General features: G+C 63.4%; 11 protein-coding genes, 1 long non-coding RNA gene and 1 pseudogene across 17 annotated transcripts in view; 7 read left to right on the top strand and 6 right to left on the bottom strand.

The window, feature by feature from the left end:
- LOC144279438 (guanylate-binding protein 3-like) overlaps positions 1-8,605 on the top strand; it is a 13,041-nt gene extending 4,436 nt beyond the window's left edge. The window contains exons 5-10 of the mRNA XM_077840942.1: positions 250-443; positions 3,329-3,571; positions 4,470-4,744; positions 5,149-5,361; positions 6,742-6,844; positions 7,454-8,605. Of these exons, the coding sequence (XP_077697068.1) occupies positions 250-443; positions 3,329-3,571; positions 4,470-4,744; positions 5,149-5,361; positions 6,742-6,844; positions 7,454-7,884 (1,459 nt within the window). The 3' untranslated portion in view covers positions 7,885-8,605. The remainder of the gene's footprint in view (positions 1-249; positions 444-3,328; positions 3,572-4,469; positions 4,745-5,148; positions 5,362-6,741; positions 6,845-7,453) is intronic.
- A 14,827-nt stretch (positions 8,606-23,432) lies between these two features.
- On the top strand, positions 23,433-24,804 carry LOC144279420 (adenosine receptor A1-like). The gene is made up of 2 exons (XM_077840918.1): positions 23,433-23,758; positions 24,075-24,804. The coding sequence occupies exons 1-2, from the start codon at positions 23,433-23,435 to the stop codon at positions 24,802-24,804; spliced, it is 1,056 nt and encodes a 351-aa protein (XP_077697044.1).
- Positions 24,805-26,442: 1,638 nt separating this feature from the next.
- On the top strand, positions 26,443-31,104 carry RPS19 (ribosomal protein S19). The gene is made up of 6 exons (XM_077841344.1): positions 26,443-26,535; positions 27,586-27,656; positions 27,905-28,005; positions 30,021-30,204; positions 30,427-30,481; positions 31,041-31,104. Exons 2-6 carry the CDS (start codon positions 27,586-27,588, stop codon positions 31,065-31,067), a joined length of 438 nt encoding a protein of 145 aa, XP_077697470.1. The 5' UTR covers positions 26,443-26,535; the 3' UTR covers positions 31,068-31,104.
- An 11,443-nt stretch (positions 31,105-42,547) lies between these two features.
- Positions 42,548-62,262, top strand: CADM4 (cell adhesion molecule 4). The gene is made up of 9 exons (XM_077841232.1): positions 42,548-42,668; positions 53,461-53,607; positions 53,760-53,915; positions 54,807-54,941; positions 55,158-55,319; positions 56,419-56,509; positions 58,189-58,361; positions 60,140-60,268; positions 61,815-62,262. The coding sequence occupies exons 1-9, from the start codon at positions 42,629-42,631 to the stop codon at positions 61,922-61,924; spliced, it is 1,143 nt and encodes a 380-aa protein (XP_077697358.1). The 5' UTR covers positions 42,548-42,628; the 3' UTR covers positions 61,925-62,262.
- Positions 62,263-64,461: 2,199 nt separating this feature from the next.
- Positions 64,462-69,786, bottom strand: LOC144279840 (cell surface glycoprotein MUC18-like). Its single transcript, XM_077841525.1, has 8 exons — positions 69,544-69,786; positions 68,952-69,079; positions 67,709-67,910; positions 67,038-67,180; positions 66,377-66,542; positions 66,147-66,279; positions 65,383-65,497; positions 64,462-65,268 (listed from the first exon to the last, which is right to left on the bottom strand). Exons 1-7 carry the CDS (start codon positions 69,602-69,604, stop codon positions 65,407-65,409), a joined length of 924 nt encoding a protein of 307 aa, XP_077697651.1. The 5' UTR covers positions 69,605-69,786; the 3' UTR covers positions 64,462-65,268; positions 65,383-65,406.
- Positions 69,787-73,486: 3,700 nt separating this feature from the next.
- Positions 73,487-85,968, bottom strand: LOC144279419 (guanylate-binding protein 3-like). The gene is made up of 6 exons (XM_077840917.1): positions 85,690-85,968; positions 84,342-84,554; positions 83,729-83,782; positions 80,764-80,771; positions 77,800-77,840; positions 73,487-73,989 (listed from the first exon to the last, which is right to left on the bottom strand). The coding sequence occupies exons 1-6, from the start codon at positions 85,966-85,968 to the stop codon at positions 73,487-73,489; spliced, it is 1,098 nt and encodes a 365-aa protein (XP_077697043.1).
- On the bottom strand, positions 77,569-80,352 carry LOC144279639 (guanylate-binding protein 2-like). Of its 2 annotated transcripts, none has more exons than XM_077841217.1 (4): positions 80,060-80,352; positions 78,768-79,017; positions 78,283-78,473; positions 77,569-77,902 (listed from the first exon to the last, which is right to left on the bottom strand). In XM_077841217.1, the coding sequence occupies exons 1-4, from the start codon at positions 80,169-80,171 to the stop codon at positions 77,868-77,870; spliced, it is 588 nt and encodes a 195-aa protein (XP_077697343.1). In that variant the 5' UTR covers positions 80,172-80,352; the 3' UTR covers positions 77,569-77,867. The 2 variants fall into 2 exon arrangements, with proteins under 2 accessions (XP_077697343.1, XP_077697344.1); XM_077841218.1 differs by having other exon boundaries at positions 78,773-79,017.
- Positions 85,969-87,840: 1,872 nt separating the features above from the next.
- On the bottom strand, positions 87,841-96,087 carry LOC144279638 (guanylate-binding protein 1-like; annotated as a pseudogene). Its single transcript, XR_013348685.1, has 10 exons — positions 95,884-96,087; positions 95,532-95,658; positions 94,007-94,116; positions 93,433-93,644; positions 91,821-92,063; positions 89,732-90,012; positions 89,265-89,476; positions 88,605-88,701; positions 88,289-88,482; positions 87,841-88,055 (listed from the first exon to the last, which is right to left on the bottom strand). The product of XR_013348685.1 is annotated as a guanylate-binding protein 1-like (transcript).
- A 7,027-nt stretch (positions 96,088-103,114) lies between these two features.
- Positions 103,115-106,684, top strand: ZNF428 (zinc finger protein 428). Of its 3 annotated transcripts, none has more exons than XM_077841535.1 (5): positions 103,115-103,190; positions 103,764-103,952; positions 104,768-104,866; positions 105,023-105,103; positions 105,230-106,684. In XM_077841535.1, exons 2-5 carry the CDS (start codon positions 103,871-103,873, stop codon positions 105,802-105,804), a joined length of 837 nt encoding a protein of 278 aa, XP_077697661.1. In that variant the 5' UTR covers positions 103,115-103,190; positions 103,764-103,870; the 3' UTR covers positions 105,805-106,684. The 3 variants fall into 3 exon arrangements, with proteins under 3 accessions (XP_077697661.1, XP_077697664.1, XP_077697662.1); XM_077841536.1 differs by having other exon boundaries at positions 103,118-103,190; positions 103,798-103,952; XM_077841538.1 differs by lacking the exon at positions 105,023-105,103.
- Positions 106,685-108,826: 2,142 nt separating this feature from the next.
- ZNF576 (zinc finger protein 576) lies at positions 108,827-111,605 on the bottom strand. Of its 2 annotated transcripts, none has more exons than XM_077841502.1 (3): positions 111,498-111,605; positions 110,753-110,970; positions 108,827-110,434 (listed from the first exon to the last, which is right to left on the bottom strand). In XM_077841502.1, the coding sequence occupies exons 1-3, from the start codon at positions 111,512-111,514 to the stop codon at positions 109,917-109,919; spliced, it is 753 nt and encodes a 250-aa protein (XP_077697628.1). In that variant the 5' UTR covers positions 111,515-111,605; the 3' UTR covers positions 108,827-109,916. The 2 variants fall into 2 exon arrangements, with proteins under 2 accessions (XP_077697628.1, XP_077697629.1); XM_077841503.1 differs by lacking the exon at positions 111,498-111,605 and adding an exon at positions 111,173-111,281.
- Positions 111,606-113,435: 1,830 nt separating this feature from the next.
- Positions 113,436-116,808, bottom strand: LOC144279654 (interferon-inducible GTPase 5-like). Its single transcript, XM_077841237.1, has 3 exons — positions 116,760-116,808; positions 115,617-116,319; positions 113,436-114,949 (listed from the first exon to the last, which is right to left on the bottom strand). The coding sequence occupies exons 2-3, from the start codon at positions 116,309-116,311 to the stop codon at positions 113,800-113,802; spliced, it is 1,845 nt and encodes a 614-aa protein (XP_077697363.1). The 5' UTR covers positions 116,312-116,319; positions 116,760-116,808; the 3' UTR covers positions 113,436-113,799.
- Positions 116,763-122,095, top strand: LOC144279655 (interferon-inducible GTPase 5-like). Its single transcript, XM_077841238.1, has 3 exons — positions 116,763-116,893; positions 118,962-119,591; positions 120,032-122,095. The coding sequence occupies exons 2-3, from the start codon at positions 118,969-118,971 to the stop codon at positions 121,233-121,235; spliced, it is 1,827 nt and encodes a 608-aa protein (XP_077697364.1). The 5' UTR covers positions 116,763-116,893; positions 118,962-118,968; the 3' UTR covers positions 121,236-122,095.
- Positions 122,096-126,535: 4,440 nt separating this feature from the next.
- LOC144279368 (uncharacterized) lies at positions 126,536-128,022 on the top strand. The gene is made up of 3 exons (XR_013348668.1): positions 126,536-126,685; positions 127,095-127,250; positions 127,795-128,022. It is a non-coding gene; the product is annotated as an uncharacterized LOC144279368 (long non-coding RNA).
- Positions 128,023-131,760: the final 3,738 nt, after the last annotated feature.

Here is a 131,760-nt window from a genome sequence, read left to right as displayed (position 1 = left end):
AAACATTAAGAACAGTCCCGCTTCGTCACAGATGGGCCCTGAGGGATGTGGGGCTGGAGCTCCTGCGGGGTGGTCCCTGGCGGGTACGGCTCTGGGAGTCCTGGGGGGTGGCCCCTGGGGGATGTTGGTCAGGGGCTCTTGGGGGGTGATCACTGGGGGAAGTGAGGCTGGGATTCCCCCCCTTTAGTCCAAAGCTAGGCAGTACCATCCAGGTCTGGCCCCAGTTTGAGTCCTCAGCCCCCGGCCCAGCTTTGTGTCGGAGCTGACGGAGCACATCAAGGTGAAGGCGCAGGGAGGGGACGACCTGGAGGAGGACACAGAGTTCGTCCGCTTCTTCCCCAGCTTCATCTGGGCCGTGCGGGATTTCACGCTGGAGCTGAGGATCGAGGGGCAGCTGGTGACGGAGGATGAGTACTTGGAGCATGCGCTGGCCCTGAAGAAAGGTGAGCTGGGGTCAGCTGTGTGCAGGAGGGGCCCATCACACCTGGTAACCTGCTTCCTCCCTGCCCCCGAGATCAGACCCATGGGCCCATCTACCCCGGCGTCCCAGCTCCTGCCACTGAGGATCATGGCCAGTCATGGCCCAGGAGCCCAGTACGCTGCACAAACACAGAACAAAGATACAGGCCCTGCCCCAATGAGCCGACGGTGTAAGAGACACGCGGTGGAGATAGACGGATGGGGGTGCGCCTGGGAACAATATAGGGCCCTTTTTGGCCCTCGCGACTGTGAACGTTCCTTGGCCAGGTCCAACCGAAACCCTAACCTAAGAGTGAGGAGTGCTATTCCTAGGAACCCTACCCCTATGTGACAGGTTCGGTCACAGAGACCCCTTGGGACTGTCACCTGACGTGCTGAATTTACCTCTGAGCCTGTTTTCCATGCCAGCTTGGGACTCCAGAACCCTGCCTTGTTGAGCCAGACACACCAGCCTGCTGCAACACAGAGCCAGGGTCTGAACCATGTCCCCCAAAGCTGCAGACTTTAACCAACAACTGCTCAGTAGGTCACCTCTCTCCAGCACCCAGACACCCAGTTCCCAATGGCATCCAAACCCCAAATAAATCTGTTTTACTCTGTATAAAGCTTATATAGGGTAAACTCATAGATTGCCTGCCCTCTGTACACTGATAGAGAGAGATGCACAGCTGTTTGCCTCCCCCCAGGTATTAATCACTTACGCTGGGTTAATTAATAAGCAAAAGTGATTTTATTAAGTATAAGAAGTAGGATTTAAGTGGTTCCAAGTAACAATAGACAGAACAAAGTAAGTTACCAAGCAAACTAAAACAAAACATTCAAGTCTAACCCTAATATATTAAGAAACTGATCACAGATAAAATCTCACCCTCAGAGATGTTTCAGTAAGCTTCTTTCACAGACTAAAAGAACAGGAGGACTTGTGGCACCTTAGAGACTAACAAATTTATTTGAGCATAAGCTTTCATGAGCATGCATCTGATGAAGTGAGCTGTAGCCCACGAAAGCTTATGCTCAAATAAATTTGTTAGTCTCTAAGATGCCACAAGTCCTCCCGTTCTTTTTGCGGATACAGACTAACACAGCTGCTACTCTGAAACCTTTCACAGACTAGACTCCTTCCTAGTCTGGGCCCAATCCTTTCCCCGGTACAGTCCTTGTTAGTTCCAGCAGACATCTTAGGTGGGAAGCTGGGGTGTTCTCATGACTCCAGCCCCCTTTGTTCTGTTCCACCCCCTTTTATAGCTTTGGCACCAGGCGGGAATCTTTTGTCTCTCTGGGTCCCCATCCCTCCTGGATTCCATGGATTCCAGTGTCATGTGACATGGTCACATGTCCTGTGAGACCCCCCCAGCCTCCATTCTTCCATGGCTGGCCTACACATACCCAGGAAGGTTTGCAAGTAAACAGAGCTATTTATAACCAATTGCCCTAGTCGATGGGAGCCATCAAGATTCTAAACCACCACCAATGGCCCACACTTCGCAAAATTATAAGAGGACCTCAGAGTTATACTTCATATTTCTAGTTTTAGATACAAGAGTGATACACTCATATCGATAGGATGACCACACTCAGTAGATGATAAGCTTTGTAATGATCGTTACTGGAGACCTGTTGCATAAAGCGTATTCTAGTTACATTATGTTTACACTCATAAGCATATTTCCATACAATATTATGGAGTGCAATATCACACCCGAATTCTAAGTGGCCTACCCACAGGAAACCTAATCCCAACTTGATCTCTCCTACCCATGTGAACCAAAACACTAACTCTATGTGCCTACCCATAAGAATCCTAATCCTGACTCCAAGTGGCCTAACCATAGGAACCCTAATGTAAGGGCGGGGAGCCCTCTTCATAGGAACTGTAATTCTACCTACCAGTGGTCTCCCTTTAGAAGCTCTAAACCTAGGGCAGCGATCCCTACCAATAGGAGCCCTAAACCCTAACCCCAAGTAGCCTCCCCACAGGAACCCTCATCCTACGGCATAGAGCCCTAGCCCTTACTCTAACTCTTACACACAGGAACCCTCACCCTAGGGCTGGGAGCCCTCCTCATAGGTTCTCTAAACCAAGGCACCTATGCATAGGAACCGTAATATAAGGGCAGGGAGCCCTATTCTAGGAACCTTAACCCTACCTGCAAGTGGCCAACCTATAGGAACCGTCACCCTACTCCAAGTGGCTTAACCATGGAAACCCTAAACCTATCTCCAAGTGCCCTACCCATATGAACAAGAACCCAAAGGCAGGAAACCCTATTCATAGGAACCTTAATCCTAACTCTCAGTGGCCTACCCACAGGAAGCCTAATCCCAGCTCGACATATCCTACCCATGTAAACCCAAACCCTAACTCTATGTTGCCTCCCTCCGAGCTCTGCAACTCCGATCCCCGGAGCTCCTGAGCGGCGGTTGGGAGAGGTGTGTAGCTACGGCCGACCGTTTGGGTCTGGTGAAACCTGCAGATTAAGGTGCCATTTCACAGGTTCTGGTTGGGTTTGTTGACTTGTTCCTTTGGGAGGAATATAAATAATAAAAAAAAACCCCAAAACTGGATTTTTTTTCTTTTGGTTTTAAATAACGTTTGGTTCCAAAATCTCCATTTGATTTTATTCCATGTCCCAACTCCAAACATGTTTAAAAACGGCCGTGATGAAAACACCAGGTTTCCTTTGGCCCCAAAGTAGATTTTTTTCAGCTTTTCAATTTGCCAAAACTTCTCATTTTCCACCTGACCTAAGCCAAATTTTTCCATGATGTTTGGAAGCTTCCAATGACTCAAAACTCCTTTATTAGCCCAGTGCTGGGTGTAGCATTCTGCTTCTCCTTGGCTCTCCAGGCAACAACAAGAAGGTGATGGACTACAACCTGCCGCGACAGTGCATCCGCAATTTCTTCCCCACCCGCAAGTGCTTCGTGTTTGTCCAGCCGGCGTCGCGGCAGGAGATGGGCCAGCTGGATTCGCTGCCCACCAGTGCCCTGGACCCACAGTTCCTGGACCAGACCCGCCGGTTCTGTGACTACGTCTTCCAGTGCTCCCACGTCAAGACAGTTAAAGGAGGGATTCTGGTCAATGGGCAAAGTACGTTCGCCCCGCGGCTGCTCTGTGGAGACACAGACTGATGGCTTTGCCGGCCAATCTACCCTCTTTGGCTGAGAGAAACCCAGCCCTGAGGAGGGAGGGAATTTCCCCTGCATGCGGGGGGGGCGCTATTTTCAGAGAACATTTAGCAGGTGTTGGAGAATTGAACTGTCTGTGACTCCGGGAGATCCCCTGGTGCCCTGGGTCCTTGGTCTCTCTCCCTTTGTCCCTGTCTGGCAGCCGCCTTCTTGCCCAACACCCCAGGGGTGAAAGCAGAACCCTCACAAGCAGGAGCGGTTACCCCTGCAGCTGGAGAGACGAGGGTCCCCTAGCGGGGCTGTGACCACTCGGATCTCCTGCTGATGGTCGTGGGGGGCACCTGTAACACACTCTGCCGTGGGTTGCACCGGGTCTTGTAGCAGAGATGGAAACTGGGGGTTCTCCTGCATTCAGGGATCCTTGAGCCACTTGGCTTCAGATTCGGACAGGTGACGACACTCACCCGCCTTGGCAATCTGCAGGTTAAACGGCCCCAGCCTGGTCCCAGCTCTGCAGAGAGGCCAGGCAGAGCCCTGCTGACATGGTGCTGGGTGTGACGGGTGCCTCTCCCCCCGGGCTGACCTTGTTCTGGGCCCGGCGATGGAGCCCTGGCTCTGCTCAGAGGACGCTCGTTTCGAGCCTCTTGCGCTTCGAATCCCAGAAGAGCCCCGTTGGACCAGGGTCTCCAGAGCTAAAAGCAGGAGCTCTGTGTCTGCGGCTGGAATAACCCCTACCCCCTGGGGGTCGGTGCGGAGGAGAATAGGGACAAACTCCCCAGCAGAGTCCTTGGGGGGCCAGGTGCTGTACAAATGTACAGTCTCCTCCCCCAGCTCTTACTCCTCCCCCTTCCCTCGCCCAGGGTTCAGCTCCTTAGTGCAGAGCTACGTGGGCACCATCCGCAGCGGGCAGGTGCCCTGCCTGGACAACGCGGTGACCGCCATGGCCGCCATGGAGAACGAGGCAGCCCTCAGGGAGGCGCTGGCTGGCTACGCGGCCGGGATGGGGGGGCTGCGGCTGCCGGCGGAGCTGGGCGAGCTCTCGGCGGCGCACGGGAGGTGCGAGGCGGACGCCCTGCGGCTCTTCATGCAGCGCTCCTTCAAGGACGAGGAGCAGGGGTTCCAGAAGCAGCTGGTGGTAGGTGCGGGGGTCCCGGGCCGGGCCCAGCAGCAAGGAGAGCGTTGCTGGGGTGGATTTGCAGGGCAGGGGGGCCTGCTGGGCACCAGTGGTGGGTCAGGGCCCCGTAGTGCCACGTGCTGTACGGAAACCCGACCGAAACCTGGTGCGTGCTCCAGGGACCGTCCAATCCCCGGGTGACCCGATTGGCCAGTGGACCATTGGCCCTCCCAATCCCCCGACTGGCCAATGAATCTGTGACCCTCTGATCCCCCGAGTGGCCAGTGAGCCTTCGGCTCCCCCAATCCCCCGACTGGCCAGTGACCCGCTGTCAGGCGCAGGTCTCAGCCGGAGGAGGCGGGAGGGCACCGGAATCCAGCCCCAGCCGTGGCTCTGCGATGGGGTTTCTCCCTTTCCTTGCCCAGGCCGGGATCACGGAGCGACACGCAAACCTCCTCGCAGAAAACGAGGCCGTTTCGGAGCAGACCTGCCGCGCCCTGCTGGAGGAGCTCTCGGCCGCCATGCAGCAGAAACTCAGCGCCGGGCTTTACTCCCAGCCCGGCGGGTACCAGGCCTACGACAGGGACCAGAACCGGGTGGTGGAGGATTACCGGGCGAAGGCCAACAAAGGGGTCAAGGTGAGTGTCTGAAATTAGCCCCCCACCCCTGCTCCAGCCTGGCAGTCACAACAGCGAGCTCAGCTCCGAGAGAAGGAGCCGGATTCTGCTCCGGTTCATGCCTCGTCAGCAGAGCTGGTGCCTAAACCCCAGCGGCTGAGTCAGGCTTCCCCGTTTCGCTGAGGACAAAGTAGAGGGGCAACGGCAGGGAAAGGCCGTGGGGTAACCGGGTTCTGATCAGTGACAGATTTAGAGTTATTGGGGCCCTGTGCTCAGCTTCATTTCTCCCCGCCCCCCCGTGGGGGGGAACATTCTCTCTTATCTCCCCCATGGGAGCTAAGTCGCGGCCGGAGGACTCAGGAGGAGCGGGGGCTGCCACGCAGCCGGTGGCTGGAGAGACGCATCGGTTTCTGCTTGAAAGCGTCGCTTCTCTTCGGTCAGCGCTGTGGCTGCCCTGCTCCTCCTGACTCCAGCCGCGTTCGCAGCGCTCCCACCCCCTGCACCACCCGCCTGCTCCCCTGAGCCTCCCTCCCTGCTCCCCTGCCCCCCACAGCTTCTGCCCCCGCAGCCCCCCTCCTGCCAGTGCTAAGCTGCCTAAGTGCCCGGCCCTGGGGCCCCCTGTTGTTGGGGGGCCCCATGCCGGGGCACTGTGTGTTTCATGGTAAATCCGCCCCTGGATCTGATTGTGACCTGCAGTCACTGTGGCCCATGGTGATCCCACACGGGGAATCCGTGGTCCCACAAAGCCCCTTGGTCATGGAGCTGCTTTTCTGAGCAGAAAGGCACTGGGGGCAAATTCCCCCCAGGATCCTGCCCCGCTCTGAATGGGTCCAATCCAAATATTTCCATTGACTGCGATGGGCTTTGGATCGGGCTCTGTATGAACAGTGACTGGGCCCTGGGTGAAATGACACCACATGTGTCATAGGTTCATTGATTCTCAGCCCACGAGGGACCCCTGTGGTCACTGGGTCTGACCTCCTGCATAGCACAGGGCGTAGGACGTCCCCGAAGTGCTTCCTGTTTGAATGAGAGCAAACCTCATAGAGAAACACCCCAAATTTACCAGCGGGTGTGAGCATTTTCCTTGCCGGCAGGCAGCTCCTCTCGACCCGGTCGCTTGCTTTCTAACCCATTGGGAAGCCCCCACCAAAGCGTCAACTTTCCTCCTCCGAGGGCATGAGGCCGCAGAGAGGTGGGATCAGCCCCTGTGCTGCAGCTCAGCTCCCATCTCCCCACCCCAGACTCCAGCCCCTGTGATCCCGCCGGCTTCGTGGGGAGAACATTTTGCCCCGAGGCGGAATAGAGTCCCCCTGAGAGGCCTGCTCCCCTGAGGAAGGAGGGAGCTCATTAGCATATCGATTGGATGAATAATCCAGCACTTGGCCACCTCTGGTCCAGGCGGAGGAGGCTCTGGAGCAGTTCCTGGCCAGTAAGAAGGCGGAGGCGGAGGCCGTGCTGAAGGCCGACAACCTGTTGACTGAGGCAGAGAAGCACGTGGCCGGTGAGCTCCTGTGAACGAGCTGCTGCCCCCGGTTTCTGTCGCTGCAGCATGTCCGTGCAGCGCCTGGTGCCGCGGGGCCCTGGGCCAGGACTGGGGCTCGTGGGTGCTACGGCCAGGCAGACTGCAAAGAATACCGGGGTCACACGCTGCAGAGCGTCTGTCGGCCAAACTCATTGCATCCAACAGGAGCTCCCTGCATCCCCCCCGCCCCAGCAAACTCCCCAGGTGCCCCCTCCCAGCCCCCTTTATTTTAGAGACTCTCTGCAACCCCCTGGCCCTCCTCCAATGCCAGGTGATCTGAATGCCCCTCACTTCTTCCCACACCCAGAGCTCTGCATGCCCCCCACTCCTCCAATGCCCAGGGCTCTGCATGCCTCCTACTCCTCCATGCCCAGGGCTCTGTGGGTCCCCATCCAAACTGTCCTTCAAGCTGTGGTTAGGTAGGTCCCATGCTGAGACGCTGGTGGCATGGGAATGGTTCCCTAGTTACCCCTCCCTGTCTCATGCCAACCGAGTCGGGGGCGCGGGTTTGCGTGGTGCCCGGGGGCTGCTCCGGGCGGTTGGGGGAGGGGTTGTGCCTCTATTTCCCCCTTTCTTTTCCCCCCAAAGAGGAGAAGCAGAAGGCTGAGCTGCTGGAGCAGCAGCAGAAGGCAGCGGAGGAGAAGCAGCTGCAGACGGAGCAGCTGATGAAGGACCAGGAGCGCAGCCACCAGGAGAACGTGAAGCAGCTGGAGGCCAAGGTGGCGGAAGAGCTGGCCGGTGCCCGGCAGGAGGCGGAGCGGGCGCTGGAGAGCAAGCTGAAGGAGCAGGAGGCCATGCTGCAGAAGGGCTTCGCGGAGAAAGCCAGGCTGATGGAGGACGAGATCTCGGGCCTCAAGCGGGAGATCAGCTCTGCCAGCAAAACTGACTTTCTGTCAGGCCTTTTCAGCACCATCAAGGAGGGGCTGAGAACCGTCGCCAGCGTGTCCGATTTTCTGACATCCAGGCGCCAGCAGGGGAAGGGGATGAGTAACCCGAGTAAAACCCAGAGACGAAAGTAGCCGGGCCCCTGTGGGGTCCTCCCTGGCGGCAAGTCCCACAAACGCTGCTTCCCTTTAGAATCAAAAGCTTCTGCTGACTAATTCCTGTGATCTGCCAGCCCCCACAGCTACTAACACAGGGCCTGGAGCTGTCTGCAAAAGGAAATCACAGGATTCCTGGGTTCGGTCCCCAGCTCTGGTAAGGAAGCAGGGTCTAGTGGTCAGAGCAGGTGGGCTGGGAGCCAGGATGTCTGGGTTCTCTCCCCACCTCCTACACTGTAATTCTGTGTAACTTTGTGCTGATCACATCACTGTTCCATGCCTCAGTTTCCCCTCTGTGAAATGGGGACCTTCCCTCTGGGTGGGGAGGACAAAGCGTTGTTTGTCTGTTAGGTGCTGAGCGGATGGTGCTATCCACATGCACAGTGGTAACACGGGGATCTCCAGCAAATGGCTCCGATTTCCCTCTCTGCCCCTATAAATGTGTAAATGCAACCCCACTCCCAGGGCTCTCCCCGCTGCCGGCGCTGGAACGGGGCTGCCGGGTGTCTAGGGAGAGGCAGCTGTGGGGATGTCTCCTTTCCCCAGCTCAGCATGCTGAAAGCTAGGTCATTATCCCCCCGGCTGTAACAGGAGCTGCTGGCACGTAGCTACAAGCTCTCCAACGCCTGTATCTCCCTGCGCCGGGAGACTCTGTACCCTGCAGCCTGGGTATGAATTAAACAGGTTTGCATCAGCTGGAGCAGCCCTGTCCCAGTGTCTGTATTAACGACACTCCTGAGTCAATTGCAGTCGCTCTCCCTCCACACTGAGAAAACACAGAGGTGGAGGGGCTATTTCTCTCCTCTGCGGAAGCACGCAGCTGTCCCATGAGGCTCTGCAGCATTAGATTCCCCCTTGCACACTGACAGATATTGATATGGAGAAGATCCTACAATCGGAGCTAAATGGAAGGAGCAATTAAGCCCCTTCATGGAGTGAGATGGCCGGAAATTACAGAAGCCACTGTCCAAGGCACTGGGCCACAGGCTGAGGCTAGAGCAAAAATTAAAGGCAGGTAGTTTCCCTGGTTGCAAAGGCAGGGGCTGAGGTTTCGGGCTGATGTGTCTGTGGGTTTTTAGAGCAGAAAATCCAGGAGAAAGGGAGAGAAGCAATGGCGAGCGAGCGTGAGCCCGAGCAGGAAGCAAAGGGACAGCTTCTTAGGCACAGATCCGGCTGGAGAGGCACACTGGGGATGTCTGAGCAAGGAAACTTCCCACTATTGTATGTCTCCACTGCAGTCCAGGAGGCAGGCCTGGGTGGGCATTTGTTGTAAAGACACAGGATCGCACCCAAGAACAGACCTGACTCGTAGCTTCGATTTCTCCTCTTAATAGAAACAACCCTGCGATGCCCCAGTAATCAGCCAACCCCACGGGCCAGAAGGGCAGCAGCAGGTTTCTGAATGGCAGCCGGTCTGGCTCTGGGGCCCTGCAAAGATCCAGTGCTTCCCCTGGGAGCGTGTTCCCGTGGCTAATCACCCGCCTGGTTAAATTGTCTTATTTCCAGCTGCATCGTGTCTGGCTTTAGCTCCCAGCCGGCAGTTCTTGTTCTGCCTTTCTCCACCGGCTCACAGGCAGGGACTCCGCGGGGGCGTCAGACGGCAGGACCCCCACTCCTGAGCGGGGGTGGGGCATAGTCTGGGCATTTAACTCGAACCGCTTCGACCAGAACACCCCGAATGTTCACCAGGGACTCTGTGCTGCAGAGCCGGGCGCGAGGCAACCTGCCGGGGCGCGAGCACGGCCGAGCGTGCCGAACAATCGGCTTTTAACTGAAAGCTCTGCACGGTTCATACTCTGGGCATTGCTACTGTGTCTCCAGTGTGTGTGTGTGTGTCCGTCCCTGCCGCCCCCTGCTGGAGGGGACGAGCCCTGCGGGGTGTGTGTGTGTGTCCCTGCCGCCCCCTGCTGGAGGGGACGAGCCCTGCGGGGTGTGTGTGTGTGTCCCTGCTGCCCCCTGCTGGAGGGGACGAGCCCTGCGGGGTGTGTGTGTGTGTCCTTGCTGCCCCCTGCTGGAGGGGACGAGCCCTGTGCTCTGTGCGTGTGTGTCCCTGCCGCCCCCTGCTGGAGGGGACGAGCCCTGTGCTGTGTGTGTGTCCCTGCCGCCCCCTGCTGGAGGGGACGAGCCCTGTGCTGTGTGTGCGTGTGTGTCCCTGCCGCCCCCTGCGGGAGGGGACGAGCCCTGCGGGGTGTGTGTGTGTGTCCCTGCCGCCCCCTGCTGGAGGGGACGAGCCCTGTGGGGTGTGTGTGTGTGTCCCTGCCGCCCCCTGCTGGAGGGGACGAGCCCTGCGGGGTGTGTGTGTGTGTGTCCCTGCCGCCCCCTGCTGGAGGGGACGAGCCCTGCGGGGTGTGTGTGTGTGTGTGTGTGGACACTTGTGCAAGACTGCTATCTACCTGCACATTGAAATAACAGCATCTGTTGTGGTTGCAAGTTGTAGGTTCACTCCAGCTGCTGGCTTGTGGGCTGGCCGGGTCTTCTCCGACCCCTCTCCCCTTGAGACACTTGGGGGCTGATTTTCAGACTTGTCAGGCGCTGTGGGGACTCGTCCCCGTCCCCCCCGAAACCAGGCTGAGGGGGCAGATTGCCGAAGGGCTTTAGGCACTTAGTGGGATGCTCAGCCCTGCCTGAGCCCATTGGGGCCAAACGCCCATTGATCTTGCTGGCCGTGCTGGGGAAGACCCAGCCCAGATAGTTCGTAGTGCTCTGCGTTAGCTCCCTGGACAGCATATGCCATTCGCACTCACGGTACGTCTACACTGGGCTGGCAGCTCGGGGGGCAGACCCACCCCGGCTCTGCGCTAGCTGCACCAGCCTGGAGACGTACAGCGGGAAGAACACAGAGGCGAGGGCTCTGCCCTGAACAGCTAGACTGGTGGTGTATCACAGGCTGTGTGAAAATGCCACCCTGTTGCTTTAAATCTTTAAGGGGTTTCCTGGGCCTGCTGGCAGGTCGGGGGCTCTGTAAGGAAGCGTGCAACCTGAGCCAGTCTGCCGAGAGCGAGCCCGGAGCAAGGTGCGGGGGAGCTGGGCTTCTCAGCCTTTGGGAGCAGCCTGCTTTGTCTCTCTCCGGTTTTGGTTCTCGTGTGTGATCGTCCTGGATTCTGCGCAGTGAAGTCATGTTACTCTGCAGCCTTCCTGCAAGAGGACGTGATGGTTTTATCTCCCATCTCTGCCTGCGTGGCATGAAGCATAACCGTGACAGAGTTCATTTCTGATGGACTGGCCCGTCCTATTGATAGACAATTATTACAATTCCCAGAGAAGTGGGCATGGGAGGCTTGGAATTTGCTCTGTGTGTTGTTCCCAGGCCCCAGTAAAATTCAATCTTTCATATCCTGCTTTCACTTTCCATAAGAAAACTCTGCAGTGCAGCAGTAGCCGTGTCAGTCCCAGGACGCTAGAGAGACAAGGTGTGGGGCGGGGGGGAATCGCTTTTATTGGCCCAGCTTCCGTTGGGGCGAGAGACGAGCTTTCGAGCCACACCGAGCTCCTCTGGAGGTCTGGGAAATGTACGAAGGGATTCTCTGACCTACAAACTAAAAAGAACAGGAGGACTTGTGGCACCTTAGAGACTAACCAATTCATTTGAGCATAAGCTTTTGTGAGCTACAGCTCACTTCATCGGATGCTGTAGCTCACGAAAGCTCATGCTCAAATAAATTGGTTAGTCTCTAAGGTGCCACAAGTCCTCCTGTTCTTTTTGTGAATACAGACTAACACGGCTGTTACTCTGAAACCTACAAACTAAGTTGATCTATGTTAGGTCGACTTACAGCAACTGCCGGATTTATGGTTGTGACGAAGTGGGACTGTTCTTAATGGTTCCTCTGAATAGTGTGGGGGTGCCTCAGTTTCCCCTAGGCAGTTCTTAAGTATCTAGGTGGTGGGATAAGGGTGTATGATCGTTGCAGAGTCCTAGAGGGCAGGGGTGTGCAGGGGTCTGGACACAGAGAATGGCCGACACCCTGTTTCCTGGTAACTGATGGCCTGGGCCCTTCCCCCCTGCAAGGTGAGAGCTAAAGGGCTGGAGAACAAAGGAATCAGGTGCCCTCCTGGCCGGGGAAAGGGACAAAGCCCAGGGGAGGAGGGGTTGGGGGGAGTTTCAATTTGAGGCTGGCTGGAGACATGGAGTGAAGGGCAGACGGGGTTGCCTGGTTCACTGCCCCCCAAAATGGACCCAGCTGAGGGGTCCTGTTCTCTGCACCTACAAGCTCTGTGTTAGACCATGTCCCTGTCGTCTAATAAACCTTCTGTGTTACTGTCTGGCTGAGAGTCCCTTCTGACTGCGAAGTTGAGGGGCAGGACCCTCTGGCTTCCCCAGGACCCCGCCTGGGCGGACTGGCTGTGGGAAGCGCAGGGAGGGGCAGAGGAGGCTGAATGCCCCGAGGTCAGACCCAGGAAGGTGGAGCCGGGGGAGCTGTGTGTCCTGCAGACAGGCTGCTCCCTGAGAGGAGACTCCCCCAGAGTCCTGCCTGGCTTCGTGGGTCCAGGTCCAGAGCATCGCCCGGGGACTCCGTGACAACGGCGGTGGTTCATGTCCACACCAGGAGCATTTCCACCACCCTACAGGGGCAGCGTGGGGGGCTGAGAGCCTGGGCTGCCCCCCCGGGCTCTCAGCTCCCCACTCCCCACTGGGGAACAGGGATCCCAAAGCGCAGGTGGCTCCCAGGCTCTCTGTGGGGAGTGGGGAGCCCAGGCACCAGCCTAGCGGGGAGCCAGGACCCTGGGGAGGGGGCAGCCAGGCTTTAGCTGCAGCCCCCCACTCGCTCTGGGGCGACAGCCTGAGCTGTGAGTGGTTTCTGTCCATGTCACGGCTCCGAGCAGGGAGCCATGAAACGGGCAGGTGTGAGCAGGGGACAGCCCAGGTGAGTAACCCGCCGTGTCCACACCGGGTTCACCCCACCGACGTAAGCCCTGCGCTGCCTGTGGAGGCGGTGTTATTCGTTGGGGGGAGCAGGGCGCGTACGTCGGGGGGCGCAAGGCGGGTGTGTGGACACAGACCCACCTGGGCTGACTAAGCTGCCTGGCCCCGAACTCTCGGCCAGCCCAGGCCTCAGGTTCCCGCCCGGAAGAGGAGCGCTGGGTGAGCGCGAAAGCGTCCCTCCCCCACAGAAGTGGGTCCCCCACAAGCTATGCCCCCCCCGTCTCGCTCAGAAGCCACCCTCCGAGGCGCGAGAGGGGAGGGCGGCAGAGACCAAGCCAGGGGCTGGGACGTTCCCTCCACGAGCGGGTGAATTGCGGCTCTTCGGGCGAGCTGGGCAGCGACTCTCTTGCTCTGTGGCCGGTCCGGTCGCCCTCCAGGTCTGACCAGCCTGAAGGCCGAAGGTTGGTCTGGCCGAGCTGCGGGATCCCAGCTGGGCCAGTCGGTAGCTCACGGAGCTGGTGGGGTGGAAAGGGAAGGAAGCGGGAAGTGCAGAGAAGTGTCTGGAATAAAGATCTCGGGGGGGTCGGATGGAATAAAGAACAAGGGGGAGGGAAAGTTTTATCTCTTGCCATCTACGTTTCCTAAGGTAGGATGTGGTTAAAGCAGAAGTGTGGACGCCAGGAGTCCTGGGTTCTTCTCTCCCCTGCTCCGGGAGGGGCGTGGGGTCTACTGGTTGGGGGGGGGAGGGGCTGGGAGCCAGGACTCCTGGGTTCTCTCCCTGCTGTGCCACTGACTTCATACGCAACCTTGAGCGAGTCGCGTTTCCTCGCAGGGCCTGGGCAGGACCATCCTTAGGCATATGTAGGCACCCAAAAATTTGGGGCCCCACCCTGATTCCCTGGCTGCGGCACGGACTCCTCTCCGTTTGCTCTCCCTGCCCCTTGGCGGTGCCGGCAGCAGGGGATGGAGCTGGAGCGGGAAGTGCCGGGGAGGGAGCGAGCTCCTCGCTGGGGCGGGAGATGGGCTCGCACCGGACACGGCTGGAGCAGCTGGAAACTCCATTTCGGGGAGAGGGAGGTGAGTTTTCGCCGGGACTCCCGGGCTGTCTCCGGCTGGCCGCATTTTGAAGGCGAGAGAGTCCGACCGGAGCGGGGCTTGAACGCGGCACCTTCCTGCTCCCCCTCGGGAGAGACCTTTCAGACTGGCCAGAAATAACCCCGAACAATCCCGTGTGCTCCTGCGAAGGGGCTGGTTACGGCTCCAGCCCCCTGTTCAAACTGGCTGCAGCATTATCCCCAGGACAACCCCAGCGAGCGCGTGTGGCAGCCAGGGGTGCAAACCGGGCCGGAAAGGAGCCTGGATCCAGTTCCTGCAGGTCCCGGCTCCTGGTCACTCGCGGGAGGGGAGGGAAATGGTCTAAGGCCATGGGGAGCCGATGGCCCAGAGCGCGGGCAGGCGGGGGCCTGGACGGGGGCTGGACTCAGCCATCGGCATCAGCTCTTTCCTTTTTGTCTTTCAGCGGCTTTGGGGTCCTGGCTGACATCCCCGTGGCCGCTTGACATGCACACCGAGGTGCCCCCAGCCTGGGGGCAGAGGAGGGGAGGGCTGCAGGGTGGCCGGGCGGGAGCCGCCACCGTTATTTATTGACAACGTTGGCAGAATTGTAAAATATGGTGCACAGCATTTAATTGTTTGGTGCTGAATTCCCTCCGGAATACGGGGCGCTGGGCGGCGGGGCTGTGAGAGGGGCACTGGGCAGTGGGGAGTGTCTGTGGCTGGGAGATTGCTGGGCATAGGGGTCTGCGGTGAGGGGCCACTGGGCATGGGGGTTGCTGGGCATAAGGGGGTGGGGGTACTGGGCGGGGGGGTGTGGCGGGGCACGTTGGGTTTGGGGGTGCAGGTGGGAGGGAAGAGCAGAGGTCGAGGTGAAGCTGGTTTTAATACCGTGCCCGGGGCAGGTTTTCCAATACTGCCCGCTTGTGTTTGTGTTGCTAAGAGCAAGTCGGGCCTAGGGGCTCCCGTTTAATGACCCTGCGGCGGGCCCCATAAAGCCTAAGGCCGGCCCCGGGCCTGGGTTCCCCGGGGTGAGGGGGAGGGCTCCGCCGGCGTGCGGTCGCGTGTCTGACGACGATTCTCCCGCTGGGGGCTGCGGCCCCCGCGCAGCGGCCCGAGACCGGGGGTCTGGGCCGGAGGGAAGCGCCGGAGCCGCCCTCCCCCACTCTCCCCCCGGCTCCAGCTCTGCGCCTGCCATTCCGCAGGTGAGCGATGGAGCAGCCCGTGTGCCTCATCGCCACCCGGCCGATGGGGGGCTGGAGGGGACGGAGCAGGCGCTGGAGGCCCTGGGCGGAGGGCCCAGCCCAGCGGGCTGTATCGCACCGGCAAGCCCTACCTCCTGAACCAGCTGGCCGGCAGGAGAACAGGTGAGAGACCTTCTGCTTCCTGACCCCGTCCGGGATCCTTCACCTCCCCCTCTGGGCCAGCCGTGAACCCCCCCAGCCCGCTTGCAGCGGGGCACGTGAGTCTGTTATTGAGCCTCTGGAATGTGGGGCTGGAAGGGACCTCGTGGGGTTGTCACGTGCAGCCCCCGGCGCGGAGGCAGGGCCAGGAACCGAGAGCGGCCGGGAGGGGGGTTTGTCCAACCTGTGACCAATGTGTGCTGGTTAGGGGGTGACCATCAACGCGGTGACCGCCATGGCCGCCATCGAGAACGAGGCGGCCCTCAGGGAGGTGCTGGCTCACTACGTGGCCGGGATGCGGGGGCTGCGGCTGCCGGCGGAACTGGGTGAGCTCTTGGCGGTGCACGGGACGTGCGAGGAGGATGCCCTGCAGCTCTTCATGCAGCGCTCCTTCAAGGACGAGGGTTACACGTACCAGAAACGGCTGATGGTATGTGAATGCCAGGGGCCCTGCCTTCCTCCCCGCGCCGTCTGAACGCTTTGCTGCCAGGCCGTTCGCACAGCGCGGCCAACCTGCGACAAACGCCCCTGAGATTCTGAGGGCGAATCCCCATGTCCTAAGGCCTGGCCCAGACTTAAACCCCTTCTGTCAGTGTAGACGTAGAGAACGTAGTGACCTCATTTACCTAGGCTTCCAAAAGGCTTCTGAGGTTAAAGGCGAAGTCGTCCTGGGGGGAGTGGCAAAGGATGGTCATAGATCGAAACCAGGCCACGGCACTAGGTGGACTTTGGCTCTGATCTGGGGTGGGAATTCCTATGAAAACAGGACCCAAGGGTAACTAACGCTAAGCTAGGTGTCTGAGCCTGCAGAAAGAGCTCCGGGAGGTGGGACTTCATCCCGGCACGGTGTCAACGCGAATGTCAGAGGTGATACTTTACCTGGCAAACTTGGTGGTGATTTCACTGAGCAGAGCAGGTGAGAAAGGGGAGGGCGAGCCAGTGACAATGACCTGGACCATGTCAGACAGGAAACCTCTTATTTGAAGTCAAAAATTGTCACGGCTCCTTTAGAGGTACCAGGAAAGTGAGAGTAAACCAACGTCTGGACACCAGGAGGGCTGAGCCGATCCAATCTGTTCCCGCCTGTTTCGAGAGCAGGACAGAGGAGAGTTGATCTTGCAGGGGAGCAAGATTTTCTTGACTTTGGTTTGTAAAAACCTTTCCAGCAGCTCATGGTCCCACGGCCAAGCGGGTGAGAAACACCGTGTGACTGTCACTGCCTCTCTCCCTTCCCAGCCATCGCCCAGTTTGTTCCCCGAGCCGGTGGGCTGGCTGGTGGCGGATGCTCTTTTCCTTCCCGGGCGAGACGTAGCCAAACCCAGCAAGAGCAGCCGGGCACGCGAGCCCCACGGAGCTGGGGAGAGTGGTGTTTCCAGTCCTGGGAGCTAAGCCCAGTAGAGCTCGGTGAGCATGCGCCGTCATATGGTGAGCGTCTGCCCGCGGACTGAGGGCAGCGCCGCCTTTTGGCTCATTCTCTTTTGTTGATTAGGAGGCAATCAAGGAAAGTTACCGGCGGTCGTTGGGCCAGAACGAAGCTGCGTCCAAGGACTCCTGCCGCGCCCTGCTGGAGACGCTCTCAGCCGCCATGCAGAGGAGTCAAGGTGAGTCTCCGGAGCCAGCCCAGGCAGCGTGGAGTTTCCGAAGCCTCAGTGTTCCCACTGGCCGTGATCTCCCGAGGGAAAGGGTTGGTATCGGACGCCTGAGTGCTCGCAGACAATTCCGAGCTGCGTGCTATGCGATCTCTTCTTCCCCGGCTGAGGAGGTACTGGAACAATTCCTGGCCAGCAAGAGGATCGAAGCAGAAACAGTCCTCAACGTCGACAAAAATTTGACTGAAGCAGAAAAGGACCTGGCCAGTAAGTCATAAAATCAAATGTGGTATTTTATAATATTGTACAAGAAATATTAATGCAAGAAAACATTCTTTTCCCTCTGTCCTCCCCCATGAGCTGTGGAGCTCACAACGCACATGCAGAGAAGTGAGATACAAACCATCCGTCCTCTTGCTGGAAGGTTGCACAGTAGCACGACTTTATTTCTGAGGATTCAGAGCACACAAGGACCCCAAACCAGAGAGAGACAAACCAGGCTGCTCCCTAAGGCAGTGAGGCACCATTCACCCGCCTTGATTTAAGCTGTCTGCTCCATGCTTTGCTACAGCCTTCTAGCAGGAGCAGAGACCCCCCTGCTCTGACGGTGAGAGCTTGCAATTCCAACACAGTCCTCAAGACCCCACCCAACCCTTTCCTGCTTCACTTTCCCTCTTTCAGGCCTTGACACCCTAGTGTTTTTGGGGTTGGCTGCACACACGCCCGGCGTGAAACGTCCGAAAACCTCCCAAATGGGAATGCTCAGATTCCCATCTCAGGTACACCGATGTAAATCCAGAGTGACTCCCTCTGAAGGCCATAGAGTCATTTCTCGTCTACACCAGGATAACTGAGACCAGAATCTTGCCCATTGGTGCAAAGGGGAAGAAAAACCATCCATTAGGGCCAGCGGAGGATTCACCCTGGGGGGGAAGAAGCCCTGCCTGGCGTAAGCCAGCCTAGCCCTTAGGCCCTGTTGGACGTGTTGCCCCAGGACTTTGGAAACTAGGATAGTGGCAGATCCCTGTGGCCCTGGCCAGTCACCCATTTGTGGCTCTAGCCAGCTGGCACAGAGCCAGCCCCAGGGCCAGGGAGCTGCAAAGAACTGGTTAGTGCTCCCTGTGACGAAGTGGAACTGTTCTTAATGTTTCCTCTGAAACCTACAAACTAAGTTGATCTATGTTAGGTCGACTTACAGCAACTGCCGGATTTATGGTTTTGACGAAGTGGGACTGTTCTTAATGTTTCCTCTGAATAGTGTGGGGGTGCCTCAGTTTCCCCTATGCAGTTCTTAAGTATCTAGGGGGTGGGGTAAGGGTGTATGATCATTGCAGAGCCCTAGAGGACAGGTGTGTGCAGGGGTCTGGACACAGAGAATGGCCGACACCCTGTTTCCTGGCAACTGATGGCCTGGGCCCTTCCCCCCTGCAAGGTGAGAGCTAAAGGGCTGGAGAACAAAGGAATCCGGTGACCTCCTGGCCCCGGAAAGGAACAAAGCCCAGAGGAGGAGGGGCTGGAGATAGTTTCAGTTTGGGGCTGGCTGGGACATGGAGTGAAGGGCAGACGGGGTTGTCTGGCTCACTGCCCCCCAAAATGGTCCTGGCTGAGGGGTCCTGTTCTCTGCACCTACAAGCTCTGTTTTAGACCATGTTCCTGTCGTCTAATAAACCTTCTGTGTTACTGGCTGGCTGAGAGTCCCGTCTGGCTGCGGAGTTAGGGGGCAGGACCCTCTGGCTTCCCCAGGAGCCCCGCCTGGGCGGACTGGCTGTGGGAAGCGCACGGAGGGGCAGAGGAGGCTGAATGCTCCGAGGTCAGACCCAGGAAGGTGGAGCCGGGGGAGCTGTGTGTCCTGCAGACAGGCTGCTCCCCGAGAGGAGACTCCCCCAGAGTCCTGCCTGGCTTCGTGGGGAGCAGTTCCAGAGCATCGCCCGGGGACTCCGTGACACTCCCTGCCCCTGCCGATCACCCAGCTTCCAAAGCCCCAGGGGGACCTTTTCAGCAGTGCCCCTGGGGCCAGATTTTTAGAGGGGTTTAAGCCCCTACAGGTGCAGGTGGGCACCAGAGGGATCTTCGAAAGCAGGCCCTTTGGGAGACGGGATTCAGGCTCTTTCAGGGGCCGGGGGGCCGTGCAAGTGTCCCTGGGCCTCCATTTTCCTTCCCCACATTAACGGCACACGGGCTTCCCCAAATCGAGCCACCCCTTGGCGGGGTTTGTTGATTAGAAACATCCCCCAGCGCCTTCGATCTGTCCCGGCCCGGCAGGCCAGCGCCACACCAGATGCAGTGTCCGCGGGGTTACGACCCCCCCAAGTGTGGCCTGCAGGGCCCCTTGGCTGGGGGCGTCCCCCCCGCACAGGGCCCACTGCCCAGGGTCCCCCCTCGCTCTTCCCATCTGCTCCCTGCACCCGGCTCCGGACGGCTCCAGCCCCAGCCTGACCCTGCCTCAGCTCCCTGGCCCGGCTCCACTCCCAGCCCAGCTCGGGCCCCTGCTATCCCCTTAGCTCGGCCCCACTCTGACTGACCCAGGCAATTACAGCTCACACGGAAGACGGGCCCCCCCCGGCCTCCTGACTCCCTCATTATCCCGCCCGCCCCCCAGTCAATCCGGCTGACCGGGAGCATTGGCCTCTCTCCTTTGCCCCGGGGACTGTCAGTCTCACGATCCTCATTTCCCATGGACCGTTTCCCTTTCGTTTGGTCCTGGGAGCCAGCAACCAACCCCTCCCCTGCCCCCCCCCCCCGAGTGTTAGTGAGGGGCCAACAGTCCCCTTACATGCCACTTCTCTGCCCTGCATCAGTCTCAGGTCTGGCGCTTGCTTTGGCCCAGAGGCAGCAGCCAGCCGGACCCTTGATCCTTCCCCAGCGTGTGACGCTTTCCAGGACAGACCTGCTGGAGTCCAGCGACACCCCCCTGAATTGCGTGCGGTGCCTTTGGGGTGCACTGCACTGAAATGCAATTGTTTGGGTGTTATTGTGGGGCCGTCTGTCATGGGGGCTCATGGAATTCCTCCTCTCCAGCTGGCCCGGGAGGGTTCACACAGACTAGCTCACGCTGGATTCTCCAGGGATCAGCAGCCAGCGAAAGGGGTGTCACGGAGTCCCCGGGCGATGCTCTGGAACTGCTCCCCATGAAGCCAGGCAGGACTCTGGGGAAGTCTCCTCTGGGGGAGCAGCCTGTCTGCAGGACACACAGCTCACCCAGCTCCCACCTTCCTGGGTCTGACCTCGGAGCATTCATCATCCTCTGCCCCTCCGTGCGCTTCCCACAGCGAGTCCGCTCAGGCGGGGTCCTGGGGAAGCCAGAGGGTCCTGCCCCGCAACTTCGCAGTCAGGTGTGACTCTCAGCCAGCCAGTAACACAGAAGGTTTATTAGACGACAGGGACATGGTCTGACACAGAGCTTGTAGGTGCAGAGAACAGGACCCCTCAGCTGGGTCCATTTTGGGGGGCAGTGAGCCAGACAACCACGTCTGCACTTCACTCCTCATCCCCAGCCAGCCCCAAACTGAAACTCCCTCCAGCCCCTCCTCTCCTGGGCGTTGTTTCTTTCCCGGGCCAGGAGGTCACCGGATTCTTTTGTTCTCCAACCCTTTAGCTCTCACCTTCCAGGGGGGAAGGGCCCAGGCCATCAGTTGCCAGGAAACAGGGTGTCGGCCATTCTCTGTGTCCAGACCCCTGCACACACCTGCCCTCTAGGGCTCTGCAATGATCATACACCCTTACCCCACCACCTAGATACTTAAGAACTGCATAGGGGAAACTGAGGCACCCCCACACTATTCAGAGGAAACATTAAGAACAGTCCCACTTCGTCACAAGGGGGTTGGGGCGAAATTGCCTGGATTTGAACAGGCTCGGGGCCTTTAACCAATCCCACCCCTGGGGGGCCCAATCCTTTGGGGAAGGCTGGCAGGCCCCACAGGGCTGGGAGGTGGCTCTGAACTATGGCTAGGACCTGGGCATCACAAGTGAGACGCGGGGGACTTGGAAGAACTCACGCTGCAGAGCCCCAGTGGCGCTGGCCGGGAACATGCTGACGAGCTCGTTAGCAGGCGGGCAGGTTCTCGGATTGTTTTGAACGTGTTTTCTCTGTAACGCTTCTTCCCTAAGAATAGTAAACCTTGCCAGGGAGCACCAGCTGCTAGCGCCCCACGCCTGGCGATGATTCGGTTATCGGTCTCCGAGGAGAAACCAAGCTGGCCCAGTTGGTCGACCTTTGCTGGGGAGTTTGCAGTGTGGCTGGGAGCTGGGCAGCTCGGAGAGACCCCAGGCCGGCTGGGCAGCCTAGATCGGGAGCCCTGCTGGGCTGTCGAGCTGCAGCTGCCCCCGGGCCGCAGGTCTCCTGCTCATGGCCAGCAGCCGCCGGCCAGACTCTGTTCCTGAGCTCTCTGCTCTGGGGCCGTCTCTCACTGGCAATCCCCAGGGTGGCCCAGCCCTCCTCCATACACAAACGAGGGCGCGACTGGCCTGGGACAGGAGAGACGAGGGGCCGACTACCAGGCGACAGGGGCTTTGGAGGCCTAGATCCTCAGCGGGGCGATCGCTTTACCTCTCCCGCAGCCCTGGGGGCTGCACAGACCCCGACCAGGGCCCCCCCGGAGAACTCACCGCAGGGAGACTTAGCGAGGGTCAGGTCGTGGCTCTGCACAGCCGCTCGCCAGCCCCCTGGCTGCTGGCACGAAGAGCGGGCTGTGTGCATCGGTCAGTGCCTCTGTGGCCCTTGGCACTTCCTGCTGGCACGGGCTGGGCACGGGTTTGCTCCGGCTGACTCGGCAATGGGGAGGTGGAGGAAACAAGCTGCTCGTTTTTCCTCCCTGTGAATGAATCCTTCCCTTCCTGAACGTAAGAACGGCCAGACTGGCTCAGGGCAAAGGTCCATCCAGCCCTGTGTCCTGGCTGCCGACGGTGGCCAGTGCCCGGTGCCCCAGAGGGAATGAACAGAACAGGGAATCGCCCAGTGAGCCATCCCCTGTCGCCCATTGCCAGCTGCTGGCAAACAGAGGCCAGGGCCACCATCCCTGCCCAGCCTGGCTAATAGCCATCAATGGACCTGTCCTCCAGGAACTTCTCTAGTTCTTTTTTTAACCCTGGAGCCTCCCCCAAGCTTTGGGACTCATCTGGGGCTTGAAACCCCCGGCACAGCCAGGCAGATGCTGGCACTGGCCTCTAGTGGGCAGAGAGAAGGTGGCACCTAAGTTCTGCCTCTTCGTACCTGCTGCGATTCGGTGACTCTTCTCTGCGGCCCCCCTGCTCATTACAGACCCGAGACTGATCATTGGTGAGAGAGGATTAACAATTAATCCTTCCCCCTCCTGCTCTCGGGCTCAGAGGGCCATAAACGCTTCCCTTGTTAGAGCCCATTTGTGTTGCTCGTTAGACAAACCGGCGGGCGGTGGCAGGCCTTGGCGGAGCTCGGCAGCTCGGCCCTTTCACCAACAGAAGTTGGTCCAATAAGTGATATTAACGCCCCGGCCTTGTCACTCCATAGAGGGAGGCAGGCGCGTTGCAGCCCCTCTCTAGCCGGGAGCTCGGTATTGCAGCCACCGAGGCGCCAAATCCGGTCACCTCGTGGGGCTGATTAATTTGGGGATCCACCCGTGGCCCCCTGCTCCCTGGCCGGTAGCTCCCCGCGGCAGGAGAACGCTGGGAGACCCGCCAGGCAAATGTCCCCGCTTCTCGCGAGGGGCGACTGGGATGGATGGTGCAGGGGAGGGCGGGCGGGTGGATCGTCACTTTCCGGCTACAATCACCTCCCTTTGCTGCTGCCTGCAGGGCTTTGGGGCTGCCTGGTCTGCCAGCCACACTAGCAGCCACTCCCCTGGGCTCTGCCGGCCCCGGCTGCAGCTCTCGGAGCACTGGGAGGCCACCAAGAGCCCCACTGTTCTCCAGCATGGGCCAGCAGCCTGTTTCTCGAAAGGCCGCCCTGGCCCAGGTCCCCAGCGCGCCAGGGGCTGCACGTTAGGGTTGGTATTTATTAGGTGTATTACGGTAGCACCCAGGAGCCCCCGTCCTGGCCCAGGACCCCAGCGTGCCAGGGGCTGCACGTTATGGTTGCTATTTATTAGGTGTATTGTGGTAGCACCCAGGTCCCCAGTGCGCCAGGGGCTGCACGTTAGGGTTGGTATTTATTAGGTGTATTACGGTAGCACCCAGGAGACCCCGTCCTAGCCCAGGACCCCAGCGTGCCAGGGGCTGCACGCACACAGAACCCAGAGCCAGGCCCTGCCCCAGGGAGCTCCCAGCCCTGCATTCATCAAGAGGGGCGAACCGCTGAAGTGCCAGAATTCGAACTCAGGCGTTTATCTGAACGTCTGATTGGGGGGACCCCTGCCCCTGCGAGCGGTGCCCCCCAGTGTCCCACCCCCCTCAGTGTGCCCACGCCCTCGCCTGCTCCCCAAACCGGCAGGCATCTCGCTGGTCCCCGCCGTTCTCCCGCCTCCAGCTGGCGCCTGTCACCCACGTAGGAGCCGGATCGATCCACGCGGCGCCCACACTCCACAGCCCTGATCTGTTTGCTCAGGGATAGCTTGGCAAGGCAGCCGGCAGCCACTTATCACTGGGCAGGGCCAGCTGGAGCAACTCCCAGCTCCCTGGGCTGGCTGGCGCCCCCCTGCCCCAATGGATCTGTACCTCGGCTTCGTCGTTCTGGAGGGGCTCCTGGCCCTGGCTGTGGTGGGCACCAACCTGCTGGTGTGTGCCACGATCTGCCTGCACCGGGAGCTGCGGAGCGTCACCAACTGCCTGGTGGCCTGCCTGGCGCTGGCCGACCTGGGCGTGGGCGCCCTGGCCATCCCCTTCTCCGTGGTGCTCAGCCTGGAGCTCACCCTCTGCTTCCACACCTGCCTCTTCCTGGCCTGCTTCCCGCTGGTCACCACCCAGTTCTCCATCCTCCTGCTGCTGCTCATCGCGCTCAACGCCCACCTGAAAATCCGGCTGCCCAGCAGGCAAGAGAGACGGGGCCCCCACGAGTGCATGGGCGGGGGGGCAGGGCCTCCCGGTGGTGTGGGCATGGGGAGTACCCCAGCCAAGGGGCATTGGGACACGCCGGCTGGGCTGGCTCCCGGGCCAGGTAAGCCAGTCTGTGGCCCCCGGTGGGTCTGGGGGCTGAACTGAACCTAGCAGGCCTCAGGGGGCAGCCGCCCATCCGGCAGGCAGCGTTGGCCCGCGGGCAGCTGGAGGGCGCCTATGGAGATCGCCGGGGCTGGGGCTCCCGGCCTGCAGGGGGTGGCTGATAGCCCTGAGCCGGCTCTCTCCTTGCAGCTACGCCATGCACGTGAGGAAGGGCCGGGTGCTGGGTGCCGTGGGCCTGTGCTGGCTGCTCTCGCTGCTGATCGGCCTCTCCCCCATGATGGGCTGGAACAGCCTGGGGCACTACGTGGCGGGGAACCGGACCCTGGCCGCCGGCTTGGCCGCCGAGCGAGCTGCCGTGGTCCTCATCGCCCGCGACCAGCCCTACGGCGGCTTCCTCTCCAAGGTGTACCCGGGGACGCGCGGGGCGCCCCGCTACAACCAGCTGCATGACGACCACCTGGGGCACTGCTCCTTCACCTCCGTCTTCGCCCCCGAATACCTGGTCTACTTCATCTTCTTCGCCTGCACGCTGCTGCCCCTGGGCGCCCTGCTGGGCATCTACGCCGACCTCTTCCGGCTGGTGCGTGGGCACTTCCTCGCCCAGCCACTGTGGGCGGCCAAGCGAGGGGAGCTGCCCATGGCTCGCGCCCTCCTCCTCCTATTCGGCAGCTTCTGCGTCTGCTGGATCCCGCTGCACGTCATCTACTGCGTCCGGCTCCTCTGCCCCGGCTGCTGGAGCTACGCGGCCCTGGACCGCCTGGCCGTGCTGCTGTCCCACCTCAACTCCCTGGCCAACCCGCTGGTCTACGCCATGAGGAAGAAGGACTTCGGACGGGCGCTCAGGGCCGTCTGCCTCCGCTATGTCCTGCGCTGCCCCCGCGCCAAAGTTCATCCCCAGGGCCTGAGCGGCCGAAGATAAGAAGGACTCAGGCCCATCCCTGCTCCCAATTCCCCAGCCAGCGGGAGGGGCTGGCGGCCCGGATCCCGGCTCAGCACCCCGCCCAGCTCCCCGTCCTATTTGTAAAGAGAAGGGGTGACGTGCCCCCCAGCCCCAATCTCCGGTGCCTGCCCCCTCAGCCATTCCCCAGCTGGGGCTGGATTTTCTTCTCCTGTCTTTGTGTCTCAGGGGTTATTGTCTGCGATATATGGGCCCCACCCTGGACAGCACTGAGCTGCGTGGCTTACGCTGAGCTCCGGCCATGGGTTCAAGGTCTTTGGGTGACATCCCTGGCTGGGCGAGTCGGAGACACCCAGCCCCGCCAGCCAGCGTGAGCAGGGAAAACGGGGGAGAGCTCCCTCCGGCTCATGGAGCAATTATTGAAGAAGCTACGGCAGGGATCAATCAGGCAGCTGTCAGGTGGATAATGGACCCTGCTGCTCGGCAATAAAACCATCCCGTGACTGGCAGCGTGAGCCTGGCCCCTGCTTTTACCAAACGTTTGTTAAATCGATTCTGGGAAAGGGCAGGGGTGCGGGGCCACGGGCCTGGGAGGGACTGGCTGGCTGGGGGGCGGGGGGGGGAATAGGCCACGGCTCCCTTCCAGCCAGGCTGTTCCCAGCTTGGGGGGGTGCTGGGAGGCACTGGCTGGCTCGGCGGGGGGTGGGTGTTGGGAAGGACTAGCTGGGGTGGGGGCTGGTTTGGGGTGGGGGAGGGGGCGGGGGGCACTGGGGGAAGTGGGGGGGGAACGGGCCACGGCTGCGTCCGGCCCAGGTGGTGGGGGAGGGGCGGGGGGCACTGGGGGGGTGGGGGGAATGGGCCACGGGGAGGCACGAGGGGTGTGTGGGGGGGAATGGGCCATGGCTCCATCCAGCCCAGGCTGTTCCCAGGTGGTGGGGGAGGGGCGGGGGGCACTGGGGGGGTGGGGGGGAATGGGCCACGGCTGCGTCCGGCCCAGGTGGTGGTGGTGGTGGTGGGGGCACTGGGGGGGTGGGGGGAATGGGCTACGGCTGCGTCTGGCCCAGGTGGTGGGGGAGGGGGCGGGGGGCATGGGGTGGGGGGAACGGGCCACGGCTGCGTCCGGCCCAGGTGGTGGGGGAGGGGTGGAGGGCACTGGGGGGGTGGGGGGGGGGAACGGGCCATGGCTGCGTCGGGCCCAGGTGGTGGGGGAGGGGTGGAGGGCACTGGGGGGGTGGGGGGGGGAATGGGCCATGGCTGCGTCTGGCCCAGGTGGTGGGGGAGGGGTGGGGGGCACAGGGGGGGTGGGGGGGCTCCTGCAATCGCAAAACTCGGCAGCGTGGCAACGAGTCGCTGTGATGTCACAATGAGACCGATTAGGTGAGATGATGTCACCATGAGTCGCTGTGACGTCGCAAGACTGTGATCAAACGCGCTGACGTCACATGTGGATGCTGATACGTCATGGGACTGCGATTCGGTGCGGTTACATCACATGTCGAGTGGTGACGTCACACTTCCGCCCCGCAGCCCCGGACAAGCCCAACTTCCGCCCCGCGCTGATTTCCCCGCCCCCTGACTTCCGCTCGGCGGGCCCCGCCCTCCCCCGTCCCGCTCGGCGGCGATTGGCCGGGAGCAGCTCTCGCGGGGCGCGATTGGGCCCGCGGCTCTCGCGGGATCTGGGGCCCCGTGTTCTGAGGGCGGGCGGCCCCGTACGGCCCTTTCCGAGCCCGGCAGCGCGGAGCCAGCAGCGAGGTGAGGAGCGGGGGGGGCTGGGCCCGGCCAGGGTCCCCCCCCCCCCCCGCCGAGCCCGCCTGACCGGTCCCTGCCTGTGCCGGGGGGGGCGGCCCCGTGACGGGGGGGAGGAGGAGTGAGGGGGGCCCATGTCGGGGGTGGGGTGGGGGGGCTCCCGTGTCGGGGGTGGGAGGGGGAGGAGGAGTGGGGGGGGGCTCCCGTGTCGGGGGTGGGAGGGGGAGGTGGAGGAGGAGTGGGGGGGGCTCCCGTGTCGGGGGTGGGAGGGGGAGGTGGAGGAGGAGTGGGGGGGGGGCTCCCGTGTCGGGGGTGGGGGGGGGAGGACGAGTGAGGGGAGGGGCTCCCGTGTCGGGGGTGGGGGGGGGAGACTCTGATCCGCCCTATGGGCCATGCTGCAGCCTTTTCCCGCCTGCCCCTTGCCCGGAGGGGGGAGGGGCTGTCCCTTGAGGCCGGAGCAGGGCTGGCCCCGGGGCCGTGGTGCCTGACGGGCCCCCCCGTGGTGGGGGGTGGCCAGGGTGTGCGGCTGCCTGGGCAGAATCAGTCTGCGCCGGGGCTGAGCTTATCCGGATTCGTCCCGTCTGCTCCTCCGGCCGCTGCCCCGTGGGGGGTACCAGTAACACAGACCCTGCTCCCCCCCGGGCTGAGCTTATCCGGATTCGTCCCGTCTGCTCCTCCGGCCGCTGCCCCGTGGGGGTACCAGTAACACAGACCCTGCTCCCCCCCAGCTCCTACCGTAACCCTGGGTTTCTGCAGCGCCTGGCAGGGCGGGACCCGGCTGCCCCCATGATACATCCAGGCTGGTCCGGGAGGCCCAGCGTGGGCTGGACGGAGACCTCCGATCCCCTTGTCCCGGGGTTGCTCCTGCGTCTGGGCCCTTAGCTCCCAGTTTGCATCCCAGCAGGGCCAGCTCAGCCGTCCGGCTAAACCCGGCTCCCCAGTGGGTGGCACTCGACAAGCCTGGGGAAAGCCGGGGGTCCTGTGTGTGGGTGCCGCGCATCCCCTGCGCGTTCAGGGGCCCCAGGCGGTGCTAAGCAGGGCTCTCCTATCTTGCAGATGCCTGGTGTCACGGTGAAAGACGTCAACCAGCAGGAGTTCGTCAGGGCCCTGGCTGCCTTCCTCAAGAAGTGAGTTTGCCCTTTCCTGGGGGGTAGGTGAAGCGGTAGGACGAGGCTCATTCGGACCAGGGAGGGCTGGTCAAGTGCAGCTGCCGCAGATCTGGCCGGGATACATTTCCTCTCCCCAAATGCCTCTTTTGAACGGGCCCCTGGGAAGTCTCCTCTGCAGGCCTGCCCGGTGTTGCATGTACGTGCAGCGTTACCCCTGTCTGGGCTGCTCGGGAGCTGCTGCTGACTTGTCCCTGGCTTGTTTTCAGGTCAGGAAAGCTGAAGGTGCCTGACTGGGTGGATACGGTCAAGCTGGCCAAGCACAAGGAGTTGGCCCCGTACGATGAGAACTGGTTCTATACCAGAGCAGGTAAGAATCCCAGCCCTGCCCATAGCAGTGAGGGGTGTGTCTGCCTCCCCAGAGCCAGCAGAGCAGTGACCCCTGAACGAGCTGGGGAGTCACAGCCCACTTCCCTCCCACGCTGGCCGGCGCGCTCTCGCTGCAGTGTCTTCTCAGGGGCTTCTGCTTCTGCGTTGTGCCCCGAGGGTGTGTGTTGGGGGCTTATTCCTTCACCCACTTACTTCCCTGGTTCTTCTCGCATGAACAGAGAGCAACAATACCCGAAGTCCAAAGGTGCAAACAATTCGATGTTTATTGGGGTGAACTTCCAGCAAGCATGATTCCAGTTTCCTTCCTTAGTGTCCCCCTTCCCAGCTCTGACACCACAGAGCCTTACATCTGTGTCCCTGTTCCCATTCCTGCCCATAGCAGGACATGATTCTAATTTCCCCAACCCCATTCCTTGTTCCCATTTCCCCCCCACACACCCACCCCCCCCCCCCACTTCCTGATTGACTGCAGATTATATAGTAAAACTTGAGTTCTGCTTAGCTCTACCTTAACCTATCATTTTCCTGAAATTTCACTAACCAATCCTAACATATTGTAACATGATTATTTAACCAATTATATCCCACCACCTTAATTAGTTTACACCCAGCAAAATAATACACAAGACAGAAACCATCACAGAACCAGACAGAGATTATACAGACGAACAATGGGCACTACAGTGATAGAACAAACACAGAAATGAGGATTTCACATCCCAGCTATTGATAAATGAGTTCTTGCCAGACAGGATGCTATCAAACTAAGTTTCCTTTTACATCTTCTAGGCACTTCCCTTTCTCTGGAGGCGATAGGCATTATCAGGACAGGATTGTATCCTAATAGCCCAATGGCACCTTCTTTCAGTGTGACTAGTTTGGGATGTGAGGATGTGACCTGTCGCTTCCGAGCTTATGGCTGCGTCTGTTGCTTAGCCAGTGGCCTTAGCCTAACAACAGGGCCTCAGACTGTCACAGTAAGAGAAGGACCTTACACCGGCAGACAGTGATTTTGATTTTCTTTTATACCTCTAGAACTAGCTAAGTTATAAGAATATACCTAAATTCTTAGCGTCTAGGCCTTTACAGACAGGCCTGACTATCTATATCCTAACAGGGTGTTCTGTGGAGCGGCCGTTAGCCTCAGCTAGCGAACGCCTAACAAATACGCAGTTTGAGTGCTAGGCACTTAAAAGTAGCGTGTTGCGTTAGATCCCTGAAAGCCAGAGAGCCACGCTGCTGGGGGTGAGAGCTGGGGGGTTGGAGGAGATGCCCTGAGATGCCATCAGCGTGCATGTGCAGGCCTAACACCCTGCGTTGCTAGTGAGGGACTGGGGCCTTGCGCCTCTGATCCATGGGCATGGCCACCATGGTTCCTCTGTCCATCTCCCGGTGCTGTCTGAGGGCCTCTGGCAGCGCTCTCCTCCCTCCCGACGCCGGGCCTTGTTTGTGACTCTTGGGTTGGCTCGTTAACGCGCCGCATAGGGCCAAGGAACGGGCTCTGAATTCAGCTCTGCGTTGCAGCCTTTCCTGCCCGGGAGCCTCGTCTGGCTGGCGAGAGGCCCTTGAACGCGTCCCGCGCCCCAAACCCTCCAGCACTGACCTAGAGAAATGTTCGGGCTCTGATCCCAGCCCCCCTTGCCCTGGGTTTTTTAGTGAGGGGTTGGCCCGCTTCCTCGCTGCCTGGGACTGTGCTCTGATTTCACCAGCCCCACAGGCAGGGGGAGTTGTGCAGGGAACCCCGAGCAGCTGTGAGCAGAGCGGGTGGCAGCAGGAAGAACTCTGCCCTGCCCAGTGCCACCGGCACCTCCATCTTCCTAGCTGGCAAACCGAGCCCCAAGTCTCCTGGTCACATCCAAGCTGGGCCGATCCCTGGCGCCTTCCCTCCCCCGCCAGGTCTGCTGGGGCAGAGTTGCTGCGGTGGGGGGTTAATGCTTTGGCTTGGAAGCCGCCACCGAAATGCCAGGTTAATGGGCTCCGCCTGCGGTTCCACAGCTTCCACAGCCCGGCACCTGTACCTCCGCGGCGGGGCCGGCGTCGGGTCCATGACCAAGATCTACGGGGGCCGCCAGCGCAATGGCGTCATGCCCAGCCACTTCAGCCGCGGCTCCAAGAGCGTGGCCAGGCGGGTGCTGCAGGCCCTGGAGGGGCTGAAAATGGTGGAGAAGGATCAGGACGGGTGAGTGTCAAGGGGCTTGGCTGGCCGCTCGTGATAGGGATGGACGTCGCTGCTGGGCGGGAGGAGGGGCGGGTTTCAGAGCAGCCTGGCTGGGGTTTACACTGAGCGCGCCGGGCGTCGGAGCCCAATCTGAACGCTGCGTGGTGGGCACAGGCTGCAGCCCAGCCGGGGGCCAGGGCGCTGGAAGAGCGTTGTTCTTTACCCTTCCCCTTTTCCTTCCAGAGGTCGCAAACTCACCCCCCAGGGACAGAGAGATCTCGACAGAATCGCCGGCCAGGTACTGCTGTGTTCCCATCCCTGTGTGCTGGGTAGGGCCCGGAAGACCCCACCTGTGGGTTCAGGGTCACTGATAGTGGCTGGCCCCCACGGCGCAGCGAGCGGGTTTTAGTTCAGCCCATGGCAGCGTGGCAAGGGACGTTCTGCCTGCCCCCACGCCCAGGAAAGAGCCAGCCGCTGCCAGCTAGCAGCCCTGGCCACATTCTGTTGAGCATGCCCATTGCTCGCTTGCTTGCCTCTCCCGCAGGGGCCGAGCGCTTCCAGCACAGAACTTAACCCGACCCCTTCGCTGGCCTGGCCCATAACACCCCCTGGCTCCAGCCCAGCGCCCACGAAGGCCAAGTGCCTAGAAAGGAGCAAAGCTGCTCTCTCAGACCGTCAGCAAAACCTGTCCCGGGCTGCTGGGCTCCACTCCCTGGGGGGGTCTGCTCAAAGTGGCCGTGTGGCCGGCACAACCTGTCGGCTTTGCATGCGGGGCTGGGGGCGGGGGTTGCATCTAGGCCGTCTTACCGCCGCTGCCCTCTCCGGCACAGCTCTCATCCGCCTCTCCTCTCTTCCAGGTGGCAGCTGCAAACAAGAAACATTAAAATGAGCGTCAGATAATAAAACCCGGTTCCTGTTTCACGCCTGCGCCTGTTCCTTTGTGAGGCTCCCCTTGCCCCCGGGTGGCCGGGCAGCTGGGCACGACGTGGGCTTCACAGCCGGCCCGTTCTGCAGCGACCCTCCGAGCTGGGGAGCATCAGCAAAGGAGACCTGGAGCTTTCTGTTGGGCGATGGGTCCAACCCAACTCTGGGGCGGGGTGGGAATTTAGCTGCAGTCTTTTACCTCTGGGCACTTGTTTGAAGCCCCTTAGGTGGCCAAAAGTTGGTCCCCTTCTTCCCATCAGTCGGTGGCCCTGGGTGGTGAGGGTGGGGGGGGTCCCAGCTCGTTTTCTGGTGGGTGGGGGGGACATGTGACCATTTTGGGGGTCTGCAGAGTGTGCCCCCACCAGCCCTGAGCAGGGCTGTGTAGTAGACTGGGGAGCCTGGACGGGAGGGCCTCCCCGCAGCAGGGGGCTTGGGTGGGTCTAGGCTGCTGTCGCCGCCTCGGCCTCTTCGGGGGCAGCGTGGAAACCCCAGCGTGCCCCGGGTACTTGGCTGCACATCTGCCTCTGGCATTCCTGGCTCTATTAATCTGGTGCTGCCCTGCGGAGAACGTAGCATTGCAAAGGGCATGATGGGGAGAGGAGGGGGGCTGGCACGGCCTGGGGGCCGTGCCCAAAGATTGCCTGGTTTGTGCCAGATCCAGACATAGAAACCTGCTGTCCGAGTCCCGCCACCCTCCGGGTTGTAATCTCTTCCCCCCGCCCAGCTCCTGGGCTAGCGGAAACGTAGCTTATCCCGAGAGGCTGGAGGCGGGTTCCTCGCTCCTGTCCTGGGTTCTGTGGAGATGGGCCGGGTTTTGTGAAGCAGGGGCTGGCAGCGTGGGGACGAGGCCGGCGTGTGATCCACTGGGTGATATTTCAGGGCTGGGGGGGGGGTTGGGAGAAATGGTCTGGGATTAGTTTTTAATGGGCTGTGATCTTCCTGGCACTCGCAAGAGCTGCCGACTCTCCCCACCTCTCGCCCCTTCCCTAGAGGAGATCCCGAAAGGGGGAAATCAGCCCCCAAGGAAATGGGGCTTTCGCTGGGCAGGGGCAGAGCCTAATGCGCTCAGGGGACAGTGGCAGTTTGGAGAGAGCAGCGGCTGTGTTCCTCTCCCCTCCGGCTGCTGGCTTCCTTGTCTGTAAGGAGTAAAATCGTTTGGGGGGCTGGGGAGGGGGAGTGCCGCGCTTGGATGAGCAGGGCAGTGGACGTAAGGTGCAGGAGGTAACTAGCCTGCTCTATGCTGCACGGGATCAGCGGGTCTGGTTTTGGGCTCCAAGATGTGGCTACGTTGGCGAAGCCCCACACATGCGGGAGGTTGCGGCCGCCGGCCCTCGGAGGAGCCGTGGGAAGAACAGGGTGTGTTCAGCCTGCAGCAGATGGTGGGGAGCTGATGGGTCTTTGAACAACGGGCTTTGAGCAATTGTTCTCTGTGGCCCCCGCGAGGATCTGGCGTCTTCTGGAGCAAAGGTGGTTTCAGTTGGATATTGGGGAGAGCCTTCCAGGGCTGGAGCGGGTGCCCTAGTCCCCGTCCCCAGCGGGGTTTTAAGAGCAAGTTGGATGAACCCCAGTCAGGGCTGGTCTAGGGCTGGACATGGTGACCTCTCGAGGTCCCTTCCAGCCTGGCTGTCCCCTGGTCTGGATTGGTGGCGTGCAGAGGAAGCCGGGCGCCAGGGTAAAGCTGCCCCGGGGGCCGGACAATGGCCAGAAGCCCTTCCCTACTGCTGAGAGCCCTGTCCACCACCACCACTTCGCCCCGGACTAGAGCCAGTCTTCTCCCTATGTTACGGCCGCCGGGCTAGCGGCCGAGCCGGGCTGGCTCTGTGCAGTTCAGGGGTCCCCTGGCAAAGATTGCAAAGCGGTTTGGGGCTCCATGTACCCATCCATGGAAGAGCCCCTGGTGGCCTCCCGCTGCTCAGAGCCCAGATCCGCCGTCCACCCCCCGCACTCGTCCGCTTGGGTTCCCGAAGCAACCTCTGCTGGCCAAACGGGGCCGCAGGCGTCTTGATTTTCCACCGGTCAGTGATGGAGATGCCCCAGGGGGAACTGCCCGTCTGCCCTCGCTGGTAAAGGGGCTCAGGCTGTGTGAGGCTCGGTTTTAGACAGAAGGGCCCAGGATTGGCCCACCTGGGTGACCACCCAGGGGTGCTGTGGTTGGGGCACCAGGGGGCTGCCCTGCCGGCGTAGTCAGAAGCTGCTCCCAGCTGGCAGCAGAGCACGGGGGGGTTCCCCCCTGCTCCCTCCCAGAGGAACATGGGTGGGGGGTGACATACGGATACTGCTCCCAGCCAGGGTTCCCCTGTGCTCCCTGAGGGGAAGTGAGGAGCAACGCTGGCTCCCTGTGTCCAGGTCGCTTTCCCTGCCTGGGCCGCGCGGCTGCTCTCTGCCCATCTCCCCGTGCCAGGAGTGCAGGGGGCCGGGAGCTGAGCCCACTGAGCCTCCTCCCAGGCCTGGGGTTTTGCTCCCTGTTTCAGAGCCGGGGCGCAGCTCCCATGGCCGGTCGGGTCTAGAGACAGGCAGGATGCTGCTGTCGTGAATCATGGCTTCACTGAGACGGTTGCAGCCCTGAGCCTCAGCCCCCCGTTCCTTCATTGCCCTCCCCTTTCAACCTGTGACAAAGTGCGAATGTTCTTAGCACTGTGTCTGAATAGTGTGTGCCCAGTTTCCCCTGTGTTATTCCAGTATCTCGGTGGAGGGATCAGGGGGTGTGATTGGTGCAGAGGCCTCTGGAGGGCAGGTGGGACACTGACAGGCTGCCTGGGCACAGAGACCAGCTGGCCGACACTGCAGCCTGGCACCCGACGGCCGGAGCCCGTCCCCTGCTAGGAGCCAGCCGGAGCGTTGGAGACGAGGGGGCGAGGTGGAGGCCAGGTGACCAGTTTGCCCAGGAAGCAGCCAAAGGCCAGAGGGGGGCAGTGGGTTATGGCTAAGGCTGGGCTTTGGGAAGCGAGTCAGTCTCCATTTTTGGGACTCAGGGGAGCGCTGGGCTCTGGGTCCCCCCAGCTGGACTTTGCTGCAGGTCCCTGTGCTCTGTTGTATGCCTTGTTCCCAGTGACTAATAACCCGCCTGTGTCACTCGCTGGCTGGGAGTCGCTGCTGGCTGCGGAGTGGGGGGCAGGGCCCTTTGGGGGCGCATGAGGCTCTCCAGGGGTCCCAGCCATGGGGACTCGCTGAGGGGGGTCCTGGGGCAACCAGGGGGCTGAAAGCTCCGAGGTCGGACCCAGGAGGCTCCAAAGCTGGGCAGGCTCCTGGCCCTGATGACAAGTGCCCTGCGGGGAGACGCTGCCCCAGAGTCCCGCCTGGCTTCATCTGGAGCCGGGCCAGAGACCCGAGCCTGGGACCCCGGGACACAACCATCTCCATCAGCCGGCTACGGGGGCAGAAACCTCGGCGCCCAGCCGCTTGCCAATACAGTCTCCCAGCTGCCATCGTTAACCTAACTCATCAGCCACTGGCCCAGCCGAGATCAGTGCCCCCTGGGGCCGGGCACCGCACGGACATGGAGGGAGAGGCCGTGCCCCGGGGACCTTGCAAAGGGCGCATCCTCCCCTCGACCCAGCTGCGTCTACGCCGGGGGAGGTCGGTCTCGCTCCAGCCCAGGGGCGGGTGGATTTTCTGTGCCCCGGAGCATCGTAGCTGCCCCAAGCGTGGAGTGCGGCCGGCCGGGTAAATGACAGGGCGGGACGTGGAGGCTGGGAGCAGGGGGGGAGGGGGGGAGTCCGGTTTCCTGGCGCTGGTGCAGGGTGGCCGCTGGGGGCTGCTCGGTCTCTGGCCGCTCAGCTGGGCTCGGACAGACGCCCTCACCCCTCAGTTTGTTACACTCAGACTCCTCCAGTCCCTTGCTCCCGCGCCTCCTCAGCCCCAGCTGCTAGGAGCCTGACGTACCTGGTAGGCCCCCTGCTGTAGATCTGCCCGGGGAACCGGGCTGAGAGCGAAACAGCCCCCGCGGCACGGCAGACTGAACTGTACCGTGTGGTCTGGTGGTTTGGGGGCCCGTGTGAGCGCTGAGCCTAGCGGCCTGCTAGGCAAGGCCGAGAGCTTCTTGACAAGGCTTTGACCTGAAGCCCTTTAGCCCCCATCAACCCTTAACGGGGGGCTACTCAGGCAGACCAGGGCTTTACAAAGCCCGCTTCTAAGCGACCAGAGGAGCTAGCCAACAAGAGCGGCTAACGGGACTTTTGCGAGGGAGTTAACGGGGGGGTGTGAGGGGGTCTAGATACGTTGACCATTCCTTAAACTACCTTAAACTTAAAGCCCCAAACACCCCCCGATAACAACAAAGGAAGGTGCTGCAGGAGTGAAAAGAGAAAGCAGGCAGACGTCCAGCAGCAGCGGGGGGCTACCCAGTTTATTGCACCCAAGGCAGCGTGTCCGATTGCCTGCCCTACGGGTGCATTCGGTGCAAGGAGCTCCTGGCCCTCAGAGACCGTGTACGGGCTTTGCTGAGCTGGAGGAGCTGAGGCAGACAGAGAGGTACAGAGATGAGACTTTCCGGGACACAGTAGAGTGGTCCCACCCCCCGGTCCGACAGCCTCTGTGCTGTTGAGGAGGATGAAAGTCTCAGGGAAGGAGAACATCCAACTGGAGCAGAGGGAAATGGCCCCATAGTTGGGATCCAGATGATGCTGTGGTATCCTCTCGCACTGAGGTTACCCCTCTGGGGGAGGGGACTCCAGTTATTAGGAAAAGGCCGGTGTTAGTAATGGGCGATTCGATCATTAGAAACACAGATCGCTGGGTTTGTGATGACTGGGAGACCCTCATGGTGACTTGTCTGCCCGGTGCAAAGATTGCGGATCTCTTGAGATATCTAGATAGACTTTCTTGCGCAGTGCCGGGGAGGAGCCCGTGGTCGTGGTTCATGTAGGTACCAGTGACGTAGGGAAGGGTAGGAGAGACGTCCTGGAGGCCAAATTTAGGCTGCTAGGTAAGAGGTTGAAGTCCAGGCCCTCCGTGGTGGCATTCTCTGAGACGCTCCCAGTTCCACGCGCAGGGCCAGGGAGACAGGCAGAGCTGCAGGGTCTCAAGGCGTGGCTGAGACAATGGGGTAGGGAGGAGGGGGTTAGATTGATTGGGAGCTGGGGAAACTTTTGGGAAAGGGGGAGGCTGTACAGGAAGGACGGGCTCCACCGAAACCAGATTGGAACCAGATTGCTGGTGCTGCCCATTAAAAAGGTCACAGAGCAGTTTTTAAACGAAGGGCTGGGGGAAGCCGAGAGGCGCGGAGGAGCACGTGGTTCGGACAGAGCCGTCCCTTATCCATATGTCCTAGTGAGGAGCGGAGGATGGAAAATGATAAAATGCAGGCGGGGTCTGATCAGAAACAATCAAAGAAAGAAGAGTCCCATTCAATGACATCGGGTAATGGCAGCCAGCTAAAAGGAGCCAAGTTTTTAAAGTGCTTCTATACCAATGCTAGGAGTCTAAATCCTAAGATGGGTGAGCTCGAGTGCCTCGTATTAAACGGGGAGATTGATCTAACAGGCATCACAGAAACTTGGGGGAATGAGGATAATCAATGGGACACAGTAACACCAGGGTACAAAATCTATCAGGTCGTGCTGGGTGGGGGTGGCATTAGATGTGAAAGAAAGCGCTGAATCAAATATGAAAGTAAAAATTTTAAATGAACCAAACTGTCCTACAGAATATCTCTGGATAGTGATTCCATGCTCGAAGAGGACTACAGCGATATAGGGCGATATTACCGACCACCTGGCCAGGATGGTGACCGTGACTGTGAAATGCTCAGGGAGATTACAGAGGCTATTAAAATAAGAAACTCAGTAATAATGGGGGATTTCAACTCTCCCCATATTGACTGGGTCCAGGTCACCTCAGGACGAGATGCAGAGATAAAGTTTCCTGACACCTTAGATGGCGGCTTCGTGGAGCAGCTGGTCCTGGAAGCCACCAGAAGGGAGGCAATTCTTGATTTAGTGCTACGTGGAGCACGGGATCAGGTCCAAGAGGTGTCTAGAGCTGGACCCCTTGGTAATAGTGACCATCATATAATTAAATTTAACATCCCTGTGGCAGGGAAAACATCTCAGCAGCCCGACATGGCAGCATTTAATTTCCGAAAGGGGAACGACACAGAAATGGGGAGGTTAGCGAAACAGAGATGAAAGGGTACAGCACCAAACGTGAAATCGCTGCAAGCCACGTGGGGACTTTTTAGGGACACCATAATAGAGGCTCAACTTAAATGTATCCCCCAAATTTAAAAGATAATAGAAGAACCAAAGAAGAGCCACCGTGGCTAAACCGCAAAGCAAGAGAAGCAGTGAGAGGCAAAAGGCACCTGTAACAAGTGGGAGTTAAATCCTGGTGAGGGAAACAGAAAGCAGCAGAAACCCAGCCCCAGCTCCGTGCAGAGGGGAGATCTCCAACCCTCCCCTGCTCCTTTTGATTTTTAATCAGCCTGGACTTTGGGGGCCAGATCATCAGTGGGCCCCCAAGAGACACAGTTCCATGGAGTCAGCACCCCTCTGGGACCACAGGGGGGGAAACTGAGGCACGCAGCAGCGGTGGCAGGAGTGTGGGGCAGCAGGGAGTTGCAGCCAGCTCTTCGAAGGCACCCGAACCTCCCTCCACATCCCCCATCCCTTTCTGCCTCCGGCTTGGCTCGTGGCCAGTGTCCACGGGTGGAGGACCTGGCATGGTCCTGGCCAGCTCCTCCCTGGGGAAATGGGGCCAGTCCCAACCCGGGAGGGACGCTGAGAGCACCCGCTTTTCCTCGGAGACCTCCTTCCCCGGGCTCCCTTGGGTGGACGCCGGGATGCTGGGCCAATCCGGACACACCGGAGCTGCGTCCAGGGGACCAGCGGTCCCTCTACCCCAGTGGGTCTCACACTTTTGTCCTGGTGACCCCGTTCACACAGCAAACCGCTGAGTGCAACCCCCCCCTTATTAATTAAAATCACTTTTTAATATATTCAACCCCGTTATAAATGCTGGAGGCAAAGCGGGGTTTGGGCTGGAGGCTGACAGCTCGCGAACCCCCATATAAGAACCTCGCGACCCCCCGAGGGGTCCCGACCCCCCGCTTGAGAGCCCGGGCTCCAGCCCCTATCCCTGCGGGGTCCTGCACGTCTGCGGACCCGCAGAATTCATCCGCCCCGCCCCGCAAGCAGCTGAGCCCAGAAGCGCTGCAGTGCCGCCTTGTGCCACCAGAGGCCGCTAGGGCCCCAGGACCGCCCCCGGCAGGAACGCTCTGGCGCCACAGCGGCCCCTGCTGGGAAGGCGGCGGAACTGCAGCTCCTCTGGGGCAGAAATGTCTTTCCGTGGGGTGGGGGAAAGCATCTGCCCATGCCCGGGGCTGCAGAATTGCCCCAGGAGCAGAGCTCGCCACAGCCCCCTGCCCGCGGAGCCAGGTGAGGACAGAGTGGGGCACACTCTGTGCAGGGGGTCACAGACTGGGGCTCAGGAGCTAGTGGCGGGCCAGCATTGAGCCTGGGGACGCGGGAGGGGGGCTGCGGAGACCCATCGGGATGGGGGGTGCGGGACAGGGGCAAAGGTGCCTGACTGAACGGGAGAGGCTTGGGGTCAGGCAGGGTCTGCATGGGGGAGGCTCCCCAACTCCCTAACAATCCCCCCCCCAAAGAAAAACCTCCACCCCAGCAGCCTCCAGGTTCACTCCCAGGCTCCTTCTGTCTCCCTCAGCTCCTCCGTTACCCCGACTCCCCCCCGGCCTTTGCCCTGCTTTTGAGGGGTATGGGTCTGTTGTGTCGTTCAAGTGAATTACTCAAAGTTCTGTGTTTAAAATGCCTCGTAAGGAATCTTATCTATCAAAACGACAAAAAAAAAAAGACCAGAATCATTCTTTTTTTGGTCTGTATGGTTACGGCCATGCTTGCTGATCGATATTTCGAAATAAATGACCAAAATCATTGAAACTGGCGCGAGGCTGGGGCTGGGGGGACAAGGCGCTGCATCCCCGAGCTGCCTTGTGATCCCTGGCCCCGGTTCAGAGGCTACGACGGCCTGCGACCCACGGGCCTCGCTCAGGGCCTGGGGCTGACCCATTGCACTTGCAGCGTGCGGGGCGGGGCTGGGGTGCCGGGAGTCCAGGGTCCAGCCCAAGGCGGCTGGGCTGGGCTCGGAGACCTTCGCTCCGCACGTGGGGACGGCCTGCCTGGGGCCCAGCTGAACAGTGGAAGCTCCTCGTGTCTTGCTCGGCGGCAGGGGGCTTCGAACCCTCGAATCGCCCTCGGGGCTCTGCTCGGACCCCTCCCCGACTGACTGTGTGCCCCGGAGCCGGACCCAGGGCCCAGCAGCGGCGCCCCCCCCGGGCCAGCTCCAGAGGGAAAATCCCCTCCCTGCTCCCACTGGAGACCCCCCCTTTGTACAGCCTGGGATGTCATTCGCCCTTTGGGCCCAGCTGGGAGCTCCCGGGCAGCTGCTGATCCGCCGGGTCCCCCAGATCTCGGGCAGGGGGGCAGCGGGTCGCTGGCTGGGTCCCGCCGGGCTCTCTTCTCCAGTGCTGGCCCTTGGGCGGTGATTTCTGCCTCCGCTTTCATGGCACAGGGGCCTCTGTCCTGGGGCACTGGGCTCTCCCCAGCTGAGCTGCGGAAGAGCCGGTTCCCGGTGGAGAGGCCGCGGCCCTGTTGCGTTCGGCTGGGGACCGAGTTCCCCTCTGGGGCTCCTGGATTTGCTCTCAGGCACCCGGCATCCGACTCCCTTGCCTGGGCTGTTCGACATGCCAGAGCTCGGGGGCCGCATCTCCCTCCAGGCCCCACTAACCCCCCGCCCGTTCCTCCGGCAGGGCCCAGCGAGGCGGCGGCTGCAGAAAGGGGCCCCTGGGTGCAGGGTGGGGAGTCAAGCGCTAGCCCCAGGGCCCTGAGCCACCTAACGGGTTCTGCCAGCCCGGCTGGCGTGGGAGCTGTGGCCTGGCGCAGAGGACGCCGCCCATGGGAACAGGCCGGGACTTGGTGCCTTGTTCGCCGTCTCGAGCGGCCGTGGGAATGCTGCCTTTGCACCCCGCTGCGGGCCGCGGCTCTGCTCCTCGCTCCTGTTGCCTGCCCCTGCCGGGCGCTGCCTCCTACCGCGGCCCTTTCACCAGGGACGAGCCCAGCCGGGGGCTGCTGCGGCTGCGATGGTCTCACCCCAGGCTCAGAGCTGTGCTGAAGGGCGTGGGAGATTGGGGGGGGGGTTGGGGGAGATCAGAGATGCCTCAGTGCCCCTGGCAGGTGGGCACTCGGGCCCGATCCTCACTCGCTTGGAACCGGGCCGGGGGCCAGGGCACAAAGGTGGCTTCGGGTTCCCTGGTGTCACTGCCCGGCCCCTGGGGCAAATGAGAGGAACATCGGGGCTGCTGTAACGTACCCTGGGCCCTTCAGTCACCGCCCCGATCCACCCCCTATGGGCCCTGGGGGGCAGTGAATAGCCACAGTGCCGTGTGCTTGGCACAAGGGGGTCCCGAGCTCAGTGTGGGGGTCTGGGCAGTGCCTGGGGTGATGGGGGCCCTCGGTTCTCTCTCTGGCTCTGGGAGGGGTGTGGGGTCTAGTGGTTAGAGTAGGAGGGGGCAGGGGAGCCAGGACTCCTGGGTTCTGTCCCCAGGCCTCGCTACTTGACCTGAGCCCTCTTTGTGCCTCAGTTTCTCCTCTTCACATACTCGTGCCAATGACCCTCCCCTCCCCCCCTTGTCTGGAGAAGCCCCTGGGTCCCCTGAAAGCAGATCCCGCCCCCTGCTCTGGCTTTGAGGAGCCCCTTTCGCTTTCCCCCTGGGGGGCCTTTACCTGGGGGCAGAACAGGCCCCCCAGGTCCCCCAAGTCCAGCAGTGGGGGGGCGGCCTGCCAGCCCATTGCACTTGCTGTCGTGGTGCCGGGGTGGGAGGGGGCAGTGGGCGGGGGTGAGGGGACCGGGGGCCCGGGGCGAGGGGGCAGTGGGGGGGCGGGGGGCCCCGGAGGGAGGGGCAGTGGGGCGGGGTGGGGAGGCTGGGGGCCCGGGGGGAGGGGGCAGTGGGGCGGGGTGGGGGGACGGGGGGCCCCGGAGGAGGGGGCAGTGGGGCGGGGTGGGGAGGCTGGGGGCCCGGGGGGGAGGGGGCAGGGGAGGCGGGGTGGGGGGGCGGGGGGGCCCGGGGGGGAGGGGGCAGTGGGGGCGGGGTGGGGGGGCGGGGGACCCGGGGGGAGGGGGCAGTGGGGGCGGGGTGGGGGGGGTCGGGAGGGCGGGGGACCCGGGGGGAGGGGGCAGTGGGGCGGGGTGGGGGGGCCGGGGGCCCGGGCGGAGGGGCAGTGGGGCGGGGTGGGGGGGTCGGGGGCCCGGGGGGGAGGGGGCAGGGGAGCGGGGTGGGGGGGGCGGGGGGCCCGGGGGGGAGGGGGCAGTGGGGCGGGGTGGGGGGGGTCGGGGGCCCGGGCGGGAGGGGGCAGTGGGGCGGGGTGGGGGGGCGGGGGACCCGGGGGGGAGGGGGCAGTGGGGGCGGGGTGGGGGGGGTCGGGGGCCCGGGCGGGAGGGGGCAGCGGGGCGGGGGTGCGTGGGCGGGGGGGCCCCGGGGCAGTGGGGCGGGGTGGGGGGTCGGGGGGCCCGGGGGGAGGGGGCAGTGGGGCGGGGTGGGGGGGGTCGGGGGCCCGGGGGGGAGGGGGCAGGGGAGCGGGGTGGGGGCGGCGGGGGGCAGTGGGGCGGGGTGGGGGGGTCGGGGGCCCGGGCGGGAGGGGGCAGTGGGGCGGGGTGGGGGGGTCGGGGGCCCGGGGGGAGGGGGCAGTGGGGCGGGGGGGTGGGGGGGGTCGGGGGCCCGGGGGGAGGGGGCAGTGGGGCGGGGTGGGGGGGTCGGGGGGCCCGGGAGGGAGGGGGCAGTGGGGCGGGGTGGGGAGGCTGGGGGCCCGGGGGGAGGGGGCAGTGGGGCGGGGTGGGGGGACGGGGGGCCCCGGAGGGAGGGGGCAGTGGGGCGGGGTGGGGGGGTCGGGGGCCCGGGCGGGAGGGGGCAGCGGGGCGGGGTGCGTGGGCGGGGGGCCCCGGGGGCAGTGGGGCGGGGTGGGGGGGTCGGGGGGCCCGGGGGGAGGGGGCAGTGGGGCGGGGTGGGGGGGGTCGGGGGGCCCGGGGGGGAGGGGGCAGGGGAGCGGGGGGTGGGGCGGCGGGGGGCAGTGGGGCGGGGTGGGGGGGTCGGGGGGCCCGGGCGGGAGGGGGCAGTGGGGCGGGGGTGGGGGGGGTCGGGGGGCCCGGGGGGAGGGGGCAGTGGGGCGGGGTGGGGGGGGTCGGGGGCCCGGGCGGAGGGGGCAGTGGGGCGGGGTGGGGGGGTCGGGGGCCCGGGGGGGAGGGGGCAGGGGAGCGGGGTGGGGGGCAGTGGGGCGGGGTGGGGGGGGCCGTCCTCTCCTTTAAATTCCGCCCGCCCCACTCCCGCATGGGACTTGTAAACACGCTGCCCCGCTCGCCGGGGCCCCGCCCGGCTGCCATTGGCCCGCCCCTCGCATCTCATTAGCATACATTACGGCTGGAGCAGCCCGGTGCAGGTGCAGACGGGCCGGGCGCGCGGCGGGAGCGATGGGGCCGGCGCCGTGGGGCCGGGGCCGGGGCCGGGGCCGGGGCGATGCTGGCGGCGCTGGGGCTGCTCTGGGCAGCCGGGCGAGGTAGGGGGCGCGGGGGCGAGATCCGGGGGGCCGGGCGGGGGGCTGTGGGGCTGGGCAGTGGGGCGCAGCCCCCCCTTCCCGTTGGCCATGGCAGGTGCGCGGCTCTCCGGCCCCCCCCAGCCAGCTCCGGGGGGGCGGGTCCCTTTGCAGCGGCGCGCGCTGGGCAGTGGGGGGCCCCCAAGCAGCCGCGGTTTTTTGAGGGGGGGCTCTTGGCTCAACCCCCACCGGTTCTGCAATGTGGGGGTCCCTGTAACGGTTGCAGCTGTTGCTGGGGTGGGGGGAACAATGCCCCCCCCCCGCCTGTCATTCTGCAGCGGTGCCACCTCTGGGCTTTGTTAGATTCCCCCCCCCCGCCTTCAAATGATCCTTCGTGCCCCCCACCCCCGGGGCAGGTCTGTGGGAGTAGGACCCCCCCCCTCCGCCTGGCCTGGGAGCCCCGTGTCACTTGCCCCCCCTGCCCCCCGGGCCCTCCTCTTGCCAGCTTAGCATTCAGAGCCCATAGCAACCCTGCCAGCATCCCCTCCCGGGCACCCCCACTTCCTGACTGTCCCCCATGCACCCCCTGCATTGCATCCCTGAGCACCCCACTTCATTCCAGCATCTCCCCATGCACCCCCTGTATCACATCCCCATGAACCCCCATTTTTGGCATGTCTGTGCACCCCACTTCAATCTGGCATCTCCTCCCGCTGCTCCGGCCTCGGCCTGTCCCTTGTATTTCTGCGCCCAGACCGTCCATTCCCGATCTGCTTGTGCCTGGCTCCCTGGTGGGAGTTGGGTCCCGACCAGCTGCCGCATCCGTCCCCGCCCCCCCCCGCTCCCCCTTTCTTCCTCTGTCCTGTTCTGCTCCTGCCTCTGTCCCAGCCTGGCTCCATGGGCACGGAAACGGCCGAGCGATTTGTCCCTGGATCCTGCCGTGGCTCGGAGCCAAGGTCGGGAGCCGGGGTCAGGGTCGGGGAGCCTGGCAGCCCAAGCGCTGGGCGTCGGGTTATTTTCATACATGATTAACGGGGACGCTGAAAAGAAAAAGCGGGAGGAAAATGGCGTTTCCCCCCCCTTCTTCCCCCCCGAATCCCGCTGGCTGCAGATTTCCAGCCTTTGTTCTCCCGGCCCAGCGCTGGGCACCAGCCGCGTCTCCTGGCAGGGCTCAGCCCCCCCAGCTGTGGGCACCGGCTCCAGCTTTAACCCGGCTCCCAGCCAACCCCCCACCCGGCCCGCTTTGCCCAGCTTCCCCGGCCCCATGGTGGCATTTCTGTGCCCTCTGGCCTAGGCCTGGCCCTGCCCCCTGCAGCCACCATCCCAGCACTGGGGGGGCACCCAGCAGGTATCCCTCCCCCCACCCCCTGCATGGCAAATTGTTCCCTGCCCCCCCCCCCCCATTGCAGCTGTGGGGCGGGCTCCAGGATGGAGAGTTGGGGGGGGGACTCAAACTGCGGGCGGGGTGTGTGTGTGTTAGTGATTAGGGGGATCATCTTCGCCTTCTTCCTGTCCTCTAGCAGGGTTTTGGGGCCAAACTGGGGGGAAGTGGGACCCAGGTGTCCCGGTCCGGCTCCCCCAAAACATTGCGATGCCTCCCTCCCACGGATTGTGTCAGCTGGAGCTGGGGAGCCCCAGCCGGGCTGCGGGGGGCTCCGATCCCTGCCCCCCCCCGTGTGGGACACTGATTATGTGAAGCCATAAATTGCTCCCGAGGGGCCGGATTTGCTTTGGGAGGGGAAAATCGGGGGGAAGCTGCTCCAGGGTCAGCCCTGCGGTGTGAGGGGCTGGGCTCAGCGGAGAGCCCCCCACTCCCTTGGGAGATTTGCAAGATACCGGACTGGGGGGGACATGTTTGCAGCCACATGGGGGGGGGGTGATCCTCGTGGTCCAGAGAGGCGTTTGAAAGACGCAGCCTCCCCAGCGGCCTGTGGAGATGTGAGGAGCGGGTGGCCTGCGACACAGTGATGGGGTGGGGGGCGTGCTTATTTTGCCGAGCCAGGCATCCGTTTGGGGTTAGCAGGGTGGGGGGGCTGCCCACAGCACAAGGTGCGGCTCCCCTATGTGGCGCTGGGCAGGGTTTGGGGTGCTGGGATTCCCCACTTCGATCCTCATGGGGTATGTGGTGCAGGGCCTGGGCTCCAGGGGCCGGAGGGGTTGGAGGGGTCTCTACAGGCTTGGGTCCCCTGGCCCCGGGTCTGGCTGCTGGGCCCAAGGAGCCAGCCTTGACGCTGACCCCTGGGACCGACTGGCGGCCCCTGGGTGTTGCCCTCCCCCCCGTGTCCCAGCCCTGGGAGCCGAGGTGGGGGGGAGCCTGGAGCCCGTTGGGGTTCCCTGCCCCCACCGCTGGGGGGGTTCTGGTAGGGCTGGCAGGTGCTGCTGATCTTGGGGACAGCCGGGCGCTCAGACCCACAGTGAGAGACGGGCCCTGCCCTCAAAGGGCTTCCCACCCCGGGGAGGGCCCATGTCACACAGCTAGTCAGTGGCAGAGAAGGCACCCGAGTCCCCGCTCTGACCACTCGATCCCACTCCCTCCTAGGGCTGGGGAGAGAACCCAGGAGTCCCTGGGTCCCCAGCCCCCTCCCCCCAGCTCTAACTATCCCAGTAGGGGATGCTGCAGGGGGCGGGCCGTGGGGGGAAGGGCGCTGACTCTGGGGGGTGGGGTGCTGGCTCCGGGGCGGGGGGGGGGCTCCCAGCAGGAGGTGGGGTGGGGGTTGGGGGGGGGCAGTGCGCTGTGGGGGGCAGGGCACTGGCTCTGGGGGGCGTGGGGCTCCCTGTGATGCTCAGCGGGAGCCATGCCCGCTGACAGCTCCTGGCGCGTGGGGCCAGCTCGTCCCAATTATCTCTTGTAATGAAATCGCCTCTGGGCCAGTGCCCGGCCGACACGTGCCGGCCCCACACCTGTGGCGCCCCATGGTGCCAGCTCCCCCACCCCCGGGAGCCCTGCCGCCCCCACCCTGGCAGCCTCTCCCCGCTGGCGTGCAGCGATGGATGCCGCCCCCACCCTGGCAGCCTCTCCCCGCTGGCGTGCAGCGATGGATGCGTCCCTGGGAACCCGGCCTGAAGAGACGCTCGCTCGGCCTGCCCGTGCCCGGGGGCCAGGTCCAGCGAGCTCCGAACACATCTGCCATCTTCGGGGAGCTGGGACACGGCCCCTCTGGGGTGGGGGGGCTGGTTATAAAGAGACCCCTCACCTGGCACAGGACGCAGCCCCTCTGGGGTGGGGGGGGGCTGGTTATACAGGGGACGTGGCCCCTCTGGGGTGGGGGGGCTGGTTATACAGGGACCCCCCACCCGGCCCTGGGATGCAGCCCCTGTAGGGTCGGGGGGGGCTGTTTCGAAGGGGATGCAGGGGGAATATTGTCTCTGTGTGAAACACCGAACTCCTGGTATGACAGGGAGCTGGTTGCTTAGAGCAGGCGGAGCTGGGAGGCAGGACTCCTGGGTTCTCTCCTGGGGGTCACCTGGACCGGTCCGTGCCTCAGTTTCCCTCCCCCCAGTGGCGTGTCCCTGGGGGCTGTGCCAGGAGGAGACGGCCCGTGCAGGCCGCGGGGCTGACAGGCGGCTCTGTCCCCCCCGCACAGCAGGTCCTTATCCCCGCCAGGCAGTGGAGAAAAGGCCATTGTCACCCCACGGCGCCAGCTCCCCCGGGCACTAGCCCCTCCCCTGCCCATCCCCTTGCTATGGCAACTGGCCCCCCCACTAGCCCAAGCCTTCATTCTCCGAACTCCCAACCCCCCTGCTCTAGCCACTAGCCCCCCCCCCCACCTTCCAGACACGGGGAAAGAACCCAGGAGCCCTGGCTCCCAACCCCCCTTGCTCTAAACACTAGCCCCCCACCTCCCAGAGCTGGGAAGAGAAGTCCTGCTCCCAGCCCCACGCTGGTCTGACCCACTAGACCCCACTCCCGTCCCAGAGCTAGCAGGGGGCCATGGGTCTGGATTGAGGGGTGCTGGCAGCAGTGAGGTGGGGTGGGGGGAGAGCCCCCCCCGGTTTTACTTGGTTGCTTTGCCCCATGTGTGTGCATGGGGCAGCCTGAACTGGAGTTAGGGACCCAGGTGTCCTGGGGATGGAGGGGTCTGATGGGGACGCAGCAGCCTGATCCAGTCCAAGGGACCCAGGCGTCCGGGGTGGGGGTGGGGTGCCGGGTGCTCGCTGGCAGTGGAACAAAGGCCCCTTGTCCGTTCCCATCTTGGCGATTCTGTGGGCAGTGGCGGGCGCTCCTGGCTTGGCAGGAATGTGTGGGTCAGGGCCGCACCCATGGGGGGTGCCAGCATCCCACCCCTCCGCTGTCCCGCAAGGAATCTGCCCCTGGAGGGGGTGGGCTGACATCCCTGGGCCATATGGGCCCCTGGGGGGTGGCTGGTTCCTGTTTCCCCTCTCCCACAGGGGTTGCTGGGGCACCAGGGCTGGATGGGGTCCAACAGCCTGGACCTGCTGCCAGAGCTGGAATGGCCTTGGCTCTGGCTCAGAGCGGGGGGCTGGGAGCCAGGACTCCTGGGTTCTCTCCCCAGCTCTGGGAGGGGAGTGGGGGCTGGTGGGTTGGAGCAGGGGGGCTGGGAGCCAGGACTCCTGGGTTCTCTCCCCAGCTCTGGGAGGGGAGTGGGGGCTGACAGAACAAGGAGCCATGGTCTCGAGTTGCAGTGGGATTAGGAAACACTGTTTCATGCGGAGGGAGGTGAAGCCCTGGAATGGGTTCCCTAGGGAGGAGGTGGGATCTCCATCCTTAGAGGTTTTTAAGGCCCGGCTTGACACAGCCCTGGCTGGGATGATTTAGCTGGGGTTGGTCCTGCTTTGAGCAGGGGGTTGGACTAGATACCTCCTGAGTCTCTTCCAACCCTGACCTATGATGCATCAGAGTAGGGGGCTGGGAGCCAGGACTCCTGGGTTCTATTCCTGCTATTTCCTCACTCCATGATCTTAGTGCCTCAGTTTCCCCACCCAGGTGGGGGCAGTGCTGGGCAGTGGCTGGAGGTGAATGGGAGCTGCAGACCGATGGGCAGCTCTCAGGGGAGGGGGGGGTTCACTGGCCCCAGGAGGGTTCCCCCCCCCGGGTCACGAGGGCCGAACTGATCTTCTCCCCACCCAGGGGAAGGGGGGGCTGGGAGCCTGGGCAGTTCCTCTCTCTGCTTGTGGGGAAGGGGGCTCGAGCTGGCAGAAAAATGGGCCCCATTGTTGGCACTGGCGGGGGGGGGGGGGGCGCGGCCCAAAATATGCCAGGAATCCAGAGCTGCGCCCCCTGGGTGGCTGGGCCAGCAGCACGGAGTTAACTTAGGGCATGGGGGAGCCCAGGGCTGAGCTAGCAGGGGGCTGTGGGTCGGGAGGGAGGGGCACCGGCGGAGGTGGGGGGGGGACGGGACTGGTGACCTTGGTGGTGCGAGTGACCTTGACAGTCACAGCTGGCTGCGCCGCGGTCGCCGTGGAAACCCTGCCGGAGGTGGGGGGGGCCTGGGGAACAAGCTGACACAGCAATAAACCGCCCCCCTCCGCACACCAGGGAGTCCTACAGCCTTGGTGCTTAGCAACGGGCGATGGGGGTGTTGCCACGGCAACCCTGGCTGGCATAGCTTGGATGGTGAGGAGACAGCTGCATGGGGGGGACGGGGGGCCCCCAACTCTGCTGGCCCCGTCGCTCCCAGCAGGGGGTGCTCGGGGGGCTATGGGGGGGGCGGTGCTGGCTGCGGGGGCTGCCGTGGGGAGAAGGGGTGTGAACTACGGCCCCAGGGGTGCCCTGCTCTGACCACCGGGGCCGTGCTCCCCTCCCAGAGCCGGGAGAGAACCCAGGAGTCCTGGCTGCAGTGCCCCCCCCCCCCCCTCCCAGTAACAGCCGGTGTTTGCACAGGCCCCTTCCTGCCCCAGGCCCCGAGCCCCATTCCCCACCCCCTGAGCCAGCCAGTGCCCCCCCCGGCCGGATCGGGGCCAGCGCCCCAGAGGGGAAAGGCGACCGTGGCTGGAATATCAATGAGTCCCTGGCGGGGGGGCACGGCAGGCTGGAGGGGGGGGCCTAGGGCCCACCCCTTGGCGTTTCCAGGCTCTCTGCGTCCCTCTGGTCAGAGCCCAGGAGCGGGAGCTGTGTGGGGCACCCCCAGGCCCATGGGGGGGGGGGCGGACGCTCATTGGGGGGCTGCGACCCCAGGCTCCCTGTGTTGTGCGTCGCCTTCATTCCTCTGGGTCCAGCCCTTCCGACGCCCCGGGTCGTGGTTTCCCTTTGCTGCTGGCTGCCTGGGTGCTCTGCCCCCCGCACCCGCCGTGCCCCCCCCCCCCCGCCCCTCCCTCCCTCGCGTCCTTCCCATCTGCTGCCCCTCGGCTCTGGCCCCAGCGAGGCCGTGAGCAGCCAGGCGGGACCCCCGGCCGGAGCACGGGAGCAACTGGATGGAACCAGCAACGATGTCGCCATTCAGCCCTTCCTGCCCCCCCTTTACCCCCTGTCCTGCCCCCCTGCACCCCCACCTGCCCTCCTGCCCCCTGAATCCCCCCCACCCGCCCCCTTCCTGACATTTCTCCCCATTTCTCCCGGCTCGTTCCCGTCCTCCACGGCCTGCGCCCCCTTTCTTCTCCACTCCGGCCCCTTCGCCGGCCCGTCTTCACCTGCCCGCTGTCCCCGCGAGCCACCCCGTGCCAGGCCCCTCCAGTTACCCCCCACGCCACCCACTTCCCCCCAGTGCCAGGCCCCTCCACTTACCCCTCCACCCCCCTGCCCCCTGGCGAACCACCCCTGTGCCAGGCCCCTCCAATTACCCCCCACCCCACAGCCCCCTGGCGAGCCACCCCTGTGCCAGGCCCCTCCAGTTACCCCCCCACGCCACCCCACTTCCCCCCAGTGCCAGCCCCTCCAAATACCCGCCACTCCACTGCCCCCTGGCGAGCCAGCCTCATCCCCTCCCCCCTTCAATTTACCCCCTGCCCCCACCCCGGGTACCCCAAAGCGAGAGATGACGCCAAGCTTGGCCTCCGTCGCCCCCTGCTGTTGGGGGCCGAGGGGTGTTAACCTGGGGGGGAGGGGCCATGTGGGGCCCAGGCTCCAGTTCTCTGCCCCCCCCCAATCTCCAGCCCCCCCATCTCTGCCTCTCAGCCAAATATTTAAGGACTCGGATATGCAAATCTTGGTGGCTGGCTGCCATGGCAACGCCTGATTCGCTGGAGCTGAATGGAACCGTGGGGGGTGGGGAGGAGGCGGGCGGGGCTGCCCAGCGCCCCCTGGAGGGTGTGACGGGAACTGCCCCTGGGACCCAGGAAGTGTGTGTGGGGGATCCCAGCCATGGGGGGTGCAGCCCAGGGCCCCTCATCGGCCTGGGGGTTACCCACAATGCTTCACTGATGCCACCACTGGGGGAGGGTTGCAGTCTGGTGGGGGGGCTGTGAGGGGGGGTCTAGGCCCATGGGGTGAGGTTATGTGGGGGGCTCTCTCTCATCCCCCCAGCTGCCATTACCACCCCCTCCCCTGGCCTTTTGCCCCCAGCTCTGCCCAGGCCCCCCCAACCTGGTTATTGACCCCCCCAGCTCAATCCCCCACTGACAGCACCAGCTGATCAGAGCCGTTCCCATGACGACCCATTATGATGTCAAAGGAGGCGGAGACAAAACCTCAAGGGACTTAAAGGGGCAACACAACCCGCAGCCCCCCCCAGCTCGACCCGCGCCCCTCGCTCCCGTCCCACAGCCCCTCCCAGCTCGACCCGCGCCCCTCGCTCCCGTCCCGCAGCCCCCCCAGCTCGACCCGCGCCCCTCGCTCCCGTCCCGCAGCCCCCCCAGCTCGACCCGCGCCCCTCGCTCCCCTCCCGCAGCCCCCCCAGCTCGACCCGCGCCCCTCGCTCCTGACCCGCAGCCACCCCAGCTCGACCTGCGCCCCTCGGTCCCCACCCACAGGCTCCAATCTGCTGGCACCCCTCACTCCTGATTTGCTGCCCCCCCAGCTCAGCCAGTGCTCCTCACACCCCACCCGATGGTGCCCCCGACTCCCCACCTGCAGCCCCTGTTCTTGGAGCCGGTGGGGAGTCCTGCTATTGTGGGGAACTTTGCTGGCCTCAACCCGGTGCAATGGGCTGGTGACAGGATCTGAGTCCTCGCTCCCACTCCCTTCGCCCAGCGCCCGGCCTGCCCTCGAGGGCTCCCCGTCCTCCCTCCTGTGGGGCAGAGTCCCCGTAACCCTGACCAGGCTGGGCCCGGGTGGGATCCGGGCTCTCTCTGCTCGGGGTGCTCAAGCAAATGCAACTGATTAAACCAGCCGATGAAAACTAAGGAGGAAATGGGGCAGGAAAAGCCGTCGTCCCGCTGCGTGGCCCCGGGACCCACACCCAGCCCCAGCCCCACCCCTGCCTCCAGCGCAGCTCCCTGGGCCCCTGCTCTCCCCTTAACTCTGCCCCTCTGGCCTAGCTCCCACAGGGGGCGGGACCCCCCTGTCCTCTGACTCCCTCATTGGCCTGCCTGCCATATCAATCAGGCTGACCTGGATGGCTGGCCTCTCCCCATTGGCCCTGGGGCCTGTCAGTCTCGGTCCTGGTTTCCCATCAGCCCGCCCCCTTTCTATTGGTAGTGGGAGCTCGCCAACCAACCCCCCTGCGTGTCAGTGCGGGGCCAACAGTCCCCCGGGCCGCCATCTGCCTTGTACAAGAGAGGGCGGCCATGTTGGTCCGCGTTGCCAAGTGTCTGTGTCGCTAAGGGGAGGCCATGTTTGTTGCTAGGTGATGATAGCAAGATGGCAGCCGTTTCCGTTGACATGGCCCTTGGATGGCCATGTCTGTTGGAGCAAGTGAGGAGCAGACAGCTTTCTGTCCGTCCCAGAGGGGCAGCCGTGTTTGCACGGATGGAGAAAGAGGGCAGTCACGGAGGGGCGGCCATGTTTGTTTCTGTTTCACAAGGATGAGGAAGCCATTTTTGTCTGGCGGGCGGAGAGCGTGATAGGGCCGCCGTGTTTTTCTACATTGTGGAGAGGGAGATGATGGTGAGTTTGTTGACATCACCTAGAGAGAGAAAACGACCATTTGTGTTGACGCTGAAGAGACAGGGCGGTCATTTGGGTCAACGTCGCGTTGACAGAAAGGCGGCCATTTGGGTCTACGTTGTCCAAAGGGTAGTGCGGCCATTTTGATTGATACTGGAGAGACAGGACGGCCGTTTTGTTTGACATCACATTGAGGGTAGGGCAGCTGTTGGGTTGACAGACGTCGCGTTGAGGGTAGGGTGGCTGTTTTGGTTGAGATCACATTGAGGGAAGGGTGGCTGTTTTGGTTGACATCACATTGAAGGTAGGGCGGCCATTTTGGTTGACATCACGTTGAGGGTAGGGCGGCTGTTGGGTTGACCGACGTCGCGTTGAGGGAAGGGCGGCTGTTTTGGTTGAGATCACATTGAGGGAAGGGTGGCCGTTTTGGTTGACTGACGTTGCGTTGAGGGAAGGGCGGCCATTTGGATCGATGTTGCCCAGCGAGAGGATGGCCATTTTGGCGGATGCGAGAGGTGGTGTGAGAGTTGTCGGCCATTGTAATTTACACTGCATAATACACAGCCATGGGTGGGAGTGAAGCAGGAAGTGACATGAGGCATGGCTTCCTGGGTACGCACCGGGAGAGAGGTTAGGCCAAAGACAGGAAGTGGCCTCATGGCAGAGGTCAAAGGTCACATGACAGTCACCATCGGCCTCTTTTGTGGGCTGGGAAAGCGGCAGAAATAGCAGCATGAACTGGCCCTGGCCTCTTCTGGGCCAATCGGGGATCAAGGATGTTTTAGCCCCACCTTATTGGTATAGGACACGCCCCTGTTCCAACAAGCCCCGCCCCCTACTTCCATGCCACATGTAACAAATCACTGCAAAATCTCAGGGAGGTGGGGAGCTGGCGGCCCTGGGTCTGGGTGGGGGCTGTGGGGGGGATCCTCTCCCTGGGGGCTGGGGTCATTGCAAACCAGGAGGCCTGCGCAGGGGCGGGGGGCACACGATGGTGCCCCCCTGCATGGCGGAGATGCCACCACCCCCCGGTCCCAGGCCGGCCCCAGGATCGCTTCCCCTGGCGCTGCCTGCAGCGTGTCCCTCCCGGGCCGTTCACCAGCTAAGGTTGGTGCAGCGCCGGCGGCCGGGGGCGGCTCAGGAGGGCAGAGGGCCCGGGCCCGTCTGTTCCACTCCACGCACCCCGTACGGTCATCGCCGCGTCGGGCGGGACCGGGTCACCCTGGACCAGCCGGGCAGGGCTTTGTCCCTAAACCCTGCAGCGCCGGGGGTCTCTCAGAGCCTGCACCGGGCTGAACGCCCCGGGAGTGGGAGGGTTTCTGCTAACGCCCTGCTTGGCTTGTCCTGCCGTGATCCCCGGCCTCACGAGAACGGCCCCCGGCCTTGGCGGACCAGTCAGCCGCCCGCTCGGCCAGGTGCGCCCCGGGATTTCCCCTTTGCGCCTCGGTCGGCTCTGAGCAGTTGTGTTGCTTTCTGGGGACACTCTCCAGGGCTGTCCCCCTCCTCCCGAAAGCGCGCCCCCCCCCCCCCCGTGAACTGCACCCAGGAGTCCGTCCGGGGCCTCGCCAGTGCTGAGCAGAGCGGGGCAGCAACCTCCTGTGTCTCGGCCCCCTCTGCCGGTCTCAGCCTTGCTCCGGCGGCCTGGCACCGCGGGCGCCCGGTCAGTATCTCCCTTTCCCTGACCCCCGGGCTGGGTTTGGCACGTGTCCTCAGGGCGTTGGTTTGGGCCCAGTTCTCCCGCGCGTCGAGGTCGTTGTGACGCTGGCGGGTTTGATGAGGGCCCTCAGTGCCATAGGGGTCTGCGGAGGGGTGTGGGGGTGTCCGCGTGGCTCCCGACCCCCAGTCTCTCCCTGACCCCCGCTCTCGCCCGCCCAGCCCTGGCGCAGGAGGTGCAGACGGAGAACATGACGGTGGTGGAGGGCGGCGTGGCCGAGATCAACTGCCGGCTGCACCGGTACGACGGCTCCATCGTGGTGATCCAGAACCCGGCCCGGCAGACGCTCTTCTTTAACGGCACGCGGGGTAAGGGGCCGCCGGACGGGGGGGAGGCCGGGCACGTGGGGTAATGGGCTGGCAGGCAGGCGGGGGCCGAGGCACGCGAGGTGAGGGGTCGCCGGGCGGGGAGGAAGTGGGGGGTCCGGGGGCAGCCGCTGAGCCCATCCCCGTCTCCCCAGCCCTGAAGGACGAGCGGTTCCAGCTGGTGGAGTTCACCCAGAAGCAGGTGCGGATCCTGCTCTCCGACGTCCGGCTGGAGGACGAGGGCGGCTACTTCTGCCAGCTGTACACCGACGACACGCACCACCAGATCGCCTCGCTCACCGTGCTGGGGTGCGCGGGGCCGGGCCGGGCCGGGAGGGGAGGGTGGCTGCGGGGTCAGGGGGGCTGTTGAAAAGGACAGGGGGCGGCTGCCCTGGGGATTCTGGGAGGGGATTGGGGGTGGCTGTCCCGGGGGAAGGGAGGTGCTCTGGGAAGGGACAAGAAGTGGCTGCCCCAGGGGCCTCTGGGAAGGGATGGGGGGGCGGCTGCCCTGGGGGATTCTGGGACGGGACGTGGGGGGGAGGCTGCCCTGGGGATTCTGGGAGGGGATTGGGGGTGGCTGTCCCAGGGGGAAGGGAGGTGCTCTGGGAAGGGACAAGAAGTGGCTGCCCCAGGGGCCTCTGGGAAGGGATGGGGGGCGGCTGCCCTGGGGGATTCTGGGACGGGACGTGGGGGGGTGGCTGCCCTGGGGGATTCTGGGAGGGGATTGGGGGTGGCTGTCCCAGGGGGAAGGGAGGTGCTCTGGGAAGGGACAAGAAGTGGCTGCCCCAGGGGCCTCTGGGGAGGGATGGGGGGGGCGGCCGCCCTGGGGGATTCTGGGAGGGGATTGGGGGTGGCTGTCCCAGGGGAAGGGAGGTGCTCTGGGAAGGGATGGGGGGGGCGGCTGCCCTGGAGGATTCTGGGACAGGACATGGGGGGCGGGTGGCTGCCCTGGGGGATTCTGGGACGGGACGTGGGGGGGAGGCTGCCCTGGGGATTCTGGGAGGGGATTGGGGGTGGCTGTCCCAGGGGGAAGGGAGGTGCTCTGGGAAGGGACAAGAAGTGGCTGCCCCAGGGGCCTCTGGGAAGGGATGGGGGGGCGGCTGCCCTGGGGGATTCTGGGACGGGACATGGGGGGGGCGGCTGCCCTGGGGGATTCTGGGAAGAGACGAGGGCCCAGCCCCAGTGACCCCGTGTCTCTGCAGTGGCCCCCGAGAACCCCACGGTGGAGGTGAAGGAGCAGGCGGTGGAGGGCGGGGAGGTCGAGCTGACGTGTGTCGTGCCCCGGTCGCGCCCCGCGGCCACCCTGCGCTGGTACCGGGACCGGCGGGAGCTGCGAGGTGAGGGGGGCAAGGGGCCTATTCCCCGCTAGGGGCGTGGGCCGGCTGGGGGGCCGGGGAATGGGGCAGGGGGCCTGTCCCCTCCGGGATGAGGAGGCTGGCTCAGGGGTTTGGGGGTGGGGCAGGGCCGTCCGCTGCAGGGCAGGGGGCTGGCGGGGGGGCTGGGGGCCAGCCGGGGTCCCCCTGAGTCGCTCACCCCCGGGCGCGCCGTGGCAGGACTCAGCAGCCGGGAGCAGCTGGGGAAGGTTTTCCGGGTCAGCACGTCGGTGCGGCTGCGGGTCGAGCGCCGGGACCATGGCGCCATCGTGACGTGCGAGGCCATGCACCCCGCCCTGCGCGGGCAGCGGAAGCAGACGCAGTACGTGCTGGACGTGCAGTGTAAGTGCGGGGGGAAAAAGGGGGGGCCGGGGGGGCAGAGAGGGAAGGGGGGCAGGGGGCAGATGGGGGTGGGGGTAAGGGGGGTTGGGGCGGGGTGGGATGAGGGGGGACAGGGAAGGATGGGGGAGGGGGTGGGGGGCAGGGAGCCGCTGGGGATGGGGCTGCCCTGGGGGGCGCGTTCCTCATGGCAGAGTCGCGTGTGGGGTTGGGCTGGGAGCTGTGGCGGTGGGTCGGGGGGCGGTGTGTGGCTGTGGGCTGCTTTGGGTTGTGAGTGTGCAGAGGGGCGAGTTGTGGGGTGGTTTTGGGCGCACTGAATTTATGGGGGGGGGGGGGCTGGGGCTGAGTTGTGAGAAGCTGGTGCCGTGTTGTGTTGTCCTGTGTGTGTCGGGTGTTGCGGGGGGCAGCGTGTTGTTGTTTTGTGTGGGTTGTCGGGGGGGTCGTAGGCTGCCATGTTGCTGAGGGAGTTCAGGGGCTGCTGGCAGAGGCGGGGAGTTGTCGTGTTGTGGTGTCGTGCTGGGGGACGCGCCGGGCGTGTGCTGGGGTTGTGCGGATGGAGTGAGCTGTGCTGTTCTGGGGGAGTGTCGGGTTGTTGTGATGCTGGGGGTCACGGGATTGTGGTGGTGTTGGGTTGCTGGCAGGGGGATGGGGGTGTTGTGTTGTCAGGTTGTGCTGTTGTCAGGTTGCTGGGGGGACATGGGGGCATTGTGTTGCTGGGTTGCGGAGTTGTTGGGTTGTGGTGTCGTGCTGGGGGACGCGCCGGGTGTGTGCTGGGGTTGTGCGGATGGAGTGAGCTGTGCTGTCGGGTTGTTGTGATGCTGGGGGTCACGGGATTGTGGTGGTGTTGGGTTGCTGGAGGGGGGATGGGGGTGTTGTGTTGTGTTGTCGGGTTATGGTGTTGTCGGATTGCTGGGAGGACATGGGGGCATTGTGTTGTTGGGTTGTGGTGTCGTGCGGGGGGGCGCACGGGGCGTGTGGTGGCGTTGTGTGGCCAGGGTAAGCTGGGCTGTTTTTAGGGTGTGCGGGGGGGTTGGGTTGTCGCGTTGTGGGGTTGCGCAGCCGCCGGGCTCCCTGTGCAGCCGCCCTCGTCTTCTCCCCGCAGACTCGCCCACGGCGCGGATCCAGCCCAGCCAGGCCGTGCTGCGTGAGGGCGACACCCTGCTCCTCACCTGCGTCGTCAACGGCAACCCGCTGTGAGTGACCCGCAGGGGGCCACGGGCTGTGTGTCAGGGCACTGCTGCGGGGAAGCTCGCAGCGCCAGGTGTGACCCGAGGTGCCTAGGGCAGCTCTCCCTGGAAATGCCAAGGTCAGGGCCTGGGCCCCAAGCCGAAGTCCGAGGGCTTCAGCCCAGGGCAGTGGGGCTCAGGCGGGTCCCGGGGTCCTTAGTAATTTTCGTTGTCGGAAGGGGCTCACGGTGCGGTGACGTTTGAGGCCCCGTTACGGGGAAAGCACAGGGAGACGGTTGTCAAACGATAAAGCAACCAGATACCTGCAGACACTTCAGAGTCCCGAGATCAGGATCCCAGCAGTCGCGGTGAGTTTGCTGACTTGCAGGTCCCTCTGGAACACCACCACACACAGCTGGGATGGGTCATTGCGCCCTTTGCTCCAGAGGGAAGACGTGGGACTGACGACCCAACGGAGAAGATGCAGCTGCCCTTTATATTTTAGGGCCCTACCACATCCAGGGCCACGGATCATGAAATCTGGTCTCCTGGGGGCTTTCACCCTATACGATACAGATATCACGGGGGAGGCCAGCGTTTCTCGAATTGGGGGCCCTGGCCCAAAAGGGAGTTGCAGGGGGGTCCAAAGGTTATTTTACGGGGGGTCACAGTATTGCCACCCTTACTTCTGCACTGCCTTCAGAGCTGGGCGGCCGGAGAGCCGTGGCTGGTGGCCGGAGAGTGGCGGCTGGTGGCCGGAGAGCCGTGGCTGGTGGCCGGGCACCCCGCTCTGGAGGCAATGCCCCGCCAGCAGCCGCACAGAAGTAAGGACGGCAGCACTGCACCCACCCCCTACAATAACCTTGCGCCCCCCCGCAACTCCTTTTTGGGTCAGGACCCCGACAAGTACAGCGCCGTGAACTTTCAGATTTCAGTAGCTGAAATCGTGACATTTATGATTTTTAAAATCCAGTGACTGTGCAATTGAGCAAAATGGACCATGAATTTGGGAGGGCCCCATTTATATTCCTTTTGCCGTGTGGCTGGCACGTCCTGTGTCCCGAACACAAGCTGCCCAGCACATGGCAAGGAAAAGCCTGTCCACCGGACGTGCCTTGCTGACCCATCAGGTGTATCCCCTGGCTCCTTTCAGGGGGTTCATTGTCCAGTTGATGACCCTTGGTGGGCCGTGGATCAGGCTGGGCAGCGCTGAGGTGTCCCCCAGAAACACAGCACAAGTTTGGAAATGCAGCTCTAGCCTGTGTGCGTCTAACTCACACTACGAAGGAGGTACAAACACAGAAAGCAGGGCATCACACTCGGCAAATCATAGCACTGTCACGGGCTCCTCACACGGCAGATCTGGCACGAGTCACGGCCACGTTCTGGCACGGGTATCAATAGTATCATAAAGCGTCCCCCGTATTTCATACAGCCTCACACCAGGGTCTCCAGCTGTGGGCCCTGCTGCGGGGAAGCTCACAGTGCCAGAAGTTCCCGGAGGCTGGGATATGGGGGGCCGCATGTCTCAGTGCCGGGGGTGTGTGTGTCAGGAATCCTGCATCACCCGGTGATCTGTGCTGCTGCCCATCACCCTGGTATTGGGCTGGCCCTGCCCGCTGGCGCCAGGGGACGGATCGCAGCTCTGTGAGCTGGGCAGGGCCTGGCCCAGCTCACCGCCCCCTCCCCGGTGTCTGTCCCCGCAGCCCCACTGAGATCACGTGGAGCCGGGCGAACGACTCGCTGCCTGAGCGGGTGCAGATCCAGGGCGCGGAGCTGACCCTGCCAGCGCTGAACCCAGGGGACAATGGCACCTACGCCTGCCAAGCGGCCAACAAACACGGCCGCGCCTCCGACCAGTATGTGCTGGTGGTCTACGGTAAGGAGCCCCCGGCGCCCCTCACTTCCGACCCGCAGCCCCCGGCGCCCCTCACTCCCGACCCACAGACCCCCGTTGACCTGAATTTATGGGGCTAGCTTATTACGGCTCACCAGTGAGCTGACCAGAAGATATTTAGGTTCTTGTCCCGTTTCAGGCTGCAGGGTTGGAGAACACAGAGTTTTCCACGTTGTGGGTGGGCTCTCGGGGTGTGTGGCCAGGACACTTATATTGAGGACAATACCAAAATTTCAATATCTTTATTCAAATGAATGGAAGGATAATCAAAGGTCTAAAGCAATCACAAAGCAGTCATGCAATGCTGTGGTCCCTGGCGGGAACAGCTCTATTCTCAAAGACGATTTAAACGAGCAAACTCACCCCCTTCCCTGGAGACCTGGTCGGGGCGACAGAGGAGCAGCCTTGTCTCTGGCATGTCCGATGAATTCGATGGTCCAGGTTCCCCCAGTTGGCAGAGATTAGGGTCGAGTGGCTAATAGCTTGGCAGAAGATAGAAAAAGCGACCCCTCGACACGGTTTTATAGGGTCCTGGCACTGCCCTGGATTTTCATGTCAGTGCCCAGCCTGCCAGGCACAAAGCTTATATCCTCACCCAGCTAAATCTTTGGGGGTCCCTTTATTCTTTAGGCTCACACGTCTTCATACACGTTAGTATCGATTATCTCATCCCCAAAACCATTATCTTTGGCCTAAACCATGGCGTCCCTGCTCGGCGGTGAACCCGGCGGTCACCGGTCCCTTGCAAACGCATGGGAAACACGTTCAGGTCTCTCTTCCGGTCTCCCCTTCCCCAGACTCAAAAGGGAAACCGAGGCTGTTTCTCTAGGCCAAAGGTTACAAACACTTACACCCACTGGCTGGAGCTAATGGGACAGGCCTGGAGGTTCCTTGTTTTACAGCCAGGTATGATGAGCAACAGAGACGAATTCGGTATCAACAAAACCCAAAGAAAATAACACTAGAATCAGTCAAACCAATGAAGAAAACACATTATGCAAACTAGCCTCAATAGCTGCCCCCCCCGGCGCCCCTCACTCCCAACCCGCAGCCCCCTGCCCCCCTCACTCCCGACCTGCAGTCCCCTGCCCCTCTGGTGCCCCTCATTCCCACCCCAGTGCCCCAGGCCTCCCAGCGCCCCTCACTCCCAACCCGCAGCCCCCTGCCCCCCCGGCGCCCCTCACTCCCGACCTGCAGCCCCCTGCCCCTCTGGTGCCCCTCATTCCCACCCCAGTGCCCCAGGCCTCCCAGCGCCCCTCACTCCTGACCTGCAGCCCCCTGCCCCCCTCACTCCCGACCTGCAGCCCCCTGCCCCTCTGGTGCCCCTCACTCCTGACCCGCAGCCTCTAGCGCCCCTCACTTGCGACCCGCAGCCCCGACTCGCAGCCCCCTGTCCCCCCAGCGCCCCTCACTCCCGACCTGCAGCCCCCCCCAGTGCGGCCGGTGCCCCTGAAGTGCCAGGGCACAGTGCAGAGCAATGGGGGGCTATGGGGCGCAGCGCCGGCAGGAGAGGGGCAGCCCGACGCAGGCCGAGTGAACGGTGCCATGTGCCCAGGCCTGCATCGCCCCCCGACGGGCTCGCTGCCGGGGACCCCCCGGTCCCCCTGGGTCCTGCCCCCCCCGACAGCACCCGCCGGCAGCGGCCCCGATCCCGAGACCCGGCTCCACGCCAGGGACCCCCCGTCCTGTCTCCAGCGCAGAGCGGGGGCGGGGGGGGGTCCAGGCCCAGTCCTCACTGAGCCCCCCCCTCCTGCCCCCAGACCCCGGGGCCATCGTGGAGGCCCAGACCTCGGTGCCCTACGCCATCGTGGGCGGCATCCTGGCCCTGCTGGTCTTCGCCGTCATCTGCGTCCTGATCGGCATGGTGTGGGGAGCCGTCCGGCAGAAAGGTGAGGGGGGGCGGGGCAGGGAGGGGCCGGGCCAGAGGGGGCGGGGTGAGGAGGGGAAGGGAGGGGACAGGGCCAGAGGGGGCGGGCCCGTGGGGGAGGGGAGGGGACAGAGCCGGAGGGGGCGGGGCAGTGAGGGGAGGGGAGGGGACAAGGCCGGAGGGGGCGGGGCAGTGAGGGGAGGGGAGGGGACAAGGCCGGAGGGAGCGGGGCCATGGGGGAGGGGAGGGGACAGAGCTGGAGGGGGCGGGGCCATGGGGGAGGAGAGGGGACAGAGCCGGAGAGGGCGGGGCAGTGAGGGGAGGGGACAGGGCCAGAGGGGGCGGGGCCGTGGGAGAGGGGAGGGGACAGAGCCGGAGGGGGCAGGGTGGGGAGGGGAGGGGACAGAGCCGGAGGGGGCAGGGTGGGGAGGGGAGGGGACAGAGCCGGAGGGGGCGGGGCAGTGAGGGGAGGGGACAGAGCCGGAGGGGGCGGGGCAGTGAGGGGAGGGGACAGGGCCAGAGCGGGTGGGGCCGTGGAGGAGGGGACAGGGCCAGAGCGGGCGGGGCCGTGGAGGAGGGGAGGGGACAGAGCCGGAGGGGGCAGGGCAGTGAGGGGACAGGGCCAGAGGGAGCAGGGCCATGGGGGAGGGGAGGGGACAGAGCTGGAGGGGGCAGGGCGGGAAGGGAAGGGGAGGGGACAGAGCCGGAGGGGCCAGGGCGGGCCCGTGGGGGAGGAGAGGGGACAGGGCCAGAGGGGGCGGGGCCGTGGGAGAGGGGAGGGGACAGAGCCGGAGGGGGCAGGGTGGTGGAGGAGGGCAGGGGACAGATCTGGAGGGGGCAGGGCGGGAAGGGGAGGGGAGGGGAGGGGACAGAGCCGGAGGGGCCAGGGCGGGCCCGTGGGGGAGGAGAGGGGACAGAGCCGGAGGGGGCGGGGCAGTGAGGGGAGGGGACAGGGCCAGAGGGGGCGGGGCCGTGGGAGAGGGGAGGGGACAGAGCCGGAGGGGGCAGGGTGGGGAGGGGAGGGGACAGGGCCAGAGGGGGCGGGGCAGGGAGGGGAGGGGAGGGGACAGAGCCGGAGGGGCCAGGGCGGGCCCGTGGGGGAGGAGAGGGGACAGAGCCGGAGGGGGCGGGGCAGTGAGGGGAGGGGACAGGGCCAGAGGGGGCGGGGCCGTGGGAGAGGGGAGGGGACAGAGCCGGAGGGGGCAGGGTGGTGGAGGAGGGCAGGGGACAGATCTGGAAGGGGCAGGGCGGGAAGGGGAGGGGAGGGGACAGAGCCGGAGGGGCCAGGGCGGGAAGGGAAGGGGAGGGGACAGAGCCGGAGGGGCCAGGGCGGGCCCGTGGGGGAGGAGAGGGGACAGAGCCGGAGGGGGCGGGGCAGTGAGGGGAGGGGACAGGGCCAGAGGGGGCGGGGCCGTGGGAGAGGGGAGGGGACAGAGCCAGAGGGGGCAGGGTGGGGAGGGGAGGGGACAGGGCCAGAGGGGGCGGGGCAGAGAGGGGAGGGGAGGGGACAGGACAGGGTCGGAGGGGGCGGGGCCAGACCGCCCCCCCCTCACCTCTCCCCCCGGCAGGCTCCTACCTGACGCACGAGGCCAGCGGGCTGGACGAGCACGGCGAGGTGCGCGAGGCCTTTCTCAACGGCGGGGGCAGCCACAAGCGCAAGGAGGAGTTCTTCATCTGAGCCGGGGCGCCGAGCCGGGCCGAGCCGGGAGCCTCTGGACCAGCCCGTCGAGCCGCGGCCGAACCCCGGGGCCGGGGGGCTGGTTTAATTTCTGAAACCAAGGCCCGTGTGCCAGCAGCCTGGGGTTCCAGCCCTGCCCCTGGGCTGTGAGGCCCCGCCTCCGACAAGAAGCCCCACCCCTATGCAGTAAGACCACGCCCCTGGGCTCTGAGGCCCCGCCTCTGACAAGAAGCCCCGCCCCTATGCAGTAAGACCACGCCCTTGGGCTGAGGCCCCACCCACCCTTTGTGAAGGTCCCCACTCCAGGGACCCAAGGTGGTGTCCTTTGCCCAGGCAGATGGGGGGTCGGGTGGGGTGGGGGGCTGAAGCAGGGGGTTCTGGCCTCACCCACAATACAGTGGGGGTGGCCACGCTCCTTTGATGGGGGGCAGGTCTCCAGGGAAACAGGGAGGGGGTGGAGACCATGGGGTGCTTTTGTAAACAGCTTAACTGTGCCGCGACTGGATGGGGGATGGAGTCCCTCCCCCTGCGGGGCCCGGACTCCTGGGTTCTATCCCCGGCTCCAGGAGGGCGTTGGGGGGTTTACGGGGGTGGAGGGGTGGGGGGGCTGGGAGCCCGGACTCCTGGGTTCTATGCCTGGCTCCAGGAGGGCACTGGGGGGGTTACTGGGGTGGAGGGAGGGGCTGGGAGCCCGGACTCCTGGGTTCCATCCAGGGCTCCCGTATTCCTGCTGTGGGCCTTAAAAGCAGGTTGGACTCTTTCTTTAAAGCCATGATTGTTGGGGGGGGGGGGGGTGTCTCTCTGTCCATCAGTGTCTGTCCGTCCTCATCATGTGACATCCTCACCAAGCACAACAGCCTGAGACGGGGCTGGTGGGGGGGCGGAGGAGCTGGGGGGCCGGGGCTTCTTACCCCACCCCCAGGAACTCGCCTGCCATGTGGCACTCCCGGGCCCAGAGGGGGCGAATGGGGCAAATCCAGATTTCACCCTCCTCCCCGCCAGTGCACCAGCCCCTTGGCTGCCCCCAGCGCTGGGGGTGCTGCCGGGGTGGGGGTGGGGCATGCTCGCCCCTCACAGGCGGGGCCACAGCACCTTCCCCCCCCCCGGGCATCGGAGAAACCGGACCCTGAATCCCCTGGGTTACATTGGGAAAGAGCTTCCCCGTCACGGCCTGCCGGCGAGCGGGGACCCCCTTCCCAGCGCCGGGCGAGGGGTCCCCCTATAACCTGCCCCCACCCCTACCCCAGAGGGGCCGTGTCCTATGCCGGTGAGGGGCCCCCCATAACCCACCCGCACCCCAGAGGGGCCATGTCCCAGTGCCGGGCGAGGGGTCCCTGTATTACCAGCCCCCACCCCACCCCAGCGGGGCCGCGTCTCCAGTGTGGGTGTCTCCTCCCCGATCCTCTCTGACCCCCCCACGTCCCTGATTTCCCCCCAGATCCTCATGCCCCCCAGCCCCCCCCTTTGTCCGGAAGAACCCCCCGTTGGGTCCCAGCCCCGTCTCTGGCTGGAGGTTATTTTCTAGCGTGTGTGTCGCGGGAGGGGAGAAGGGAAACGAATGGGAGAGATAATAATTAATATATAACCGGGGTGGGGAGAGGGGGCTCTGTGGGGGGGCCAGGCCCCCCCACCCCGAGACTGTTCCCCCGCCCCCGCCGCAGCCTGAACGTTAATATATATGTAAATATCTGTCGCCTTTTAACCGCCTTTGATACTTCAATAAACTCCCCGATTAATTCTTTTAACCCGAGTGGGGGCAGAGACCTGGTTTGTGGGGTCTGTCCTGGGGGACCCCCTGTTCCGCCTTCAGAAAGTGTCAGACGGGGGCCTAAAAATCACAGCTTGGGGTTGAGAAATGAGGGATGCGGGTTGAGTGAGATCCCGGGTTTCTTTGAGGCGAAATCCCGAGGGGGCTGAAGGAAAATCACGGGCTCCCCCCAAATCACGGGCCCCCCCCCAGACTCGCGGGGGGCAATGGGCAGAACCAGGCTGCACCAGCCAAACGTGACCCTTCCTCGGGCCAGGGCAGCTGCCAGCGCTGGGGCCCAGCCTCCTACCCCACTGCCCCGCTCAGCCCCCCACGGCTCCCGCAGGCCCCTGGGGAGCAGCGCCAGGACCCGGCTGGGTAGCGGGACTTGGGGCAGTGGCTGAGAACAGGAATGGTGGGACCCCCACCCCAGCAACCCTCCCATGGCGGGGACACAGGGCAGGGCCCCAGATAGCAGGGGGGCGGGGGGGCTGGGAGCCAGGACTCCTGGGTTCTCTCCCCAGTTCTGGGAGGGGAGTGGGGTCGGGGGGGAGGGGGAGGCTGGGAGCCAGGACGCCTGGGTTCTCTCCCCAGTTCTGGGAGTGGAGTGGGGTTTAGGGGCAACGACAGACTCCAGGGCTGCCCCACAGCCCTGCTGGTGCCCCTCAATCCTGACTCCCGAGCCCCATGGCGGGGGCGGGGGGTTATTCAAGCACCAGCGCTCGCTTCCAGAGTTTTAAAGTGTCATTTTAATCACGTTCAAGCTGGGGGGGCTGGCCCATGCCCCCCCCCGCACCCCCCATTTAAAGGGCCAGGCCCCTCCCACAGAACTACAATCCCCAGATTTTAAGCAATAAGAAATCAACCCCCCCGCAAAAACAACACGACAGCCCCTGGCCCCGCAAGGATTTACACACAGAGGAGATGAAATTAAAGGGCTGAGAGCAGATTGCAGGGAATCAGCATGGGGGGGGCCCAGTTTAGGGGGACCCCCCTCAGGCTGCCCTAGCCCCTCCCCCACCACATTGATTACAGTCTCCCAATTAAAAAAGCAAATTAAATCAGTTTAGATGTTAAGGGGTGGGGATCCAGGCCTCTGGAGATTGGGGGGGTCTCTGGTGACCCCTGCAGGGGTGAATTTGGGGGTGGAGGGAGGTTTGCATTTTGGGAGGGTTCCATGAACAACCCCCTCCCCCATAACAAACCTCGGGGTTGGCTCCCACCTCGAATGCCGATATCCCCAAAACCAAGCTCCCAGACCCCTAAAATCAGAGCCCCCCAATAGATCACCCAGGGGGGGCTCTTGAACTGCAAGGGGAGTTGGGCTGGTCAAACTGTCCCCCCAAGCTCAGGGGAACCAGCGCCCCAAGATCCACCCCCCAACCCAAAAGAATGATACAAGCCCCCCCCCCAAAGTAGCTCCCCACCCCCCATACTGGCTCTATTTGCATCAACTACGTATAGAAACTGCCCCATAATAAGCCTCCCCTCAGAAAACACAGCTGAGCCCTCAATAATTTCTGGCCCCCCCATAACGGCCCCCCCGCTGATTCTAGAAGTGGCTGAATCTCGTCCGTGACGACTGTTGCGGTTTTGCCTGGGGGGGGAAGAAGACAGAGATCAATGGGGGGGTGAGAAATTGGGGCCCGTGGGGGGCGCTGCGGTCCCCAAAGGATTATGGGAGGAGCGAATCCCCGGTCCCGCTACCAACCTGGGGTGGGAGGCAGGTCCCATCTCACGGCACCAGGGGCTGCTGGTCCCCCACGGCCGAGGGGACCGACTCCAGGCTGCCTTTGTAGATTGGGGTGCGCTGGCCGGGCTCCTCCCTGAAACCGGGGGACAGACAGACCGGGTGAGTGGTACCCCCAAAACAGCCCCCCTCCGGGCAGGGGGGTGGCACCCCCAAACCAGCCCCCGGGATCCCAACACCCCCCCATTCCACCTTCCCTGTGGGGAGACCCCCCATTAGCTCCCCCCGCACCCCCCAAATCTTCCTAGGACTGAGCTGGGGGAGGGGAAATGAAGAGAGAACGCCCCCCACCCCCATGCGAACACCCGGATCCCTGTGGGGACTTTACGTTGGGGGGGGGGGGGAAGAAGGGGCTTGATGCCCTGGAGGGCAGGACCCGCGGCCGGATCAGACCTGGTGCCCCCTGGAGGTCAGGCCCCACGTCCGGCTCCGGCCGGATCACATCCCGTGCCCAGCCCCGGCCCCGCGCCCAGCCCCGGCCCCACGCCCAGCCCCGTGGCCGGATCAGACCCAGTGCCCCCCGGAGGGCAGGACCTGCGCCCCGCCCCGGCTGGATCACACCCCACGCCCGGCCCCGGCCGGATCACACCCCGCGCCCCCTGGAGGGCAGGCCCCGCGCCCAGCCCCGGCCGGATCACACCCCGCGCCCCCTGGAGGGCAGGCCCCGCGCCCAGCCCCGGCCGGATCACACCCCGCGCCCCCTGAACCCGGCTCCCTGCACTCACCTGGCCGGGACCTTGGGGGCGTCGCGGTGCCGCAGAACGAAGGCGCCCAGCCCCACCACCAGCAGCAGGAGCAGCAGGGCCGGCAGCCCCACGGCCAGCAGCAGCATGGGGGTGCTCAGCCCCAGCCCCGGCTCTGGGGGCAGAGAGAGGGGTCAGCGCGGGGCGGCCGGGACCCAGCCCGCCTGGGGGAGGGGAGGGGAGGGGAGGAGCGGGGGGACCCCCCGACTCACCCAGCCGGTAGCTGCTCTGCGCCCCCTGCACGTCCAGCCGCACGGCCCGGCTGCTCGCCAGGTGGGGCAGGCTGGGGTGCCGCGCCCGGCACACGTAGGTCCCGGCCTGCTCCTGGCTCACCTGGGGCAGGCTCAGCGAGCTGGACGCCACCACCCAGTCGTCTCCCTGCAACGAGGGCCAGACGCTAAGGGGGCAGGGGCCCACGCGGCACCCCTCCTGAGCCCCTGCCCCACAGTGCTCCCTACTGGGCCCCCGTTCCCTGCCCCACGGCGTCCCTGCTGAGCCCCTGCCCCACAGTGCTTCCTACTGAGCCCCTGTTCCCTGCCCCACGGCGTCCCTGCTGAGCCCCTGCCCCACAATGCTCCCTACTGGGCCTCTGTTCCCTGCCCCATGGCATCCCTGCTGACCCCCTACCCCACAGTGGCCCCTACAGACCCTCCGCCCTGCTCCCTGCCCCATGGTGCCCCTTACTGAGCTCCCGGCCCTGCTTCTGTCCCACAGCACGCCCTGCTGAGCCCCCCCTCCGCTCCCTGCCCCATGGCGCCCCCTACTGAGCCCCCCACTTCTTGGCCGGGTCTACTGTGTTACACCCCACGCCCATCCTGGATATTTTGGGGAGTGCTTCCCCCCATCGGTGGGGGGTCCCGCCCAGCCCCTCACCTGGCGGCTCCACTCGTACACGGGGGGCTGGGAGGCGTCCGCCGAGCACTGCAGCTCCAGATCCTCGCCCTCCATCACGGCCAGGGAGTCGCCCACGGTCCCGCACCAGGCGTGGGCGCGGGTCACGTAGACGCTCCGCAGATCTGGGGGGGAAACATGGTGTCAGGCCCCGAAATCCTTGCCCCCGCCCACCCAGCTGCCGGAGAGATAACTGACCCCCCCAACGGTGCGGGCACCTAGGGTTCCAATTGGGGTGTCCCGCTGTACCCCACTTCTAGCTGTCGGGCGTAGACACTCCCTGATCAAAGTACCCCCTCCATGCTGGGCACTATACGCTTCCCCTGCCTGCCCCAGAGACGCACCCCCAAAGTGATGCCATTTCCCCACTCTGGGCTCCCTGCTGCACCCGTGACCCCCACCCCCCTGTGTCCATCCCCTCCCACCCAGCCTGGGGGAGCAAGGGGCGAACTGGGGGGGGGAGCTATGCTCAAAGATGACCAGGGTTAGCCCCCCAATGGCCCCCCGAGAGGCAGACACGTGTGTCCCCCCCTTCCACTGGCAGAGCCAGATTCATGTGTGTGGCGAGGGGCCAGTTCTCAGCGGCAGCGAGTGGTCCCGGGGGCCCCCCGCAGCGTGCGGGTTGAGGGGACCCCGGGGCGGGCGCCACCCACACTCCACACGCAGGCGGATCTCGGCAGAGGCGCTGGCGTTGCCCGTGGCGTTGGCGGCCAGGCAGCGGTAGGCCCCGGCGTGCCAGGACTGCAGGGCCTCGATGGCCAGCAGGAGGCGCCCATGCGCCCGCGTCACGTTCACGTCGAAGAACCAGCAGCGCAGCCGGTCGGGTCGGTCCAGGGAGACCCAGGACTGGAGCCACTGCGGAGAGACGCCCCCGGGTCGCCGTCAAGCCCCGCTAGGCCCCCCCGCGGCGCGGCGCGGCCCCCCGGCGACCCACGGACCCAGTGCCCTGCCCCCCCGCGGCACGGCACGGCCCCCCGGCATGCCCCGCGGACCCAGTGCCCTGCCCCCCCCATGGCCTGCCCCCCGGGCGCCCCCAGGGACCCAGTGCCCTGCTCCCCCCCGGCCTGCCCCCCGGGAGCCCCCAGGGACCCAGTACCCTGCCCCCCCGCGGCACGGCACGGCCCCCCGGCATGCCCCGCGGACCCAGTGCCCTGCCCCCCCCATGGCCTGCCCCCCGGGCGCCCCCAGGGACCCAGTGCCCTGCTCCCCCCCGGCCTGCCCCCCGGGAGCCCCCAGGGACCCAGTACCCTGCCCCCCCGCAGCACGGCACCCCGGCACCCCCTATAGATCCCCAGCACTGCCTCCCGCGGCACGGCCCCCGCAGCGCAGCCCCCCGGCCTCCCCACGGACCCAGCGCCCCGCCCCACGTGGCATGGCACAGCCCCCCGGCCTGCCCCCCAGCACCCCCCCGGACCCAGTGCCCTGCCCCCTTGCGGCACGGCCCCCTGGCCTGCTCCCCGGCACCCCATGGACCCAGTGCCCTGTCCCCCCTCAGCCTGGCCCCCGGCACCCCCCTGGACCCTGTGCCCTGCCCCCCCGCGGCACGGCCCCCCGGCACCCCCTATAGATCCCCAGCACTGCCCCCCGCGGCACGGCCCCCCGGCCTGCCCCACAGCGCCCCCTATGGACCCCTTCCCTGCCCCCTGCAGCACAGACCCCCTGCCTGCCCCACAGTGGCCCTTAAGGACCCCCTGCCTGCCTGCCCCATGGCACCCCCTGCTGACCCCATGCCCTGGCCCCTGTGGCATGGACCCCCCTGCTTGCTGCCTGCCCCACAGTGCCCCCTGCTGACTCCGTGCCGTGCCCCCTTCAGCTTGGCACCCCTTAGTGTCCGGTGAGGGGCAGGTTCGTCCCTGGCGGGGCAGGGCTGGGGCTGGGGCTGGGGCTGGGGCTGACCCGACTGTATTTCTGGAAGGTGAATTGGCTCATGTCAGCGCCGTCCTCGTCCGTCAGACACTCCATGGTCACGTAGCTGCCCTCCAGTATCGGGCCCTCTTGGTCAAGCAGGCGGACGGTGGGTCTCTCTGGAACAGGCCATGGGGCAGAGTCTGAGCGCCCCCTAGAGGGGAAAGGCCCCATTCCCCACCCCCCTGAGCAGCCAGTCCCCCGCCTTGAGGCCGAATGAGAGCTGGCTCCCCACAGAGGGGAAAGGCCCCAGGCCCCATTCCTCACCCTGCCCCCCAACCAGCCACCCCCCCTGCCCTGGGGTCAGCACTCCCCAGAGGGGACAGGCCCCAGGCCCCATTCCCTGCCCCCCTGAGCCAGCCAGTCCCCGCCCTGGGGTGGACAGGAGCTGGCGCCCCCTAAAGGGGACAGGCCCCCCAACCCTGCTGCCCCCCATCGCGGTGGGCTCTCCTGCCCCGCCTGGGCCCATCTGGTGGAACAGGCCTAACGGGGCGGGTGTTGGGGGGGGGAAGGAGCCCCGGCCCCCCCTGCGAGGAAGGGAGGCCGCAGGCCGGGGCGAGGGGCACGGCTCTGACCCACTCACCCCCGCGGGCCCAGCACAGGGCGAGGGCGGCGAGCAGGACCAGGGGGGCTGGCAGGGCCATGGCAGCTGGCGAGGGCCGTCCGGGCAGACTCTGGCCTCCCGCTTCCGTGTTGCAGCAGGAGGAGGAAGGCCGGGGGGGGGAGCCGGGGTTCCGCCTGCCTCGAACCCTGCCTCTGAATGCACCTGCGGGGGGGGGCTGAGCAGAGACGCCAGGGCCCAGGCCCCTCCCGGGGGCGGAAAGTCAATAAAACACCGCCTGCAACTGACTCCCAGCCCCTGCACATGCGATGGTGCAATTCCAACACCCAATGCACGGGGGGCAGCCCAGGGCTGGGCTAGCCGGGGGCTGTGGGGGGGGAGTGAGGGGCACGGGCAGAGCTGGGGGGTCCAGGGCTGGGCTAGCCGGGGGCTGTGGGGGGGGGGAGTGAGGGGCACCGGCAGAGCTGGGGGGTCCAGGGCTGGGCTAGCAGGGGGCTGTGGGGGGGGGAGTGAGGGGCACCGGCAGAGCTGGGGGGTCCAAGGCTGGGCTAGCAGGGGGCTGTGGGGGGGGGAGTGTGGGGCACCGGCAGAGCTGGGGGGTCCAGGGCTGGGCTAGCCGGGGGCTGTGGGGGGGGAGTGAGGGGCACCGGCAGATCTGGGGGGGGCTGCGGGTCGGGAGTGAGGGGCACCGGCTGACCCATGCATTTGGGGCAATCCTAGGACTCCTCCTCCCCCCAGCATGGGAATTTCTGAGGGGGGGTGACCCAGGGCCTGGGGAAGGGGAACCGAGCAGCTGCGGTCACCCCCTGCCAAGAACGGGCCGGGAGGGGGAGGGGGAGGGGGGTGTAACTCATCCCCTCCCCCCAGCCACCTCCATCGCAGGGCGGGGGGCGGGGCCGCCAGCTGGACCGGTCCGGCTGGTTCCGGGCCCCACGGGGAGTGCTGGGGGCGGGGAGCCCAGCCCCAATGGCATAGCGGGGGGAGGAGCTGAGCTGGAGGGGGCACGGGGGAGGGGCTGGGAAACACCAGGCTGGGGGGGTGGGCAGGGGGCACTAAGCTGGGGCTGGGCAGGGCAGGGGGCACGGGGGGAGACACCAGGCTGGGGCTGGTGGGGCAGGGGGCACGGGGGGGGAGATACCAGGCTGGGGGGGCAGGAGCACGGGGGGGGGGGAGACACCAGGCTGGGGGGGGCAGGGCAGGGGGTACTGGGGGCGGGGGCTGGGAGACACCAGGCTGGGGGGGGCAGGGGGCACGGGGGGGCTGAGCTGGGGGGCAGCAAGAGGGAGACCGGACACCCAGCTATCGGGGTTTCTAGCTGCAGCTATTGCCCCCCCGGGTCCGGATTTCACACTTGCTCTCCGGGCGCCCAGCGGGGCAGCAGGGACCCGGGGGCGGGGCGGTATTAGTGGGCGGGGCATGGGGCGGGCTGGGGGCGGGGCATGGGAAGGGGACACTCTCAAGCCCCCCACCCCCCACAGCCCGTCCTGCCCGCGGCGGGCCCTGGAACCGCCCCCCACCGGCCCGCTGATTGGCTGAGCCCCCTTCCGCTCGGACACAGTGTAGCAATGGGGCCATGTGACCCCCCCGCCGGGATGAGGTCATGGCCCCCCCGGGCCCGCCCCCGCCTTAAAGTGACAAGTGCAAGGAGGGAAGGGGGGAGGTTCCCATGGGGTGGGGGGAACAGGGTGAAACTCACTCCAGGGGACCCGGATGCGGTGGTGCTGGCTGGGAGCCAGGACTCCTGGGTTCTCTCCCCGGCTCTGGGAGGGGAGTGGGGTTGAGTGGTTCGAGCAGGGGGGCGTCAGGGAGCCAGGACTCCTGGGTTCTCTCCCCGGCTCTGTGGGGGGAGTGGGGTCGAGTGGTTCGAGCAGGGGGGCTGGGAGCCAGGACTCCTGGGTTCTCTACCCGGCTCTGGGGGGGGAGTGGGGTCGAGTGGTTCGAGCAGAGGGGCGTCAGGGAGCCAGGACTCCTGGGTTCTCTCCCCGGCTCTGGGGGGGGAGTGGGGTCGAGTGGTTCGAGCAGGGGGGCTGGGAGCCAGGACTCCTGGGTTCTCTCCCCGGCTCTGGGGGGGGAGTGGGGTCGAGTGGTTCGAGCAGGGGGGCTGGGAGCCAGGACTCCTGGGTTCTCTCCCCGGCTCTGGGAGGGGAGTGGGGTCGAGTGGTTCGAGCAGGGGGGCTGGGAGCCAGGACTCCTGGGTTCTCTCCCCGGCTCTGGGGGGGGAGTGGGGTCGAGTGGTTCGAGCAGGGGGGCTGGGAGCCAGGACTCCTGGGTTCTCTCCCCGGCTCTGGGAGGAGAGTGGGGTCGAGTGGTTTGAGCAGGGCTAAATTAACAGATTGGGGATTCTCTCCATACCCTGGCAAACTGCGTCCGATGAAGTGAAGCTCATGCTCAAATAAATTGGTTAGTCTCTAAGGTGCCACAAGTCCTCCTTTTCTTTTTGTCATGGTTCTGTTAAACAGCCCCCGCACCCACCCCAGAGGTGGCTGCATCTCTGCTCTGTACATTTCCTTGGGATCTTGAGGCAGGAGCTGTGGGAATATTTGTCTCTGTTATGAAGACAAACGCCTGGACATCTAATGAGTGAAGCTTTTCTCCTGCCTCCCCCGCTTCACGCCTCATCACCGGCCCTTTCAAACCAGCCGGAGGATTTGATCGTTTAAGGCTAATTGAGCAAATGGGAATTAAAAGCTGATCCATCCAGCGGGTTGAAGCGTCACTGGGCTGCAGGCAGGCCTCTCGACATACACCCGCTCCCAGCGATCTCCCCGCAGAGTGGGAAGGGGAAGGCCAGAGCTGGGTGGATGTGAGACACGCCTAGGAAGCCCCCTTGAACACCACTCCTCCGACCCACCCAGATTTCACCCCCCACCTCCCATCTCAGCTCTGGACTCCCCCATCTCTAACCACTAGCCCCCACTCCCCTCCTAGAGCTGCGGAGAGAACCCAGGAGTCCTGGCTTCCAGCCCCCTGCTCCCTCATTTACCCTGTTGTGAGCTTAACTGTACAAGGGAAGTGAAAGTTCATTACACCAAGCTCGGTTGATGGGAAAAGAGGCCGAAGGGAGGCCAAGCCGGAATTAGCAGTAGTCAGGTGGCAAGTCACCGCTAACGGCCCAGCCAGAAGCTGCCTCGTCCTGTTGGGGTCCAGCCCTTTAACTGTTCCCTGGCTGTGGGGACAGACCCGACTGGTGTTTCCAAGGCGCGGTGCCGACTGACGTCTCCGCAGCCCAATTCTCTCCTTGAGCCCCTTTTGAAGTTGGAGAGTTTCGGGCTCGTGTGAACACCTTGAACTTGGGGCGGCTAAGAAAAGTGGGGTTCTGCCCCTCCGGCCGCACGGGTCCAAGGAGCAGTGACGCCGTCAGGGTGAACTTCCGCAGCCAACCCCCGTTGAAAGCCGAGGTGCCGCCCTGGCACTGCGGATGTGACCCGGGATGGCTAACGCGAGAACATGGCCACGCAGCCACGCTCGGTGGCCGGGCTATAGCCAGGTGCTGGCCTGCAGCCGTCTCCGCTGCGTCTGGTGAATGCCCCGGATAACGGCGTGGGCTTAACGTGGAGCTGCAACCGGGGACGCGGCCCGAGCAGGGTGTTTCCAGTGGATCCGGCCTGGGCCCTTCGCTAGTTACCATCTCAGCGAATGCTTTGAAAACACACAGCCTGCAGCGAACCCCTAAACTGGGGGAGTGGGAAATCCTGACGAGGACACGGCCCCGATACCGAGCCAGGCGGGTCACTTGGGAAACAAACAACGGGTCACGTGGGCTGCAGCCCATGAAAGCTTATGCTCCAATAAATTTCTTAGTCTCTAAGGTGCCACAAGTCCTCCTGTTCTTTCCCGCCCAAAGACCCACGGTGCAGGGGGACCGAGCTCAGACAAAGCCAAAGGCTCAGGGGCTGGCAAGGGGACGGGGGGCTGGACAAATTGGGGGGCTGGGCTGCGGTGGCTGCTGCCGATCTGCCCTTGCTCAGCTGGCTGGGTGTGAAAGATAGTCGCAGTCCCTGCCACGAATGGAGAGTCTGGCACGGTGGGTACTGAAGATGGGAGGACAGGGGCTGTGGACACGGCTGGGAGGGAAGAGGCTGAAGGGTGGCCCAGGGGGAAAGGGCCCAGGGGGTGGCCCAGGGGGAAATGGGTCAGGGGCACGGAAGGGAACAATGGGGCCACTGGCACGGGAGGCGTTGGCTGGACGTATCTCTTCCCTGAGGCCCGAGATCGCGTCCTCCATCAGCCTGGCTTTCTCCGCGAAGCCCTTCTGCAGCATGGCCTCCTGCTCCTTCAGCTTGCTCTCCAGCGCCCGCTCCGTCTCCTGCCGGGCACCGGCCAGCTCCTCCGCCACCTTGGCCTCCAGCTGCTTCACGTTCTCCTGGTGGCTGCGCTCCTGGTCCTTCACCAGCGGCTCCGTCTGCAGCCGCTTCTCCTCCGCCGCCTTCCGCTGCTGCTCCAGCCTCTCCCCCTCCTGCTTCTCCCCTGCACATCGGGACGAAGGGTCACAACGAACAACCCCGACGTAAAGGCCCCACGGTCACACGAGAACGGGCAGCATTTGGGGCAGATCTGCCGGAGTCTGATTCTCAGACATCTGAAGACCCCCCGCCCCCCATTTCCTGCCGACGTCCTGGTGGGCGCAGAGCTGCCCCTGCCTGGAGCTGAGTGAAGACCTGAGCGTCTGGGGTGGGGGCCCAACGAAATCATCAAAAGGAAACATTTTGTTTTGGATCAAAGTGGAACGTAAAACTGTCAGATTTCCCGGCGAAATGAAAATAGTTGGAAAAAAATTATTTGGGGTCAAGCTAAACGTTTCATTCAACCTGAAACAAATGTTTGTCTCTTTTTGTTTCCTGTTGTTTTAAATTATTTTTAAAAATAAAATGTCGGTCCAGCCCAGCCCAACCTGCCTTTCTGAAACAAAAAGTTGAAATATTTTAACATTTTTAGAATTGTTGTTAAGACCATAAGAGCGGCCAGACCGGGTCAGCCCAAAGGTCCATCCCGCCGAATGTCCTGGCTGCCGACAGAGGCCAGTGCCCGGTGCCCAGAGGGAATGAACAGAACAGGGCAATTATCGAGTGATCCATCCCGCTGTCAGGTCCCTGCATCTGCACTCAGAGGTTTAGGGACACCCAGAGCAAGGGGTTGTGTCCCTGCCCATCCTGGCTAATGGCCATTGAGGGACCCATCCTCCAGGAATGTATCTAGTTCTTTTCTGAACCCTGGTATTCCTCTGCTCTTCACAACATCCCCTGGCAGTGAGTCCCACAGGTTGGCTAAGCGTTGTGTGAGGAAATACTTACTTCCTGTTGTTTGTTTTAAACCTGCTGCCTGTTAATTTCATTGGGTAACCCCTGGTTCTTGTGTGACATGAAGAAGTAAACAACACTTCCTTCTTCGCTTTCCCCTCACCAGTCATGATTTGCAAGACCTCAATCACGTCCCCCCTTCGTCCCCTCTTTTCCAAACGGAACAAGTCTTTTTAATCTCTCCTCGCATGGAAGCAGTTCCATCCCCCTCATCATGTCTGTTGCCTTTCACTGCACTTTTCCCAGGTGTCACGGAGTGTGGGGGAGTCCAGGCCCTGCACCCCTCTTCCTGGGATTCACTGAGACTCTCAGCCAGCCAGTAAAACAGAAGGTTTATTGAACAACAGGAACACAGTCCAAAACAGAGCTTGTGGGTACAAGCAGGACCCCTCAGTCAAGTCCTTCTGGGGGGCAGGGAGCTTAGACCCCAGCCCTGGGGTTCCGTGCGTTCCACCACCCAGCCCCAAACTGAAACTAAACCCACCCAGCAGGCTCCCTCCTGCAGCCTCTGTTCACATTCCCGGGCAGAGGTGTTACCTCCCCCTCCCAGCTCTGGTTACCAGCTCTCAGGTCTCCCATCCCCAGGGAAACCCCCCTGCCACATTCCCAGGTCAACACTCCCCCCTCCCTGCTGTGTCACACCAGGTCTAACAGATCTTGTCATTGACCTGAATGATTTGCAACAAATTGGCCTAAATTACCACTAGCTTTGGTTGCCCTGAATCTGTGGGGGGAAAAACTTTCTGCAAAAAATGTCTTCTAACTCTACTAATGTCTGCTAGTGATAGCGGGGTTTCCCTGGTTGCCGGTGACAGGAGATTGGCTGCTGGGCGGAGTTTGACATGGGGAGCGGAGAGATTTTCTTGGGCACAGAGCCTGCCGGAGAGGCAGGTGTGGGGATTTCTGAGGAAGGGATCTTCCTGCTGCTGTACAGGCCCCTGTGCAAATCCTTTATAAGGAAGCAAGAGGACACTAATGAATACCCCTGCAAGGTCAGGAATTCTGGCGAACCCCTGGGCCCAAAGGGGCGACAATCTCTAATCTAACTCCAGAGATCCTCCTGTGTGGAGCTTAGCTAAGGAGCTAAACTCGGACGTGTTATTGCTGAGGCATCCTGCCACAACCCGTGACCGGGGGTTCAGACTGTGTAAAATGATGCTGTAGCATATAGGACTAAGCCAGCCCCCCCACACCCCCCCAGACCTACATATGCGATGCACGTTACCTGTGGTCGTTTGATGGATTGGTCCGTCCATGAGAGCAGTTGCCAGTTGGCTGGAGTTTATCAGACTCTGGGCTGCGGTTATCAAAATAGGCCCCCAAATCATTTAGACGCTTTCAAAAAATCTCACCCCTCGTTTTGATTTTTTGCCTGTACAAGTGAGCAGTGATTTGAAGTTGCTCTGGGAATCTTGCACCATTATTTTAGTTCCTGTGGGGCCTTACATTAAAAACGGATATTTTCCCCTATTTTTCTTTTAAATTCTCCTGAGGTTTGCTTGGTTTTTGCTTCTCCTTCACAGTATTTGAGTCTATGGCCCATAGTTCATACGCGCTAGACTGCCTTGTGACAGGCAGCAAATAATTCAAGGATGAAGAGGTATTTAAATCCAATGCGGTATTGATTTATAGTAAGTGAATTTCACGTGGGTGGAAAATACTGGTTCGGTGACCCCTAAGAGACACACACACACACACATACCCTCGAGTGTTTAATCTCTTTGGTCACTATTCATTCGGGCTGCAGGGGTTTTTTTAGAAGGTTATTAGAGGTTTAACTGCCACCCTTTGTTTCAGATAGCTGCAAGAGACAGATAAGCACAAGTCATTGCCCGAAGCAACTTAGAAATTGCAAACATCTTGGCGGAGGGGCGTCACTGAATATTGTTTTGGCTTAAGAGTCTGTGTGTAAGACACGGCAGAAGGGGGGAGACACTCAGAGGCAGAAGGAGCAGAAAGCGAGATGCAGCCCAAACAAGCAACTGATAGCACAACCCTGAGAGAAGCCCAGAGAGGGAGCTTTTGGGCACAATACTGGCTAAAAGAGGCTTCGAATTGTGAGCAAGGAAACTTTCTCCTGTTAGAATCAGAGAACCATAGAAGATCAGGGTTGGAGGGGACCTCAGGAGGTCATCTAGTCCAACCCCTGCTCAAAGCAGGACCAACCCCAACTAATTCATCCCAGCCAGGGCTGTGTCAAGCTGGGCCTTAAACACCTCAAAGGATGGAGATTCCACCCCCTCCCTAGGGAACCCAATGCAGCGCTTCACCACCCTCCTATTGAAATAGTGTTTCCTGATCTCCAGCCTAGACCTCCCCCACTGCAACTGGAGACCATTGCTCCTGGTTCTGTCATCTGCCACCACTGAGAACAGCCCAGCTCCATCCTCTTTGGGACCCCCCTCAGGTAGTTGAAAGCTGCTATCAAATCTCCCCTCACTCTTCTCTTCTGCAGACTAAACAATCCCAGTTCCCTCAGCCTCTCCTCGTAAGTCATGTGCCCCAGGCCCCTAATAATTTTCGTTGCCCTCCACTGGACTCTCTCCAGTTTGTCCACATCCCTTCTGGGGTGGGGGGTTCTGTTTTTCAAGTCCTCCTGTGTTCAGGGAAACTGCATTTGGTCCATGCTTGGTAAATAAACGGAACTGCACCAAAGGTACCAGACTCCATCCTCAATTTCTCCTCCCAACTGGAAGAACGCACAAGATCCCAAATTCTGGCGAGCCACTTGGGTCAGAGAGGGTGAAGCTTGGGACACAGTGAACTATTTATTCCTGTGCGTGGGACGTCACAAGCACCGTCACCACGCAATGGGGCGTGAGTCTGTCTAGTTTTGTGCTGCTAAAGAACGTCTCCTGCCTAATCCTTTGAAATAACCTTTCTTCATGGAACTGAAGAATTTTTTCCTAAGACGTCGGAGGAAATTAGGGAATTTTTAGGTCCAGTTCGATCAGAAATCCCCCAGACTAGGGCAATGTACTGGCTTTCTCCTCCTCTGCTTCCGTCAACGTTTTATCTGCTCTGAGGATGGCGTCTGTCGCTGCCGTCTCACTGGCCTGGTACTGGTCCAGTACCTCTTCTGCCTGGGAAGACAAGATTACATAGTGTTGAATTATTCATGAGCTCTCATGAATATGCTAATCACCCTCGTCTCCCAGGGGCCTGTGGCCAATAAAACAGGTTTCCTCTTAGCAAGGGCCGTTGCTGTAGTTTTAAAACAAACATCGGGGGGATGAGGTAGGAAAGCCGTGCTGTGGATACAAGGGCAACGGAAGGTCCCTAAAAGTGGGGGGGCCACCAGCGCCCAAACCGTGGCCCCGCCCCTGCACTACCCTTCCCCCGAGACCCAGCCCCCACTTCGCCTCTTCCTTTTAAAAGTGATGGGGCTATGGCCCCCCGTTCTGCTGCCCCGGTGTGGATAGTTACGCCCACTTTCCAAATGAAGGGGTTGTCACCCACTCACCTTGACCCCGTTGTTGGGTGTTGTCCGGAAGCTCACCACGTGGCTCTGGTCTCGGAGGTCTTGGTAGCCGCCAGGTAGCATGTAAACCCCGTCCGTGTGCTTCTTCCACACAGCGGCCGAGAGCTCCTCCCGCAACAAGAGGCAAAGTTCCTTGGAGATGCTTCATTTCTGCTGAAGACGTTGCCAAAGGCCTAGCCAAGAAAAGGAAAAAACCTTATTTCTGTCCTCTGCAGCCTCCTCTCTGCTCTCTCTTGTAGCTTGCGGGCGGCCCCTGCCCCACTGGAGAGAAGGACACAGTCCTGGCTTTCTAGCCCTTTCACCAGCAGGTAACTTACTCCCACTGCTCGAGCCAAGCTCACCTCGAGCGTGTGAGCTCACAGCGGTTTCAATCCTAGACAGGCCCCGGCACGGCTGCCCTGGGGGATTGAACCGGGGACCTCTAGAGCTAAAAGCACGAGTGCGTTACCATAAGCTCTAGCTGATACCTCACCGTCTCAGCCTTGAGGGAGAGCTGCATGAAAAGCTGCAGAGCGTCTGCCAGGCTTTTGCCGTGACGCTCCGAGAGCTCCATCATGGCCGCCGGGAATGCCACCCGCGTCTCTGTCTCAGCCACGTAGTGAGCCAGCGCCTCCGTGACGCCCATCTTGTTCTCTGTAGCCGTCACGGCGTCCTCCAGGCAGGGCACGTTCCCGCTGTGTGTCGTGTCCACGTAGCTTTTGACCAAGGCGCTGAGCACTGGGAGGAGAAAGGAGCAGAGGGTTAGGACACTGGGGGGCTTTTTCTGGGCCCTCCAGGGCTGACGGTCTATGTGGGGGACTGGTCCCTTCCTCTTTTGATCCTGGGCTAGACAAGCAGCCCTTCGAAGACAGCAATGGACAGGAAACAACCGGCCCCTGCAGGGTGGGAAATGATCATGCGATTAGGAGAGGAGGTGATCCCACTATCAGCTGCCAACCCACTGGGAATATGGCCCTGCACCAGGCTCAAACGGCTCATGCGATCCTGCTCAAACAGGGGAATCTTGAGTCTCTTCCTGGAAAATGGATCTCACTCTTCACACCAGCTTTAGCCGTTTTTAGCCTGAGTGGCTGGCCATATTTCGGGTCTCGTATGTTGTTTCTGTTATGGGGCGGGGGGGACATTACTGATGGAGTCAGCTATTTCTTTGCTACTTCTTTATTTACAAAGTCCTGTTCCCCAGAACATAGCAAGAGGCAGTTTTTTTACTCACAATCCCAAGCCTCTTTCCAGCCAACACGCTGCCCAAAAGATCTCCCTTGCTCTTAGCCTTTTTCAGGGTCATGTTAGAAGCACGTCTCTGGGGCTTGCTGGCTTCCTTCTGTCTCTGCTTCAGTGGTGATTCTGCTGCTTCTCTGCCACACCCTCCCCTCAAACACACACACACCTCCACCAAAAACAACATCCATATAGCTCAGATTCCTGAGCAGCCTTGTATATGTCCCACACTTTGGGTAGTGGCTTCTTTAGTCTCAGTTGCCTGGTTCCATAAAAGGAGCTTAATTGCTTCTTTGACACTTATCCTGATTGAAGGGCAGCTGCGACCCACCGGGTTTCACCCTGTATACCAATGTTGTGTTTCAGTAATTTGCTACTGGGGCAGCCCCCGGGCACTCGGAGCAGGGAGCTTAGCTGGGGGTGCTCATTAGGGAGTGCCGGAGAGCAAAGCAGCTGTGTGTGTCTGTGGCTTCCCAACAGGGCTGCATGTGAATTTGAAGCACCCCTATTGATCCCTTTTGTTTCCCATCCCATTAATCACCTGCATTAGCACAGCTCCTTGTGTCTGGCTGCCCTGCTGCAAACCGACCACTGGCTCCTCCTCTTTGCTGTCTCTGAGCTGGGACATGATGCCACTTTTTGCACCAGGACATTCATTCCCTTTAACAGCTTCAAGCCAGCGGGTGCTGCGAAACTCCAGGGGAGATTTATTCGCTTCTCCTTTCTGCTAAAAGTTGGCAGGGATGGGACTCGCGGCTGATTAGATTTCAGGCAACGGAGTTCGGGCATGTGGAACTTGCTGGGCCCGAAACCCCGCCACGCAGTGCAGACAGCTCTGTGTCAAATGGAAACTGAAAGTGGCCAGGAAAGCAGCCGCCCTTCGTATAACAGGAACTGATGCTGGGAATTCAGCCTCATGCCAACACAAAGCCTGTCTTGTGTTTCACTCTAAGCTGTGGGGAAAAGGCACAGCACCATCCCATAAAGTGAGGATAAACAGTACTCTTCCCTCCCCTACAGTCACCTACAGTCACCCGCAGGGTTTTACTGCCCATGGGTTCCTGGGCCGCCCTCCCCACCCTTTTTAAATATTGGCATAAGAGCTTTTTCCAGTCCTCTGGGACCTCCCTTGAATGCCAAGATGTGTTGCATATAAACATCAATGGTTCAGGGAGATCCTCGGCCAATTCTTTTGCTACTCTTCCATACGGGGTACCTGGTCCTGCTGATTTAGAGATGTGTAACTTTAGCATCTGGTATTTAACATCCCCCCCAGTCACTGGCCGAACAGAAAGCCTATTACTGCTGCTGGAACCGAAAGCCTCGGCCCCCTTCCTTCCACTCCAGGGCAGGAATATTCACAGAACCCATCTGCCTTCTTTGCATCCCTTGTGAGGCTTTTCCCAGCTGTGACCATTAGGGTGCCCAGGGGTCACATTTTGTAGCTTTCTCCACAGCCACGAGGGCTCGAAGCTTCCTTTTTCTTTAAGTCTGAAACCAGCCCAGACCCACCTGGCTCCAGGAGCTGGGGCTTTAAGGAAAGTGATAATACTCATGAACGTTGGCAGCACTGGTCCCTGCTGCCCCCTGGTACGACTAGCCGGGTGTATAAAGAGGCTGTAGCAGCCATGGGAAGGTCTTGAAAATAACAGGTTCAAGGGACGTGGCATCCAGCAGGACACGCTTGGGGGGGGGGTGCCACGCTCGGGAGGTGGCTCAGGGGATAAGAAGAAGCTTTCTGGGGAAAGGGGCCTCGCCATGACTGAAGGCGGTGTGATAAATGAAGGGGGGCGGGGAGCTCCCTTTTATGGACACCCAGCCAGCCAGTAGCTATAAAATCCCTCTGAGTAACTGTTCTCTAATCGCTCTACCTGTAAAGGGTTCAAAAGTCTCACTACTATGCCTAGGTAAAAGGAAGTGAGTGGACGCCTGGCCAAACGAGCCAATGGGAAGGCCAGAACATTGACCAGTTGAACAGAGACTCCCCTTTGGTCTGTCTGGGGTTGTTCTCCTGGGGAGAGGAGACAGGGCAGCAGCGATGCCGTAAGACGCTTGGGGCCAGTTTCAGTATCATACCTAGAAACTTCTCAGCTGAAAGCCCAGATACATAAATAGGTCAGGAAATGTCTCAAAAGACGCGATCAGGTTTGTCCCTTTTTATTTCTTTATGGCTTGTGGACTCCTCCCTGCTAACCCCGGGTGCTTTTGTTTTGCTTGTAACCTTTTAACTGGACCTCAAGAAAACTAGTTTTGGTGCTTAATCCTTGAGTTACTCTTAAAATCTAGCAAATGCCTAAGTTACCAGATGAATTTTCTTTTCTTTTTTTTATTAATAAAACATATCTTTTTAAGAACCGGATTGGATTGTTGTGTCCTAAGAGGCTTGTGCATCACGTTGTTTAATTAGCTGGTGGCAACAGCTGATTTCCTTTGTTTTCTTTCTCAGCTCTTCCTCAGAGGGGGGGTGAAAGGGCTTGAGGGTACCCCCCAGGGAGGAATTCCCAAGTGCGCCTTCCTGGTCTCTCAGAGGGGTTTCTTGCACTTGGGTGGTGGCAGCATCGACCCATCCAAGGTCAGACACAAGCAGTGACCTTGGGACTTCAATACCAGCCTGGAGTGGCCAGTATGAATTTTTAGAGTCCTTGTGGGCCCCACCTTGTGCACTCGAAGTGCCAGAGTAGGGAATCAGCCTTGACATGGTGTCAGCGGTGGGATTATTTTGAACCAGAGGCACAGATTTCAGGATTTTAAAAGGACACATTTTTCCTTTTTGCAGCCTGCAAAGCCAGGGAGGTATTTTCTTTCTTTTCCTTGCTTTGCTGCCTGAGGGGGACAGACTCACAGAGAGTTCAGCCTGCCAAGCCGGGAAGTCCAACAAGCAGTTATTTTTTTTCTATCTTCGTGGCAACGAAATAGCTAGGCTAGCTTTGGGCAGACTGTGCAGCAGGTTGCAGTCGGGCACCGACGGCCGAGAGAACCCAGTCTTCCCAAAGCGGCACGCCACAGAGCAGGCAGACCCAGATCCAGCCCAGAAATCCAGCTCCATGACAGAAATGCAGGGAGGGGATGGGGGACCGGAGACACCCACCCGAGGGAAGGGTCAGCCCTCCCCTCCCCGGGATCCAGGTGGCAGGCTGGAGGTATGCTCTTAACCCAGACCGAGTTCTGACTGCAGAAGACAGGAATTTCTTCCTGCAGATGAAGCGCTTGGAGGTGGAAGCGGAGGAGAAGTGCTTAGAGCTGGAAAGGGCGAAGCTGGGTCAACCAGGTAGCCCTACAGTCCTCCTCCAGGTACTGCTCTCAGCCTTGACAGCGGGTGTGATGGGCTGTCACCCCCGGGGTGCAGTCTGGGAGCCGTGGGAACAGCTGTGGGCTCTAACCCCCCAGCTGGGCAGGCCTCTCCCACACTGCTTTCTTGGAGAGTCAGCCAGCCTCACCAGGCCCTGTTATCACCCAACACGAGAGCAAGCGGCACCACACACCCCACTCAGCTACCTGAGTGCTTTACCGCAGCCACTCAAGGACAAAGCGCCCACTTCCCAGTTCCCCCGCCTTGCACCCTTGCTGGAGTGTGACCCTGGAATTAGACCATCATGCACTGCATAGGGATCTGTACAATCTAAGCTCATTAATAATCCCCCCTCCCACCCTCCAAACCCCTCGATCCCAGCCTGGAGCACCCTTCTGCGCCCCAAACCTCTCATCCCCAGCCCCACCCCAGAGCCTGCACCCCTTCCTGACCCCTTGTCCCAGCCCAGAGCCCCCTCCCACACCCTGAACTCCTAATTTCTGGCCCTACCCCAGAACCCACACCCCCAACCAGAGCCCTCACCCCCTCCTGCGCCCCGACCCCACCTGGCATGGGAGGAGGGGCAGGGGTTTCAGGGAGTCTCTAAAATAAAGGGGGCTGGGAAGGGGCATCCAGGGAGTTTGCTGGGGCGGGGGGATGCAGGGAGCTCCTGTTGGGTGCAATGAGTTTGGCTGACAGATGCTCTGCAGCGTGTGACCCCGGTATTATTTGCAGTCTGCATGGCCGTAGCACCCACGAGCCCCAGTCCTGACCCAGGGCCCCACGGCACCAGGCACTGCACAAACATGCTGCAGTGATGGAAACTGGTTCTGCTGCAAAGAGAAGGGGGCAGGGACCTGTTTGCAGGGTCTCACCAGCCACGTGCTTCTCGCCTCAGTCAGCAGGATGTCGGCTCAGCACGGCCTCTGCCTTGGCCTTCTTACTGGCCAGGAACTGCTCCAGAGTCTCCTCCGCCTGGACCAGAGATGGCCAAGTGCTGGATTATTCATCCAATCGACATGCTAATGAGCTCCCTCCTTTCTCAGGGTTGTGGGTCTCACAGGGGACTTTATTCTGCCTCGGGGCAAAATGTTCTCCCCACGAAGACGGAGGCATCACAGGGGCCGGAGTCAGGGGTGGGAAGATGGGAGCTGAGCTGCAGCACAGGGGCTGATCCCACCTCTCTGCAGCCTCATCCCCTCGGGGGAGGAAAATCGACACTTTGGTGGGGGTTTTCCGACAGTGCACCAGACCCCAGGGTTAGAAAGCAAGTGACTGGGTTGAGAGGAGCTGCCTTCCCACAAGGACAATGCTCGCACCCGCTGGGGAATGAGGGGTGTTTTTCTGAGAGCTGCTCTCCTTAAACAGGAATCATTTCAGGGATGTCCTACATCCTGTGCTATGCAGGAGGTCGGACCCACTGATTACAGGGGTCCCTCAGTGGGCTGAGAACTGATGAACCTTCTCCCGGAGCTGCGCGTGTTGTTGTAACTGCCAGGTTGGAGGGGAGGGGGGGCTAATTTCAAACACTCACCTTGACCCCTTTGTTGGCCTTCGCCCGGTAATCCTCCAGCACCCGGTTCTGGTCCCTGTCGTAGGCCTGGTACCCGCCGGGCTGGGAGTAACGCCCGGCGCTGAGTTTCTGCTGCATGGCGGCCGAGAGCTCCTCCAGCAGGGCGCGGCAGGTCTGCTCCGAAACGGCCTCGTTTTCTGCGAGGAGGTTTGCGTGTCGCTCCGTGATCCCGGCCTGGGCAAGGAAAGGGAGAAACCCCATCGCAGAGCCACGGCTGGGGCTGGATTCCGGTGCCCTCCCGCCTCCTCCGGCTGAGACCTGCGCCTGACAGCGGGTCACTGGCCAGTCAGGGGATTGGGGGAGCCGAAGGCTCACTGGCCACTCGGGGGATCAGAGGGTCACAGAATCATTGGCCAGTCGGGGGATTGGGAGGGCCAATGGTCCACTGGCCAATCGGGTCACCCGGGGATTGGACGGTCCCTGGAGCACGCACCAGGTTTCGGTCGGGTATCCGTACAGCACGTGGCACTACGGGGCCCTGACCCACCACTGCTGCCCAGCGGGCCCCCCTGCCCTGCAAATCCACCCCAGCAATGCTCTCCTTGCTGCTGGGCCCGGCCCAGGACCCCCTGTGACGATGTGGGTCTGTTCTTAATGTTTCCTCCGAATATTGTGGGGGTGCCCCAGTTTCCCCTATGCAGTTCTTAAGTATCTAGGGGGTGGGGTAAGGGTGTATGATCATTGCAGAGCCCTAGAGGGCAGGTGTGTGCAGGGGTCTGGACACAGAGAATGGCCGACACCCTGTTTCCTGGCAACTGATGGCCTGGGCCCTTCCTCCCTGCAAGGTGAGAGCTGAAGGTTGGAGAACAAAGGAATCAGGTGCCCTCCTGGCCCGGGGAAAGGAACAAAGCCGAGAGGAGGAGGGGCTGGAGAGAGTTTCAGTTTGGGGCTGGCTGGGACACGGAGTGAAGTGCAGACTTGGTTGTCTGGCTCACTGCCCCCAAAATGGACCCAGCTGAGGGGTCCCGTTCTCTGCACCCACAAGCTCTGTTTTAGACCACGTTCCTGTCGTCTAATAAACCTTCTGTTTTACCAGCTGGCTGAGAGTCACGTCTGACTGCGGAGTTGCGGGGCAGGACCCTCTGGCTTCCCCAGGACCCCGCCTGAGCGGACTCGCTGTGGGAAGCGCACGGAGGGGCAGAGGAGGCTGAATGCTCCGAGGTCAGACCCAGGAAGGTGGAGCCGGGTGAGCTGTGTGTCCTGCAGACAGGCTGCTCACAGAAAGGCGACTGCCCCAGAGTCCTGCCTGGCTTCATGGGGAGCAGCTCCAGAGCATCGCCCAGGGACTCCGTGACACCCCCCCACCTACCACCAGCTGCTTCTGGAACCCCTGCTCCTCGTCCTTGAAGGAGCGCTGCATGAAGAGCCGCAGGGCGTCCGCCTTGCACCTCCCGTGCGCCGCCGAGAGCTCGCCCAGCTCCGCCGGCAGCCGCAGCCCCCCCATCCCGGCCGCGTAGCGAGCCAGCGCCTCCCTGAGGGCCGCCTCGTTCTCGATGGCGGCCCGGGAGGTCACCGTGTTGTTCCCCTGCTTGTACCCATCCTGCTCCCCGTCGGCGCCATTCCCCACCAGGCACATGGGCTCCTCCATGGCCACGGGCTGAAGAGAGGGAGCAGCGGAGAGCCCAGAAGGAAGAGTGGGGTATGTATGTGAACAGCTGGTGTCCAAAGCGCTCTGCCCCAGAGGCGGACACGAAGGGAGCATTTATCCCACAGCAACGAATGGCTCCAACCTCAAGTGCTACACCCGGGCTGACCCACAGCTGGAATGATCAGGAAAATGGGTCATTGTGTGGTCATTAGGTTTCAGAGTTAACAGACTGTCACTAGAAATGGGGCAGTGCACGCCCCTCAGAGGGCTTTCGGCTGGGTGAAGGCTCTTTGCACACTGAGGCAGAAAACCCTGCCTGGAAGAGGTAATATCTGGAAGTTTTCTTTGCAGCCACAAGGGCTGGCGAGGGAGGGCTGGATTCTCACTGGTGCTAGGGCCCTTTTACACAGCTCAGGAAGGACAGAGCGTTTTATTTTCACCCACTTCCACAGGGCCTCTGTGTTCGTGAGAATCTGGCCCCATACTTCTACAAAACCTTCCCAGTGTGACCTGAATCCACCTAGTTTGCTGGCTGTGTCCGCAGGGAGCCGGACCCCAGTGTGAGTTGTGTCTTTCATAGCAATGGCATGTTACCCCTGGAACCTAATGATTGCTTCGTTATCTGTGTCACTGATGATCGTTTCAGCAGAAACACCCAGCCCCGGTGCTTAGTCCGTGTCATTGTGGGAAATGGGGCAGATCTCGGAGTCTTGAATGGGGCAGGCTAAATAGCACATGGCCAGCTGGCCACAGGAAGGTGAGCTCCCCCAGGACCCTGACCGGGTCGGGATCTCACACAGCAGGGGGCTTGGCTCCGTGTCCATTTCTTGATGCCAGCCAATCCCACTGCTTAAACTGTCCGCCAGCATTTGCGCTGCTAGGACCTCCCTGGGTATTTCACTAACGAGCACGGAGAACTCTATGCCCTGACGGGCCCTATCCTAGCTCCCAACGCACCTGCTCTAGCCACTAGACACCACTCCCCTCCCAGAGCTGGGGATAGAACCCAGGAGTCCTGGCTCCCAGCCCCCTCCGCTGTAACTACTAGCCAATCTCCCAGCACTGACCCTGCCTTGATAGCCCAAATTCAGGGCAGCTAGGGTGGGTTCGCCGCTTGTCCTGCCGGCTTCCGTCCCACATTTCTTCATTTCAGGGGCGTCGATTCCCATCACCAGAGAGCCGCAAAGAGACACGTGGGCGAGGTTCATAGGGAGGTTTATTGAAGTGCAGAGTTTCAAGCCGTGCGGCTGCAAGGCAGGGAGAGAGGCATCCCGCGCCCACGCCAACTCCCATCCCTCGGCCTGGGGCTGGGGAGGTACCTGGGGCAGAAGGCTGCCTCAGCTCTAGGTGTGGGCAGCATCTCACTCCCCCAGGGGGTGGCGTTCTGGTGGCCACCTCGCTTGGGTCCTGCCCCACAGACCAGGCTAATAGCCCCAACCATCCCGGTATCCGATGGTTGAGGACTTGAGGACTTCAATAGCTCAGACAGAGGTGAGAGGTTTTTCGCAGGAGCGGGTGGGTGAGATTCTGGGGCCTGCGTTGTGCAGGAGGTCGGACTCGATGATCATAATGGTCCCTTCCAACCTTAGTATCTATGAATCTATCCCTCTCCAACAAGTCCTCTGCATCTTGAGGTAGCACGTCTCCCACAGTGCACCCTCCCTGCAAGGCCCTGTGGGATGAGATATTTCTTCCTGACCCCAGTGGGGTGGGGGGACAGCCCAGGCCATGAAGCATGGCAGTTGGGAGCCCTTGGTATTGCTCTCAGAACCACCCAATGCTTTGCTGGACGTGACTAAGTTGCTCGCTGGTGGCGCGTCCTGTGGCGGGGGGTTCTGCGTGTGAACAGGCGAGCGGGAGGCCAGGGGCCCCTCAGAACAGGCGCCGGACGAGGCTGGTGAAGACCCCGGCAGCCTTGCCAGCGTAGCCAGGTAGCACGAGGGAGGCCACGTCGCCCAGCATCCCCAGCGCCGAGTGGATCCATGACGGCTTCCGGATCTCCTCGTTTGCTGCTGCAGGCGCCGGATCCCGTTCTCCAGGCGTCCGGCCTCCTCCCGGAACCCCTCCCTCAGCAGGGCCGCCTGCTCCTGGGGGGCAGCGACAGCGTGAGGGGGATCCCCAGCCCGCCCCATGGGACAGCCCCTGCCCCATGGGTGGGGGGGGGATCCCGCCCCTTGCCTGCCATTTGCCAGTGTCCCAGCTACCCCGTGCATGGAAGTCCCACCCCCGGGCAGGCTGAAGCTGGTGGCAGGGGTGCCCTTCCCCAGGCTGTGCCCATCCTGCCCCCCCAGAGCCAAGCGCCCGCAGCCTCCACCGGTACCTTGAGTTTTTGATCCAGCATCTTGCCCTGCTCCTCCAGCAGCTTCTTCCTCTCGTCCTCCAGCTTCTCCTCCAGCTGCCGCAGGTTCTCCTGGTAGCTGCGGTCCTGGTCCTCCAGCTTCTGCTGCAGCTCAGCCTCCTTCTGCTTCAGGACCTCCTGCTCCCGCTCAGCCGCCTCGGCCCGGGCTCGCTCGGCTGGGCCAGGGAGAGAGAGGTGGCTTGGCACGGGGAGGGCCATGGTGACTCTGACTGCCCGGGCTGCAGCCCAAGCACCCTCCCCCTCCACCCCAGCGGCGTGACGTCCCCCCAGTGGGTACCTGCCATCTCCTTCTCCGTCAGGGCCTCGTCCGTCTGCAGGATGGACTGGGCCACGTCCTCCTTGGACTGGAGGAACTCCTGCAGCACCTCCTTGGCCTGGGGATGGAGAGTGGGAGCCACGGGGTTGGGCGATTTGTCCTGTGGGGCTGGATCCAGGTCGGGATTCTGGATCACGGCACCGGAGAGTAACTGGCTGGCTAGGCAGCTGGCAGCTGGGAGACAGGACCTTTCCCGTCTAGGGGTTGCTGGCTCTGATCCAGTCTCAGGGCAGGGGACTGGCTAGCTCAGGGGGGTTGGGAAGGGGGCATGGGCCCTTTCCCCTCTAGGGGGTGCCAGCTCCATAGTTAGCATGTCATTCCCACTCGACACCCTCGGCGCCTGTTCTGGATGAGCTGGGGGCTGAACCCAGTTTGTAACAGGACAAATGGCCTCATCACCTGGACACTAACTGGCCCCCCACCAGCAGCCCCAGCAGAGCGGCTGAGGACTGGGCTGGCCACGGGAACCTGGCCGGGGCCACACTGACAGCGGGGGGGCTGTGAGGGTGGGGTAGACACATTCTGATGCTGCACCTGATCCCTGGTTCTCAGCAGGGCTTCCTGGGCTGCAGAATGAGGGGACGCACAGACAGACAGAGCCAGACTCCAGCCCTCTCCTACCTTTATCCCCTTCCCTGGCACCTGCCAGTATCTGTCCACCACATGCCACTGGTCGTCCAGAAAGCGCTGGTAGCCCCCGGGCACCAGGTAGACCCCCTGCCGATCTGGTCGTCCAGCTCGTCCGACAGCTCCAGCAGGGTGGCCGTGCAGTGATCCAACGACGCCAGCTCATTGCGCCGGCAGATCTCCTGCTTCTGCTCCTCCAGATGGCGCTGCCAGGTGGGCACAGACAGGGCAGGGGTGAGCGAGGACAGGGCCCAAATGGGGCAGGGATGTGAGCCAATCCGCATGCAGCCAGGGCTGGAGATGAGGCCGGGTCCCCTTGGTCTTGCATCTTGGGTCTCCAGCTAAGCAGGGGCCGGGGTTGGGAGATACCCGGGGAACGGGATCGGGGGAGCCCCATCCCTGCCCATCCTGCAGTGGGGCAGCTGTCCCATAACCCCTGGGGCCGGCGCGAGGGGCCGTACCATGAGCTCCCCTTGGAAGCTGCGGTCGTCGTCCTTGAAGGCGCGCGCCATGAACGCCCGCAGCGCCTCCCGCTCGCACTGGGCGTGCAGCTCCAGCAGCTCCTGCACGCTCTCCGTGGGCAGCGCCGCCCGCCGCGCCAGCTGCTCCTCGTAGACAGCCACGGCCTCCCCCACCGCCGCCGAGTTCTCCATCTGGGCCAGGGCCAGCACCGCGCTCTCCATGCAGGGCACCGCCCCGCTGCGGATGGCGTCGACGCAGGTCACCGCCAGGGTCCCCAGCACTGCCGGAGGGGGGCAGGGTCAGCGCCAGGGGGCCCAGCGTGGCCGGAGGGGGGCAGGGTCAGCGCCAGGGTCCCCAGCACGGCCGGAGGGGGGCAGGGTCAGCGCCAGGGTCCCCAGCACGGCCGGAGGGGGGCAGGGTCAGAGCCAGGGGGCCCAGCGTGGCCGGAGGGGGGCAGGGTCAGAGCCAGGGGGCCCAGCGCGGCCGGAGGGGGGCAGGGTCAGCGCCAGGGTCCCCAGCACTGCCGGAGGGGGGCAGGGTCAGCGCCAGGGGGCCCAGCGCGGCCGGAGGGGGGCAGGGTCAGAGCCAGGGGGCCCAGCGTGGCCGGAGGGGCAGGGTCAGAGCCAGGGTCCCCAGCATGGCCGGAGGGGGGCAGGGTCAGAGCCAGGGGGCCCAGCGCGGCCGGAGGGGGGCAGGGTCAGCGCCAGGGGGCCCAGCGTGGCCGGAGGGGCAGGGTCAGAGCCAGGGTCCCCAGCATGGCCGGAGGGGGGCAGGGTCAGAGCCAGGGGGCCCAGCGCGGCCGGAGGGGGGCAGGGTCAGAGCCAGGGGGCCCAGCGCGGCCGGAGGGGGGCAGGGTCAGAGCCAGGGGGCCCAGCACGGCCGGAGGGGGGCAGGGTCAGAGCCAGGGGGCCCAGCACGGCCGGAGGGGGGCAGGGTCAGAGCCAGGGGGCCCAGCGCGGCCGGAGGGGGGCAGGGTCAGAGCCAGGGTCCCCAGCACGGCCGGAGGGGCAGGGTCAGAGCCAGGGTCCCCAGCCCCTCCCAGAGCCTCCCCACAACCTCCAGGACCCCGGCTGCTCCCTGCCCCTCCCTGCACCCCTTCACCTGCCCTCCCCCTGCAGGAGAGACACGGAGCATGGGACATGCCCCCCTCCCAAGCCCAGATGTGCACCAGTCCCTCTGAGCAATTAGTGCCTCATCTCTCGTTGGGACGCGCTTCGCTTCACCCCCCGCCCACCCCAGCCGCAGGGCCCTGCTCTGCCTTTCTCTGCTGCCCAAACGGCCCTTTGGGACCCAGGTGTCCCTCCCCGGGGAGACGCGCCCACCCTCCTATCTAGGCCTCTCCCCATCTCCCCTGGGATCCACTAACCAGATCTCCTCTGTTGGGCTCCCCCCTACCCGGCTTGTTCTCTCCCTGCGGGTCGTTTCCGCGGCTTTGTTCCACCTCTTGACAATTTTCTAGCGACCCTCCTAACCACACACCCCAGAGCTAGGCGCAGGCTCCAGCGTTGGCCCCACCAGTGCTGGCCATAGGGGACCCCCTCCCGGCTCGGTTCATCCCGCCCACGAGCCCCATTGGCCCCAGCATCGCATGGGGAGCTGGTGACCCCGTGATGAAGTGGCTTTTTCCTCATTATGTTGTACGTGAGCCTATGTGAGCCTGACTGTTTTCCATGAATGTTGTGTGTGCCTCAGTTTCCCTCTGTATTGCACCAATGCCTCGGTGGTGGGAATAAGGTTGTGTGACTTTTGCTGAGACCCTCGGGGCAGGTGAGGTGGCTCCAGCTGGCTGCACGTGGGCGATGGCCCGTGCCCTTCATAACCTGAGACCCAAGAGGGGGATGCAACCAGGTGACACTGTGCCGGGGCGGGGGGGAGGAGCACAGGCCCTTTGGCTGTGGGGACTCGCTGTGGGGAGAACAGGGGGCTGAACGCTCCGAGGTCAGACCCAGGAAGGCCGAAGCCGTGTAGTCTTCTTGCCCGGGTGACAGAGGCTCAAGCAGAGTCCTGGCTGGCTTCGTTTGGAGCAGTTCCAGGGCATCGGCCCCCTGACTCTGGGACAGCCCTGGCCCAAGGGCTACCGACACTCACTGGCCCCGGTCACCACGTGGCCGCCTGGGATGGTCTTGGGCTTCGACGTCTCCCAGACGTGGCGGCAGAACCGGGCCACCTGCTCCCGGAACTCGGGCTCCAGCTCGTCCTCCTGCAGCTCCTCCAGCCGGGGCAGGTCCCTCCTGCCGGCCGGCTGGACGAAGACGAAGCATTTCCGGGCCGGGAAGAACTGACGGATGCACTCGCGGGGCAGGTTGTAGAGCTGGGCTCACCGGCTGCTGCCTGGGGAGGAGACGGGAGCTGGGCAGCAGCCCTGTGCTGCCATGTGGCTGCTTCTGGGGGGCAGCGCGGCGGCTGCTGGACAGATGCCCCTGGGGGGAAGAGACAACAATATCCACAGGGATTGAGGGGAGCCGGGGAACTGTCCAAGCTGGAATGTGGCTGGGACAGTGAACGTCCGAACTCCCAGGGACCAGTAACACCCACAAGGTGTCACCAGCCTGGGTTTGTGTCTCGAACAAAACTCACCCCCTCTGCAAGCATGGCGCCCCCTAGTGCCACCCTGGGGCCAGCCCCGACTGCCGGGGAGAGCCCTGCCCCGCCCCCTGCAGCACGGCGCCCCCCACTGCCACCCTGGGGCCAGCCCCGACTGCCGGGGAGAGCCCTGCCCCGCCCCCTGCAGCACGGCGCCCCCTAGTGCCACCCTGGGGCCAGCCCCGACTGCCGGGGAGAGCCCTGCCCCGCCCCCTGCAGCACGGCGCCCCCTAGTGCCACCCTGGGGCCAGCCCCGACTGCCGGGGAGAGCCCTGCCCCGCCCCCTGCAGCACGGCGCCCCCTAGTGCCACCCTGGGGCCAGCCCCGACTGCCAGGGAGAGCCCTGCCCCGCCCCCTGCAGCACGGCGCCCCCCAGTGCCATCCTGGGGCCAGCCCCGACTGCTGGGGAGAGCCCTGCCCCGCCCCCTGCAGCACGGCGCCCCCTAGTGCCACCCTGGGGCCAGCCCCGACTGCCGGGGAGAGCCCTGCCCCGCCCCCTGCAGCACGGCGCCCCCTAGTGCCACCCTGGGGCCAGCCCCGACTGCTGGGGAGAGCCCTGCCCCGCCCCCTGCAGCACGGCGCCCCCTAGTGCCACCCTGGGGCCAGCCCCGACTGCCGGGGAGAGCCCTGCCCCGCCCCCTGCAGCACAGCACCCCCTAGTGCCACCCTGGGGCCAGCCCCGACTGCCGGGGAGAGCCCTGCCCCGCCCCCTGCAGCACGGCGCCCCCCAGTGCCATCCTGGGGCCAGCCCCGACTGCTGGGGAGAGCCCTGCCCCGCCCCCTGCAGCACGGCGCCCCCTAGTGCCACCCTGGGGCCAGCCCCGACTGCCGGGGAGAGCCCTGCCCCGCCCCCTGCAGCACGGCGCCCCCTAGTGCCATCCTGGGGCCAGCCCCGACTGCTGGGGAGAGCCCTGCCCCGCCCCCTGCAGCACGGCGCCCCCTAGTGCCACCCTGGGGCCAGCCCCGACTGCCGGGGAGAGCCCTGCCCCGCCCCCTGCAGCACGGCGCCCCCTAGTGCCATCCTGGGGCCAGCCCCGACTGCCGGGGAGAGCCCTGCCCCGCCCCCTGCAGCACGGCGCCCCCTAGTGCCACCCTGGGGCCAGCACCACTCCCCTACCTGTCTTTAGTTTCAGGCCGTTCTCCAGGTACTCATCCTCGGTGATCTCCCGCCCGTCCAGCTCCAGCTGCAGCACGAAATCCCGCACGGCCCACACGAAGGCCGGGAAGAACCACAGGAACTCGGCCGAATCCTCCCCCTCCTGCCAGCTGCCCTCGCCTGCCACCTTCACCTTGATGCGCTCCGTCAGCTCTGTCACGTCGGTTAAGGAACTGGATACATGGTGCCCCCCGCAGGGGGGTCCTGATCCCTCAGGGCCCCCCAACCCACCTGCAATGGGGGCTCAGAAGGGACCGGAGGAAGGGGAGGATATTCCATCACAACACCAGGAAGCAGGGATCGAACCCACCACCTCCAGGGTCCAGAGCAGCCCCCTGCAGCACTGCAGGCAAAGCAGTGATTCTGCCAGCTGGTGGCAGTAGTGGGTTGTTACCCACCATGCAGAGAGGCCGCTAGAGAGGGCCATGGTGTCACGATTTCGCTGGGGGTGATGAATTTGGATGGAACTACGGGGTCCTTCTCTGGGGACATGGGGCCCCCCAAACTCCCAGCCCCGGCCCCCAAGCAAGGATACTGCAGCTGGTCCATGGCCTGCTGGCTGATGGTGCCCATGCTGTTATAGACCAGGGTGCTGTTGAGCAGCACGGCCAGCGTGAAGATCCACGTGTCGTTCTTCGTGTCGCCCTGGAACGATACCCACCGTCACTGGCCCGAGCGCATCCCAGCCACAGAGCTCACAGCCCATCGCAGAGCACGGCGGGATCCCCGGCCCCATGCACAGATGGGGAAACTGAGGCATGGGGGAGGGATGGCTAGTAGAACAGCTCCCAGCTCTCTGGGGTCCCAGTCCAGACCACAATGAATTCCCATTCTTGGAGCCAGGAGAGTCAGTATTTGGGGTTGGCATATTCCCCTCCCCCACCCCGTTAAATCTGCAGCTCCCGGAGGCACGGGATGGGGCAGGAGCTCCTCTTCTTTTACTGAAGTATGTTTCTAACCCACTTGGCTCCATTTAAACTTTGGGAAGGTGACAAGCCCCCCCCCCCCCCGCCGTTGGGTCCAGCTGCTCTCATGCATTTTTTGGGTCCCGACTTTTTTTTGCCCCCTGGTGGCTGGCGATGCCAGCTCTTCCCTCCACCTACAGCAGAGCGATGCCGACATATGGCCAAGGCTGCGGGATCCTTCTCAAAGAATCCATCTTAACAGCCGGGTCTGAGCCCCTCTCCAGAGTGAATGTATTTATCGTCACGCTCCCTCTGGCGGGCGGGGTGGGGAAACCGAGTCCAAGGTCACACCGGGGGTCTGTGGAGCAGGGATTTGAAGCTGGCTCCCCCAAACCCCAGGCCTGCCCTTCCCGACTAGAATGGGTCATGAAATTGTCACTGGAGACCGCTGAATTGTTGACACCAAAATTACTGGTGAAACAGGGTCGGTTAAGGTTTCCCGATTTGAAAAATTATTGGGGGAAAAGTTTCAGAATTGTGGAAACGGCCTGACTGGCTGTTTGTCTAACTGGAAACTGGATGTTTCTCAAGGCAAAGTGTCATCTTGTTGCCAACATTTTGGTAAATTTAGACCCAGTTAAGAAAGAAAGAAAAAAAAGATGGAAAATCAAAATGTTTGAAAATGATCCAAGTTTTTGCGTGACCCGGACCCAGGACACGTTTCCAATTTTCAAGCCCTGACACTTTCCCCCCATTTTGACTTTTCATCACGATTCGGGACAGGAAACATTTTCGCTATCTCAACAGTTCTCCCCGGCCACGACAGGTGTTTCCAGCCACGCCCTTGGGCCTCCCTTCCCAGCCCCGCCATGGCATCCCCAGCCCTCCCGGGGTTGGCACTGCCCCCCTCAGAGGGCATCACCCCACATCAGACAGAGCCTCCTTCCCCTCCATGGGGCTCGCTGAGTCTGTCCCTTAGCAGCGGGAGCTCCTTAAATACCCCATCCCCTTTCCCAGCATGCCTTGCCCTTAACTACAATGCCCAGCATCCCCTGGGAACTACAAGTCCCAGAAGCCCCTGGGAACTACAAGGGCCGTTCCATCCTGCTCTGCAAACTAGCTGATTCTCATACACTGCCCCCCGCCCCCACTCACCTTCTCCACGTCGCCCAGCCCCTCGGTGTCCAGCAGCACCAGGGCGTGGCCGGCCCGGCGGGGGTGGGGCAGGCACCACATCCAGATGCCCTTGGTGTGCGACTGGATGTGGAGCCCAGCGAGAACCCTGGGGAGAGAGGGGTGGAGCTGGGACAGTCGCAGAGCGAGGGAACCCAGGAGTCCTGCCCCCCCCGACCCCTAGAACCCACTGCCCTCCCAGAGCCAGGGAGGGAACCCAGGAGTCCTGTCTCCCAGCCCCCCCACTCTGACCCACTAGACCCTTTTCCCCTGCCAGTGCCAGGGAGAGAACCCAGGAGTCCTGCCACCCAGGGGCAGGGCTCACGTCTCCCACCTGTTCTCTTGCCAGCCAGTTTGTTCATGAGGTAGGACTTGCCGGTGCGGTACAGCCCGGCGATGGCCACCACCACCACGGGCTGGGAGATCTCTGCCAGCACCCGCAGCGCCTCCTGCTGCACCCGCAGCTCCCCCGCCGGGCTGTTCTCGATCAGGCAGATGGGGGCCAGCATGGGGATCTCCATCGCGCTGGGGGTTCGGCCTGCGGGACACAGAGCAGGGAAGGTCAGCGTGAGGGGATGAGACACGGGGGCAGAGGACAATGAGACACGGAGCCAGGCCCCCCAAACTGTGGGAGACCCTTCCACCCACCCCGGGTGCAGCATACGGACCCCAGCATGGCCCACGGCAGCTCACCCTGGGACAGACAAGCCCTGGCGCTCCTGGGCAACGCTGCAGAGCCCCAGCCGGTACCCCTTGAATCACACCCAGTGGGGCTGCTGCTGGACAGGTAGGACGGTCCAGTGGTTACAGCAAGACTCCCCGCCACTTGGGCCAGGTTTTGAAAGGTGTTTTGGCATTGCTGAACTCAGCATTTCAAAGCCTGACCATCCCCGGTCTCAACTGCTCTGTGCCTCAGTTTCCCCGTCCGTACAATAGGGATAACAGCACCGCCCTGCCCCCCTAGGTGGAGTGAGGGACAATACATGAGGCTGCGGTGATGGGGCCCCTAGAAGGACCATAGAAGCGGAGCCAGAGGCCACGGGGATGGAGCCATGGGGGCATGTGGAGGTCTCTTGCCTCAGTTGGACCCCATCTCCAAGCTCTCTCCAGCTGCCTGGCAGCCGCGGGCTGAGCAAAGGGTTGAGTTTTTTCCCATTCAGTGGCCAGAAAATCCAGGGGAAAGAATTGTTTCGACTCCATCCAAGAGGGGAACGTGGCTGGTGGTCTTGCCAAAGCAAAACCCCGCAGAATAAATCCGTTTGGGGGCGGAATGAAATGTTTAACCTTTTCCATTTTTTGTTTTTAGAAGAATCTCACCCGTTTGCGAACTTCGGCTCCAAATGAATCACTTGACCCCCAACTGCTCCCCTCTCTTTTCCATGGCATTTCTAGGCAGTTTTTTTACCCTTTCTGGCCCTTTGGTTTTAACACAACCCAGCTCCCTTTGGACACAACCTGGCCTTTCGAAACAAAACACTGCTTCCGGTTTCCCCTTCGGTTTTCTTCCAGCCGGTGACCCCGTGACACTGCACCCCGCAGTCTTCACAGTGCTATTAGGATGACAGGATTATGGCCTAATTCTGATGCATTTTCCACAAGTCCTGTGAGGTGTCGCTGGACAAGTGACGGTTTGCTGACTAGGACTGTCCTATGTGTGTGCATGTAACATTTTGGTATCTGAAGTTATAAATATTGACTATGTGTCTGTCCATCAAATGTAGTTACCCCTGGGGAATGCCCACTAGGCAAGGCAGCTGGTGGGGAAGGGCCTATTCAGGGCAATGGGCCATTAGGAAAAAACAACAGGCCTTAGGAGACATTTATCTCCCACCTGGGGAGCCTTCCTGAGAACACCACAGACAGCCTGGGAGGGACGGCTGCTATGACTCTCCAAGGCCATGCGACCAGGCCACATGATGCTGGGCTCCATCTTGGGATGTCAGGGTTTTCCCACAACCCGGTCTGGGAACCATGTTTTGGAACAAAGGGCTCCCGCCCGATGTAAAAGCTACATAAGGCAGGGAATGACGCCATCTGGGGTTCTTCACTCCCCATCCAAAGAGACTCCTGGAAACACCTAAGGAACAAAGACTGAACGGGAGGAAGTGCTGGGCCCAGGCAGAAGGGATTTCTAGCCTGTGTATGAAACACCTGGGTGCAGCTTTCACCTTACAAATCTGCAGCCTGCTTGTATCATCCATCAGGGTGAGAATCTGCGAGTTCATATCCCATCTTTCTTAAACTTACTTTGCGTTTTTTGTTTATTTGCCAGGTAATCTGCTTTGAGCCGTTTGCTATCCCTTATAATCACTTAAAATTGATATTTTGTAGTTAATAAACTCATTTTATTATTAGCTATTACCAGCAGGACAGTGGGGTGGGAGGAGGTATTGTTTCATATTCTCTGTGTATATATAAAGTCTGCTGCAGTTTCCACGGTATGCATCTGATGAAGTGAGCTGTAGCTCACGAAAGCTCATGCTCAAATAAATTGGTTAGTCTTTAAGGTGCCACAAGTACTCCTTTTCATTTTATGTTTTAATCCAAACCCGTGAGCTTTGCCTGGAGTGCTTGGGGAAAATCTCGGCTTGGCTGGCAGAAGTGTGCATTGCTCTCTTCACACTGAGGGAGAGGCGGACGGGGTGTTAAACCCATATACTGCCCAGCTTTGACCAGGGCAGGAGGGCACTGCTCTGGGGCCCCAGGCTGGGAGGCTGGTGGTGAGAGCCCCGGCGTGTAACTGCAGCTGGGTGTGCCCCCCCCCGTGTGAATGCTGGGAAAGTGCAGCTGGAGGACTTTGCAGGGTGTCACAGCCGTACAGGGTGAGAGGGAGCCCAGGCTGGTGGGTCAGGGGGCTCAGTGGTACCCCAGTTCCAGGTGGCTCCCTGGGGGGAACCCATCACAACCCCAACCTGCATTTCCAGCCAGAACCATCCCCCAGCTCAAGCCAGGGCTCTGCTCGTGTGGCCCGGCAGCACCCCAGCACTGCTGGACCGGCACAGCCCAGCCCGGGCACCCGCGGGCATTGAGCAGAGCCGTCCAAAGAGGGGCAGAGCCAGGGAGATGGCGCAGAACCGGGGGCTTTGGGAAGGAAGCGGGTTTCACTGCAGACGCAGCTCCCAGTAGCAGAGCAAGGGGCACTGGGGTCTGCGGGCCCATTCACAGCCATTGTGACGGAGTTAGGGCTATGGGGCTAGGAGTACAGAGTTAGGGGTAAAGGGTAGGGGTTATGGGGTTAGGGCTATGGGGTAGAGTTATGGGGTGGGGGTAGAATTATGGAGTGGGGGTAAGGGGTAGTGTTATGGGGTTAGGACTATGGGGTGGGGACAGAGTTATGGGGTTAGGGCTATGGGGCAAGGGATAGAGCTATGGGGTAAGGGCTATGGGGCAAGGGCAGAGTTTGGGGTTAGGGCTATGGGGTAAGGGCTATGGGGCCAGGGGTAGAGTTATGGGGTAAGGGCTATGGGGTAAGGGCTAAGGGCTATGGGACCAGGGGTAGAGTTATGGGGTAAGGGCTATGGGGTAAGGGATAGAGTTATGGGGTAAGGGCTATGGGGCAAGGGCTATGGGGCAAAGGGTAGAGTTTGGGGTTAGGGCTATGGGGTAAGGGCTATGGGGCCAGGGGTAGAGTTATGGGGTAAGGGCTAAGGGCTATGGGGCCAGGCGTAGAGTTATGGGGTTAGGGCAATGGGGCGAGGGGTAAGGGCTATGAGGTAAGGGATAGAGTTATGGGGTAAGGGCTAAGGGCTATGGGGCCAGGGGTAGAGTTATGGGGTAAGGGCTATGGGGCAAGGGATAGAGTTATGGGGTAAGGGCTAAGGGCTATGGGGCCAGGGGTAGAGTTATGGGGTTAGGGCTATGGGGCGAGGGGTACGGCGAAGGAGGCTAGGTGAGCGTCAGGGGTTAGGGTTGAGGTCTTAGGGCCAGGGTCAGACCCTGCTCTCCACCCCCTCCGGCAGTGCCGACCCCACCCGCCGGCTCGCCCAGCCCAGATCGACCCTGGGCCCCAGCCCCACGTTAGCAGCGGCTCCCTTTGCTCTCGGCTCCACACCCAGGCGATGGCCCCTGCCCGGGGACGACAGCCCCGTGCTCGGAGCCGAGTCGATCCGAGCCCCGGGGGGGCAGGGGGGCAGCCGGGGCCCTAGCTGCCCTGGGGCGAGGGCGGCCAGCCGCGCTCGGTGTCCGCTCGGTCTCCCTCCCGCGCCGTCCGTCCCTCCGTGCGGCTCAGAGCTGAGCTTTCCCCGCAGCTGGTCCAGGGAAAAGGGGACGAGTCAGATGGAAACTGAAAGCGGAGGCTGGCGCCGGTTTAACTGCTTCGGACTCAGGGCTAGGCACCCCCACAGGGACCCACGGGATCAAGCCTGACCCCCTGCACGGCGCAGGCCACAGCCCCTCACCCAGCCCCCCGTAACAGGCCCCGACCTCGGGCCGAGACACTGACGGCCCCAAATCACGGGTTACGGACTCCACGTGACAGAGGACCCACCGTTTACACTAGTTCAAGCCTGCGAATGCCCCGTACCCCAGGCTGCAGAGGAAAGCAACCCCCCGGTCCCCCACTGGGTTTCCCGGAATCAGCCCCGGGCCAGGAAAGGCTCCGGCCGCTTTCGGTTTCCTTCTGACTGAGGCGTTCAGGGGATTTAGAGCTGCCAGCCCCAGCTCGTCGCCCGGCCCCGGTACGTAGGTCGGCACCATGGACAGTTGTCTGACAGAGTCGGTGTATGGGGACAGACAGACGGACAGACAGAGAGAGGCGGTGTACGGGGACGGACAGACAGAGAGAGGCGGTGTACGGGGACGGACGGACAGACAGACAGACAGGCGGTGTCTAGGGATAGATGCCGCCTCCCTCTCACCCCGGGGAACCCAGGCCCTGCGAGGGGACGCGACTCGCTGAAGGTTGCGTATGAACTCAGTGGCACAACAGGGACAGAACCCAGGCGTCCTGGCTCCCAGCCCCACCCTGCTCAGCACCACTAGACCCCATTCCCATCCCAGAGCCAGGGCTAGAACCCAGGCGTCCTGGCTCCCAGCCCCACCCTGCTCAGCACCACTAGACCCCATTCCCACCCCAGAGCCAGGGCTAGAACACAGGAGTCCTGGCTCCCAGTCCCCCTACTCTAACCCACTAGACCCCCCTTGCCCCCCAGAGCCAGGGAGAGAACCCAGGAGTCCTGGCGCCCACACTTCTGCTTTAACCACATCCTACCTTAGGAAACATAGGTGGCAAGAGATAAAACTTTCCCTCCCCCTTGTTCTTTATTCCATCCGACCCCCCCCCGAGATCTTTATTCCAGACACTTCTCTGCACTTCCCGCTTCCTTCCCTTTCCACCCCACCAGCTCCGTGAGCTACCGACCGGCCCGGCTGGGAGACCAGCCCTCGGCCTTCAGCGCAGAGCGGCTGCTGATCAAATACTGGAGCGTGACTAGACTGGTCACAGAGCAAGAGAGTCCCCTGCCCTAGGAGGGAAGCAAGGTCTAGTGGTCAGAGCGGGTGGGGAGGGCTGGGAGCCAGGACTCCTGGGTTTTATCCCCAGCTCTGGGAGGGGAGTGGGGCCTAGTGGTTAAAGGGGCTGAAAGCCAGGACTCCGGCTAGCTGCTCCAAGGCAAATGAGCATGCCACAGGTGCCAGGCCCAGCTCAGGTCTGCTGCTGGCACACACAGGGTCCCCCGAGCAGCCTCCCTGAGGTCCCCACAGTGGCAATACCCTCGTCGCCTGGTTGGCCCCCTATGGCGGGCATGTTCCCTGCTGGTCTGGAGCCAGGCCATGTTTGCATCTGACAGCCAGGGCACTGCACAGCCGTGTCCCCTTTCCCGGGCACTGCCTGGTTCCCCACAATCCACCTGGGCCAGGGGCCAGACTGCTCCGGACGGGGACTTTCTAGAGAGCATCAGGATGAGGGCGATCCCAGCTCCTGCCTGAGGCATGGCAGGCCAGGGCGCAGGGCCCTTTGCCACCCAGCCAGCTCGCTCGTGGCGCGTCATGCCCCCAAGCAGGCGCCCGCTTCCCACCCTGCCAGCGCATCACAGGCCCCTGGAATGTGGCATCCTCCGCTGTGAGCACTTGGGACCCATGCACCAGCTCCCCCTAGTATACAGACTGGTCCATTGCACCGCCGTGCGTCGCACCAGCTCCCCCTAGTTTACAGACTGGTCCATTGCACCGCCGTGCATTGCACAAGCTCCCTCTAGTTTACAGACTGGTCCATTGCACCGCCGTGCGTCGCACCAGCTCCCTCTAGTTTACAGACTGGTCCACTGCACTGCCGTGCATCGCACCAGCTCCCCCTAGTTTACAGACTGGTCCATTGCACCGCCGTGCATTGCACAAGCTCCCTCTAGTATACAGACTGGTCCATTGCACCGCCGTGCATCGCACCAGCTCCCCCTAGTTTACAGACTGGTCCATTGCACCGCCGTGCATTGCACAAGCTCCCTCTAGTTTACAGACTGGTCCATTGCACCGCCGTGCATTGCACCAGCTCCCCCTAGTTTACGGACTGGTCCACTGCACCGCCGTGCATTGCACAAGCTCCCTCTAGTTTACAGACTGGTCCATTGCACCGCCGTGCATCGCACCAGCTCCCCCTAGTTTACAGACTGGTCCATTGCACCGCCGTGCATTGCACAAGCTCCCTCTAGTTTACAGACTGGTCCATTGCACCGCCGTGCATTGCACCAGCTCCCCCTAGTTTACAGACTGGTCCATTGCACCGCCGTGCATTGCACAAGCTCCCTCTAGTTTACAGACTGGTCCATTGCACCGCCGTGCGTCGCACCAGCTCCCTCTAGTTTACAGACTGGTCCACTGCACTGCCGTGCATCGCACCAGCTCCCCCTAGTTTACAGACTGGTCCATTGCACCGCCGTGCATTGCACAAGCTCCCTCTAGTATACAGACTGGTCCATTGCACCGCCGTGCATCGCACCAGCTCCCCCTAGTTTACAGACTGGTCCATTGCACCGCCGTGCATTGCACAAGCTCCCTCTAGTATACAGACTGGTCCATTGCACTGCCGTGCATTGCACAAGCTCCCTCTAGTTTACAGACTGGTCCATTGCACCGCCGTGCATTGCACCAGCTCCCCCTAGTTTACGGACTGGTCCACTGCACCGCCGTGCGTCGCACCAGCTCCCCCTAGTTTACAGACTGGTCCATTGCACCGCTGTGTGTTGCACCAGCTCCCCCTAGTTTATGGACCGGTCCTTTGCACCCCCAGTGGTGCATTGCACGAGAGCCCAGATCTGGACCATACCAAGTATCAGCCCTAGCTGGGGGCAGGGGAATAGGGATCATTCCCTCCACAGCAACGGTAAAATGGCATACTCCGTTGCGCATGCGCAGAATCCTCCAGCGGGACCAAGTCGCCCCTTCTTCACCTCCTCCACACGGCGCAGGCGCATCGACTCAGGAGAGACTTCGCGTGCGCAAAGCCCCGGAGTTCGACTCCCCTCACCATTGCGCATGCGGAACGCCTTGCGCTCCGGGCGTAGACGTAAATGGGAGGCCCGCGCACGCGCAAAGACTCACGTCGGAGGCGCTGCCGGAGCCCCGCCCCCCGCCTCGCTCCCACTGCGCCTGCGCAGCTCCGTCCTGCCGCGGCGGCCAGACGGGACCGGGTCAGGCCCGGAGGAGCCGGTGAGCGACGGGCGGCGCGGTGCATGGCGGGATAGGGAGGGCCTCCTGCCCCTCCCCCCGGGACACAGCGCCCCGGTGCATTGTGGGGTCGGACCCCTCGACCCCCCCCCGGTCCATATAGCCCCAGCCCGGAGCATTGTGGGATGGGACCCTCCTCCCCCGGTCCATATAGCCCCAGCCCGGTGCATTGTGCGATGGGACCCTCCTCGCCCGGTCCATATAGCCCCAGCCCGGAGCATTGTGGGATGGGACCCTCCTCCCCCGGTCCATATAGCCCCAGCCTGGAGCATTGTGGGATGGGACCCTCCTCTCCCGGTCCATATAGCCCCACCCCCGTGCATTGTGCGATGGGACCCTCCTCCCCTGTCCATATAGCCCCACCCTGGTGCATTGTGGGATGGGATCCTCCTCCCCCTGGTCCATATAGCCCTGGCCTGGTGCATTATGGGATGGGACCCCCTCCCTCTGGTCCATATAGCCCCAGCCCATTGAGGCAGTGTCCCCCGCCCCTTGGTCCATATAGCTCCAGTGGAAGGTAGGTTTGGATCCTCACATTTCTCCTAATCTGTATAGCCCCGGTGCATTGTGGGATTGTGGCGCATTGCAGGGTTGGCTCCCCTGTGACAGAGCAGGGACTCCACGAGCGAGGCTCTCACCCAAGCCAGGCTGATCGCTGAGGGATGATGTCTGAAACACACAAGCACACGGACGTGGGGGGGAGCGAGGACGTGATCTTCGAGGAGGAGGATGGGACCTCAACTGGTGAGGGCAGGGCAGCTGCTGGTGGGATGGCTTAGTGGGGAGGGGTGTTGTGAGGGCTGGGATTCACACTCCCCCTTCCCCTGGTCTTTATAACATCAGGCCCAGTGCCTTGTGGGCTTGGAATTCCCTGTCCCCTGGTCAATATAATGCTAGTCCCAAAGCATAATGGGGTTGGAATTCCCCCTTCCCGTGGTCCTGAGCTGCTGGGAGGTGGTCGCACAGAGGAGAGGAGCCCAGTCTGCTGTGATTGGACAATCTCTCATGCTAAACAGGGTCAGGCCTGGTCATGACTGGGGTGAGAAATCTGCCGTTCAACCCAGGTTGATGCTGGGTATGTCCCTGTGTGTCTTGGGCTTCAGTCCTTTGTTTTCGGTCCTAAATTACCGTGTGGTGTGGTGGTTAAACACCCACCATGTGTCCCACCCCAGAGGGGCCGCATCTCAGCATTAGGTGTACGCTGTGCACTTTAATAGGTCTTTGTCTCCGCCCCTTTCCCCAGCTCTCTTTTGATTGGTCCCTATGCTGGAAGGGGTGGAGCCCAGGGTTTGCTTGGTTGGTGCCATTAACCCTCTGTGCTCCTTGAGTAGCTGCCTGAGTCTGTGGGGAGAAGGGGGATTAGTTGCATCCTACCTGTGCGTAATCTCATGCTTCCCAGAACAAGGAGCTCTGGGGAACACGCCGATAGCTCAGGGCTTGAGGGGCACCGGCAGAGCTGTGGGGAGCCCGGGGCTGTGGGTTGGCGTTGAGGGGCACTGCCAGTGGGTTGGTTGGGTGGGTGGGAAAAGGCAGCCTCTCACCTGCAGTGGATGTTGCAGGCGTCTCCACGGTGCAGGAGGAAGAGGATGAATCGGAAGCAACCTCAGTGTCCTCTGGAGAGAGCCGTCCATCCACACCCTCTGCCAATGGGTACCCAGGTAGGTGGGCGGCTCTGCCTAGGGCCGGTCATCTCACGCTGTGGAGCTGGGAGCCAGGACTCCTGGGTTCTCTGTGCAGCTCTGGGAGGGGAGTGGGGTCTGGTGGTTGGAGCAAGTGGAGATGGGAGCCAGGACTAATGGGTTCTCCTCCGACAGAGATTCAGCTGAGTATTGCTACTAGCCAGACCCCTGTCCGGCAGCCGAGCAGACAGGCTCAGGGCTGGATGGGCCATGCAGGTCAGCCTGTTCTCTAGGGTTGGGGGGTGCTGGGGTGTGTGTTCTGGGGCTGCCCGAAGGCTGTGGCCCCTGTGGATTAGGGACAGTTTGCTGACACCCCCCCGCCCCCACCCCATCTCTCTCCAGGTCCCAGGAGCAAGGAGCTGAGGTCAGCAGTATCGGAGCCCCAGCAGGAGGTGGCGGCAGAGGAGGGGGATGCTGGCCAGGGTCGCTTGGGCTCCCCGCAGACCCCCAGCCCCGAGTGGCACGAATGCCCCGAGTGTGGGCGCGGCTTCGGCACCTCGCGGGCCCTGAAGGTCCATCGCAGCTACCACGTGGGCCGGAAGCGGCCGCACACCTCCTCCAAGCCGCCCCCGCCCCGGCCGGCCCCACCCTCTGCTGGGGACCCAGAGGGCCGTGATGCCAGGCCTGTGCCCCCCTCGCCCCGAGCTGGAGCCTTCCACTACATCTGCGCTGAATGTGGCCTGGGCTTCGCCTCGCCTGCCTCCCTGGAGGCTCACCGCTGTGAACATGGCTGGCGCCGCAGCCCCCCGGCCCCTCCCCGCAACAAGGGGCCCCCTGCCCCACCCCGCGAGGCCAATGGCGCCCGGGACGCCGAGGGGGCAGACGGACCTTACCACTGCACCGAGTGCCCGGGCGAGTTCGGCTTGGTGGCGGATTTGCATGAGCACTACATGCTGCATGCCCGAGGGGAGCTGTAGCCCCCTACCTTGCTGTGGGGCCGGGGGTGGGGAAGGTGGGAGTGAGATGGAGGGTGGCAGTGGTGTGATCTGTGGGTTGGAAGGTGGCGGCAGTGGGTTCCACAGGCTGGGGGTTGGTGGTTGCGGTGGGATTTGTGGGTTGGATGGCGGCTGGATGGGCATCTGTGGGAGGATATGAGAGAGCCAGAATGGTGGTTGTGGTGGGATCCACCACCAGATGAGGATTGGTGGTTGCCGTAGGATCTGTGGGAGTAGGAGAGAGGAGGGTGGGTGCAGTGGGATCCGTGGGTTGGGTGATGTTTGCAGTGGTTTCTGCAGGCTGGGGGTTGGTGGCAGTGATGGGATCTGGGGTCCTGAGCCTCTGAGACAGAAATGGGGGCAGGGGACCCTCTCCTCCCCTTCCTTTATTCTAGTTGATTTGTAGATTCAGGTGAATCTAACCAGGGCCCCAGCCAGCCTGGCCCCATCTTTGCCTCCCCGCCAGAGCGGGGCCTGTTATCATCCCTCCCAACCTGCCCCCCAGACCTCAGAGAGGGGAGCCCCATTAGGGGCTTAGACCTGGCAATCTCGACTCACCCTTGGGGCTGCAAGATTGCGGAGCTGGAGGGCCCCGGCCTCCCTTTCCCCTCCCTTGAGGGCAGCAGTGGGGAAAGGCCCCATCACTCATTTCCTGCCCCTCTGCCCCACGCAGATTAGGCCGGCAGCCACTCAGGTGTCCCTTCCACTAGCCCCGGGCGTGTTTGGAACCCAGCGCCCCCAGGGTTTCGGGTGGGACAGATCCCGCCTGCAGTCCCTGTCCGCTTCACCTTGGAGAGAGCGGGTTGTGGGGGGGCGAGCCATCAGCAGATTGATGAATATTAACAAGCTCATTGAAATAGCTTGGGGGGTGGGGGCGGGCGGGGTGGGGACCTTGTTTAATAATAAAAGTGATTCTGTATCTCTGCCATACTCTGTCCCCTGCGCCAGTGTCTGTTGGTCTGTCTGGCCTGTGCTGGGGGGCGCAAGTTGGGGGGACACCTGGCATCAGCGGCAGGGCTGGGGGAGGAGCGTGGGGAGGAGGGGGACTGCCTCCCAGGATGATTGGGCCTGTGGCTCCACTGTGACACCGTCACGGCATCACCCTGCTGATGGGTGACAGCGGTGGGGACGCTGCACCTGGCCGCCCCCCTGCCAAGCCGGTGGTCAGGTGGGTGACGACAGCGGGCAGGCCTGCCCTGTGGCAGGGATGCCCTGCCCGTGACATCCGCAGCGTTGCGTGTGGCATTTTATGCAGGGCTGGGAGGGCCCGGGGCCCTGTGGTGATGTGAGAACCAAGACTGTGAAGGGCTGTGGCCCCTGGCTTCACTGAGAACTACAACTCCCAGCATGCACCTGGCTGGGCATTGTTCTGGGCTGAGAACTTCAACTCCCAATGTGCCGCTCGCCCGGCTTCTGCTCCTCTGCAAGAACTTCAACTCCCAGACTGCATTTCGTTTGGTCATTTCTCCACTAAGAACTACAGCACCCAGCATGCATGTGGTTGAGGGGGGGTGTGAGAGAGAGCACCCCTCAGGTGTGGAGAGCCTGCCCCCTGGGGGGCGGGGGAATATGTGCACCAGGGGACCCTGAAGCACCCGCTCTAGGTGCAGGACAGGGGTCCTTTCCCCTCTAGGAGGTGCTGACTCCCATCTGGCCCCAGGTGGGACACCCTAGGCTGTGTGTCTAATTCGTCTCTCCCCTCCCCACTGCCCAATCCCAGGATTCTAGCCAGCCCCCCACCCCACCGCTGGTCCAGGATCTGCCCTGGGAGATGGTGGCTAGGGGTGGCCCTGGCCAAGCAGCTTTATGGGGGAGGGAGGCTGGATGGGTCTGTGGGGCAAGACATGGGGCCGAAGATCCAGTAACTGAGCCACCCACTGCTAGCCCCTCCTAGCTTGTCACTGTTCTGCTGGCTGCCCACCCCATGGCCAAGGCGCCCTCTGGGCTGCCCCATGCCCCCAAAGGGAGGAGGAGGGACTGAGGGGGTTGGGGCCTAGGGCTTCTCACTCTGTGGGCTCTCATTCAGGGCCTGGGCCCTACAGGAAGCCCATGGTCCTATATAGTGCTTCAGGACCGAGGCCCCCCTGCCCTCTGGACCCAGTGCAAGGGCACGGCCTGTGGGGGCAGCAGCAGGGCCAGGTGCAGTGACCAAGCCATGAAACCCACTCTCAGGGTTATGGAGGGGCCCAACCGTCCGCGCAAAGCCTGGGAGCATCAGAGCCCTGGGGCTGCAGCTCCAGAGATACAGGGTGGGAGAACCTGGAGTCACAGCCCGGAGGTCCCCCAGATTGTGGGGGGACAGTTTCAGCCCCATGGGCAGCGGAGGCAATGAGACTAAACCTGGGATTGGTACATTGTCAAGAACGGAAAACAAACCGCCCCAAGATTTTCCTTTAGCAGGGTAGAAGATGGGTCACCCGGAGGGCCAGGTGAAGGGGCAGCAGCAGAGCTGGTGGGGCAGGGCTGGGATGGCACCAAGCTGTGGGTTGGGACTGATAGGCACCCATAGAGTGGGGGGGCAGGGGGCAAGGCTGGGCCCGATGGAACATTTTGATTTGCTGCAGCTGAGATGGGGGGGGCGGGCAGGACCACTTTGGAACATGGACCAACCCACATCCCTGAGCAGCTGAGGCCATTGTCCCAACACCACTGATCAGCTGAGCAGGGTCCTGGTGCCACCGCCCCTGTGTCACCCCCCCCACCCCACTGTGGGGCAGAGCTCACAGCTGGGAACTAGAGCCCTTGAGTTCTCGCTGCATCCCAGCCTCCTGCCCCGGGGCCAGCGCCCCCTAGAGGGGAAGGGGAAAGGCCCCTGGCCCATTCCCCTTCCTCTGATTTTGAAATCAGACTTTGCGGTTCCCTCGCGTCCCCAGCAGCTGAAGGCAGAGCCTTTCCAATTCCCCCAGCCCTGGGGCTACGTGCACATGCCTGCTTGTAGCCCTCCCCTGCCCTGCGGCCAGACCTGCCCAGCCCCAGCCCGCCCCAGGAGACAGACACCTTGTCCTGTGCTCAGCTTCCAACTCTTTATTGTTTCCATATGAAAAATAGGACCTTCCCCTCACCCCAGTGCCCCTGCAGCCTGGTGGGGGAGCGCGGCTCTTTTCACCACCCGAAGTCTCTCTCCTTCCGCTCCGAACTGCCGCCGAAAGCTTCCTTCCCATGGCTGCCCAGCTCTGCCCCAAAGCATGTAGTGAAGATGGACGCCCCCTTGGGGAGCAGGCAAGTGCCCCTGGCATCAGGTCTGTGACCCCTGCAGCACTGGACAGTTATACTGGTTAGCCTGGTGCCCACCCATTGGCATAACGGCCCTTTGTACTGGAGTAAGTGCCTCCCTGCCAGGGGCTGCACTGGGATAACTACTGCAGGGTAAAAATCACTCCCGCGCTGACACGGCTTTATCAGGACAAGATCTGGGTCCAGCTACACTTGGGAAGTCAGAGAGATCATGCCACACTGCAAGGTAATGGCCCAGGGACCGGACACAGGGGCTCTGGAAAGCACCCCCCCGCCCCAAGCACAGGAAGAGGACATGTTCGGGTTAGGTCCTCTCCCGCCAGGACTCCAGTGGGGGGCACTGCAGACTCCACCCGGGCTAGGGAGTGACAGCCGGTGCCGCGGAGCGCTTGGTGCTCGGCTGCAGGGGAGGCGCGAGGCGCTTATGGGAGGAAGAGCAGGGTGTGTGGAGAGATGCCGTGGGGTGCGTGTGTCACACACTGACACAGGGGGAGGGGGAGGCGTTTCAGAGGTACAGCCTGATCTCTGCAGCCCCCTGAGCCAGCTAGCCCTCCCGCCCTGGGACCGGATAGGAGCCCGCGCAAAGAGGGGAGAGGTCCCGTGCCCCATTCCCCGCCCCCCTGAGCTAGCCAAACCCCTGCCTTGGGGCTGGATGGGAGCTGGCGCCCTCGAGGGGGGAAAGGCCCCATGTCCTGCTCCATCCAATCTGCTCAGTCCCATCAAAGTCCTTCCAGTCCCATCCTAGCTCGACTTCCCGCCAGGCAGTGCCTGCTGTCCCAGTGCCCGGAGAGGGCTCGGTGGCAGAAGAGGGGGGCAGTCTGCTGCAGTCCCAGCTCTCCCCACTGGGGCTGGAGGGGGAGCTAGAGCTCGCCGCGGGCGTGCCGGATGTAGTGTTCGTGCAGGCCGGCCTCCTGGGCGAAGCTCTCGCCGCACTCCGTGCAGGAGTAGGGGCGGGAGGGCAGCAGCTCCAGGGGGCGCTGGTGGGAGGCCTGGTGGCGGCGCAGGTTGGAGAGCTGGCGGAAGCTCTTGCCGCAGTCGGGGCACTGGTGGGGCAGGCTGCGGCCGGCGGCGTGGCCCAGCCGGTGACGCTGGTAGCTGGCCAGCTGGCCGAAGCGGCGGCCGCAGTCGGGGCACTCGAAGGCGGGGCGCAGGCAGTCGGGGCAGTCGGGGGGCGGGGCGGGGGCGTGCCCGCGCTGGTGGCAGATGAGGGCGCGGGAGCTCTCGAAGGGCTTGCTGCAGATGAAGCAGACGAAGAGGGCGTCGCGCAGATTCTCCTGCACAAAGTCCTCGGGGTGCTCCCGCTTCATATGACGCTCCTTGAACTTCTCGTCCGGGAAGGTGATCAGGCAGTGGAAGCACTGGTTGGAACCCAGGCGATCTGGGGGCAAGGGGAAGGAGGGAGAGCTCAAGGCTCCAACCTGGGCTGACCCCCACCTGCAACTCCCTGCCCAGTCTGGGCTCCCCACGCCACCCTCCGCTGCCGGGATCCCTAACACCTCTGATCTGCATGCCCCGGCAGTGGGGAGAGGGAACGGAGCTCCCTGCCCTGAGGGAAGGGCCGGGAGCCCGAGAATTGGGGGGATCTGGAAGCTGGGGTGCAGTTCCCCAAGGGAAGGGCCAGGAGCCCCAGCGCTGTGGCATTTAAAGCCCTAGAGAACAGATGCAGGGAAAGGCCGTGACCACCCCTGGTACTTACAGACAGGGTTATTGCTGGAAGAGGCCTTGACCTTCCCCTTGGGACTGGGCTGGGCGGGTTCGTCCTCAATGCAGATCGGTTCCAGGTCGGAGCTGGGGCACCGTGTCCGGGCCGGGGCAGCCTCCTGCTTGGCAGGGAGTGCAGGCCGTGCTGGGATCTCCTGCAGGAGCGGTTCAGCCAGGGGCTGCTTCTCTGCTGTGACTTCAGACATCTTCTCTCTGCGAGGGGAGGGGTGAGTTGTGTGAGAGCACACCCTCCCCCCGGATCAGCCCTGTGGGGCCAGCTAGCTCCATATCCCACCCCCTTCCTGTCCCCACCAGCTCAGACCCACAGGCCCATCTAGGCCCCTATCCAGCCCCCTCCCTGCCGCCCCGGATCAACCCCATGGTTTTTTCCACTCTAGGTTTCCTTGCCCCTCACCATGAAGCACCTCAGCTTCCCACAGGGCCCCTCGCTGCAGTGTCTTGGTCCCTTGTTCCACCAACCCCATGCATTTCCTCCCGTCACTCCCCCCAAGGAGCCCCCTCCTGTCCAACCCTCTCTCCATGCAGCTCCCAGCTGTCCCCCCCATGCAGGCTCCCCCACTCCCCACGTACTCCAAAGGCTCCCCACATGAAGCCACTACTGCCTGTGGACTCCTCCCCCCAGGCCTCCCTTCCCCATGGAGGCCCCCCCAACTTCTTTCCCCCCTACAGATCCTTCTCCCGCCCCCCAAACTCTCCTCAGTTCTTCCCATGGACCCCACCTCTTCCCACCCCGCATGGAGTGCTCGCTGTCTAAATCCCCCTCTCATGGAGTCCTTCGCCACCTTCATGTAGAGCCCCCAACCCCTCCCCCACAACACAAAGCTACCTCTCCCCATGGCCCCTTTCTCACAACCCTCATGTGCAGCCTCCCAAAGCCCCTCAACCCTCTCCTCACAAAGCCAGATCCCTGTGGACCCCCTCAGCCTCCCCCCCCCACGGACCCCTCTCAGCCTCCCCCCACGGAGACTCCCCTCGGCCACCCCTCCCCCCACGGACCCCTCCCAGCCTCCCCCCATGGAGACCCCCCTCAGCCTCCCCTCCCAGCCTCCCCCCATGGAGACCCCCCTCAGCCTCCCCTCCCCCCACGGACCCCTCCCAGCCTCCCCCCATGGAGACCCCCCTCAGCCTCCCCTCCCCCCACGGACCAGTCCCAGCCTCCCCCCTTGGAGACCCCCCTCAGCCACCCCTCCCCCCACGGACCCCTCCCAGCCTCCCCCCTTGGAGACCCCCCTCAGCACCCCTCCCCCCACGGACCAGTCCTAGCCTCCCCCCATGGAGACCCCCCTTAGCCTCCCCTCCCCCACGGACCAGTCCCAGCCTCCCCCCTTGGAGACCCCCCTCAGCCACCCCTCCCCCCACGGACCTCCCTCTCTCTCTCTTTCTCTCTCCTCCTCCCTCGCCTGCTTCGCCTTCCTGTTTCCGATGCCCACCCAGCCAGGACCCCTCCGTTTCCGGTGGGGCTGCCCCTACCTGCTCCTGACCCAAACTACCAGCCCCGGGACTGCTCCCTTCCCTTCCCCTCTTACCCCATCTGGTCTCCCTCCCCCCAACTCTGCCCCCGGATATGTGTAATTTTACTCAGGCATTCATCAGGGCAACCCAAAAGACAGGGGGACGCGGGGTCCTTCTGTCCGCGGCGTCGCGCTACTCTGGCAGGTGCGTGCGCATACGCGTTGAGGAAGGCGCGTGGCAAAGTGGACTGCGCATGCGCGACATAGATCGTGTGCCACTGGGTCCGATGATGCGCATGCGTATAAGTTCCACTCAATGCGTCGCGGCAACGATGCGACTAAAGGCCTGCGCATGCGTGATACTTCTTGGTGGTGGTGGAAGAGGGGCTAGAGTCATGCGCATGCGCAGTCCGCCGGGAAAGCCTCTCCAATGAGGGGGCGAGACAATTCAGGGGCAGCTGCAGGCTCCTGCGGGAGGCGCCCCACCCTGATATCCCAGGGTGCACCGGGGCACGGAGGGGCCGCGTTCCCAGCGCCCACCGAGGCATCCGCCACCCCAAATTCCCATGATCCACTGGGGGTGCAGCGCCCCATATTCCCAGAGTGCACTGGGGCATTCAGAGCCCCAACTTCCCAGAATGCACTGGGGCACGGAGATCCCCAAATTCTCTGGGGTTGACTATGGTGCCAGCACCCCCAAATTCCCATGATGCACTGGGGGTGGAGCGCCCCATATTCCCAGAGTGCACGGGGGCATTCAGAGCCCCAACTTCCCAGAATGCCGTGGGGCACGGAGATCCCCAAATTCCCCGGGGTTGACTATGGTGCCAGCACCCCCAAATTCCCATGATGCACTGGGGGTGGAGCGCCCCATATTCCCAGAGTGCACTGGGGCATTCAGAGCCCCAACTTCCCAGAATGCCGTGGGGGCACGGAGATCCCCAAATTCCCCGGGGTTGACTATGGTGCCAGCACCCCCAAATTCTCATGATGCACTGGGGCCCTGAGAGCCTCAAATGCTCAGGGTGCCGTGGGGCACGCAGTGTCCTGCTGTAGGGTGGAGGTCAGCAAGGGCGCCCCCTTTCCTCTCCCAGGCAGGGCCGGCCCCAGTGCGGCCCCGGGGTGGCGTGGTGCTGCCAGCAGTGCCCCAGCCAGCAGCCGCGCTTTCATCGTTGACGTGTTTTCCATCAACACAGAGCAAAGGGCCTGTTTGGGTCTCCATTTTATTTCTGATTGAAGGAAAACAGACAAGAAAGAACTAATACGAAGTCTGCACTGCGGAGGGCCCCTGTGTGTGACCCTGGCTACAACATCAGCCTTGTTGAGCTCAGTAGGGCGCCCCCTAGACGGGCAGGTCGCACCTTATTCTCACACGTGCAGGACACAGGAAAGAACCATGCAGTGACATAGCCGTATAACCACACTCAGCAACCCCTGTGTCACACGGCCTCCCAGGCTGTCTCTCAACACCAGGAGAGGGATCCCCCCATAAACAGCCCCTGAGCCCCACCCCAGAGGTGGCTGCATCTCAGCGCTGGGTGAGGAAACACTCTACAAACAGCCCCTCCCCCTACTCCTTGGCACAGGCTCGGCGCAGCATCCGCTCTGCGTCCTCCGTCATCTCTGCCAGGGCCTGTGTCAGCACCCTATAGGTGGCCTCCAGGGAGATCTCGGGCTGCCCCTCGTCCCCGCGGCCCCAGTAGGGCACCAAGCTCCACATCCAGGAGGAGAAGGGCACTGGCTTAGTGATCTGCTTCAGCACCTGCTTCGGGTCGGGCCGCTTGAGCCAGGGGCTCCGGATCTCAGCCTGGAGCAGTCTGACGGGCTTCCCTGTGGCTTTGGCCACCTGGGCCAAGGACTCCTCAACCAGGCCCAGCTCGATGGAGAAAGCCGAGGCTGTGTTGATGAGGCTGGTGGCCACGTCCGGGCCAGGTTTCTCTGCAGAGTAGAGGCAGCTCTGCAGGGTCTTGCGCCAGACGTCCTTCATCAGCGCCTTGCTCTTCCTCCTCACCAGGCGGCTCAAGGCCATGGGGATGGCCTTCTCCAGTGCCTCCCTCTTCAAGGCTGGGGCGTCGTTCTCAAGGGCCGCCCGGAGGGCCGGCAGGTCGTAGGCCTCGCGGAGAAGGCTGGAGACGAGGAAGACCCTTGGGGAGCCCATGCCATCCTTCTGGAAGGCGCCCACACAGCTGCTCCGGATCTCCTCCACGGGGCGGAGCTCGGGGCCAGGTTGGGCGTCCACGTCCACCTTGGTCCTGACGAAGAAGAACCGCTTCCCGGCCGCGCTGACGGCCCGGGCGAGCTGGCTCTGGGCATGGCGGTAGCGCTCTGAGGCCGTCAGCAGGAAGAAGTCGTAACGGGACAGATCCAGCCGCCCCACGTCCTCCTCCGTCACCCCCACTCCTGGCAAGTCCCACAGATACAGGCCGGGCACAGTGGGGTGGGCGTAAGCTGCGGCTTTCTGGGTGGTGGCTGTCACCCCCGTGGGGGCCGCCCCTGGCTCCCCGCAGCCCACCCCCCTCAGGGCGTTTACCAGCGCCGACTTGCCCGAGCCGGCCTCCCCCAGCACTGCCACGTCCAGCCGGATCTGCGAGGGCTCCTCCAGTGCCGAACAGATGATGGCAGGCACCTCTGCCAGTCCCCCCGTGGCGCAGGCCTGGTACAGCTCCTGGATCTTCCTCGGGCTCACGGCCCTCAGGTCCTCCAGCTCCCCGTCATGGGCCCTGCACAGAGAGGACGGGACAGGGGGATTGGAGCCCCTCTGCTGTGCTTTGGGTAGAGAGGAAGCTTGTACCTGGTGTTACCGGAACCCAGGACACTGGGGGTCTGGTCCCAGCTCAGCCACAGACTCCCTGTGAGCCACTGCCTCTCTCTGGGCCTCAGTTTCCCCACCTGTATAAAGTGGGAGAAGGAGCCTTCTTTTGTCTATGCAGATTGGAAGCTCCACCTCTTGGAGGACATGGGGCAGGGACTGTGTCTTGGGCGGGGTCCATGCAGCGCCCCACAATGGAGCCCCTGATCTTGGGCGGGGTCTGTGCAGCGCCCGGCACAATGCAGCGGGGGGGGGGGGGGGGGTGTCTGTGCAGCACTTACTGTGATGTGGCCCCCCCTCAATACCCAGTGTGCAAGTTTTACTGCAGTTTCTGTAAAAAAGCTGATTTTTCAAAATGCTGTAAAATTTTCCCCACTCCCCTCCCAGAGCCAGAACCCAGGAGTCCTGGCTCCCGCCCTGCCCTGCCCCGCTAGACCCCACTCCCTTCCCCGAGTTGGGGAGAGAACCCAGGAGTCCTGGCTCCCGCCCCACCCTGCTCTGACCCGCTAGACCCCACTCCCCTCTGAGAGCTGGGGAAAGAACCCAGGAGTCCTGGCTACTAGCCCCACGCCGCTCACCTCTTCAGCTGGATTATCTCCTCCTCCAGCTTGTCCTGGAACTGGCTGAACTGGTACCTGTCCGTCTCCAGGCCCGAGACCAGGAAAACCCTGCTGGTCTCCAGCCCGTTCTTGGCCAGCGCCTCGGCCACCCCCTTCCGGGCCAGGGCCAGCGCCTCTGCCGAGCTGTACCGGGCCTGGAACCGCCTCTTGGCCGTGTGCAAGTCCAGGTCCACCTTGGTGCGCACCACGTAATAGGGCTTCCGCTTCTGCTGGAAGGCCTTGAGGAGCTGCAGGTGGGCATCTGCCGGGCTTCCCTCGCCCACCACCAGCACCAGGCAGCCGTACTTCCCCAGGTCCCCCAGCCGCTTCGTGTAGTCGCCCGGCTTCTCCGGCTCCTGGAAGCCCGGGAGATCCCACAGCGCCAGGGTGGGGTAGGCGGGGTGGGTGTAGCCGGCCGGCTGCCCTGGGGGCTCTGGTGCCTGCTGGAAGAAGGCCTGGGGGTCCTCCAAGCCGGGGCGTTCTCCCACAAGGGCGTGGATCAGCGTGGTGACCCCGGCGCCCCGGCGGCCCACCACAGCCACGTCGGCCTTCAGGGCATTGACCGAGTCCACCAGGGCCTGGAGGCGGGCGGCGGCTGTGCCGGGGTCCTGGGCTTCGTAGCGGGCCAGCAGGTCCCGGAGGAAAGCGTCGTCCAAGCCCGCCGGGGCTGCCATGGCCAGAGCTGCAAGGAGAAGCAGGCTCGAGTCAGGACTCCTGGGTTCTCTCCCTGGCTCTGGCAGGGGAGTGGGGTCCAGTGGTTAGTGGGGGGCGCTGGTGGTTGGGGCGGAGAGTCAGGACGCCTGGGTTCTCTGGGGGCGCTGGTGGTTGGGGCGGGGAGTCAGGACGCCTGGGTTCTCTGGGGGCGCTGGTGGTTGGGGCGGGGAGTTCAAGTGGGGTCTAGTGGTTAAAGCGGGGGGAGGGGTGGTGAGCCAGGACACCTGAGTCCTCTTGGGCTCTGGGAGCGGAGTGGGGTCTAGTGGTTGGGGGGGGGGGGGGGAGGACGGGCAGGGAGCCAGGACGCCTGGGTCCTCTCGGGCTCTGGGAGGGGAGTGGGGTCCAGTGGTTGGGGAGGGGGAGCCAGGACGCCTGGGTTCTCGGAGGGAGGGCGGTCCAGCCGCTCACCCGCAGTGGGTCCCTCCAGGCCGAGTGACAGCGGGGCCGGGAAACAGAAACCGAGACGGCGGCTCCTCCCCCGGGGCCGGGCCGGGCCGAGCCAGGCCGGAGGGGGCGGAACCGTGAGAGGCGCCGGCGGAGCCGTGAGTGCGGGAGGGAGCCTTCGTGTGACCCCCCCGCCCCGATCCGTCCCCCTTCGCCCCCTCCCCTGCACCCCCCGATCCGTCCCCTGCTCCCCCCTCTGTCCGCCCCTTCGCCCCCCTCCCCTGCACCCCGATCCGTCCCCTGCACCACCCCGATCCGTCCCCCTTCGCCCCCCTCTGTCCGCCCCTTCGCCCCCTCCCCTGCACCCCCCGATCCGTCCCCTGCTCCCCCCTCTGTCCGCCCCTTCGCCCCCCTCCCCTGCACCCCCGATCCGTCCCCTGCACCACCCCGATCCGTCCCCCTTCGCCCCCCTCTGTCCGCCCCTTCGCCCCCGTCCCCTGCACCCCGGATCCGTCCCCTGCACTCCCCAATCTGTCCCCTGCACCCCCTCTGTCCGCCCCTTCGCCCCCCTTCCCTGCACCCCCAATCCGTCCCCTGCACCCGCCTCTGTCCGCCCCTTTGCCCCCGTCCCCTGCACCCCAGATCTGTCCCCTGCACCCCCCTCTGTCCGCCCCTTCGCCCCCGTCCCCTGCACCCTGGATCCGTCCCCTGCACCCCCCGATCCGTCCCCTGCTTCCCCCTCTGTCCGCCCCTTCGCCCCCCTCCCCTGCACCCCCGATCCGTCCCCTGCACCACCCCGATCCGTCCCCCTTCGCCCCCCTCTGTCCGCCCCTTCGCCCCCTCCCCTGCACCCCGATCCGTCCCCTGTACCCCCCGATCCGTCCCCTGCTTCCCCCTCTGTCCGCCCCTTCGCCCCCCTCCCCTGCACCCCCGATCCGTCCCCTGCACCACCCCGATCCGTCCCCCTTCGCCCCCCTCTGTCCGCCCCTTCGCCCCCTCCCCTGCACCCCCCGATCCGTCCCCTGCTTCCCCCTCTGTCCGCCCCTTCGCCCCCCTCCCCTGCACCCCCGATCCGTCCCCTGCACCACCCCGATCCGTCCCCCTTCGCCCCCCTCTGTCCGCCCCTTCGCCCCCGTCCCCTGCACCCCGGATCCGTCCCCTGCACTCCCCAATCTGTCCCCTGCACCCCCTCTGTCCGCCCCTTTGCCCCCCTTCCCTGCACCCCCAATCCGTCCCCTGCACCCGCCTCTGTCCGCCCCTTTGCCCCCGTCCCCTGCACCCCAGATCTGTCCCCTGCACCCCCCTCTGTCCGCCCCTTCGCCCCCGTCCCCTGCACCCTGGATCCGTCCCCTGCACCCCCCGATCCGTCCACTGCACCCCCTCTGTCCGCCCCTTCGCCCCCCTCCCCTGCACCCCGGATCCATCCCCTGCACCCCCCGATCCGTCCCATTCGTCCCCCTCCCCTGCACCCCCCGATCCGTCCCCTGTACCCCCCGATCCGTCCCCTGCACCCCCCGATCCGTCCCCCTTCGCCCCCATCCCCTGTACCCCCCGATCCGTCCCCTGCACCACCCTCTCTCCACCCCTTCACTCCCCGTCCCCTTCACGCTCTCTGTCCGCCCCTTCACCCCCCGTCCCCTGCACCCCCAGATCCATCCCCTGGGCCCCACTCTGTCTGCTCATCCCTCTGGACCCCCCCGACCTTTCAGCTGATATTTTCACGATCAGACCCCCCTCCGTCTGCCTCCTGGACCCCTCTGTCCGCCCCATGCACCCCCCGCCCTTGCCCCTCCCCTGTCCCCCTGCACACCTGATCCATCCCCCTTCACCTCTCTCTGTCTGCCCCATGCATGCCCCTGTCCACCCCCTGCTCCCTCATCTGTCCGACCCCAGGCACCCCCCTCTGTGCACCCCCTGCTCCCTCCTCTGTCCGACCCCAGGCACCCCCCCTGTGCACCCCCTGCAGCCCCCTTTTTCCATCCCATGGACCCCCCAATCCATCCCCCTGTACTCTGTCTGTCTGTCCCCGTGTACCCCTTCTGTACCCCCCTCTGTTTGTCCATCCCTATGCACACCTCTCTATCTGGTTCAAGAGGGGGGCTGGGATCAGGGCGGGGTGGGGCACGGTCAAGAGGGGGTGGGATGTCGGGGGTTGGGAGCGTCGGGGTAGGGGACAGACCCCCGGAGCCACCCCCCTGACAATCACATCTCCTTCTGTCTCCGCAGCACCCAGATGAACGAAGCCCCGGGCCCCGAAATGACCTCGCAGCCCCCGGCGGACGCCTCGTCGGGCTCCCGAGACCGGGGCGACGTCTCGGTCGTGATCGTGGGGGTGCCGGGCTGCGGCAAGTCGGCCCTGCTCAACGCCGCGCGGGGCCTGGCGGAGGACGATGCCCGCGCGGCCCCGCTGGGGGCCCCGGCTAGCTCCGGGGGGCCCGTGCTGTACCCCGACCCGGCCCGGCCCAACCTGCTGCTCTGGGAGCTGCCCCTGACGGAGGGCGAGGGGCCGGCGCGCTGGCTGGCCGAGGGGGATGTGGTGGTCATGGCCACCGACGGGCTCTTCGGCGCCAGCCACGCCCGCCTAGCCCAGGAGGCCCGCGGCGCTGGCAAGATGGTCCACTTTGCCCGCACCAAGGCCGACCTGGACCTGCACACCCTCCGGCGGCTCCTGGGTGGGCGCTATGACCGGGCCCAGGCCCTCGATGCCCTCCGGGCCGCCTGCGCCCAGTCTCTGGTGGCCCATGGCCTCGGGGAGCCGCCGCCCGTCGTCTTCCTCGTCTCTGGCCACGAGCCCCAGGAGCTGGACGGGCCCCTGCTGCGCCAGGCTCTGGTGGGAGACGTCAGGGTGTACGAGAGGTGCGGCTTGTTTATTGTAGGGTCTCCCGGGTGGGCTCCTAGAGTGGGCATGCTCGGGGGAGGTAGGGCTTTTGTAGGGTTTCTTGAGGAGACGACTTTGGTTGTTGCGGGGGGAAGGGCCTCAAGTGGGGTGTTATTGTAGGGTCTCTTTGGAGGGCTGCATGCAGTGATTGGGTTCTTTTTATAGGGTCTCAAGTGGTTTGTTATTTTAGGGTCTCCCAGAGATCCCAACACCCAGCCAGTCCCCCCACATGTCTCACACTCACTGGTCCCCCCGCTCCTCACCCCATGTCTCCCCTGCTCTGCCTCCCCACCACTCCAGCCCCTCTCCCCGTACTCCCTGGTCCTTTCTTACTCTGTTCAGTCCCCCCCAGCATCTCATGCCCCTTCTATTGCCCCCCCCAGTGCCACCCATTGTCTCATGCCCCCTGTGCCCGCAGGGTGCTGCACCCGGTGGTCTCCGGCTTTGAGCAGATCAGCGAGCGGGAGGTGGCCGAGATCCAGGAGGCCTACGAGCTGGGTGGCCTGGCAGAGGTGGTGACCCGGGTCCAGTGCAGCCTGGAGACCCTCTGGAACGCCCGGCTGGATGTGGCCGTCACCGGGGAGTCGGGGGCCGGCAAGTCCACCTTCGTCAATGCCCTGCGAGGCCTGGGGGACGAGGACGAGGGGGCGGCCCAGACCGGTGTGACCGAGACCACGGCCCAGCCCACGGCCTACCCTTACCCCGGCTACCCCAACGTGACGCTGTGGGACCTGCCCGGCATCGGCACGCCCAGCTTCCGGGCCGACTGCTACCTCGAGGCCGTGGAGTTCCCTCGCTACGACTTCTTCATCATCCTGGCCTCGGAGAGGTTCAAGGAGAACCACGTCCGCCTGGCCCAGGCCATCGTGGAGCAAGGCAAACGCTTCTACTTCGTGCGCGCCAAGGTCGACAACGACCTGGAGGCCACGCGGAGGAGGAAGAACCCACCCGAGGAAGAGGAGGTGCTGGAGGAGATCAGGAGGGACTGCCGGGAACGGCTGAGCCAGGCCGGGCTGGGCGACACCAAGGTCTTCCTCCTCAGCAGCTTCGAGATAGAGAAATACGACTTCCAGGCCTTCGAGGACACCTTGGAGCGGGAGCTGCCCGGGCACAAGCGTCACGCCTTCCTCCTCTCCCTGCCCAACCTCTCGGGGGCCATCATCGAGAAGAAGCGGCAGCTGCTCCACCAGGAGGTCTGGAAGGTGGCCTTGGTCTCCAGCCTGGTGGCTGCCATGCCCTTGCCGGGGCTGGCCTTCACCTGCGACGTCTCCATCCTGCTGAGGAAGCTGGCCGCCTACCGGCAGGATTTCGGGCTGGACGCGGCCTCCCTGGCCCGGCTGGCGGAGAGGGCCGGGAAGCCGCTGGAGGTGCTGCGGGCCGAGGTGCACAGCGTGCTGGGGCGCGGCATCAACAAGGAGGTGGTGATCGGGCTGCTGGGGAAGGCCACCGGTGGGGGCTTGGTGGTGGTCAACTTCTTCTTCCACCGGATCCCCATCTACGGGGCGCTGGCCTCCGGGGGCATCTCCTTCCACACCACCTACTCCATGCTCAGCCAGTGCCTGGAGGAGCTGGCGGCTGACTCCCAGCGGGTTCTGGTCAAGGCCTTCGACAGCGAGGTCTGAGGGGGCTTCCAGACAAGCTAGGCGATCCCCTCCCTCAGCTAAGGCAAAATGGCCGTGTTATTGTAGGGTCTCTCGGGCGGGCGGGGGGCCGCGTGCATTGCTTGGTTATTGTAGGGTCTCTCGGGCGGGCGGGGGGCCGCGTGCATTGCTTGGTAATTGTAGGGTCTCCTGAAAGGGGCCTCCACTCCCAGTCCTCTTCCAAAATCTGTGGTTCTTCCCCCCCCAGATTCCCATGGCTACCGTCTCAGCACACCCCCCGCTGGGTCAATGGGCCATAGCGCCACTGTCCTCAATGGGGCCAGGTCCCCAGCTGGCCCCGATTCCCTAGCGTGGTGCTAGGGGGCGCTGTGCTGCAGGGGGTGGGGTTGGGGGCGATCCTCCTTGCAGTTCTCCCCCCACAGCACCCGAAATCCCCGAGCTCGCGAACACAGACCCCGTCTCTGCCCTGTCCCATGGCTGCTGCGGCTCATGCAGGGATCTTGGTGTGACGCAGGCCCACGGACGAGGCCTCTCCCAGTCCGGGGGTGGGTCTGACCTGGCTTGTGGGGCTTGGCTCCAGCCCTGTTCCCTGGCTTTTGGGGGGCACTGGGACAGCCCTGAAATTCGGGGGGGGTGTTCTGCATGGGGTCCCTGATGGTCCTCAAAAGGGGCAACATGGGGGGGGTGATTCCTTCCACAGCTCTGCTAAGAACACCCGTATGGGTCTGTACAGCACCTAGCGCTACCGTAACGCACCTAATAAATAGCAATCATGATGTACCACACCCAGTGCTACCGTAATGCACCTAATACAGTGGTTTTCAAACTTTTTTTCTGGCAACCCAGTTGAAGAAAAGTGTTGATGCCCACGACCGAACAGAGCTGGGGATGAGGGGTTTGGGGTGTGGGAGGAGCTCAGGGCTGGGGAAGAGGGTTGGAGTGCAGGGGTGGGGCCAGGAATGAGGTGTTCAGGGTGTGGGAGGGGGCTCAGGGCAGGGGTTGGGGTGCGGGAGGGGGTCAGAGCTCTGGGCTGGGGCCGGGGATGAGAGGTTTGGGGTGCCGGGGATGAGAGGTTTGGGTTTTGGGGGGCTCTGGGCTGGGGCAAGGGATTGGGGCACGGGCTTACCTCGGGCGGCTCCCGGGCGGCGTTGCAGCCGGGGTGCAGAGGCAGGCTTCCCGACTGTCCTGGCATCGTGGACCACGCTGCTCCCCGGAAGCAGCAGGTCCGGCTCCTAGGCGGAGGGACGCAAGTGGCTCCGTGTGACTTGCCCACAGGCATTGTCCCCCAGCTCCCATTGGCCGGTTCCCAGCCAATGGGAGTGCGGAGCCGGTGCTTGGGGCGAGGGCAGCACGTGGAGCCCCATCCCCCCCCCCCGCCACTTCCAGGGCGCAGCGTGGTGTCAGAACCGGTAGGGACTAGCCTGCCTTAGCCGGGCAGCACCAGGACGGGACCCTTAACGGCCTGGTCGGCAGTGCTGACAGAGCCGCCGCGACCCAGTGCCTTCCATTCCGTGACCCAGTACCGGGTCGCGACCCACAGTTTGAAAACCACGGACCTAAAAAATAGCTATCGGTATGTACCGCACCCAGCACTACCGTAATGCACCTAATACCTAGCAAGGGTGATGTACCGCACCCAGCGCTACCGTAATGCACCTAATACCTAGCAAGGGTGATGTACCGCACCCAGCGCTACCGTAATGCACCTAGTACCTAGCAAGGGCGATGTACCGCACCCAGCGCTACCGTAATGCACCTAATACCTAGCAAGGGTGATGTACCGCACCCAGCGCTACCGTAATGCACCTAATACCTAGCAAGGGCGATGTACCGCACCCAGCGCTACCGTAATGCACCTAATACCTAGCAAGGGCGATGTACCGCACCCAGCGCTACCGTAATGCACCTAATACCTAGCAACGGCGATGTACCGCACCCAGCGTTACCGTAATGCACCTAATACCTAGCAACGGCGATGTACCGCACCCAGCGCTACCGTAATGCACCTAATACCTAGCAAGGGCGATGTACCGCACCCAGCGCTACCGTAATGCACCTAATACCTAGCAACGGCGATGTACCGCACCCAGCGCTACCGTAATGCACCTAATACCTAGCAATGGCGATGTACCGCACCCAGCACTACCGTAATGCACCTAATACCTAGCAAGGTTGATGCACCGCACCCAGCGCTACCGTAATGCACCTAATACATAGATGCTGTACAGCACATTGGGTCCTGGGCCTGGACTGGCGCAACTGAATGCTACCGTAATGCAGCTAACAATTAGCAATGGTAATGCGTACCCTCCGCCTGCGCGGGGGCTGGATCCTGAGCCCCAGAGAGAGACAGAGTCTGGTGCCCGGTTCCTGTGTGTAAGACAAAGGTCACGTCATGGAGAATCCCCCCTACCCCCGGATCTCTGCCTGGTTCCTCAGCCAGGACTCCTGGGTTCTCTCCCCAGCTCTGGGAGGGGAGTGGGAGCTGGTGGTTAGTGTGTGTGTGTGTGGGGGGGGTTGGGAGCCAGGACTCCTGGGTTCTCTCCCTGGCTCTGGGAGGGGAGTGGGGGCTGGTGGTTAGATCGGGGAGGCTGGGAGCCAGGACTCCTGGGTTCTCTCCCCGGCTCAGGGAGGGGAGGGAGGAGGAAGAAGGAGTCACTTGCAACAAAGAGCCACATTGTGCCTCAATAAACTGACCTTCCCTGAGACTCAGGCTATTTTTAGGCTGCTCTTTCCTGCGGGGGAAGGGGGAGCAGTTCGCACACATCTGCTGGCCGAATTACAACCGGCCCCACATCACCTTCCCTGCCCCACTGAGCCGCTCACCCAGTGCCCCCTAGCACCGGCCCTGAAGGCCAGGAAACAGCCCCCCACTCCACTCCTTGCAGCACAGCGCCCCTGAGGGGACTGAAATCAAGGCCCCGATCCTGCTCTGATTCCTGCTAGACCAGTCTTCCCAGATGCCTGGCATCACCTGGGGTGCCTCAGGGGAGCAGCCGTGCCCTTCTCGCCTGGCACCACAGGACGCTGCTGCGGGTTTGACGTTGCGTGGGGGGGTTAGGGACAGCGAGTCCCAGCAGCAGACTCCTGCCTCTGGGTGCTCAGCCAGGCCCTGTTCCCCAGCCAAGCCCCCCCGCTCTAACCACTAGCCCCCACTCTCCTCCCAGAGCTGGGGATGCAACCCTCCATGGCATTGGCCCAGGCGGCCAGGAGCTTCCCCACCTGGCCTGCAAGGTGCCCCTGGTGCAGTTATGGGCCCACCCTGGGTGTAGCAGGGAAAGGGTTAAACACGCCTAGGAACTGGGTTCTGTATCTGCCCGATACAGGATCTGGGTCTAGTGGAGGGGGGGCGGGGCCTGGAGCCAGGACTCCTGGGTTCTCTCCCCAGCTCTGGGAGGGGAGTGGGGGCTGGTGTTTCGAGCAGGGCGGTTGGGAGCCCGGACTCCTGGGTTCTCTCCCCGGCTCAGGGAGAGAGTGTAGTGGGTTGGAGTTGGAGGCCTAGGTGGCCAGGCCTGGAGAATGATTAAGGGGCACAGAGCTGTGGGGAGGGGGAGGGCTGGAATCCTGGGGGCTGCGGGTTGGGACTGAGGGGCACTGGTGGGGGCTCTGCTAATTCCCGTGCTACAGGCCCATTGCCCTGGGCGTCAGGCCTCTTGCTCTGTGGCTTCTGGATGACGCAGTCGCTGCCTCTGGAACAAATCAGCCACACAGCGAGGGGCAGCTGGTATGTCTCCTAGCCAGTGCCACGGCCCAGCCCCACTGCTCTAACCCATGAGACCCCAGTCCCCTCCCAGAGCCAGGGAGAGAACCCAGGAGTCCTGGCTCCCAGCCCCCCCCCGAAACCACTAGACCCCACTCCCCTCCCAGAGCTGCAGAGAGAACCCAGGAGTCCTGGCTCCCAGCCCCCCCCAAAACCACTAGACCCCACCCCCTCCTAGAGCCAGGGGAGAGAACCCAGGAGTCCTGGCTCCCAGCCCTGCTGCTCTAACCCATGAGAGCCCGCTCCCCTCCGAGAACCGGGGAGAGAACCCAGGAGTCCTGGCTCCCAGCCCCCCCCAAAACCACTAGACCCCACTCCTCCACTGATCTTCCCTACAGAAATACCCCACGTGCTGCGAACTTTCCCCTAGCAGTGTCGCCTGCCTCTCAGGCCTGTGGCGGTTGGGTACATTCCTGTGGTGGGGCCAGGGGATTGAATTGCACTGGGGGGGGGAACAGGTAGAGCTGGGCCCTGGGAGTTTTCCAACCAAGCCCAGCCCAGCCCGAGGCCGCCCCTGGGTCTGCCGGCCCAGCCCAGCCCTATAACAGCCCCTGGAGGCACCGCTGGCCCCACAGCCGGCCCAAGCCTGCGAGACAGCATGGGCGAGCTGCTGAGCCTGTGCATGCTGGCTGCACTGCTGGGCCCAGGTGAGTGACTGGGGGGGCCGTGCACACCCCAGGGCACCCCTGTCCCCTGCCCCAGGGACCCCCCAGGAACCCTTGTCCCCTGTCCCCAGCCCCAGGGACACCTGTACCCGGTCCCAGCCCGGCCCCAGGGCACACCTGTATCCAGCACCCATGGACACCCCCCCATTCCCCAGCCACGGGGTGCCCCTGTACTCATCCCCCAGCCCCCAGGCTCCCCCTGTACCCAGCCCCCCAGCCCCCGAGCACCCCTGTACCCCTGCACCCATCCCCCAGGGTCACCCCTGTATCCAGCCCCACGGACACCCCTCCCTTCCCCGCTACTCAGTCCGCGCACCCCAGAGCACCCCGGTACCCACTGTCAGATCGCCATAGACACTCACTATCTATCCCCCATCTAGCCCCATACACATGATCTAGCTAGCCCCACAGTTACCGCCTCTAGCCCCTATGGGGGGAGGGGGGGGTTGCATGGGGATAGGTATGGGCAGGGGAGAGGATGGATCCTGTTGCCACTTCACCCAGTGAATTTTGGTTATTTAATGTCTAATAGATCTTCAGGTCTGGGAGGGGAGTGGGGTCTAGTGGTTAGGGCAGGGGGGGGCTGGGAGCCAGGACTCCTGGGTTCTCTCCCCAGGTCTGGGAGGGGAGTGGTGTCTAGTGGTTAGGGCGGGGGGGGGGGGGCTGGGAGCCAGGACTCCTGGGTTCATTCTGGGGCCATGTGTCGGTGAGAAGGCATGCAGTGATACAGGCTGAACAAGTGATTCGTTCCCCTGGCTGCAGGGCCACTGTGTCCATGGGGGCAGGATGGCATTTCCCAGACACTGGCAGGTTGATGGGCCCCTGGGGCCGACCTGGGGGGTGGGGGTGGGGGACAGGAGGCGGGATGCCGGGTGAGATGGGCCCGTTGGAGGGCCTCTAACTGTGCTTCCCTCCCCTGTGCCCAGGGGGCGCCATCTCCTGCTATAACTGCACCAGCTCGGAGGGCTACAACTGCACCACGGACCAGGCCACCTGCCCGGGCACCGTCAACAGCTGCATCACCATCGCCTGCGTCGAGGAGCACGGTAGGGCCTGGCCTGTGGGGCTGGGGGAGTGGGGACCGCAGCGCTGCGAGCTTCCCCCCAGCAGTGCCCCCTGGAGCTGCAGGCCTCCCCTGACAGCGGTGACCCCCAGCACTCCAAGTTTCCCGTCAGCCGTGCCCCCCGGCTGCTGCGAGCTTCCCTCCAGCAGTACCCCTGTTTGACGTTGCACACACCTCCCCAGCAGTGCCCACCCACCCCAGTGCTGCGAGCTTCCCCCCAGCAGTGCCCCCCAAATGCCATAGGTAGACTGAGGGGGGTGCAGGTACAAACCTTGCGTGTGGCCTAGCCTCTTGACTGCTCCATCCCAGGGGAATTCTCCCCACAGATCAGGGCTTGCACCATCCCCGCCATACCCCTCGCCTCACCCCCAGTGCCCGCCATGTCCTTCCAGGGGACGAGGACAAGGAGAAGACCGTGTATGAGAAGAAATGCAACTCGGACGACCGGCTTTGCAACCAGTTCTACGGGCTGACGGCTGGTGCTTACCGTCTGCGTTGGAACTCAACGTGCTGCCGGGCGGACCGCTGCAACCTGCCCGAGATCACCCGTAGGGAGCCTCCTGGGCAGCGCCAGGACACCTGGGTTCTCGCCCCAGCTCTGGGAGGGGAGTGAGGGCTGGTCGTTAGCGCGAGAGGGAGGCTGGGAACCAGGACTCCTGGGTTCTCTCTCCAGCTCTCAGAGGGGAGTGGGGTCTGGTGGTTAGAGCAGGGTGGGCAGGGAGCCAGGACTCCTAGGTTCTCTCCCTGGCTTGGGGAGGGGAGTGGGGGTTAGTGGTTAGAGCGAGGGGGAGGCTGGGAGCCAAGATTCGTGGGTTTGATCCCTGACTCTGGGAGGGGAATGGGGGTCTCATCGTCAGAACGGGGCTGGGAGGTGGGAGCCGGGACTCCTGGGTTCCATCCCCGACTCTGGGAGGGGAATGGGGGTCTCATCGTCAGAACGGGGCTGGGAGGTGGGAGCCAGGACTCCTGGGTTCTATCCCTAGCTCTGGGAGGGGAGTGCGGTCTGTGGTTGGGGGGATGGGGCTGGGAGCCAGGACGCCTGGGTTCCATCCCCAGCTCGGTCTCACTCCTTGTTGTGTCTCCTTCCCACAGTGCAGCCCAGCTCTGGGGTGCCCAACGGGCTGCAGTGCCCCTCGTGCTTTGCTCGCGGCTCGGACGTCTGCGTGCCCAGCGAGGTGCTGAACTGCACAGGCCTGCAGACCCAGTGCATCCAATTCGCTGCCACCCGCCGGCCCAGGTACCGGGGCGGGCGCCCCGCTGGGCGTGGGGCCGGGGAGTGGAGGTTCAGTCGTGTGTGTCTGGGGGGCTCTTGTGCCGATGAGGGCTCATGGCCATGGAGGGGCTGCGGGTCTGTTCCCCGTGGGACGGTTGGTGGGCTGGTGCACACGGGGGGCTGGTGCCCAAGGGGTAGTTGCGGGGTTGTGTGTGGGGGGCTGGTGCCCATGGGGGGCTGGTGCCCAAGGGGTAGTTGCGGGGTTGTGTGTGGGGGGCTGGTGCCCATGGGGGGCTGGTGCCTAAGGGGTAGTTGCGGGGTTGTGTGGGGGGCTGGTGCACACGGGGGGCTGGTGCCCATGGGGTAGTTGGGAACTGAATGGGGGGCTGGTACCCATGCGGCGGTTGGGGGACTGTGTGGGAGGGTTGGTCCCCAGAGCGTGGTGGGGGGGCTGTGTCGGGGGGTGGTGCCCAAGGGGCGGCAGGGGGGTGCGTCGGGGGTCTCTTGCGCCCCTAACCCTCTCCCCTCCCCCCAGGGTTCGAGGGTCTCCGGGTGGCCTTCATGGGCTGTGCCACCCACAACCTGTGTGCCGTGGGCGCCGTGGCCCTGTTCGCCCCCCAGCGCCAGGCCGTGCTCAAGACCAACATGTGCAGCGCGGGGGGGGCGGCCCGGGGGGGGCGGCCCCTCCTCGGCCTCGGGGGGCTGCTCCTCTGGGCGCTGCGCCCCTGATCGCATCATCCCCCCTCTGCAGTGCCCCCCTTTGGTGGGGAGCCGCCCCCCCAATTGACCTCCCCCCCGCATAGGTCTGGGAAGTAGTCTCTTCCTCGGCTGTTGCTCCCGGTCATCCTCCCCCCAGCCTGGCACTGCCCCCCATCACACCCCCAAAGCTGGGCACTGCCCCCTTAAATGCCACCTGTGGATGGAGCCGTGCCCTTCCTCACCCCCCCATCATCCCTCCCCCGACACGGTACTTCCCACGGCCCAATTCCGTGTCCTCTTCCCTGGGTTGGATCGGGGCTGGCGCCCCTTAGCGAGGACAGACCCAGTCCCCACCCCCCAAGCCAGCCAGTCCCCGTCCTCGGGCCAGATGGGAGCCAGCGCCTCCTAGAGGGGAGAGGCCCCGCACCCCATTTCCCGCTCCTCTGAGCCAGCCGATCCTGCCGTGGGGCCGGATGGAGCCAGCACCCCCTAGAGGGGACAGGCCCTGCGCCCCATTCCCTGCCCCCCTGAGCCAGCCAGTCCCTGCCCTCGGGCCAGATGGGAGCCAGCGCCCCCTAGTAGGGACAGGCCCTGCGCCCCATTCCCCGCCCCCCTGAGCCAGCCAGTCCCTGCCCTCGGGCCAGATGGGAGCCAGCGCCCCCTAGAGGGGACAGGCCCTGCGCCCCATTCCCTGCCCCCCTGAGCCAGCCAGTCCCCGCCCTCGGGCCAGATGGGAGCCAGCGACCCCTAGTAGGGACAGGCCCCGTGCCCCATTCCCCGCCCCCCTGAGCCAGCCGGTCCTGCCCTGGGGCTGGATGGAGCCAGCGCCCCCTAGAGGGGACAGGCCCCGCGCCCCATTCCCCGCCCCCCTGAGCCAGCCGGTCCTGCCCTGGGGCTGGATGGAGCCAGCGCCCCCTAGAGGGGAGAGGCCCCGTGTCTGTTCGCTGGCAGTGATTGCCAAACCCACCGCTTGCAGGAGTTTCTTTCCGATCCGGGATCCGGGTTGATTTTCCGGTTTCATTCGCTTCTCACCAACCCAGCTCACGCACTGGGAATGGCCACTTTGAGCCGATAATGCAGTCACAGAGTTTTATGTAATAAACTTGCAAATACGAACAAGTTTGTGTTTGTGTAAGCGGGGGAATAGTCCCACTCTTGTGGGGAACTTTCCTGGCTTCTGCATGACCCCGGTGAAGTGGGCTAGCGAAAGGATCTGAGTCCTCGCTCCCACTTCTTTTACCCAGTGACCTCCCTGCCCTCGAGGACTCCCCTTCCACTCTCCTGTCTGGCAGAGTCCTTGTAACCCCAACAAGGCTGGGCCCAGGATTTCTGGGGGGCTTGACCCCCAACCCTGCTGCAGTCACCTAGGACAGGGGCCAGGGTGTCCCCACTCCGGGGGGCTCTCTCTGCACTGGGCACTTCTCTGACCCACTGACCATTACATACAAGTTAAAGCAAATGCAAGTTATTTAATCAACAATTAATGTTAAAGAGAGTAAGGGAAAATGGGAAAGATCCCAGGCCTCCTGCTCTGGCCCTGTCCGTGCTGCAGGGATGCTGGGGGTCGGACACTCGCTCTGGGGGGCCACAGGCTCTAGGTGGCAGGGCCCTTCTTCCCAGCGTTGCCCCCGCCCTGTCGGGGTTACCAATCCCCCCATCCCCTGAGTCTGGCCTGCGGAGCCTCCTGGCTGAGGCGTCTCCCTGCGCTGGGCCCACTGCCCAGGGTCCCCCCTTGCTCTCCCCAGCTGCTCACGACACCCAGCTCCGGGCAGCCCCAGCCCCACTCTGCCTCCAGCCCCCTGGGCTGCTTCGCTGGCCCCTCTGGCTTTGGGGCTGCAGCTCTGCTCCCAGGACAGGGGCTGCTCTCTCTGGGCTGCGCCTCTGGTCCCTCTGGCTCTGGCCAAGCTCTGCCCCCCAGCTCAGGTCGGGCCCCGGCTTTCTCCTTAGCTCGGCCCCCCTCTGTCTGTCTGACCCAGGCAATTCCAGCTCACCCGGAGAAGGGGACCTGGCTCCCTCATTAGCCTGCCCGCCCTGTCATTCAGGCTGACCTGGGGCATTGGCCTCTCCCCGGTGTTCCTGGGGGCTGTCAGTCTCAGGATCCTGATTCCCCATCAACCCTTCCCCCTTTTTAGTACTGGGAGCTAGCAACTAAAACACCCCCCCCGAATATTAGTAAGGGGGCAAGAGTCCCCTTACATTTGGGTGCAGGAGGGGTGAGAGGTCGGTTTTTGGAAGGGAGTTTAGGTGTGGGAAGGGGTGCGGGGGGCAGGTTCTGGGCTGGGGCAGGGGGTTGGGGTGTGGGAAGGGGTGCAGGGGGCAGGTTCTGGGCTGGGGCAGAGGGTTGGGGTGTGGGAAGGGGTGCAGGGGGTGGGCTCTGGGCTGGGGCAGGGGGTTGGGGTGTGGGAGAGGGTGAGGGGCGTGGCGATGACCTCCGGCGGTTCCCAAAAGCGATAGGCACACCCCTCTGGCAGCGGCTACTAGACAAGGGGGCTGCGGGGTCTCCATGTTCTGCTGCCCGCAGGCAACGCCCCCGCTGCTCCCATTGGCTGCAGTTCCCAGCCAATGGAAGCTGCGGAGTCGGCACTCAGGGTGGGGGCAGTGTGCAGAGACACTCCCCAGCCCTTCCTGGCAGGCGGGGCCGGGAGACACTCCAGGGGAGGAGCGTCGGGGCAGCAGGCAGGATCGGGGCAGAGACCTGGCCCCGAACATTGGTGGAACTGGGCCGCCGGGCCCTGAATATTCCTGGAGCCTGGGCACCACGGGCCCATATAACTTGCCGCCCTTGGCGGGGCCTGAGGGAGAGGTGGAGAAGATGTGGGGACTTGGGGGCAGAGGCTGAGAAAGGAGCCGGGCGCCGGGGCGGGAGGAATTCCCCCGGGGAACGTGCCGCTGTCGATGGCGGATTCTGGGGTCAGGATGGAATTTGTGGGTAACACCAGCGAGAAGAAAACCCGGGGCCACGTCCCCCGGCTCACTCGGGGAGAACAGGGGATTGGAGTCTGGGACTCCCACAGCCCACGTGAGGGGCCTGGCCAGCGGGCTGTGGGTCAGACTGGGGTGTTAGGTCGGGGTCTGAGTCCATCTGTCCTTCTTCCACCTCATTCCTCCTCCACCTCTGACGGGGCTTGGGGTCATCCCGCTGAGGA

Source organism: Eretmochelys imbricata, chromosome 24 (genome assembly GCF_965152235.1).
Source record: "Eretmochelys imbricata isolate rEreImb1 chromosome 24, rEreImb1.hap1, whole genome shotgun sequence".
NCBI classification, from domain to species: domain Eukaryota; kingdom Metazoa; phylum Chordata; order Testudines; family Cheloniidae; genus Eretmochelys; species Eretmochelys imbricata.
This window is presented reverse-complemented; position numbering and strand designations above follow the sequence as displayed.

What these genes read in the sequence shown, in the direction of transcription:
- CADM4 (XM_077841232.1), top strand. Translation starts at nt 42,629, where the DNA reads ATGCTGGCGGCGCTGGGGCTGCTCTGGGCAGCCGGGCGAG. An exon ending in CTTCTTTAACGGCACGCGGG is followed by an intron (nt 53,608 to 53,759) that starts GTAAGGGGCCGC and finishes CCGTCTCCCCAG; the next exon opens with CCCTGAAGGACGAGCGGTTC. An exon ending in GTATGTGCTGGTGGTCTACG is followed by an intron (nt 58,362 to 60,139) that starts GTAAGGAGCCCC and finishes TCCTGCCCCCAG; the next exon opens with ACCCCGGGGCCATCGTGGAG.
- LOC144279840 (XM_077841525.1), bottom strand. Translation starts at nt 69,604, where the DNA reads ATGGCCCTGCCAGCCCCCCTGGTCCTGCTCGCCGCCCTCGCCCTGTGC. An exon ending in GATCCGCCTGCGTGTGGAGT is followed by an intron (nt 67,181 to 67,708) that starts GTGGGTGGCGCC and finishes TTTCCCCCCCAG; the next exon opens with ATCTGCGGAGCGTCTACGTG. An exon ending in GCCCCCAAGGTCCCGGCCAG is followed by an intron (nt 65,498 to 66,146) that starts GTGAGTGCAGGG and finishes CCCCGGTTTCAG; the next exon opens with GGAGGAGCCCGGCCAGCGCA.
- ZNF576 (XM_077841502.1), bottom strand. An exon ending in TTCCAGCAATAACCCTGTCT is followed by an intron (nt 110,435 to 110,752) that starts GTAAGTACCAGG and finishes CCTTGCCCCCAG; the next exon opens with ATCGCCTGGGTTCCAACCAG.
- LOC144279655 (XM_077841238.1), top strand. Translation starts at nt 118,969, where the DNA reads ATGAACGAAGCCCCGGGCCCCGAAATGACCTCGCAGCCCCCGGCGGAC. An exon ending in GACGTCAGGGTGTACGAGAG is followed by an intron (nt 119,592 to 120,031) that starts GTGCGGCTTGTT and finishes CTGTGCCCGCAG; the next exon opens with GGTGCTGCACCCGGTGGTCT.
- LOC144279419 (XM_077840917.1), bottom strand. Translation starts at nt 85,968, where the DNA reads ATGGAGGAGCCCATGTGCCTGGTGGGGAATGGCGCCGACGGGGAGCAG. An exon ending in GGTTCCAGAAGCAGCTGGTG is followed by an intron (nt 84,555 to 85,689) that starts GTAGGTGGGGGG and finishes TTCCTTGCCCAG; the next exon opens with GCCGGGATCACGGAGCGACA. An exon ending in AGGCCAACAAAGGGGTCAAG is followed by an intron (nt 83,783 to 84,341) that starts GTGAGTGTTTGA and finishes TCTCTGGTCCAG; the next exon opens with GCGGAGGAGACTCTGGAGCA.
- ZNF428 (XM_077841535.1), top strand. Translation starts at nt 103,871, where the DNA reads ATGATGTCTGAAACACACAAGCACACGGACGTGGGGGGGAGCGAGGAC. An exon ending in GGAGGATGGGACCTCAACTG is followed by an intron (nt 103,953 to 104,767) that starts GTGAGGGCAGGG and finishes TGGATGTTGCAG; the next exon opens with GCGTCTCCACGGTGCAGGAG. An exon ending in CTCTGCCAATGGGTACCCAG is followed by an intron (nt 104,867 to 105,022) that starts GTAGGTGGGCGG and finishes CTCCTCCGACAG; the next exon opens with AGATTCAGCTGAGTATTGCT.
- LOC144279639 (XM_077841217.1), bottom strand. Translation starts at nt 80,171, where the DNA reads ATGTCCTGGTGCAAAAAGTGGCATCATGTCCCAGCTCAGAGACAGCAA. An exon ending in AAGGAGCTGTGCTAATGCAG is followed by an intron (nt 79,018 to 80,059) that starts GTGATTAATGGG and finishes TTCTCCTCCCAG; the next exon opens with TGCTCAGCGCCTTGGTCAAA. An exon ending in CTCAAGGCTGAGACGGTGAG is followed by an intron (nt 78,474 to 78,767) that starts GTATCAGCTAGA and finishes TTTCTTGGCTAG; the next exon opens with GCCTTTGGCAACGTCTTCAG.
- RPS19 (XM_077841344.1), top strand. Translation starts at nt 27,586, where the DNA reads ATGCCTGGTGTCACGGTGAAAGACGTCAACCAGCAGGAGTTCGTCAGG. An exon ending in CTGGTTCTATACCAGAGCAG is followed by an intron (nt 28,006 to 30,020) that starts GTAAGAATCCCA and finishes GCGGTTCCACAG; the next exon opens with CTTCCACAGCCCGGCACCTG. An exon ending in GTGGAGAAGGATCAGGACGG is followed by an intron (nt 30,205 to 30,426) that starts GTGAGTGTCAAG and finishes TTTTCCTTCCAG; the next exon opens with AGGTCGCAAACTCACCCCCC.
- LOC144279654 (XM_077841237.1), bottom strand. Translation starts at nt 116,311, where the DNA reads ATGGCAGCCCCGGCGGGCTTGGACGACGCTTTCCTCCGGGACCTGCTG. An exon ending in GAGATAATCCAGCTGAAGAG is followed by an intron (nt 114,950 to 115,616) that starts GTGAGCGGCGTG and finishes CTCTCTGTGCAG; the next exon opens with GGCCCATGACGGGGAGCTGG.
- LOC144279420 (XM_077840918.1), top strand. Translation starts at nt 23,433, where the DNA reads ATGGATCTGTACCTCGGCTTCGTCGTTCTGGAGGGGCTCCTGGCCCTG. An exon ending in AAAATCCGGCTGCCCAGCAG is followed by an intron (nt 23,759 to 24,074) that starts GCAAGAGAGACG and finishes CTCTCCTTGCAG; the next exon opens with CTACGCCATGCACGTGAGGA.